The sequence below is a fragment of the Eulemur rufifrons genome, chromosome 19 (genome assembly GCF_041146395.1).
Source record: "Eulemur rufifrons isolate Redbay chromosome 19, OSU_ERuf_1, whole genome shotgun sequence".
In the NCBI taxonomy this organism is placed as follows: Eukaryota; Metazoa; Chordata; class Mammalia; order Primates; family Lemuridae; genus Eulemur; species Eulemur rufifrons.
The window spans coordinates 115,158,059-115,301,344 of NC_091001.1; the positions used below are offsets into that span (position 1 = coordinate 115,158,059).

General features: G+C 49.2%; 3 protein-coding genes across 4 annotated transcripts; 2 read left to right on the plus strand and 1 right to left on the minus strand.

Moving 5' to 3' along the window:
* The first annotated feature begins 38,901 nt into the window (after nt 1-38,901).
* ALKAL2 (ALK and LTK ligand 2) lies at nt 38,902-44,736 on the plus strand. The gene is made up of 5 exons (XM_069493891.1): nt 38,902-39,160; nt 40,686-40,739; nt 40,826-40,906; nt 43,807-43,871; nt 44,623-44,736. Exons 1-5 carry the CDS (start codon nt 38,902-38,904, stop codon nt 44,734-44,736), a joined length of 573 nt encoding a protein of 190 aa, XP_069349992.1.
* A 3,393-nt stretch (nt 44,737-48,129) lies between these two features.
* Nucleotides 48,130-60,932, minus strand: ACP1 (acid phosphatase 1). Of its 2 annotated transcripts, none has more exons than XM_069495283.1 (6): nt 60,821-60,877; nt 56,518-56,591; nt 56,317-56,430; nt 51,093-51,154; nt 49,279-49,384; nt 48,130-49,135 (listed from the first exon to the last, which is right to left on the minus strand). In XM_069495283.1, exons 1-6 carry the CDS (start codon nt 60,861-60,863, stop codon nt 49,058-49,060), a joined length of 477 nt encoding a protein of 158 aa, XP_069351384.1. In that variant the 5' UTR covers nt 60,864-60,877; the 3' UTR covers nt 48,130-49,057. The 2 variants fall into 2 exon arrangements, with proteins under 2 accessions (XP_069351384.1, XP_069351385.1); XM_069495284.1 differs by lacking the exon at nt 56,317-56,430 and adding an exon at nt 56,163-56,276 and having other exon boundaries at nt 48,131-49,135; nt 60,821-60,932.
* Nucleotides 60,933-61,086: 154 nt separating this feature from the next.
* Nucleotides 61,087-94,654, plus strand: SH3YL1 (SH3 and SYLF domain containing 1). The gene is made up of 11 exons (XM_069495282.1): nt 61,087-61,332; nt 61,463-61,583; nt 70,354-70,464; nt 73,705-73,818; nt 76,793-76,857; nt 82,396-82,508; nt 83,435-83,563; nt 85,383-85,551; nt 86,319-86,397; nt 91,675-91,731; nt 93,868-94,654. The coding sequence occupies exons 1-11, from the start codon at nt 61,234-61,236 to the stop codon at nt 94,056-94,058; spliced, it is 1,248 nt and encodes a 415-aa protein (XP_069351383.1). The 5' UTR covers nt 61,087-61,233; the 3' UTR covers nt 94,059-94,654.
* Nucleotides 94,655-143,286: the final 48,632 nt, after the last annotated feature.

Genomic DNA, 143,286 nt, shown 5'->3' on the forward strand with positions numbered 1-143,286 from the left:
ACCTTAGACATTTTTCTTACTTTTTAATGTCAATTTATTTTAGTTTTGAAATTTTTGGTGATCTGTGTGTGTCTTATTAATTTGCAGTGGTTCTTTGTACATTATGAAAATTAACATTTTCTGCCACGAATATGGACAGATATTTTTATTACTCCATTATTTATTTTTAAAACTGTTTTGATGTTTCAAAGCTAGAGCTTAAGTTGTAAAATCTGTTAAACCTTAATGTGTAGTTATGTGAACTTAAGCCTTAAAATATTTAACTTACCAAAAATCTAAGACATAGGCTACTGCTTCCCAAAGATTAGGCCTCCTTCCTCACTTTAGTGGAGAACAATGCAATTTCCAGAGTCCTTCTTATCCCAAACTTAAATATTTTATTTTGTAAAAAATCCCAACCAGGATTCTTGGTTTCCAGTCTCGTGTCCTTTGTGCATTTTGAGTTGATCCTTGTCTTGGCGTGAGGCAGGGTCCAGCTCATGCTTCCCCAGCTGGCCCCTCAGTCTTCCCAGCGCCATTTATTGAAGACCCTGTCTTTGCCCATTGTGTGTTAGTGGCACCTTTGTCAAAAATCGAGTGAGCATAAATGTGTGGATTTATTTCTGGCCTCTCTATTCCGTTCCAGTAGTCTTTGTGTCTGTTTTTATGCCAGTACCCTGCTGTCTGGGTTACTCTGGCTTTGTGGTATATTCTGAAACCAGACGGTGTGATGTCCCCAGCTTTGTTCTTTGTGTTCAAGATTGCTTCAGCTATTTGGGGACTTCTGTGGTTCCATACAAATTTTAGGATTGCTTTTTCTATTTCTGTGAAAAATATTATTGGAATTTGGTTAGAGATTGGATTGAATCTAGGAGATCTCTTTGAAGAAAACATAGGAGAAAAGTTCCATGACATACATCTGTCAATGATTTTTTTGGATCCGACCCTAAAAGCTCTGGCAGCCAAAGCAGAAAGAGACAACTGGGATTGCATCAGATTAAAAAACTTCTATCTTGCAAAGGAAGAAAACAACAGAGTGAAGAGAAACCTGTGAAATGGGAGAAAATATTTGAAATCCATGCGTCTGACAAGGGGTTAATATCAAAGACATATAAGGAACTCAAACACTCAATGGCTATAAAACAAACAACCCAATTAGAAATGGGTAAAACTTTTCCAAGGAAGGCCCACGGCCACATAGAAAATGTCCTTAGGGGGCTGCAGAAAGTCACATGAGATGTCACCTCACACTTGCGGGAATGGCTACGACCGAGAGGACAAACGATAAACGTTGGCGAGGAACTGGTGAGAAGGGACCCTGCACACGCACTGTTGGTGGGACGTAAGTTAATACAGTCGTTATGGAAAATTTTTCAGTTGCCACAAAAAAACCCTAAAAATAGAGCTGTATTGTCCAGCAATTCCACCGCTGGGTAGTTGTCTGGAGGAGACGCCGTCAGGGTCTCAGGGGGACGCCGCACCCCACGCCCATGGCAGCGCCATTCACGGTAGCCGCGGTGTGGGCTCGACCTGCCCGTCACCCACAGACGGACCCACAGAGACGCGGCGTCTGTACACGGGGACACGAGTCAGCCTCACAAAGAAGGGGAAAGTGCTGTCACTTGTGGACACTCGGGTGAACCTGGAGGACGCCACGCTACGGGAGATGAGCCGGGCGCGGACCGACACGTGCGGGTGACCTCACCTGCGTGGAACCTAGAGACGCCCCACTCACAGCAGCAGGGGCAGCGGGTCACGCAGGGCCTGGGGAGGGGACGGAGGAGAAGTCCAGGGGCTCTGCTGTACGGTGTCCAGGCATGGTCCATGGCAACGTGCCGTGTGCGGGCCCATCGTTAAGACCGTGAATCGCAAGTTCTCTCACCACAGAAAACCGTGTCTGCGGCAACGGCTACGCTCATTGCCTTGTCAGCCGTTCTACGCTACATGGGTCAACTCACCACATCGTACACACACATATACACAATTTTTACTTTTCAATTAAAAATTTCCAACCCAGTACAAAATAGTTATTGAAGATAGCCTTGTAATCAGGGAAATACAGTAAAAACTAATTTATCTGGGTTTTGTCATCTGGAATTTTTAATGGTTACCTCTGAGGTTGCGTATTTAACACATTGAAGAGATTAAGCGAAAAAGCGGGTGTTGGGGCCTAGGTGAGCAGCCTGTCCCGGGCTGTGCCACGTGGTCACTGCAGAAAAACCAACTCCCCCCCCCCCAGCATAACGCGCTGCCCAAGCCCCGCTCTGAGCCGCCTCCGACTCACCGAAGTGAGGACCGTAACTCCTGTTCTCCGCATTTTAGTACATTGGAACTCTCCAGAAACAGACCTGTGACAGGGCTGACCGGTCCGCCAGCCGCCGACCTGCCCCTGGGCGTCCCCCACTCCGTCCTCCACCCCGGTCAGAACTCACATAAAGTGGGATCCTCAGGGAGGACGGCCGTTACGTTCCTGGTTATTGGAATCCTTTCTCTCCCCTGGGCGGCTTGGAGAGAGGACCTTCCTGCTAGAGCTGGCGTCTGAATGCTTATTCTCAAGCCACAGCTCCCTCTGCCCCAGTGTTTTCGTGAAAGGATTTACGTCTGTTTCAAAGGACTTACAGATGAAGTGGGGTTTTTTATGGCTTTGGTAAATTTCACCTGAGCACATTAAGCCTCGGTCCTCAGAGAGCACAAACCGCAGTGAGGACGGGAACAGTCGGCCAAGTTTCACACAGTCGGCGCTAAGTGTCATCTCACCTCTGACATCTGAGGTTTGGATTCATCTACTCCCCTGAATTCCTTGTTCTGAGAACAACTCGAGAAAAAATGAGGACGTCTCCTAGACATTGAGCGGGTCCTGAAGGTCAAATGTGCGTGACTCCGATTCGCCTCAGACGGACAGTGTCTGGCGACCAAGGATGATGTCCTAGAGGCCGTGCCCTGTTGCTGCTGACCCCCCTCTGCAGAAGCCGTGCAGCTGAGGGGCCCCCAGCGGTGGGGACCTGTGGCGTTCTGGGTCCTTAAGTGCGGACCTGTGGCTTTCTGGGTCCTTAAGTGCAGCCTTTCGACTGAATCCAAATCTTACAGAACAAATCCTTTTATTTTTACTAATACATTTTTGTTCGTCTTTTATATTTTTATTTTATTTTTGAAATGAATGTATTTAAAATAACAAAGAATAAAATAAGTTTCAATGAAATAATCCTCCCAGATTGACTGGCACAATTAGAACATTAATAAGCCCTAAGAGCTAAATTGACGGCTGTTACGCTCATGATTTAGTTCTAATCTCCCCCACCTGAGTGGCCTTGCTACTGTAGGAGGCTGCTTGGCGAGAGTTTGTGGGGGTCTAGTATGCCAGTCTGTTATCAGCTTTTGACAATGGTGCACTGTGTTTCTGTTTGAAGTGGAATTTTTGAGTAGTTGCACAGCTCGGCAGTATTTTTTAATTCTGTCTTCTTAACAGACTATCATGTTGAAGAAGACAAAGAGAACACTGAAGGAAGAAAACAGATTTTTTAATAAGGATTAGGAATTGCAGTATTATGTTGTTTCTGCTAAAGACGAAACGATTTGCTTGCTTTGTGATACTGCAATATCAACATTAAAGAAATTCAGTGTGCATCAGCATTGTAACACTCATAAGGGCCACAAATATTTTAAGTTAGAAGGAGAGGCGTGAAAGATTTTATTGCAGAAATTAAAAGATGAAAAGCAAAAGCAAAGACAATTATTTCAAGCAGCAATGAGATCTGGAAGTAATGCCACTGAAACAACTTATAAAGTAGCTTATATACTCGGGGGAAAAGGGAAACTATTCAGTGATGTAGAAATTGTGAAAGATGTAGAAATTGTGAAAGAGTGCACTGTTGAAGTTGTAGGATGCTTAGACCCTGATTATGTTTCAAAGTACAAACAACTGCCTATTTCAAGGAGAAACATAATTGATCTGCAGCATGAATTAGCCTTCAACTTAACAGAACAACTTCATGCAATACTTTGAAAGGAAAATGTATACTATTCAATTGCTTTGGATGAATCAACTGATATTACTGGCTCAGCACAGATTTTATGCTTCATTCAGATCATAGCAAAAGACTTTCTTTGCTACAAAGAGTTACTTGCTTTGGGCCCTCTTGTGACCAAAACACGGGGAATAGATCTCTTCAACAACTTTCAAGATAAATGTTGTGAAGTTGGACTGAATTTGGTAAATTTAGTGAGTGTATGTACCGATGGTACACCTTCCATCACAGGAAAACATGACGGATTTATTGCACAGATTTAAAAAAAGTATTAATAGATCCAGATGCTCTCATTTCTTTTCATTATATCTTGTATCAGCAAAATCTCTGTGCTAAAGCTACTATTTTAAGTGACACTTTGTAAAAAGTTACAAGTACTGTTAACAATATTTGTGCAAATGCAACGTGGCATCATCAGTTTTGTAACATGCTAAAGTTGAAGGATGAGGTATCAGTGTGGATTTGCCCTGTCATTCTAAAGTGCACTGGTTATCACAGGGATAGGTGTCAGCCAAAATTTTATGTCTGCAAGAACAGATAGTTAAATTTTATGAAGGCAGAATCAGCAATGTGAATTATTGAAGGAAGATTTCTATAGGAATTCAGTATTTCTGTGTGATATCTCGTCAAATCAAAACGACTTGAATATTACTTTGCAAGGTAAAACTCTGTATATATCATATGTGGCAAAAAATCCAAGCATTCCAAAAAAAAGCTATCTTTTTTCAAAACACTTCTTCAAAAGGAAATTTTGGATGAACATTTTCCCCAGTTAGCAAAGGTCATTGATGAGCAGGATGACAGATGTGAATCATTTGAAGGATTCACAGCTGTCGAAGACCTATTATTAATTGGAGAATACAATGAAAGGTTCACTGACTTGAGAATCATGACATCATACTCAAATTAGCATTTCATCCTCACCTAGTTGATATCACCAAGACAACTGAAGAACTAAAGATGGAATTGACTGAGCTCTCAGTAGATGACATTTTAAAGTTATTGTTTCATAAACAGATCGAAAACCCTACCATGCTCATGGATTGTCAGAATCAACATTGTTAAAATGTCTATACTACCCACAGTGATCTACAGATTCAATACAATCCTATTAAAATACCAACATCATTTTTTGCAGAACCAGAAAAAATAATTTTATGCTTCATATGGAACCAGAGAAGACCCCATATACCCAAAGCAACATTAAGCAAAAGGAATAAATCTGGAGGCATCATATTGCCAGACTTCAAGCTATACTACAAGGCCATAGTAACTAAAACAGCATGGTTCTGGCACAAGAACAGAGAAAGAGACCAATGGAACAGAACTGAGAACCCAAATATGAAACCATCCCCATATAGCCATCTGATCTTTGACAAAGCAGACAAAAACATACACTGGGGAAAAGAATCCCTATTCAATAAATAGTTTTGGGAAAATTGAATAGCCACATGTAGAAGACTGAAATAGGATCCACACCTCTCACCATTCACAAAAATCAACTCATGATGGATAATAAACTTAAACCTGAGGCATGAAACCATAAGAATTCTAGAAGAAAATGTTGGAAAAACTCTTATAGACATCAGCCTAGGCAAAGAATTTATGAGGAAGACCCCAAAAACAGTCACAGCAACAACAAAAATAAACAAATGGGACCTGATCAAATTAAAAAGCTTCTGCACAGCCAGAGAAACTATCATTAGAGCGAATAGACAACCTACAGAATGGGAGAAAATGTTTGCATGCCACATATCTGACAAAGGGATGATAACCAGAAGTTACAAAGAACTCAAGCAAATCAGCAAGAAGAAAAGTTAAACAATCCCATTAAAAAGTGAGTGAAAGTCATGAACAGAAACCTTTCAAAAGAAGATAGACTAATGGAAAATAAACATATGAAAAAATGTTCAATGTCTCTGATCGTCAGGGAAATGCAAATCAAAACCACAGTGAGATATCACTTACCTCTAGTGAGAATGGCTTTTATCAAAAAGTCCCAAAACAACAAATGTTGGCGTGGATGTGGAGAGACAGGAACACTCATACACTGCCGTGTGGGACTGCAAACTAGTACAGCCTCTATGGAAAGTAATATGGAGATACCTCAAAGAACTAAAAGTAGAACTACCATTTGATCCAGCAATCCCACTGCTGGGTATCTACCCAAAGGAAAAAAAGACATTCTATAAAAAAAAGACACCTGCACTTGAATGTTTATAGCAGCACAATTCACAATTGTAAAGAAGTGGAAACAACTCAAGTGCCCATCAGTGGACTAATAAATTGTGGTATGTGTTCTACTCAGCCATAAAAAACGGTGAACTAATACCTTTTGTATTAACCTGGATGGAACTGGAAAACATTCTTCTAAGCAAAGTGTCACAAGAATGGAAACACAACCACATGTACTCACCATTAAATTGGAACTAATTGATCAACACTTGTGTGCACACATGGAAATAATATTCATTGGAAATCAAGCAAGTCAGGGGGAGGAGGGGATGGGTAAATTCACACCTAACGGGTACAGTGCACACTGTCTGGGTGACGGGCACACTTATAACTTTGACTCAAACAGTACTATAGCAATTTATGTAACCAAAACATTTGTACCCCTGTAATATTCTGAAATAGGAAAATATATATTTTTTAAAAGTCATTGTTTAGTGCTAAGAAAGATGCAATTGAAATATGGGAAAATGCAGCAGAATACCCACGCCTTTGGCAACATGCCTGAAAAACGCTTCCTTACTTTTCAACCACTTATTCCTGCGAATCTACGTTCTCCTACCTAACCCAAGTCAAGATGCCCCGAAGGCCACAAATGACTGATACCGTCTAGAGGATCAACTGAAACTGCAGACTTCCTGCTGCAACCGATACTCAAATGCTTTCCAACAAAAAGCAGACAGAACAAAGTCATTAAAAGGTTGGTTAACTTTAAAATTAAGAAATAGTTTTCATTTTTTGAAATTATTAAGTAGATAGTAGTTAGCTTTTTACAAAATAATGTACATTTTTAAGTATTAATACATCTAATTGCAGTTTCTTGTTTGTGGCCTTATTTTATTACAGCTAAATTACCGTGGTCTCCAACATGAAAAGTCCCCACCCCTGGTCTGTGCCATCCTCGGTGCCCTCGTGGGCATGGGGAGAACTTTCCATCTTCTGACGCCAAACCAACCATATCTCAGTTGTCAAAGCGAGTAGGGTTTAGCCTAAGAGTGGTGATGGAACCAGAAATGTATCACATTTTCTTCTGGTAACAAATCAGGATTATCAAAGTGCGTCTATTATCTTCTCAATTATGTTAACTTTCTCTTTACCAGATACTGTATGAGGAGCATACGGATACTGCGAAAAGAAAGTATCTCCAACAATGTCTGCACCTACCTCCAGGGCACTGCAGAATTGCTAGAGCTCCTCGCTCCACTCCACCCAGGAATCCAATATCACAGCATTTTGGGAGACGGCCGAACACATGTTGTAAGTTAGGTTATCTGGATAGGAATGAGATGTAGAATCACTAGTTAAGGCTACAAGAGTTTTCATTCAACAAACATGTAGGAAAGAAAGAAAGGTGGGAAATGAATTGGAGAGAGGGAGAAAAACAAGGAGGAAAAGGAGCAAGAAAAGAAACAGAAGACAAGAGAAGGAGGAAGGAAGAGACGGAGGGAGGAAGAGACAGAGGGAGGAAGGGACGGAGGGAGGAAGGGACGGAGGGAGGAAGGGACGGAGGGAGGAAGAGAAGGAGGGAGGAAGGGACGGAGGGAGGAAGAGAAGGAGGGAGGAAGGGACGGAGGGAGGAAGAGACGGAGGGAGGGAGGGAGCTGCCAGGCACAGCGCTTTGCCAACTCAGGAGCCAGAGCCGGGTGGCGATGATGCCAGCAGACAGGAAGGCCCGCCCTCGAGCTAGTGACGGGCCCTTAAACTACTACCTGCAGCGCAGTGTGATGAGGGAAAAGACTTTCAAATGATTCTAATAGCAAAAGCTGTATAGTCCGATAAATCAAAGTTTCATAGATAATTACCTAAAATGAAAGGAAATTAACAATTGTCTTATATTTTCATCTTCTGTTAGAACAGATCACTTTCAAAAATATGAAATAAGAATTTTACCTTCTAATATCTTCAGGAGTATATGAACAGAGAAGAAAGACATGAATTTTAAAAAAGTTGATATAAATGTATATGCATGCACCACAATTTTTTAAAGAACATCTTGAGAAAACATAACTATTTTGAGAAAAATACAATCTTTCATAAAACCCTATATGTTATGAACAAAGACATAACTGCAAGAAATCAATACTTTTGTAACCCAAGTGATGAATGCAAACTAATACCAAAAGGAAAGCTGACTTCCGTGAAATGCCCACTAGCAAACAGGAAACCAGGGCCACCACGTAACTCCAGCTTTGGGTCTTGACCTGGTTTCATCGCATAAAATTCAATCTAAGTGACATAACAACAATGTTAACATGGTTAAAAATTAACATTTCCTTTAATTAATAGCACACTGAATCCATTAACACATTGAAAGGGTTGTGCACCGTGAAAGGATTCGACAGAGTGGGATTTATCCAGACAAGCAAGCGTAGTTCAACATGAGAAAAATCAATAAACGTAACACACCACATTGACGGAACTCGAGCAAGACACACACACACACACACACACACACACTTCTCAACAGATGCCGAAATACCATTTGACAAAATTCAATGCCCTTTTATGATAAAAACACTCAACAAAGTAGGAATAGAAGGGAACTTCTTTGCCCTGCAAAAGGACAGTTGAAAGCCCACTGCTAACATTGCACTTACTGTAAAAGACTGAAGCTTCCCCCTGAGATCAAGAACAAGATAAAATTGCACCTCCCACTCCCCACCGCCATTCAGCATTGCACTGGGCATCCCAACAAGACCAATAAGGTAAGAAAAGGAATAAAAGCATGACGTCCAAATTGGAAAGGAAGAAGTAAAACTATATCTGCAGGTGACATGATTCTATACATAGAAAATCCCACAGAACACACCATACACACACAATTCTACCAGAGCTAATAAACAAATCTAGCAACATTTCTGAGTATAATAAGATCAAGATCGACACAAAAATCAGTTGAGCTTCTCTACACAGCCATAATAATCATAAAAGGAAATTAAGAATGCAATTTCATTTACAATAGCATCCAAATGAATAAAATACCTGGAAAGAAATTTAACCAAAGAACTGAAGACTGGTACAGTGAAACTGCCAAACGTTGCAGAAAGTAAAGAAGATCTAGAAAAAGGGAAAGACACCCCCTGTTCATGGACTGGAAGACTTAATATCGTTAACATAACAACATTCTCCCAAGGTGACCTACAGATTCAATGCAATTCCTATCAAAATTCTGATGGCCTTTTTTTGCAGAAAGGGAAAAACTGATTCTCCAATTCATATGGAAATGCAAGGAGCTCCAAATACTGAAAACTATCAGGGAAAAGGAAAAATAAAATAGTAAGACTCACACTTTCCAATTTCAAAACTTACCACAAGCCTACAGTCATCAAAACACTGTGGTTCTGGCATAAGGATAGACACAGGCCAAAGAAATAGAATTAAGAGTCCAGAAATTATCCTAAACATCTCTGGTCAAATGATTTTTCACGGGGTGCCAAGACCACTAAATGGGAAAGAACAGCGTCTTCCAGAAGGGGTGCTGAGACAAAAGGATAACCACAAACAAAAGAACGAAGTTAAACCCCAGCCTCACACCACATACAAAAATTAACTCTAGATGGATGATGACTTAAATATGAGCTCAAACATAAAACTCTTTGGAGGAAGCATAGAGGTAATCATTTGGATTTTGGATTTGGCAATGAATTCTTAGATTTGACATGAAAAGAACAAGCAACAGGCCAGGCACAGTGGCTCACACCTGTAATCTCAGGACTTTAGGAGGCTGCTGAGGCAGGAGGATCACTTGAGCCCTGGAGATCGAGATCAGCCTGGGCAACATAGCAAGACCCCATCTCTACGACATATTTAAAAACTTAGCCAAGTACAGTGGCACACACCTACAGTCCCAGCTACTTGGGAGGCTGAGGCAGGAGGACGTGTTGAGTTCAGGAGTTCAAGACTGCAGTGAGCTATGATCTCCACTGAACTCCAGCCTGGGGACAGAACAAGACCTTGTCTTAAAAAGGAGAAAAGAAAAGAAAAGAAAAGAAAAAATAACAGGCAACAAAAGCCAAAAATAGATAAATTTGATTTCATAAAAATTAAAAACTTTTGGACATCAAAGGATATTATCAAGAACATGAAAAAATGATCTACAGAATGGGTGAAAATACTTGCAAAATTATACATATGCATTAATATTCAGATCACAGAAAGAAGTCATACAGCTCAACAGAAAGACAACCCATCTTTTTGTCTGAATTTAGCTCTAGCTTCCAAAGATTTCTTCAACAATATTTTCCAAGTCCTTCACTGAATTTTGACTTTTTTCATATATGTTTTTAATTTCTAAGAGTTCATCTTTATCCTCTGAATGTTTGTCTAGTAATGTCTTGTTCTTGCTTGATGGTTAATGATACTATCTCTAATCTCTCTCGAGATATTAATGATTGTGTCTTTTAGTTTTCTTCTGCTTATAAAATATTTAAATGAGTTTTTTATTGTTTATTTTGCTGTCTATCTTTCCTGCTAGAAAGTTTCCTGATATGCTCAGTAATTGCTGGGCTTCTGTCCCTAGTTTTAAAAGGAGCATTAAACACCCGATGGATGAGGAGTGTAGACACAACCCCCCACGCCCCGTCTCCGCGCAGCGGGCCGGGCAGCCGAGTCCGGCAGAGCCGGAGCGCGGATTCCGTCTCAGCAGCTAAGGAATGCTCAGGCCTCTCCGGGACCAGACAAACCCGCCTGCTCCGCCTGCGCAGGGCAGGTCCCTGGGCGAGGGCAGCCTGTCGTGAACCCTCCGAGGCAGCTGCTCGCTCGGAGCCTCCCTCTGGCCAAAGCCGCCATCAGACCCCGAGGTTCCCCTGTCACCGCGCAGTCTGGGACGCAGCTTGCAGTGTCTCTTGCCAAAGAAGGAAAAAATACAAATGTAACCTCTCTAAAGAGAATGGGTGCAGGCGGAGAGGGCAGAGAGTGGGGGACAAGAACTGGACGTGGCTGCTTTTCCAAAGTCACCCAGGATCAGCCGCGCACCGGCCCACCCGGAGCCAGGCGCGCACCTGCGCGGAGACGCTGCCAAGGGCAGGGAGACTGGATGCTCGTCTGCCTCGAGGAAACAAAACAGAAACGATCTGATTTTATACAGAATTCAATATGCGCACAAAGGTTTGGAACCACCTTCAGGTGGGCGTTCTACAGAATTAATCTCGGGAGGAGTCAGTCCAGCAAACTTGCCTTCTCTGGGTGACCCGGCCGCCAGCCACACCTTGCGCAGGGCGCGGCTGCAGGACACGGAGCCGTCAGCGGGGGGTGCAACCCGGGGACACCCGCACATTGTGCGTCCAAAGAATCACATTTTTAAGCATGTTCAAAGTTATTTTTAAACTTTTATAGTCTTTCTGGTTTTCACCATTCAGAGGGTATTATGAACCTTTTCCTTCTTTATAAAATTTGGAAATTCAGAGAAAAATACTCACCGTAATTATGAATGAAATAGGAAGGGGCCTCAACTACAATAAGAAAACCTCTGGGCTTACACAGAAAGAGAGGGGCACCTGGGTGAGGGGAAGGGACACCTGAGTGAGGGGAGGGGACACCTGGGTGAGGGGAGGGGACACCTGGGTGAGGGGAGGGGACACCTGGGTGAGGGGAGGGGGCACACCTGAGTGAGGGGAGGGGCCACCTGGGTGAGGGGAGGGGACACCTGAGTGAGGGGAGGGGACACCTGGGTGAGGGGAGGGGGCACCTGAGTGAGGGGAGGGGGTACCTGATTGAGGGGAGGGGCACACCTGGGTGAGGGGAGGGGCCACCTGGGTGAGGGGAGGGGACACCTGGGTGAGGGGAGGGGCACACCTGAGTGAGGGGAGGGGACACCCGGGTGAGGGGAGGGGGCACCTGAGTGAGGGGAGGGGGCACCTGATTGAGGGGAGGGGACACCTGGGTGAGGGGAGGGGACACCTGGGTGAGGGGAGGGGCACACCTGAGTGAGGGGAGGGGACACCCGGGTGAGGGGAGGGGGCAACCGGGTGAGGGGAGGGGGCAACCGGGTGAGGGGAGGGGACACCCGGGTGAGGGGAGGGGGCACCCGGGTGAGGGGAGGGGCCACCTGAGTGAGGGGAGGGGGCACCTGGGTGAGGGGAGGGGGCACACCTGAGTGAGGGGAGGGGCCACCTGGGTGAGGGGAGGGGCCACCTGAGTGAGGGGAGGGGGCACCTGGGTGAGGGGAGGGGCCACCTGGGTGAGGGGAGGGGGCACCTGGGTGAGGGGAGGGGACACCTGGGTGAGGGGAGGGGGCACCTGGGTGAGGGGAGGGGCCACCTGAGTGAGGGGAGGGGCACCTGGGTGAGGGGAGGGGGCACACCTGAGTGAGGGGAGGGGCCACCTGGGTGAGGGGAGGGGCCACCTGAGTGAGGGGAGGGGGCACCTGGGTGAGGGGAGGGGCCACCTGGGTGAGGGGAGGGGGCACCTGGGTGAGGGGAGGGGACACCTGGGTGAGCGGAGGGGGCACCTGGGTGAGGGGAGGGGGTACCAGAGTGAGGGGAGGGGCACCTCCTTCAGGGAAGAGCAAATGTCAGCTCCTCTGGACAACCCGTGTCCCACCCTCTGTCCAGGTGGGACCTACTGCTTGTGACCATGGCAGTGACTCTCCTTGGAGTTCTGTTCCCGCGCAGGTGGGCCACAGGCTCCACCCCACCCCACCTGCAGTGACTGTACCACGTGAAAGCCCTGCAGGGCCTCAGGTCGCATCCCCCACTTCTCCCCGCGCCTGGGTCTGGACTGTCCGGGGCCTCCCCAGCACTGTCGCCGGTCGCGGAGCCCGCCCTGCCCGGCCGGGGCTTCCAGGCGCTGTGGAGCCTGCCCACGGCTAGACTGGGGCGGGAGGCCGTGCACACGGCTGACACAACAAAAACCAAGCAACGTCTGCTCTGTGCAAACATTCTTTAAGAACATCAGGTCCTGGGTACATGTCCTTCCCCTTTCATATCCCTCCCTGACGCGCCACGCCCGGCACCTGCCTGCCGTCCTCCCTCTGAAGGAGTCTCCCTCCCACAGCCGGGGAGGGTGCTGTGGACCTGGACGCCATAGTGGGGGTGGGGGTGGAGAGGGAAGAGGGTGGGAGAAGGGGGCAGGACAGAGTGCCCCCTTTTCCGAGGGCGTGACAGTTCAGTGTGAAGCGGGATGCTGGAGTCCAGAGAAAGAACCAGTTTTACACAAAGCTGGTCTCACTCTGTTGCTACGATCTGATCCGGAGGAATGAAACTGGCAGGTCCAGTCGAGGATTTCTTTTAAAGGATAAGAACAAATTTTAAAAATACCATGTTTGGGCCGGGCGCGGTGGCTCACGCCTGTAATCCTAGCACTCTGGGAGGCCGAGGCCGGCGGATCCTTTGAGCTCAGGAGTTCGAGACCAGCCTGAGCGAGAGCGAGACCCCATCTCTACTAAAAATAGAAAGAAATTATGTGGACAACTAAAAATATATATAGAAAAAATTAGCCAGGCATGGCGGCGCATGCCTGTAGTCCCAGCTACTCGGGAGGCTGAGGCAGGAGGATCACTTGAGCTCAGGAGTTTGAGGTTGCTGTGAGCCAGGCTGACGCCATGGCACTCACTCTAGCCCGGGCAACAGAGCGAGACTCTGTTTCAAAAAAAAAAAAAAAAAAATACCATGTTTGAATATTCTCCAAGAAAGTGCATCAAACATTGTGAACTCCTATTTGTGTGTGTGTGTGTGTGTGTGTGTGTGTGTATACTTTGCATCTAAGTACAGAATAGATGTTTTTATCTATTTGTTGTGGTTGTTTTTGAGGTCTTTAAAAATTGAGGTAAAATTTATATGCGCAGATCCTAAGGGTGCCTCTGGAGTTGGGTACTGTACGTTCACTCGCTCATAAAGCCACGGAGCCAGCTGTGCCGGTTTCCCGCGGCAGCTGTGACAAAGCACTGCAAAGCCGGTGGTGTAAACCAAGATGCGTTTATTACATTTCCACACAGCTCCAGCAGCTGGGGGTCCGGAACGGCTTCCCTGGCCCAAAGCAAGGTGCGGTCGCGCCGTCTCCCCGGGAGGCTCGAGGGCAGATCCGTCTCCTGCCTTTTCCTGCTTCCAGAGCTCGTCCTCATTCCCTGCGGTCCCTGCACCACCACCTGCTCTTCCCCGTGTCCTTTGTCTCATCGTCTTCTGCCTCTTCTGTCTCCAATCTCCCTCCGCCTCCCTCTCCAACTCGACCTCCCAATTTCAAGATCCTTAGCTTAATCCCATTTGCAAAGTCCTTCCACGCGGCATCGGCAGGTTCCTGGCATCGGACCTGGATGTCTTCCGGAAGGTCCCATTGAGCTCCTCTCCCCGGGCGTGGTGATCGCTCTCTGCCCCTGCCGACACAGGTGCCTGTTCCCAGCGTCATGCAAAGGCGTCATGCGATGCACCGCTCTGTGCCGGGGTTCTTTTACTCAGCGCCACGTGTTCCAGATTTATCTATGTTGCTGTGTGCAATTCTTTTCATGGCTCATTAGTATTCTGTTTTGTGATTGCATTGTGTTTTTTAAATCTATTTTCCTGTCCATAGGTATCTGGACTGTTCATAGTCTTTGCAGTTATGAATAAAGCAATTACAAGCCTGCCTGTACAAGTCTTTTTGTGGAAAGATCTTTTTATACTTCTATGATGAATACCAGCGCAGCCTCAGACTCACGGGGGAGGTATATTTCTACCTTATGAGAAACTGCCAGTTTGCAAGGTGGTGGGGACACGCCACATTCCCTGGAGCGTGTGTGAGAGTTCAAGGTGCCCAACGCCCCCCTCAACATTCTGTGCAGGTGAGTTCTTAATTTTAGCAGATATCACACATGCAAAGTGGCATCACCTGGGACACTAATCTACATCACCCTGACAGCTAACGTTTTCTGTATGTTCATGTTTTTACTGTATGTGTGTACATATTCTTTAGTGGAATATCTGTATGAGCCATTGAATCATTTCTGTTTGGTTATCTACTTTTACTGATTTGGTGGAGCTCTATCTATGTTCCATACACAAGTCCTGTGTTTGATACATGTATTAGCAATGGTTTCTCCTCGTGTGTGACTTGCCTTTGTATTTTCTTAATGACGTGTTTCAAAGAGAAGAATTTTAAACTTTGGCACAGTTCAATTTTCCAATTTGTTCCTCATAAGCTTAGTGCCTTTTGTTGTTGTTGTTCTCTGTGAGGAAACTTCGTCTACTCCAAGGTTGCAGAGTATCCCCCTGTGCTTCCTCTCAGGTTTCTACCGCTGGCTTACACTTCGTATATGATCATAATTTATATGTTCAGTGAGAAGTAGGGATAGAGGTTTGTTTTTTCCCACGTTTATTCTGTTATTCCAGCATCATTTACATAAACATTCCATTCTCCATTTAACTTCTTCAGGACTCTTGTCAGCACTCAGTCTACCGTCCAGGTGGCACCTGCTCTGCGCCCTGGGTGCGGTGTTCAGCCCACACTGCCTGTTGCAAGAGCTTTACAGCAAGTCTTGAAATTCGGTAGGATGAGTCTCGCTACTTCATTCTTTCTTATCAAAGGTACTTGGGCTATTTGGGGTCCTTCGCGTTTCCATATAAATTTAGAATTAACTTGTAATTTTTTTTCAAAAGAAGCCTATTGAGGTTTTGGTTGGGACTGTGCTGAATCTAAAAATTAATTTGTGGATATTTGAATTCTTAACAAACTTGAGAGTCTAAATTAATGAAAGTAGTGTATCTCTCCATTTACTTAGTGCGTCTTTAATTTCACTGTACATGTTTTGCCCATCTTTGTAAAATAGGCTCCTGAATATTTTATATTTCTTCTTGATTTGATTATAAGGCTTTAGTTCATTTTCCACTTGATTGATGTGTGCATATAGAAATGCAATTAATTTTTATATTTCTTTGGTATCTTAAGGCCTCACTAAATTCACTTATTAATTCTAGTATTTATTTTGTATATCCCTTAGAATTTTCTGCATAAACCACTTGTGTCATATGTGAGCAAATACCATTTTATTCCTTCCTTTCCAATCTATTAATATATGCCTTTAATTTTTTTCTCGTTTGATTGCATTGACAGGAGCCCCCATGCAGTGTTGACTTGAAGTCCTCAGAAAGAACATCTTCATCTTGTTCAATCAAAATTTTCATTAAATATATGATTATTCAAATTTTCAATTTCCTTCTGTGTTGATTTTGACAAGCTGTCTGTAAAAGAATTTGTCCATTTCCTCTAAGTTATCAAATTTATTGAAATAACTTTGTTCATAATATTCCCTTATAATCTTTCTAAATTATGTAGAAACTACAGCAAAGTACCCTCTTTAATTTCTGATATTTATAATTATGTTTTCTTTCTTGATTAGTATTGCTGAGGTTTATAAATTTTATTATTCTTCTTAAAAAACATCTTATAGCATTTTTAACTGTCTTTATTGTTTGCCTTTCTACATTTTACTTATTTCAGTTCTTTATTTAAAATTCTTATTACTTTTATTCTTTATTAATAGAATAAAATTATTCTATTAATTTGCATTTAATTTACTTTTCTTTGTCAAGTTTCTTATGTGGAGGCATAGAATAAGTTTAAATCATTGTTCTTTTCTAATATCAGCATTAAAAGCTGTGGATTTCCCTGTAAACACTGCTATTACTATGTTTATTTTCATAGAGTTCAATTTTTTAAAATTTTCGTAATGTTTTCACCCTTTACTTATGAGTTATTTAGAAGTAAGTTGTTTAATTTCCAAGTATTTGGGTGTTTTCTAGACCTTTGTAGCTAGTTCTATCAAATTCTGAGAAAAGGATGTTAAAAATCTCCACTACAATTTTGAATTTGTCTATTTCTCTTTTCCATTCTATCACAGCTTTTTCATTTATTGTGATGCTCTATATTTAGATACATCATTATTAATGATTGTTATTTCTTCTTGAAAATTTGAACTTTTATTATTGTTAAATATTCTTCTTTATTTCTTGTAATAATCCCTGTCTTTAAGCCCCTGTTGTTTAGTACTAATGTAGCCAGCTTTCTTATACTGATTGCCTGGTGTATTTTTTCCCATCCTTTCACTTTCCACTTGTTTTTTATAGTAAAAGTATAAGTCTCTTGCAGGAAGCATATAGTTAAGTCTTACTTTTTTATTCAGTATGACAGTCTGCATTTTAACTGGAATATTTGGCCCATTTACATTTAACATAATTATTGATGTGGTTGGGTTTCCAACTGGAAAACCTAAGACTGCCACGCTAAAGGCTAAGCTCTCCTGATAAGCGAAAATCTAGACAGAAAACAACTAAGGAACCTCAGCTGGTACTCAGCTAGGCCCTGGCCAACAGCCTGCCAACCACCAGACTCTTCAGTGAGACCATTCTAGATCATTTGCTAGCGAGCCCCCAGCTACCAGCAAACCTGCCAACTGTCCACTGAATGAGAGAGCCCTTCAGAAATCAGCTGAACTACCCCAGGCCAGAAGAACCACCCATAAAACCCACATAATTAAAGCTTAATAAAATGACTATTGTTTTCACGACCAAGCTCTGAAGCCATTTCGTCACATGGCCAAAATGAATTGATACACGATCTCACTTACTACTGTGTAACTGATTGACTGCTCTAGCTACACTTTCCTCTGATTGACCCACTTCCCATTTAGTCCAAATATTTCTTTGCCTGATACTTTCCCCACATTACTTATCTATTGGAAATCTGTTAAGGCTACTTCTTGACTCCCCCGCCCCCACCAAAAAAAAAATTTGCTAAATTTCATTTAGTGGATGATTTTATTTGAGGTTGTTTAACATCTAAGACCTTTGCCTACCTTTGAGAGATGATGTGTTTTCTTAGATTACCCCAAATCACCCACCTTCATTCTAATCACCAGTAGCCCTAATTTTCCTTTACTATAGTGACTCATCCTTTATCTTTTCCCTTCTTTCAGAAACAGAGAGATGTTCAATATTCTATCAACCAGAGTGCCATTTCTAGGCAAGCAGAACTCTCACCCCTGTCTACTATTTAATCAATATAATGTTGCTGTAAAAAAATTAATGGTGCTAAAAAATCAAAATACATGAAAATACCTGTGTATTTATATGTGGTTGTTCTGCAAATATCCCAGGGGAGAGCGTGACCCAGTGGCAATATTGTTTGTCATTAACCCACAAATATGTCTAAACATAGTAAGCTGTGGCTGTATCTCATAGGCATGCTATCATCCATGTGTGTCACTTTGGAAAAAATAAAGCCCCCAGCTCACTCTGTCACCTGGCTCAGGATAAGGGCGGAGAACTTTGCCATTCGGTGCAGGGTGCACTCGGCTGGGGCATGTGCTGTCAGTGTTGGTAGGAGTCCCAAGTCTTACTGCTAATGGTGTTGAACAAGACTTTGCACATAAATATCTTTAACGTTTCATATATATTTACATATGAAATTTCCATTTTGCTAACATATTTGGAGCCCCCAGATCATTTCCTAATATGAAATTTGGGGTTCCTGAGAAACAACCCCAGAGACTGGAACATTAGGTACTGCTGCTGGCTAAACTGTATTTGTTTTCATTGCCTCACATTCTCAAAGCACAATGTTTTATTTATGGGAACTCTATATAAAACTTGGAAAATTAAACAAAAACAAATAGATATGCTCTGCTTTTGAGTCACGAGAGTTCAAAAACTACCAGCTCCACAGAGCGTCATGGGACCCTCATGACACTCACCTTTCAAAACAACATCAGGGTAAATATGGCTGAGACAGTGCCACGTGTCACCACGCTCACACTGGCACTCCCCTCCCGAGCCACGATTTTCTCTTGGACCTGGATGTAGCTGGAGAGCGTTCCAGGTTCAGCAGGAGGCATCCAGGGGTGTGGAAAATAAGATTTCTGGCTTCTAGGTCCTGAATCTACAAACCATGAAACCTAACACATCTGGAAACGTTGAGCTGTGTGTTGCAAGACGGGTGGAGAAGTTGCCAGAGCCGATGAGACGTCTCTGCCAGCTGGTTTGGCTCTGCGGAGAGCTGCCTCGCGTCCACCTTCTGCTCGTGGTCATTGTTGGAAATAGCCGTGGAGCTTCAGGACTTAAGCCAGGGTGAGCAACCAGGCATGGGTTTTTTAATTTACCTTCATGGACTCCGAAACTCCCAGCAATGGTGCCAGGGGTTCTATGTACTCATGTGACTCTGTAAAGTCCGGAGACCTGGCTGCCAGGACTGAAGGTCACAATTCCCCTGGAGGCACAGAGCCAGTTTACACCACTTTTAGAATCTTGCACAGGTACCGGGTGCCAAGCTGCGAGTTTCCTGCAGCGCACGGAGCCCACCCTTAGCCGACAGGCCCCACACAGGGAAACACAGCTCAGCTCAAAGCAAGGCCGTCTCCCTGCAGCATGAGCTCCCTGAGCCGGCAGGCAGGGTCTCGGGGTGGACGTCCACTCCTCTGCCACCTGCTCCCTCTCTTCTGCCCCTTCCCATCCCCACTGTCTTCTAAAATACAGGGAGTCACAGCAGATAGACAAACATGGACCCTGGGAGATGAGGAGGTAGGAACAAAACACGTTCTCCTCCGCACAAATCTCCACGAATTTCTGAAACAAGTTGGCTTTTTCATACCAGCACTAGTGACTTGCAGGGTGAGCACTGCACCAAGGGGCAGAAGACTGTGTTCTGGGCCTCAGCCTGCTCCCTCCCCTCAACAATAGACTCCAAAAATGAATAGAGATTTCCAAGGTTTCCTTACAGCACAGAGGTTTCCGTTCTCAGAACCTGCTGATCCCAGCCCTCCTCAGGGCGGGGAGGGCAGCCGGGAGGCCCAGTATCCAGAGATCTGACCACCCCTTGACCCAGAACAGCTCAGCACAGCTTCAGGACTGGACGAACCGTGAGGTGCCAGCACTGTCACCAGGATGCCCAACTGAGAGACTGCCTCTCGGGCTCCTTCCACAGAGCCCCCAGGACAGTCTGTTGAAAAGAACCTGAGAATTCTGGTGGAAGTTCATGGGAGTTGACTTAGGAAGCAACCTCATGCTATAAGCTAGAAAACCAAAAAGGCCACAGTGTCTAGCTATGAAACATCAGAGTCAGGAGGCACCACAACCCCAAGGCAGAGTCTTCTGAGCCGGATTGTCCCAAGAATCCAGTGGACACCTCTGGTGAGGCCGGGTGGGGGTGATGGGCTTGCACGGCCTGTGGGTGGCCCAGAAAGGAGGAGACTCCCATCTTTAGACAACATCAGCACCCCACAGCTAGAAGACACGGCCTTCCCAGAGCCCATGATCCCCTTGGAAACAGGCTTGTAACTCCAGCTGGGAAGTCCCCTCTTTCTCACCAGTTTCCCCAAGTGGTGTCTCCTGAAGAGTGGCCAGGCCCGTAAGTCTGGAAAGGAGAGCTTCATGGCCCACCAGGGCCTCGGCCTGCAGGTGGCCATTCTGACAGGCCGGGAGGCGGAGCTCGGGCACGAGCGGAAACAGGGCTTCCACGGAGGGACAAGGGCACAGGAATTCATGCAGAGCGGGGTGGCGGAACATACATGTTTAACAAGCTCTAGGAGCAGTCATGGATGTTCATGAGAGGAGACACATGGGCGTGCAGAGTTGAGCTTCATGCCCCTGCCTGGGACCGTGTTCAGAGGGGAGGCAGAGGCGCCAGGCCAGCAGCACCCGGTGGCCCGTGGTCTCCGGTCGGGAGGGAGTGCGGCCCGCGGTGCCCACGGCGGAAGGCAGGAACCGGCGCTGGCCCAGGCCTTGCCCGAGGGCGGGCTGTGGTCCCCGCTTAGGGAAGAAGGCCTGGGGGTCCAGCGAGGCTGCCCGGCCCACCCTGTCCGTTCGTGGCCAGGAACTGAGTTTCAAGGTTTCTCTAGGGTCCCCTTGGCCAAGAGAAGGTCTGCTCAGTGGGTTGGGGGCCGAGGATTTTATTTGTATTTCTCAGTAGCAACATGGGTTTCTTTTCTTTTTGCTTCCTGGGATCTCAGAACCAAAGCATCGCATGCTGAACACCTTCCTTCTGCTGCCCTTTCAGAAACCAGAACGTTCTGGGTCAACCGCGATCCTGCCCGAGCCGGCGCGTTTCCAGTCCCCCCGCCGGCCGCCGGCTTCCTGCAGGTGCCCGGTCTGTCACGAGGCCACACTGACCTGCGCGGCCCCAGACAGACACGGCAATGTCTACGCCTCACTGGTCCTTTAGGTGCTTAGTACATTTTAGGGTTTCTTTTATGACGTAGCGAGTAGCCTGAGAGAGAAACGCCCCGAGAAATGACCAGACGCGACGTCAAACACTTTCATCCACACAACCGCCCTAAGGGACAGGGACCGTGACTCCTGCTTCGCGGATGACGACGCTGGAATTGAAAACCTGCGAAGGTCGCGCAGCCGGACAGGACTCCAGGCCGCTGACCCCGAGGCCCTGCCCTCCTGTCCCCCCAGGTCCCCCACCCCTCAGGACGTCCCTTGCCGTCCAAGGCGTCCTTCCATCTGGGGACGCAAAAATCTCGCTCTCTGCCAGTCACCTCTGAGAAGAGCACTGTGAGAAATGACCCGCAGGTTGGCGCGGCGCGTGGGCGCGGAGGGAGCGCGCGTGCAGTTCGGGACCTGCGGGTCGCCCACGTCCTGCGACGTCAGGAGCGGAGCCAGGACCCGCCACCTGCGCGGCCTCGGGATGGCCAGGACCAGCCCTGCTCCGGCCACACGCAGGGGACAGCTGTCCCGAGAGGAATGCGTGGGCGTCGGATGTATGACTTAAATGAAGCTTCTGCGGCACCCCGTTTACCTCATCTGTTCAATATAGTCTGTAAATACAAGGAAACGTCCTCCCAAATCACACCTTGCGGACTCCCAGGTGCGGGGCCTGTGGCTTTGTCCACCGTGTCCCCGTGGTCAGCTGTCCGGCCGTGCACGTGGCACGTACTGGGCCCAGGGATGCGACGCCAGAGGACCCCCGTCCGCCGAGGGCTCAGATTTTGGAGGAAACTGGGCCTGGTCGCCCGTCAGGCCCGTCGGTGGCTGCTGCAGCGGACACGGTCCCCGTGCTGGGGACAGGGCGACAGCGCACGGCTGCGCTCAGGGCAGAGTTTCCACACGTGTCAACGTGACAAGGAAACGCGGCCGCTCACTGTCCGGGAGCCGTGACGGTCTGGACGTCCCTCTCCAGGCCTCCCTTTCGTGTCCCTCCGCCTTCTCGGCGACGCGGGTTCTAGGCCGGCAGGTTGACAGACGGGTGTGTCCTTAGGGCCACGCGCTTCGTCCTCTAGTGCGACCGGCCCCCACGCGCCTGAGATTTCGAGGCGGCAGTTTCCGCTCCCCGGAGGCTGTGTCCAGGGGTTCAGCCTCAGTGCGCCCCAGAGACGGGGGCGGCGTCCGGGCTGCGAGGCTCCGGCCAGGGCGGGTTCGGCTGCAGCGAAGCGTCGTTCACCCAACTCAGGACGCGACCCAGGGCCAGGAGCTCGGGGATGCTGCCCACCCTGGGGGACACACGGCGCCCCAGCCCCACCACACAAACCAAGTCTGAGCAGAGAAGGAGGAAATCAGGAAAACTGTTTTCTGCTTTTGTTTCTTTATTTTGTGTGATGGCAAATGGGAGGAGAAAAGAAAGAGCCACCCGAGTTTACAGAAGAGTTGGGATTCCTGTTATCCAAGGCTTGCATATCCCCTTTCCTTCCTTGTACAAAGCAAACAACAACAAAAAACCCCAAACTTTTAAGAATAGCCACGGATGGGATCTAAGAAGCATTTCTCAGCCCAGCCAGGGCCTTCTGAGCGCGATTCGCGTCCGCAGCCATCAGAGCGAGAGCCTGGGCGCTGTGCCCTGCCCTCTCCAATACGAATCAGGATTTTTCCCCCCAAAATTTAAACGTTTGTCTTCCCCGAGCCTAACCCCAGCCCTGCCCTCCTCTGTGTGGCCGAGAACTTCCGAGCCACAGGAGGCCGTGCGCTCCCTGCCTTGGGTTGGAAACTCAGTCCGCTCGCCGGGCAGCCTTGGAACACGACTTCAGGATGTGTGAAGTGTCAAGTCCAATCTAACATGAAATCCCACCCTGCAATCGCCGCCCGGAATTAGCACACGCGGCGCTGATTGCGCGGTGTCGGGCAGAGCGTGAGGGCCGAGCGGCGGGTCAAACCCAGCCCTGCTGTGCCGGAGAGGGCTGCGCTGGCCCCGCTCCAGCTTCTCCGCAGCGCGGGCAGCTGTTTACATCTCGCTGCTTTTTCTGTCACTTACTAAGCCACCAGGGGAAGATGAAAAATTCCCGTCCTGGTGGTGCATGAGCAATTTGGCCAGATGCCAAGAAAGTGGCCCGCGGCCCACCATGCAAAACTGATCATGGAATTTTGCCTTTATTTGGGCACCAGAAGGAGAAAGAACAAGCAAGGAAGAAGAGTGCAAACCAAGAATACCCTTTCGGATGAAAAACTCGAATTTGTTTCTGAACTTGGGTGGCTAAAGGGCTTGTCCTTGCATTTCAGTGTGGATGAAAGGAAGCCCGTTAGTCCTCCAGAGCCCGACCCGGACACTCACTCGGCAGAGGCCTGTCCCACGCTGTCCACCCACGTGCCCCGAGGGGCGTCCCCACCATCCCTCTGGCCGGCCACAGGCGCTGAGGGGTGATTCGCTGCCAGCATATCCAGCCGGCAAATGTGTCCTGATCCTACACTGTAACCGGCTGGTTCTTTTTTTAAAAGGCAGAGAGAAGTATTTTATTATTTCAGCTTCTTGAAACAGACTCTTTTTTTGGCTGCCACCAGATTTGCAGGCATCTGGCTGTTGTTCTGTTCCGAAAGCAACATAAAAATCAGGCTTCTGAGTCTCCCCCCCCCCCACCACCACACACCCCATGTTACCACTGTTACAACCACAGCTTGGATTGTGCATCACTTATGTCGAAGGTCTGCTCTCCCGAGAAGCAAAGCCCACAGGCTGCCTGCTGGGCTGCCGAAACCCGAGTCCTGGAGGACAGCAAGCCCAGGTATGTTTTCTCACCAAGACAGGAACACCTGTTGCCTGAATGACAGACAGGTTCTCCCAATACTGAGAAGGGTCAGGGGTTGACCCGATGGCAGGTCCCGCCCCTGACACATCACGCCTGTCACATGCAGTCCTCCCACTGAAAAGAACACTCGGGGGAGAGTGCCGAGCTGCTGCTGAGCCGCGGCGGGAGGGAGGCGTCTGCTGGAGCCATGACCCCGCCAGGCAGCCGAGGAACAGCTGGCAGCCGTGGTGGCCGTGCGTCACCAGCGAGACACCCCCCTGCCCCCTCCACCTGGACCTCAGCTGCCCCGGCCAGGACAGGAGAGACACTCACGGAATCCCGCGTGGGGAGCCGCCTCCTGGGCCCCCGGATGTCAGCATTGCCAGGACCGAGTCCCTGCCACCAGCAGCTGAGGCTCCATCACAACAAACGTGTTCAACCAAAGCCTCAGACTCACCTCTCCTGTGTGGGCTGACAGCTCTGACTACACAACAGAAAGTAATTCAGCTGAAAAGCGAAAAATACCATTGACTTGGGTGAACAGTGAGTCATCATGTTCACGCTGCGGAATTTGCACAGAGCGTCCCTGGGCCCGGGGACCCCCACCCGCACTTTCCGGGTGGGCCTTGAGCTAATTAGCCACGGAGCAGGACCAGATCCTGCCCGAACCCGGGACCGCGCAGCCGCGCCGGGAAACACGGTGTCCGTCTCTCCGCTCACACCCAGAGCTCCGCACCCCGCAGCCTTCGCACCCGACTCAGCTCAACCACACAGGTTCACTTTTCACTGTTCGGGGATTTAAACTAAATTTTCTTTCACTTGTTTCAGCCAGACTGACCCTTGCCGGCGGCCTAGGGGCACCCAGGGCTTCCTTTGCCCCCCACTGGGTCCCTGGGCACTGGCACCAGGGGTGAGGAAAACCCAGCTCTGCGCTGCCAGGATCGGCTCTCGGTTGAACTGTTAGATCGTGTCCCAAGCGTGTGTCCTAGTCTCCACGGCAGCATCGTTCCATATTCACGCAGGAAACATTGTCTTGTCCCTGTAACAAATACAAGAACTGTGGACATCTGGCGTGTTTTGGTGAGTCCTTACTGGTTGTCTCAATCAAACAGAACCTTCCTCTTGGAGCACTAGCTGCCATTTCGATTGATTGGGTCCTTCTGCGCAGTCTTTCTGCAGCAGCCGCTGGGATCCTGTTTAAGCAGCTTTTCCTGTCAGGACAGAGCCCTCAACAGCACCCACAAAAGTGGTTTTGATCGGCAAAGAATTAAAAGCCTTTCTGACTAAAAACTTTCCCCAGTGACCTGTCTATAATTTCCACGCTTGGTTAAATGCAGTAAAGGAGTTGATTCAACCATTCAAAATACTCGAGTGTCTTCTACGGCTCAAACATTCGGCTAAACGTGGGAGCAAAGCAGACGGGACCGGCTCGCAGGGCGCAGGACTTTGGGATCACCGTCCTCACCGCGGGCGTGTCGGCTCACGTCCCGGCGTGGGCACCGACCTGCCCACGCACCCGTGTGCTGCTCACACACGCAGAGTCACGCGTAGAACACGGTGGAACTCCAGGAGGATGTGCCGGCAGACGCTCGCTGTCTGGACACCCCCCGCCCCAGGGCCGCTGTGCCGGTCTCGGCCCCTCCTCCCCCGTCACACGTCCCCAGCCCCCCGTTGCGCAAACCTGTGACAAGCTTCGCTGTCGAAGGCAGTGGACGACCTCAGCTTTATGCTTTAAAAAATCATTTGCCTCCTTTCTCCTCAGTTGGAAGACATCCCTTTCATACAGACCAAGGGGGAAATTGGTTAAACAACGCACTTGGGAACAAACGTGCTAGAAACCAAAACCAAAGCAGCATCTCGGGTGTCACACAGGTGAGCAGCCCAGGGCCAGCTGCCCCGGCACCCAGAGGGGCCTCCTCCGTCAGCGGGATCCCGCCAGCCCTGGGGGGCCAGGGGAGGCCGGGGCTGCAGGCGGACGCCTCGGTGTGATTCCTGCGTGGGGCACGGAACCGCACGGTTTGGGCTCCCCCAGCCGGCCCCGGCCACGCAGCCCACCAGGCCGTGGCGCCCTGCACAGCAAACCGCAGCTGCCGGGAGGTTCTGGGGGAGAAGCAGGTTCGGAGCTGGCTCCGCAGTGAAATAACAGCCCAGGGCTCAGCACCTGCCGGAGAGGAAGTGAGGGGGCGCATCGCACAGGGCTCCTGTCAAAGGAACAGAGTCTGTTTGTCTCGCTTGCCTCCCTCGGACGGGACTTGGGAATCTTTCTGTTTTCTTTGGACGCTCTTAAGTGGAGGAATGTTCTGCATTTGAACTGCACTCTTGCTACCTCTTTCAGTGACAACTCTCCTGGGGTCGACAGATGCTGGAAGAGCCAAACTGATGACAAGCCCCCAAACTCGGCACGGACCTGACTGTGTGCCGCCCCCACAATTCCTTTTTCTTCACCCGAATTAAATTCCAGATGCTGACAAGCACTCCGGTCAGAAACGTGACATGGGCAGCCGTGCGGAGGTCCGGGGTGGAGGCCGGAGCCCTCCGAGGCTGCCTCAGCATCTGCGTGGAAATCCAGTAACATCATCTGTGTGAAAGCCGGGCCCACCTGGGCTCACCTTACTTCGCAAACCGCAGGGGGACCGTAAGTAAAGACACTGACTGTGTCGCTCCCTTCCCTGTGGCACCTTCCCTGTCCCTTCCCTGTGGCACCTTCCCTGGCAAATTCATCTCAGGCCTTTTCATTCACGGTTGTTACACACTGAATTTCTTGTTCGACCCCCAGGATGAGACTTCAGTTCTGCCTCTCACTCTGCACAGGGACTCGGGGACTTTGTTGGGGACTCTGAGGCCGACTCCGTGTCCGCACTCGGGGACCATTGCAGGAGCCGCAGGAAGGACCAGGCCCCTGCTCCGAGCTGCAAATGCCCTGCGCTGCCGCCCTCTGTCTGGCTTCATCTTCCTCGGTAGCATTTCGCCATCCACCTCATACTGTATTTGATTTATTTGTCCCTCTTCCTTCCTCCTCGCTGGAACTAACTCCCACGAGAACAGGGTTTTCCTCTGTCTGCTCACGACGGTCCTCCCAGCACCTGGATTGGGCTCGGCACACCGGGAGCTCACGGGCGTGTTGGGGGGGGGGGCGTCGCCGTGTGCACAGCCCCCGCCGTGAGCCCCACGGTGCTGGCAGGAGAGGACGCTTGTCCCCCTGGGGGACAGGCCGCCCTCCAGCCCTTCCAGGCTCAGGGTCCGTGTCGTGCACCCTGCGCCTGCCCCCCCGGGGCTGACGTGACCCTGTCCAGACAGGACCACGCACGTTTGTCTTGGAGTCTGGTCACAAAGCCAAGCCAGGCCCCTGGCCACAGCCCTCCCAGCCCTTCACCTGGGGCTGTCAGATGAAGCCGATGCCTCAGACGGCCCAGCGAGGGAGGCGGACTCCAACCCGGAGCTGACGCCGCACCTCTGCTCCCGCATCTGCTGTGCCGCACCCTCCCCCTGCGGGAGAACCTGGCCCTGCCTGGAGCTGGGGCTCTGCCGAAGCCCTGGGAGGGCGGCTGCCTGTCCTCAGCCTGTCCAAGTCCCATCCCCAGCCCCAGACCCGCGCTCACCCCAGCATCCCCTCCCGGCTTCTGCCTGGCCGTCTCCCAGGCATCTGAGGAAACATCCCATTCTCTGTGTTTTGGAGATTTATTCTAAATATATTTCCCAACTATCATTTCATAGGAAACCAGCAAGACATAAACAGAAAGGCCAAACAAACCGGTGTGGTCACCAGAGTCCTCTGAATTCAGGAAAGCAAGTCCCTCTGGAAGACGGTGGTCAGATTGCAAATACGGAGCCCTTAACTGTCATCTGTCACCCAACTCAGTGTTCAGATTGAGATTTTAAATCTCAGGCTTAGTATTTCTCACGTGGGAACTGAAATCGACGCTGTGGGTGTGTCCGTAGCAGATCGATTCTTAGGACCAACACTGGGAAACCTTCCTGTTCTCTCTTCACCTTTACGGGGGTGAGCGACATTTCTGCTGGGCACGAAATGCTTTCTGTAACTACCGGCCGCCTGGCACAAAGCCGGGAGGTTAAGAGATGTCCCAGTCCCAGGCCACGGAGCAACATCCTGCTTGCAAGGGAATCCATTCCTTTTGTAAAACCCACAGAGTTATGCCAAGTCAGTCATTAGTGAGAGTAATTAACACACTTTTCATCTTATTATTTTGAAATTTTTACGGAATCATTTAAGCAGATGTTTTAGTCTATAGAGGAGGAAAATCTCAAACACCAAAGACAGTTAAACGGCCAGTCTCAGCCAACACAGATTCCAATCAGACTCTGAGTCCCGGCCGAGGAAAGTCATGTTTGGTGGACAGGCAAGGACGGGCAAGACATGTTTGGTGGAAATCCTCGAGCAAAACAGCCAAGTTTTGTTCTGTGAAAAATGTATAAGATATTCGGGACTCAGTGCTTGGGGTGGGGGACGCAGAGAGAGACGGAGAAGACAGGAAGGTGAGGGGCAGACCAGGCAGGACGCGGGCGCCCTCCGGGTACGTGCAAACTGCGGGTTTCCTTTTCAGGCAAATGTATTCTTCATGTTACTCGTGTCATTTTACAACATATGAAAAGAAATACTCACCGGATCATACTGTGTCCTCTTGGGGGTTTCCTAGTAAAGGCTAGCCATTGACACAGCAAAATAAACTGTATATCCTGTAAAAAATATTTCGGAAGCGGAAAAATGCTACATTAAGCAGAGAAATGCTGGCTATGAAATTCCCAGATCAAAGTGTCACGGTCAGCAGAAAACCCAAAACTTAACGCTAATTAAAGCTTCATTGAACAGGAAGGCTACAGTAACAGAGTGGTCGCCATAGCAGCAGCAGAGGCTGAGGCTGTCCCGGCACCTGCACCGACACCCTTGTTGAATCAGTTCCCTTAGTTCTTTGCACAGACTCTTCTGTGAGAGCGCACGACCCTCTCGAAGGAAGGCTTGGCCGCATTGGGCCAAGCATGTTGGTAAATTTCATTAAGTAATAAACAGAAAATATTACATACATGTCAGATGGCATTAACTTTGCTGAGCACCACTTTGCAAGCTCGTCCCCTTCCCGTGCTGCCAGCGAGGAGTGACCTCGGGACCTCGGTGCGGGCGAGTCTGCTCCCGCCGCCCTGCCCGACCTCTGGCTGCTCACCGGGTGGTCTGGGCGTTCGCCTTGTCTCTGTAGCTTTCCCGGAAGGCCCGAGGGACACGGCCCGGCCCCTCCACCTGCGCCCAGGTGGCGGCACCAGAGCCTGTGTCCCCGCTGTCTGCAGAGGTGCCGTGGAAAAGGTCCCATGAGGACCCACGACAGGTGGAGGCAGAGTCTGGACTCCGCCACGCAGGAAACCTGAGAACAGACCCGTAATCTCCACCTTTGTTTAAAACAGTGAAATTCCTCCATTTTTTCCTACGTGTAATCTCAGGCAGAAACCCAATTGAAAATTGAAAGCAGAGTGTGGCGTGAGGGCGGGGGCCCTCGTCCCCAATGCTGGGACTCCGAGTCAGGTGACCAGCTGGTCCCAGTGGGGTGTTCCACACTCTACCATTAACTCAGCAACGAGAGAGACACACGGAGACTTTTACACAAACACTTTCAGGCACAAAAATCCTGCTGCCTATAAACGAGACGCCTCGGGTCCTGCTGGAAGACATGACCCGTGACAGTAAGTTGTCACTTCCACAGCAGCCACCTGCATTCAGACTTTCAGCAGCAGCCCTACGTCACACCACCCAGTGGTGGGTTGATTCCCGGGCGCGTCACAGGAGCGTGATTAGGACTGAGTTTGGCAATTTGTGTAGGAAACCCACGTGCCGTGGCCTGGCCAAATGGAGGATCGCTTTGGCATAAAGCGAGCGGCGCGTCACTGGCCACCCGGCAACGACACAGCGTCGAAGCCCCGACACTCTCTGCTCTGTGGTCCTGGGTTTAGCTCTTGTCTTTGTGGTGTCAGGACGGCTCGGCTCGCAGGGCAGGAGTGCAGCAGCCCACCAGCCACCTCCGCCCCCGTGGCTGGGCTCCCGTGAGCAGGGGCGCCAGACCCCCCTGTCTGACCACACGTGTGACCCTCCACGTCTGCTCCTGCGGCTGCACAGAACCGGCCTTCACAGTCCCCGTCCCTCAGCCCCAGCGAGGTGCAGACACCGGGGGCCCAGCACAGACTCGGGGGAGGGAGAGGAAGGTGCTGCCCCCCCGGAAGTCGCCAGAGCCAACTTGTCTCCCCACTGAGGGTCACCCCCCTGCGCTGACGGTCACCCCTCTGCGCTGACGGTCACCCCCCTGCGCTGACGGTCACCCCCCTGTGCTGACGGCCACCCCCCTGTGCTGACGGTCACCCCCCTGTGCTGACGGCCACCCCCCTGTGCTGACGGTCACCCCCCTGTGCTGACGGTCACCCCCCTGCGCTGACGGCCACCCCCCTGTGCTGACGGCCACCCCCCTGTGCTGACGGCCACCCCCCTGTGCTGACGGCCACCCCCCTGTGCTGACGGTCACCCCCCTGCACTGACGGTCACCCCCCTGTGCTGACGGCCACCCCCCTGTGCTGACGGCCACCCCCCTGTGCTGACGGCCACCCCCCTGTGCTGACGGCCACCCCCCTGCACTAACGGTCACCCCCCTGCGCTGACGGTCACCCCCCTGCGCTGACGGTCACCCCCCTGCACTGACGGTCACCCCCCTGCACTGACGGTCACCCCCCTGCACTGACGGTCACCCCCCTGCACTGACGGTCACCCCTCTGCGCTGACGGCCACCCCCCTGTGCTGACGGCCACCCCCCTGCGCTGACGGTCACCCCCCTGCGCTGATGGTCACCCCCCTGCACGCTCTGCCCCCCCCCCCCCGGGCCTGGGAGTCACAGTGGCCATGTGCTCTGCCAGCAGCCTGCCCGTGACTCTGTGAAGGAACTTGTCACCAAGCCCTCCCTGATGATTCGCAGGCAAGGAGTGACGAGGCCGACACCCTCTGGCTCTGTGTCCCTAGTGACAAACCCAAATACACTCATATCCTCTGTCAACGCCTCACAGAACTCTCCCCGACATGCCATTTCGGGTTCCAACCCGGAAGCTTAAAAGCCAAACTCTGGCCCGTCCAGGCCCATCGCGGGTTGGAGGAGAAGGAGCAGGACGGCCGCACGCGGCATCTCCCGGCCACGCAGGACTGCCGTGGGCCGTGGCCCGGCCCGTGCCACGGAGCCAGTCCCGCCAGTGGAGTAATGAAGACCTGTACCTCAGTCTGTGGCCAGGACGGAGTGTCCCAGCACGGCAGAGGTGGCCCTGACACTGGCGCCAGACGCGGCCGACGTCCTGCCCACTGTGTGTGCTACACACGTGGGTTTCACATACGCTTCTTAAGCCGCCTTTGAGTTTCCTGTGACTTGTTACAAAAATCACGGCTAAATCTTTCAGTCCTAACTTCTAGGTCAACTACAGCCTGCGCGTGACAGCCGTGGTCTGCACAGAACGTGTAGGTTCTCGATGTGAGGACGGAACCGCAGCCGGCAGACGCAGGAGCAGAAGGACAGAGAGGGACACGCAGCAGAGCTGCTCGCGGAGCGCAAGGTCGGGCGAGGCGTGCGCACCGTGCAGTTCCCCGCGGAGCAGCCGCAGGGGGAAAGAGAACCCGCCACCTCTGGCAGGGCGGGCAGGGCGGCAAGTGGCACCAAGGGCTCCATCCTCATCATCCCCAGAACCACAGACGCTGTTCCACACAGGCCAGCTCAGCTAGAACAATCCACGCCAGGGCCTCTGACCTTCCCTGTGCACCTGAGTCACCTGGGGTCTCTCGACAGCCGGTTTCTGATTCACTGCGTGTGGGGGTGGGGTGGGGTGGGGTGGGAGCTGGTCCAGAACCACCTTGTGAGCTGCGAGGCCCCCGTGACCCAGCCAGCAGCAGGGCAGACGCTGACACTGCAGGAGCAGCCCAAGGAGTGGACAGCCCCGGGTCACCTGCTAACCGTGAAGGAAGCCAAGGTGTGTGTGTGTATGTCTGTGTGTGTGTCTATGCGCCTGTGTATGTGTGTGTGTTGTATGTGTGTCTGTGTGCCCGTGTGTGGCATATGTGTGTCTGTGTGTGTGTGTGTGTGTGTGTGTTGGATCAGATTTGTTTGAGACTCATTCATTTGATCTGACCGATATTTGTCCACCCTTTTGGGAAGAACGGTGCATATAGAAAGCGAATGGTAACGCTTGAAGGTGCTGACTCGGGAAGGGGGGGTGGGGAAGGGAGGGTCATATACCTACATGATGGGTGCAACGCGCACGACCTGGGGAACAGACACGCCTGGAGCTCTGACTTGGGGGGAAAGGCGGTACAGGAGCAACGTATGTAACCTGCAATTCTGTATCCCCCATAACAAGATGAAATAAAAAAAAAAAAAAAGAAAGCGAATGAAAACGCACATAATGTGAAAATGATCCTCCTTGACCCTCAATGATGAGAATAACATTCGCAACACTAATGCATCATTCTCGATAACAAAAAGGACTGCAGCGCACTTTCCCGGAGCCCCAGGGCGAGTGTAGCTCACGTGTACTTGGCATTCATGAGGCTTGGACATGCAGGCTCCCAAAGCAGTGAACAGACATTTGTTCTAATGTTCTTAGATAGCCATTAGAACTTAAAAATTAATATTAAAATAACATTAAAATGTAAAGAAATAATGTAAGTAATTCTAAAATATCCACAAATTGGTTTAAAACTCCATTTTTACATAGCGAGGTAAAGAAATTTAGGTTAAAAAAAATAATATAATATAATGAATAGCTATTTTCCTTATGAAGTGCTTATTTGCTTTAAAAGTAAATTAACCAGAGGTTCTTTAAATAACAAACATCCTCAGCACATTTAAGGTTCAGCTCAACTTAAGTTTCACCTATACTTCTCGGGGATACACCGAAGTAGTTACAAGCATATCCTCAGGGTCAGCTCGGAAAAAACTCTTTGTAAAACAACCAGGCGGCGTCCAGATGGGGTTTCTACAGATGCCAAACATTTGGAAGTGTCTGGGTGCCTGATCTCGATCGAAAGTAGATGTTGACACAGTATGTAACAGTTTCTCAAAACCGAATGCGCTTTCAAAGATGGAGGCGATTATAACTACCAAACCCGCACATATGGGACCATGCTTTCACAAATCTGCTAATCACAAAGGTTCAAATACAAGTTAAAATGTGATGAGCTCTTTCACTTCTTGTACATACAAATTATATATAGAAAGAAAAGCTGGGCTCAATGAAAGCCCCGCTTCTGAGTTGATATGAATTTGTTTTCACTATTTTCTATCACTCTGTGATTTCAATCTGCTGAAAATAAAAATGAAAGTTCATAGTGTGGTATGTGCATGATGTTCATCGTTACAAATATTCATTAAGGTTTGAGTGAGAACAAATCCGAGGTAGTAAGAAGAGCTGCCAACCACTTTAAATAGCTATCAATTAATTCTAGCAAAAACAGTCCCTTAAACATTGATTTTTATGGCTAACACTTCAACTAGAAATGCCTTTAAAATTACATCAATTGATTCCAGGTGTTGTTCCAATCTGGCCCTTCCTTAGGTTGGTTACGTCTCAGTAGCATCATGATTCTTGATGCTGAGTAAGAGCCTTACCTGAAAACCAGTCAAGTGTCAAAGATTCTGAATGATGCAAACTGCATTTGCTTCCTGCTATATATATATCCAGCTACTATTTTATAATGTAAATGCAATATAAGTTCAATTGTTAAAATATAAAAGGCAATTAAAATTTATTTAAATCTTAGTAAAATTATAGCAATTTAAAAATGCAGGCTATAACATAAAGTGTTCCTTTTAAAGATGGAATCTCTTCTCAAATGTTCCTGCTCTCGGGAAAACAATAACCACTCATTGCCACCTGCCAAAACCCTGCCTGAGCAAGGTATCATTCAAATTTTAATGTAACACTGTGAGAATTGATCATTATTATTCCCAATTTGATAATTTATGAATGTGTTTTTAAAACATGTAGTAATGATTACATATGAAATAAAAACAACATACAGGCATACCCTGGGGGTATTGCGGGTTCGGTTCCAGACCACCAAAATAAAGTAAATATTGCTTTATTGCAGGTCACGTGAATTTTTTGGTATCCCAGTGCATATAAAAGTTCGTTTACACTATACTATAGTCCCTTAAGTGTGTCATAGTATTGTGTCAAAAAAATGTACAACCTTAATTAGAAAATACTTTATTGGTAACAAATGCTAATGATCACCTGAGCCTCCATGCAGTAGTGACCTTGTAGCCTCGACGCTGCCGGCTCCGAGTGATCCGGGTGGCGGCCGCTGAAGGCCGAGACAATTCCTGAAAATAAGACAACAGTGAAGTCTGCCACATGCACCGACCCTTCCTTTCACAAAAGATTTCTCTGTAGAATGTGATGCTCTTTGATACCATTTTACCCACCTAAGAACTTCTGTCAAAATTGGAGTTGATCCTCTCAAAACCTGCTGCGGCTTCGTCTACTAAGTTTACGGAATATTCCAAATCCTCTGTTGTCATTACAGCAGTGTTGACAGCATCTTCTCCAGGAGTGGACGTCATCTCAAGAAACCGCTTTCTTTCCTCGTCCATAAGAAGCATCTCCTCATCTGTTGTTTCGTCACGAGACCGCAGCAATTCAGCCACACCTTTGGCTCTAGTTCTCTTGCTGTTTCCACCACGTCTGAAGGGTCTTCCTCCACGGAAGGCTTGAACCCCTCAAAGTCACCAGTGAAGGTGGGAATCAACTTCTTCCAAACTCCTATTAATGTTGATATTTTGATCTCCTGCCATGACTCATGAATGTTCTCAATGGCGTCTAGGATGGTGAATCCTTCCAGATTAACATAATGATTGAACAAATATAATGATTCATTTTAAAACATGTTGTTAATATGTATTTATTTTAGAAGTCGTTGAAGCCAGTTACTATTTTCTAAAATTAAATATATACCTTTTGGGGAGAAGAGAAAATTGATTGCAGTTGAAACACTGGAACTTTATACTGTTTATAAATCAAAAAATAACTTGCCTATCTCATGACACCAACACACAGTACAGAATGTGGACTAAATTCAATTTTTTTCTCTCTGCTCAGTTTTCTTCCTGTGATTCAATGTAGTTTTCTTGAAAAGAAAACAAACTAAAACCAAATCTAGCAAAATATATTATTTTTTGTCAGTAATCCTAGAATACGGTTTGTTGCTAATTTTGTCTCTTATCTTTTTGGCTTCTTGTACCCTTGACAGCAAAAACTCGTTCACTTAGTGAAGAAGGAAATTAAATTATTTAATATGAATGTATCACCTCTTCTTGCCTGAAAATAGATGGTGAAAATCATGGCGATGACTGCAAGTGGATTATCTTCAGCTTTTTGTAGAAAACATTGCATTTTCTTGTTTCAAACTTTTTTGGTAACCATCACAGAATCACACAGTTTTAGACTTTGGGACCATCTAGCCCAACCACCTCACGTTACACAAAGAGCAGCAGAGAGACTGAGCAATTTGCCAGCCCGACTTCAGGAAGACCTTGCCCGGCTCCCCTGTGCCTTGGCCCGGGGACGCGGCGGAAACCGTCCCGGCGCGCTGACCGTGGGCGCAGCCCCGCGCCGGCAGGTGCGAACGCGCGGGTCGTGTACACGGCTTGTTCTCAGACGCGGGTGGGACGTGCGGGATCCCCCCAGAGGGAAGGCGTGAGGGGTCCCGCGCCCAATCCCTGCGCCTGCCAGGGGACGCTGTACACACGCCCCTGGGGACTGGAGAGTTCCAGGAGTTCATGCTGACAGTATCATCCACTGGGAAAGCTCAGGAAAGATTAATCCATCAGTACACTCTTTCAAGTAGGCTTTTGAAAGTCTGTACAAATTGTTTATGTAAAAGGCGGGCACCTAGAGTAATCTCAGCAGGGAACTTTGCAAAAATGAATGAATGAATGAAATGTCTGATCCTTAATTGTCAGATCTCATGAATCCGAACGCCAGCCAGGCACCAGTTCTGTCCCGTCTGGCGTTGGGCCGAAGGGCCCGGCACAAGCGCGTGGCAGAAAGGTCGCTCAAGGAATCCGTTTCTCCGTCCCACTAAAAACTGCAAAAGAAGAAAGGATAACATTGATTATAACACTAGCAAGGCTGCCTTGGTTGGTAGAATTTGTGTAGGGAGGTGGTAGGGTGGACCCTACTAGTATTTTTCAGGGAAAAAAATGTAACTTTTGATTTTGTAAACTACTATTTTAAGAAAGTCCATGGAAATTTAAAGTAATGTGTGATTGGGCTAATTTCTTGCTTTCTTTTTTTCCTTTTTATCATCATGCCAAGATTTTTCCCAAAACCTGTTTTACACCAAAATATTTTACAAAACTAAAAAATCTTCACGTGTTTCTTCTACCTGGGAACTGTGGCTGGCACTGCAGGCCGGGGGGCGCAGGGAGGGTGTTATCAGCAGGCGCTCTTGCAGGAGGAACTTACATTTCTTCTGTACTTGGAAAGGGGAAAGGGAGAAAGGAGAAATACCTCATTTTATCTGCCTAAATCTGTTTGACATGAAATTTTACTTTTCCTGAGTGTACGTTAGCAGAAACGTTCATATTTCAGTCATATTGCTTGGCGGAAAAAAAAAAAAAAAAAAAACCTTCTGTGAAATCAAACCATTTGCTTTCAAATGGAGCAGAGATAATCAGACCCCCAAGGAGGGCGGTCTGGCATCCCCATCTCTGCACCGCGCCCACCCCCACCCGCCTCACACTTTCTCCCCAGGAAACAGACCTGCGGCAGGGGGGGGCGAGCGGCGGAGATGGAGAGGAAGACGGTTCCCCGGGAGGTTCCAGGAGACCGGGGCTGGGAGCCTGGGCGCACGTGCCTTGCGCGCTGCCATTGTGTAACTGCGCCTTAATGGTGGCGGCTTTAATTCTTGCCCACGCTCTCGCCTTCTGGTGCCGTACTTACAACACCTTTCCCCATCACATCGCGGACTTGGAGGACGTCCAGCTCTTGCTCAGAAAGCGCCAATAAAATGGGAAAGTGCGCAATTGATTGATAATACATTTTACAAGAAAAAAATTAAAGGAGGCAAATTGTTGAACTCGCAGATGTGCCTGGCTGCATCCCAGGAACCAAACTTTCTGAAAGACCAGCCCTGGGGTCCAGTGCCCTCCTGCGGGCGTTTCCCAGCCAGGGGAGCCGGGGCCCGGCCGGACCCGCTCAGTTTGGCGACAGCTCCGCGCGCGGGCGACGCTGTCCCGGCTCGTCCTCGCGCGGGGTCTAGCGAGGGGTGCGGGTCCTACCCCCGCTGGCCGGTCGGCTGCGCATCGCGGGGCTCCCGGGCGCCGGCCCCGCCTGCTGGGCCGCCCCGCCTGGGGACCTGCCTGGGGACCCTTCCTGAGACCCGGCTCGGGCGCTGCGGGCCGCTGGGGGTCCCCAGAGCGGCCCCAGGACGCCGGCGGATCCCCCCAACACGCATAGACTCTAATTGACTTATTGAATGTCGAGGCAATCAGGCAGCTCCCTTTTTAATAGCCCAAGATCTACATTTAGACAAAAACAGATCCGAGTTCCTGGTAAAGGCGTTTCTTCTCATCCTGTCACAAGTGACAGGAACGAAGGGAAATAGACCGAGGGAGGGGGCAGAGGAGGGCGGGGGCGGGGGGCGGGGGAAGGGGGAGGGGGAGGAGAGGCGGAACGGGGGGGGGGGGGGAGGCGGCGGAGTGGAGGCAGACGGGGGAGGGGAGACGGGGAGGAGACCGCGAGGGTGGGCGGGGGCCGGGGGGTGTCTGACGAAGATCTGCACCCGGTACGAGCACTTCTGAGGCTTCTAATTAAAGGCGCGCTCGGAGCCCTCGGGGACCCGCCTGACGTCGGCGGGCGCGGGGATAAGAAGCGCCCCGAGGTCCGAGGCGGGACTCGGAGCCGGCGCACCCTGGGGCGGCCGCGGTCCAGCGCTCGGAGCCGCCGAGTCACCGCGTCCCCGCGTCCCGTGCGCTCTGCGAGCCAGGCGCTGCCGGGCATGGAGTAGCGGGGCGCGCGTGGCCGGGCGCGGGGACAGACGCCGGGGCGGACGCGCGGACAGACGGCCGGACGCCACCGCGGCTCCCCGGCGCGGACGCAGGTAACCAGCCGGTTCCGACGCGCAGGTGGCCGCGGGCGGCGCGGGCAGGTGCCGGCCGGGGCTTCCAGAACCCCGCACGGCGGGCGGCAGGAGCCCGGGTCCTGCTCCGGGGCTCCTGGGCGGGTTTAGGGGACTCGGAGCCGGCCAGGCGACCACCGCGCAAAGGTGACGCGGGGAACTTGAGCGCAGCAGCCCCGGCGGGGCGCCCGGCACTGCTTTCTCGGAGAGGGGTGGGCGTGCAGGCCCGACCCGTCCACACGTCCGCCCCCGGGCGGAGAAGCCGCCTGGGTACCGCGTGGCTTCCAAAGGTTAAAGAAAGTTGCGCGGATGCGGAGCCCCGCGGGGCTCGGCGGACGCTGCCATTCGGGCGAAAGTTAGGGGGCGAGCGGGGGCGGGGATGCCCGGGGGGCGGGATGGGGGCCCCTCTCCGCACCGGCTGCTGCGGCTCACCGTGGCGGGACCTCAGCGGGCACCCCCGCCTCCGTCGCCCTCACCTGCGGGCCGGGCCGGGACCCGCGGGGCGCCCTCCTCGGGATCGGTGTCGGGCGCCCGCGGCCCCAGCGGGTGTGGCTGCCCTCCCGCGCCGCCGACTTTCTCTCCGGCCCCTCGCCCTCCCCGCCAGCCCGGGACCCCAGCGGACGATGCGCGGACCCGGGCGCCCCCTCCTCCTGGGGCTGCTGCTGCTGCTGGCGGCGGGGCCCGGCCGGGCGCGCGCGGAGCCCGGGGAGCCGGCGGACCGGCCGACGCTGCTGCGGCTGCTCGCGGAGATCGCGCAGGAGCTGAAGCAGCACCAGGCCGGGGAGCTCGCGCGGCTGCGGCTGCGGCTGCTCGGCGGGCAGCGCTGCGCCCCGGGCCGCGGGCACGTCCTGGACTTCCCTTCGCCGGAGGAGCAGAGAGTGGGTGAGTGTCCGGGGAGGTGCTTGAAGGAGCAGCGTTCTCGAGAAACACATTTCAAAAGGAGAAATCAATTTCGGTCATTGTTTTTAAAAAGAGAATTTCTTTTTAAAGAAAAATAGTAGCAATAGGGTGTCGCCACCCGGCTCCTTGCAGGTAGGTAACCATCCTAGTCTGCTGCTGGCGCGTGCGAGCTGTCGCCCAGGTCACTAATTCCCGCACGGAACTGTCATCTGTTATTTTGGAAGTGGAAGTATTTTCAACTGAGAGAGAAACGTCCCAGAGCCCCCACGGAGGAGCCTTTCCCAGAGTGGCTGCCCCCAGGGGAGTTTCCCAGGAAAGCATGTAAGCTTTTAATGCTTTCCTGACACAATTAGGTCAAATATGATAAGGTCAATTTTATATAGACCAGCTAAAGTTAGGAGTAAATGAAGACTGGCATTAGGGAGCTGTCCCCGCCTCCCCAGCGTGAGGTTCCGAGTGCTCCCTCTTCAGAGGGCTGAGCCCTGTTTCCGGTGGAATAAAGGTGGCATCACACAGCACCAGAGCCCAAGGCGGGGGAATGCAGACTACAGATTACTGTAAAACAGCAAAACCGGAGGCTGCAATCAGAAAGAATGCAGCAGGACTCTTGCTGACATGCCCTGCAGGGAACTGGGAATTTTATCTGACACCCCAGGCTAATGTGTATTTCCATTCATTTACACCAGCCTTGCTAACAGGTGGTCTTAGAGGCATTTAAAAGTATTTCTCGGCCGGGCGCGGTGGCTCACGCCTGTAATCCTAGCACTCTGGGAGGCCGAGGTGGGCGGATCGTTTGAGCTCAGGAGTTCGAGACCAGCCTGAGCAAGAGCGAGACCCCATCTCTACTAAAAATAGAAAGAAATTATATGGACAGCTAAAAATCTATATAGAAAAAATTAGCCGGGCATGGTGGCGCATGCCTGTAGTCCCAGCTACTCGGGAGGCTGAGACAGGAGGATCGCTTAAGCCCAGGAGTTTGAGGTTGCTGTGAGCTAGGCTGACGCCACGGCACTCACTCTAGCCTGGGCAACAGAGTGAGACTCTGTCTCAAAAAAAAAAAAAAAAAAAAAAGTATTTCTCTAGAAAAAGTCATGTTCCATAACAATTTTTGGGGTGCGGGAGGATTGAAGGGTCAGGTTTTCTTTCTAGAGCTCTGAAATGTCATGAGATTTAATTCCCAAGCTCTTCAAAATAAAGGTGTCTAAAAGTGATTTACTGGAACCTGTTTAAAAAAAAAAAAAACTTTCTTCACCCTATAACTTTATGGGCTCTATCTCTATCCTAGTGGTAGAGAATAGACAGGTAATATTGGAGCTTTATGAGCAGTTGATACTATTTGGAGAGAAACACGGCCCTGATTATGTTGTGTCCTATCTCACATCAAGGTGCTCCGCCCAGTGTACTCTGGCTGGTGCAGTTTCCCGTAATTTTCTTCATCGTTCACTTAAGATCACATTTAAGAAATGTTTCATCCAGGCAATATAATAATTTCTTTTCCCTGAAACAGAAATTGTTCCTCGAGACCTGAGGATGAAGGACAAGTTTTTGAAACACCTTACAGGTAAGTTTTCTCCTCATCCCTCACCTCTCCTCCAGCTCCTCGACACCCGTGAGCCTTCACGATCTGTTTCTTCTTCCGCACCCCAGGCCCTCTGTATTTCAGCCCGAAGTGCAGCAAACACTTCCACAGACTTTATCACAACACCAGAGACTGCACCATTCCTGCGTGTAAGTAACAGTTTCAGAACTCTTTATAGAAAGTCCGAGCCCGGTGTAGACAGTGGCTCTCACACCCTGCATGTCATCAGACAGGCCCCCGTGACTCACGCTTGCTGGGCCTGCCCTCACCCGTGCAGCAGGGGTGACCACTGAAGGGGCTAATGCCAAGGTGAAAAGTGTTTGCAGTCACTGGAATATCAACTTCTGAAATGGGCTGAACTCTCCCATTCATGTTCTCCTTTTGTTCATCGATCCTGGCGAGATGCCCCATTTGTCTCCACTCAGCGGTGACAGTCAAACACGTTAAGCATGAGTTGCTAAAATGTCTTCTGCCCGGGGCTCACTCTGGGGTACGAGGCATCAGGTTGGCCTGGACCATTCCGGTTGAGCTTCTTCCAGAGACTCTTTCTTTCTATCAGTAATTATAACCTCATCACACAGGAATTTGATTGCTATTTCAAAATTCCGGGGGGGTTTTGGCTGGCTTCGTCTCCAGTTCTCGCTCAGCCGCATTGCCTGCTCTCCTGCGGGCTTTCCCTTCTCCCCGACCTGCTTCTGGCCGTGCGCCCTAACAGAGCATGTCTTATTTCCCCAAGAGTGGCTCTTTGTGCTCCTCACAAAACACAGGTCAATGACAAGGACTCAGCTAGACAGAGCCCTGAGCACTTTCCGAGCTAGGACTAGCACGTCCCTCTCACGCGAGGCCCACAGGAAGCCAGTCCTGCGGACACCAGGGGTCTTGTCACCTGGACCCTCCGGAAGGCCAGCAGACTAGACTCACCCACCCTGACGGTTTACATGAAGTAGAAGTTTTTTTCTGTGTTTAGGCAGCAAAGTTACTCCAAGTAATAATAACCATCCTCCGTGGGGCTGCTTCTGTATGCCAGGCACACGCCGGTGTAACTTGGCCCAGCGAGGTGGCACCACTGGCACCTCTCACACCGAGGCGGGTACACACTCAGCACACCACACCACAGGCAGGGGGAACCCAGGGCAGGTCTCGGCCCCTCTGGCCATGCTCTTGGCCACACCTTCCTGGCCCCAAGGCCCGCACGCGCTGCCTACGGAGTGTGGTTTTTGTATTTCTCAAGGGCTACCCCAGGGCACCCCACCCCACCCTCTTGTCCAGGCCATTTGGACGTGGGGCACTGTGGCTCCCTGTGTTCTTCTTCTGAAATGGAATCACCTTGTGTTTGAGAATTATTAACCTGCTTCCTGGGGCCAAAGAACCCTGTCGTTTTTATTGCTTAAATATGCGTATATTTTATATTAGATATTGTGTTACAATAACAGGATCACAGATTCTAAACTTGAAGGTGGCCTTTGGGGCATCACATCTCATTCCTGTAATCTGCGGGTGTGGACGCAGAGGGTTCCCAGCGCTACGTGCTGCCACGCAGACTCCCGCAGCACCGCCAGGACGAAGGGCCATGCCCACACCCGCTACCTGCTTTTGCTCACAGTGGCTGGGATGCACGACACCGGACTCCCGGTCACAGCGCGCCCTGGGCCACCGGGGAGGAAGGAGAGCTGACAGCCTGTGCATGGGGGTCGTGGCTCCTCAGGTGGTCTCTGCCTCCGCTTGGCCCCGAGAGCTGCAGAGCAGAGGCTGGACCACGTCAGTGCGGCTTGGGGCTGCATAAAGAACATCCCGAGAATCCTGGAACGTGAGAGCTGAACGGAGCTCAGCGCCTTCTCAGGCAAAGCGTGGCCCTCAGGGAGCTCGCTGAGGTGCAGAACCGAGCCTCATCCAGGCTGCTGCGGAGTCTGCACTTTAGCAAGCTGCCCCGGACGTGTGTCACACCGGGGCCCAGGGGCGTCCCCGACACACCGGGGTTGCACGGGTGGCTGCTCAGCTGGGGTGACAGACATGCTGCAAGTGACCTGTCCACTGACGAGGCCTGCTGCGTCCGTGACGCGTGACCTCTCTAGGAGAACACCTTCTAAAAAGCACGGTGCCACCAGGGAAGAGGAGCGATAAAGCCAGGCATTCAGGTGACCCAGCCGCCAGGGCTTAGATAATGTTTTCCCTTTGAACCCAAACAAGGTGTGCTCTAAATATTTAGGAGGTATATTTTTGGAGGTAGAGTTAAGCTATGTATCTAACATATTACACAGATTTATTGTTGATTTGCTCATTCATTCATATTTTCATTATGAACTCTTCCATTTTCAAGTCCTTCCAGGTTCTTCAGAAATAAGCTCCAGTAATTTATACACTATGGCAGCTTTCCCAAGAACCCCATCCCGAGGAGATTCTCATGGCCACGATCAGTAAACCTCCTCGCGCACTTTCTCTGGGGCAGCACGTCTGACAGTGCGTGGGCCCCCGTAAGCTGTCAGGGAACAGCAGTCTGCGCGCAGAGGCCGGGGAGCGGGCTGGTCTGGAGCAGAAGTCAGCGTGTGGCCTCCTCCCCCACCCAGCCCAGGTCTCCGCTCTGCTACGTGACTTGCTGCCCACTTTCCCTGCAATGTTAATGCAGGCGGCTTCGTGTCACAGTCGGTTCAGGTTGGGGCTCAGTCTGCACATGACCTTGAAATTAAGTGACACAAGGATATGGGAAGACTCTCCTAGGAAGCAAAACCTCTCAGTGAGCTCTGGCAGCCACTGAGGGGAGCAGGGGGCAGCCCGGGCCCAGCTGGGCCGGCGGTTCTGCGTCTGCCCCCAACAGCCGCCAATGACGCTACCTGACTGCTGCCATGTGACGCTAAAGCCCTTGAAGTACCATAAATTATTAAACCAACAACTTAGAGAACCCGAGATTGCACCTGACAGCCTCCAAACTGCTTCTGGGAATTCAGAATATTTAAAGAAATACATGGCTTTAGCAGTTAAGATACCTGCAAAAAAGTTTTATTCAAGTGTTGTCCGAGTAACTGACGAAAGTCTGTGCTTATTTTCACTGCAGACTACAAAAGATGCGCCCGGCTCCTCACGCGGCTGGCCGTCAGCCCGGTGTGCACGGAGGGTAAGGTGAGCTGCGCACGGCCCGCTTTGGGGCACACGCCGGAGACCGGGGTCCCTTTGGGACGGGAAAACATCATGGGAGTTTAGAAACATTCTTTGGCTCACAGCTCCACCTTTGAGTAAAGGTGACACAACACTCAAATTATCTCAAAATACTGGCCGTGAGCGAGAGGTGCCACCCGCTGGCCTGGCCACGGCATCCCGGGCAGTGTCGTGGGTCATCCACGGGTCGTAGGTCACCCACACGGCGACACCGTCTTGAAACACAGCACAGCAGCTTAGCAATTTCCGCACGTGACTGAAGGCACAAACCGGGCACACACTTGAAACCACGCCTCTTCCATCAGCTTCCCCCACTGACACGCACAGTGGGCTTATGACTAACCGAGGCCCTGCAGTTTAGGGCGCCCGGTCAGCGTGGGGGCGGGGCCTGTCGCCATGCCGACAGGCCCATGAAGCGCAGCGTCCTCTTTCATACCCTCTGGGGTAGACGTGTAACCACACCAGCAGCTTAGGACTGAGCTCGCCGTGGCCTCCCCAGGGCTGAGTGCCGCGTAACCGTCAGTCGCCGCACACTCAGGCCACGTGGGGCGGCAGGGTCTCGTCTTCCTGATGCCAGTGCCACAGAATTCAGTCACTCGAGACAAACGCTAATGTCACCGATTGTGCACTCGCTGTGGCGGCTTGTGCGGCACTGCCAGGTGCTGGGCACACACAGGCAAGACCTGCTTCCTGCCCACGGGGGCTGCCCCTCCAGTTTGCCAGCTGGCCAGAGAACCGTGACACCAAGGGCACTGTCTTCCCCTGGTGGCTCCTGGCGTCACGTAAGAGCGGCGCCCTCTCCCACACAGACGTGCTCGCCGGTATTTAGGCAGGTGGACGGATGCATGTTTCTGCATGGCACCCACGGCGACATGCCAGGGGAGAGGAAGATGATGTTTCCATTAACACTCTGCTTCCTCATCTTTACCGTGAAATCACCACTGCTGACAGGGATGAACCAGGCACATCCTTAGAAAAAACTTCCACTTACTTGCAAGCGGGGAGAAAAGTGCCCGCTGCTGCCTCCCCGCACGAGCTAGTCTAGGTAACCCAGGGTGCAGCCGTTTAGCGGCACTGGAACGCTCGGGTGGAATTCACACCGCCTGGCTGGACGGCACCAGTGTCCACGTGGGCGCAGCCCAGGAGGGCCGTGAGAAACACGGCCCAGCAGGCCGGTGGCCGAGGTCGTGATAATCCGCACCCCGGCCCTCGCGTCACTCCCCACCCTACGCGCCAGACCAGAATCCGACCAGGTGAGGAAATGCACGAAAGGCAACAGGTTGAGGCACGTGCTCAGGTTCCCACAAGGGCACCAGCTTGACAGCCAAGAAAGGGGGAAAGCTTCAAACACTGATATTCCTTCCTGTGAGCTACAGTAATTTCGAGCCTCGCTCTGAACTGGCTTGTTACCTCAGTACAGACACAGCCCGGCTGTCTCTGTGCTCTGCAGACAAGGCTGCAGAGGAAATTCCTGTCCCAGAGCCGCACCGTAACCTTGTCCTCTTAGAGGCCGAGAGTCAGAAAAGCAGGGCTTCGGCAGGGACGGGCTCTGCACCTGGGACCTCAGAGCAAACCCGTCTCTGTCCTTTCTGAGGCGTAGTAACTGACCTCTTCAGGCCCAGAGAAACTTACGTTTGCAGCAACCCTCCTTACCAGGCACAGACGCACTCACTCGATCGTCTGGACTTACGGGTCAGTTAAAGCAGCAGCCCGAGCTCTGGAATATTCTCAAAGAAATGCAGTTTTGAGTAGTAAGTACCTAGTTTAGTCTATCACATGCAGCCTAACCTTAGTAACCTGGAAGTTTATTATTCTTTTAAAACTAAATAGTATACCAATGGTTTAGTCTACCACGGACTGCTAGAAACAAGTGTCTGATCCTCATTAAATCATTGCTTTGCTAACCCTGTGAGCACGGAGGCATGAGGCAGCCCAGCCATTTCCCGGACTGCCGCAAATTCTAAATCGTCACGGACTGGATCCCTGAGGGTTCCGACGGCAGACCTAAGACGCAGCACTGTTCCTTAAACTTTGATAAGCATTCACATGCATTTACGGTTTCCATCCCTTCAGCATAGCAGACATGTAGTAACCACAGAACTAAGTTATACAAAATAAAAGAGGCTACACTTTTTGGAACACAGAGAAATATCCCTGCACGCTGAGATCCCTTATGTTTACCAGTGTCCTGTCCTGTGGCTGACAGGTCTTCTAGAATCGCTAAGTGTGAAACCGACTGTTTCTCTCCAGCAGTGAGCGGCGCGGAGCAGGAGCGAAGGCGCAGTACACAGGAACCACGAGAAGTGCCTTGGAAACCAGCAGGGACACAGCTACTATCTTTATAAACACACTCCCTCCTCGACAAGAGATTTATTTTTGCAGACTTCCATAGTTCCTTTGAGTTTTGTATGTCGCTGACGCTGTTTGCAGATACACATTTGGTCATCAGTGAAATCGACGGTGACACCTGCCACTATTTTAGGAAATGAGAGAACGCTGAACATTTGATGTGCAGGGCTATAAAATAGAGACTATTTCCTTTTCCTGATTAGGTGAAGTCACAGAGAATATTTCTTTAGAAATACAGGCAGAATCTGAAACTATATTTTCATATAGCATACAGTAGGATTTGATATTTTATATTACTTTTACAATTAAATTCCCAGAGTTTAATTTGAAATGGCATGAAAATTAAAAAAAGAAACTTCAGGCGTGTTTTGGAGACAGTAGTAACATGCGTGAGTATCTCCAGGCTAATGGCATTTGTCCTCTGTACAACTGTGAACAGTCCTCAGCTGTCGTGCAATATGTAAATACTGTAAATAACACAGGAATAAATGAGGTGTTTGTTATAACGCAGGTCTCCCGCATGACTCCTTCCCTCTCACACGCCCAGCGCCGGGGCACAGCCGTGCAGCTCAGCCAAGACCACGGCGCAGGCGGAGCCACAGCACGGAAAGGGCATGAATAAATGAAACTGAAAGCCCGAGAATTTCTGTAAGGCATAGTTAGAATTTTCTTTAAAGTAGAAGGCACTACATGCTATATGGTGACATAATTTCTTAGGGTGGGCTCTGAGTTGCTGGTGAGGATCCCAAATCAGGTCGTAGCCATCATCCCCGTGACTCTGTGATCACAGAAACATACACTAAGGGGAACCTTACGGCTTCTAAGCAGTCTCGGATTTTTTATGAGATATATTTTAAACAGATCTAGGTGGATTCAATCTTAAAAGGTAAGTTGAATCCAGCACAGCAGCGAGTTTCTTTGTCACGTGGGCCCCTGCAAACAGATGGGCTGTCTGGACACCGCCACAAGGCCAGAGCAGTCAGAGTCCGGCGACTTTTGTTTGAGGATCTGTATTCATCACATACATAAACATTAAAGAAAACCAACAACAGGATTTACAAACATAAAGGAACAGAAAAGAGTAAGAAACTGCTTGACTCTGAGACTAAGTAATTACTGAGTGACAAGAACAGGGTATCTTCTGTTCTCACAGAATCCTGTTTCCCAATGGCTTTAGGGGTGTCACGACCAAATACCCACTCTCCTTAACATCCTGAGTCTTCTGTATGTCTGAGTTACTCCACCAGGAGCAAGGCCCACTCGGTGAGCAAAGCGCCACCATCCTGTGGTGACACGGTGGCCCTTCCACGTGGCGTGGGGGGGAAGCTACTCCCCCTGTCTGGCGGGCACCAGTGAGCCCAGGATCAAACGCCCCTCCGCGCCCTGGAAGCCTCACGGCACTGAGGCCGGCACAGACACCCAGACCAGCAGTCCTGTGTCTCCCCTTCCTCCAAACTCTGCCTGGACTTTTGAGCAATGATCCACTCAGCCTCTGGATGAGCACTGATTTTTCCTGACTACAAGTTTTCCCAGGACTTGAGGTCACCAGCGATGACTGGAGGATCCAGACAGAGAGGACACCACACTGTCACTCACCTGCCGCACCAGGGCCCAGCGGGGTGCTGCCCACCCAGGCGGTGCCTGGGCAAAGCCAGCTCCGGGACAGGGAGCCTCAGACCCCCTCCACGCAGGAGGCACTCCTGCACGGGGCGGCTGCGTGCTTATTCTCACCACTTCACTTCCTAACACTGGAGTAAACGTGCACACGTCACATCACAGAGCATCTGAAAAGGACAAACAGGCAATGCTTCTGAATGCTCCTTCACTTGTCAATAAAAAAGCAGGCAGACACCAGACTCGTATCTCAGTTGTATTTCTGTAACACCCCAGTTTATTATGAAAACAATCTTTTCTGACATATCCATATGAATTTGAGATTATCTAAAAGTACACAGAAATTACCTATATTTGCCTATAAATTTATTAAATGCTGATGAACAAAGACTCATTAACATACCAATATTTAAGCACGCCAACATCACAGAACTTTTTCCAACTTTTTAAATTATTTTTTCCCAACCAAGCCCATTTATATTCGACATCTGGGTTACATGTGCATAAGAAAACAGACCTATCCTCAACCGACCACAGACACACTAGCATTCAGGTGCCGTTCTTTCTGGCTACAGCTAAGTTTGCAGAGGCAAAGTAGTTCAAATGGGAGCAAATGAGCTGACCTCCTCAGGAAATAAACTAGAGAGAAATCAGGAAGTTCTGAAAGTGCTAAAGATCGATTCCACAGATCTTTTTCCTATCGTTTAAATACACAAGTGTGCACTATGGGTGTATGTGAACCAAAACGCTTCTAACCTAGACTGCGAGCTCCTCTGGGGGGGCCGAGGGGGGCCCATCGAGTGATCCACACGCATGTACGCAAGAGGTAGACGAGATTATCTAAGTCTCAAGAGGCTCAGATGACAACCTGGGCCTGAGGTGAGGTTTACACGTCATTGTGTTTTATTCTGTTGTTCTAGACCTTGTTTGTTCCACTAATGTTGCTATTGGGGCAAAGTGGCAGGTTCCAGTAGTCCAAGAACACTTACTATACTATAAACTGTCTGAGTCAAAGATTTTTATTTATTATTCTGCCAAACACAACTGATTTCCAACTGCAGCCATGAGTTAAGATAAGAAACAGTAAGTCAGCTGCGGGAGGAGCCGGGGCTGGGCGCGGCTCCCCGCGGGCGCGCTGCCTGGGGAAGCAGGGGCGCGGGCGGGCGGGCCTGGCTGCCGGGGCCGCCTCAGCGGGCCTTGGCCAAGAACGCGCTGCAGCACCGGACGCACTGCTGGTACACCCTCTCGAAGTCGGAGTCGTTCCCCTGCAAGCACAGGAAGAAGAAAAAACAATAGCAAAAGCTGCATAAAGAAAAAGGTCCTTCAGAAAACCTTAATCTGTTATTTAATACGGCAGGATAAAGACATGATGTCTTCACATTGGCCCTAAAATGTGAGCGGTACTTACATAATAGGGATCTTCAATAATAAGTTGTTTTTGTGGATCATAGCTCCCAAGTAGTTCAATTTTAGCTTTGCAGTTTTTAACTTGATTACTTTTTCTATTCAAATCTCTGTAAAATTGAAACATGAACTTAAGTTTTCTGATCTACGGTTTCAAGTTAAACAGGGACATCTGCTAGGGTTTTATGAAACATCCACATCAAAATCCAGCGAAAGTGACCTGATTTGAAAGGAAACCCAACACTCCGCAGACCGGCAGGGCCTGCTGCAGGCGCACGTCACCGTCACCCCTGCCTCTCAGGCCAGGGTGTCTCACCCGCTTTGTTACACAAAATGTACGCTGCCAGGCAGACAATAATCGTATTTTCTCCTGTGAAATACACTGAGACAATCAATCAAAAGACGTCTCCGAGATAGAACAGGAAGGAACTCAGAAACCCAGGGACCCGAGTCCCAGTCGCACCCGAGACATCGGCCCACGGTATTTCAGGCAGTGTGTGCGCCTCGCTGACTACTCTTCCCTCTTGGACGCCTCAGGCCCCTGCCAAAGCTGAACACTCAGCTCCCCTCTTGGCCACCGCTGGCTTTCACACTGCTGCAGAAGGAAGAGAAAAGCTACGGCAGCTTTTGGTCCCTCCTCCACCGACCACACACATTTCCGCCGAGCGCCAGCGGCCGCTCAGGCACATGGGGCACGTGGGAAAGGAACGCGGCAGCCACGCACCCCACGCATGGAGCTATGGGGTCAGGGGTCGGGGCAGAGGCGGGAAGGGCAGGGAGCCCGCAAGTCTAACGGACAGCCTGGCCAAGGCGGCAGGCAGCAGGCACCGCCACGAAGACAGGAGCGTAAGCTGAGCCACGAAGGGCAACCGGGAGCACGGCAGGGAAGAGCTGCCAGGCAGAGGCGGAGGCCTGGGCAGCGGGCGGGGCCTGCCCCCCCCCCCCACGCCGGCCCGCGGCGCCAGCCAAGGCAGAGGCAGCCTTCTAACCAGACGGTGTGTACAACTCCTATAAGCTACGGTGTAAACGAGAAAAACGAGAACAAAAAAAGTTAAGAATTGAAAAACAAAAATGGAAAATTTATACATTTCAAGGAAGGTCCTAATTAATTAAAAAAAAGGAAAAGGGTGGATCCTTATCTGTTCGCCCCTGCAAAAGCAACTAAAAGCATAGTTTCTCTTCATCAAAAAAAAAACAACCATGAAATGTTACGAATTAGCAGGGATGCAGATTAGTAAATTCTTAGCTGCACTGAATTGTGATGAGATTTGGTCGGTGCCACGAGGCGGGGACGGGGGCTCACGTGGCCATGTCAGAAGCTGTGGCAGGACCCTGCTCTGAGCCCGGGCCTAGATGCCACCACACCCACCACTAGTTCTCTGAACCTGGACAGTGACTTGACCTCACTGTCACTCAGTTCCATCTCTGAGAAGACGGGGCAGGGACACGAAGCTGGGGATGAAGTGCTTTAGCAGGAGAGGTGACAGGGCACCACACTGTCCCTGAACCGTCACAGCAGGGACAAAAATCACTGTCCTGCAGAACAATCATCTCCTCGTACAAACTACACATCACAACCCAGCCAACCTTCCAATTAAACCATGCTAATTGGACTCTCTCTTATCTAAGGGAAATAGAAATATACCTGTAAGTCTAGATTACTCTGAACTTCCTGCTCTTCTAAATAAATAATTCTGTATGTTGTGACCATCATTGTCTATTAAAGTCTTTAAGATAAAAAAGTCATTTTAACAACAAACTACTTGGCCTATCACTGAATTGAGAGTGGAACAGAAATAACACTATAAATACCATTACCTCAGATTGCTTTCATCCATACATAGTATATAATCAAATGTGGCGAAGTCTTCTTTGGTAATCTAAAATTGAATAGAAGTCAAAATACAGTGTTTATATTTATACCATCCAAGCCTAGAGGATCCAAAGCAGTACTTAAAAAACCCTGCTATGTTTGTGTCTGTTACTCAGTAATGGACAATTTAATTAAATGAATAATTTGGGGCACCTTTAAGTTAAAATAGTTAAACCTAGTTCCCAAAATCATACTGCAAAGAAATTTTGTTATTAAGTTCCCTGCAATAATCATAAAATGGTGACTATTCAGACATGACGTTCACACTCCAGCTTCACTTCCTCAGCACCAAAGCGCGATTCGGTCAACACATGAAAACGCCACATTGTTAACCCCTTCGTCCCCACTGAACTGTCATTCTACAAGATGGAGCAGTCCAGGCTGCCGCGCCACAGACGGACCCTGTCCCGGAGCGGCCCGTCCCCGCGGAGCACAGACGCCCCAGGAAACAGGCCGAGGGGCCCAGGGCTGCGGGGACGGCCACTCTGACCGCCCAGTTTCAACCTGACACAGAAGAGGCGTTCCCACTGACGCTGACCGCAAAACTCACCACTGTCCTGACACAGTTTACAGACATAAGCCTCTCTACAATATAAATGGAAATAGTATTTTGTGAATTTTGACTACTGTAAGGAATGACAGAATAAGAACACAGACATGCTGTTGAACAAAGGTGGAAACAGTTTCCAAGAATATGACTTCAGTAATGATCTTCCTCACTAAAAAAACCCTCTAAAACATCCTTGTACAGTAAAACTACATAGAAGATATTGAAAATCTGGTTAAACAAAGTAGTGATACTCCCTTATAACAATCAGTTGTGTAAAAGAACAATAAATATACTCATTACTCTGTTAAAAAAGAGAAATTTTGGCTCCTACTGTGTACTTCCATTAAATTATATGTTAATAATTACAGAGGACTGTATTTTGTTAACATTCCCAAGGCACTAACTTATTTCAAAACCTATTAGAATACATATTATAATATTAAATATTATATTATTTCTCTAAATTAATCATGTGAGAAATGTCCTAGACTTTAATATTAAACATTTTTTAAATTCTGGATTGACTGTAATTTTTTTCTTAAAGACTTAGTAACTGTTACATGATTTTTACATGTCAAAATAATTAAGAAGAGAAACCGCTAAAACTTACATAAAGAATGCACAGAAGAGGATTCTGCTTGCAGCTCTAAATGAAATAGCTTGTACCAAATCAATCCTACCACCAAGTAGAAAATGCATATAAAAAAACAAACTACCCCTGTGAAATCCTCAGGACACTCCTGTGAGGAGCAGGCTCCGTGGCCAAAGCCTCTCTCCCAGGGCTCGGCCCTGCTGCCGCAGCACGCAGGCAGCCCCAGCCTGCAGGCAGAAGGGTAAGCCTGGCTACGCCCTGATAAACCCTATTCACAAAAAGGATGCCGGCCTCCACCTGCAGATCCTGACACGGAGCAAAGCTGAAATTCTCTCCCTCACCGCCAAGAGCATTTGCTAATTCTGGGCACTGACTAGGCCTCAGAACAGAGATCTCAAATTGTTTAATAGTAGAATTCTTTTAACTCTTAAAAATTATTTAAGCCCTATGTTATGGTTTGAACATTCCACCCAAAGTTCATGTGTTAGAAACTTAACCCCCAGTGCAACAGCATGGAGAGGTGGCCCTTGAAAAGGTGAGTGGGTCATGAGGGCTCTGCCCTCACAAATGGATCGATGCCTTTATCTCCAGAGTGGGTTCCTGCTACAAGGACCAGCTCACCACCGCCCCCTCTCGGGTCTTTGCCCGTCCACGGGGACGCTCCGCAGCAAGGCCCTCGCCCAGCGCAGGCCCTCCGTGTTGCACCTCACAGCCTCCAGAACTGTAAGAAATAAATTCCTGTCCATTATAAATTACCCAGTCTCAGGGATTCTGTTACAGCAGCCCGAAGTGAGCAGATGCCAACAACAAAACAGAGAAAGCAGAACAGAAAAGCAGACTCATGGAGGACCCAGATGTCAGCGTCACCACACTTTACACAAAGTAACGGTGATGGCAACATGCAGAATGTCGCCAGAAAATCAAACAAAACTTAAATAAGTGAATGAAATAACAGACACTCGGTAAGTAGAGGTTTACAGACTGCTTAAAAACAGCAGAAGGATCAGTGTGTCAGAAAATAGGTCAGTAGAAAACCTCAGACTGAAGAACAAAGTAAAAAGGATGGAAAATAGAGAAAAAAGCACACGAAATGCACGTTTGGTAAACACACAAGTTGAATCCCAGGTGAAAAGAGAAAGAGGAGAAGTAAAATATTAAGAGTTAACAGCTCAGAATTTTCCAAAATTGATGAGAAACATCAAGCCACAAATTCAAGAATCATACTTGGCCTCTCATACTACACCTGCTGAAAACCAAGTAGCAAAAGAAAAACTTAAAGACAGCCAGAGAAAATGACAGATGACAAAAAGACAACTGATTAGATGAATTTTCTAAATGATAAGCAGAAATACTACCAATCTTCAGTAAATTTTTAGACGGCAGAAAAAGAGGGAGTGTCCCCAACGTGTTTTACGAGGCTGCGCGACCCTGACGCGCATGTCTGACACTGGGTGACGTCCAACGGGGCCCCAGGGTGCACGTCCCCCTCACAGCGGCACTGTCTGGAGGAGCCCAAACCAGAAACAACCCGAATGTCCATTAAGGGTTGAGGGAATAGACTGTGAAATGATCTCGTGCCCAGAAATGACAACGATCAACTACTGCTACACACAACATGGAAAATGTCACAAGCAAAAAAAGCTGACAGAAGACAGTATGTACTATAATTCCACTTCTAGAATGAATTTTTACTGTTATCTCCAGAGGAGCGAGGAGCGGCAGCCAGAGGACCCCGAGGCTGCATGCACAATCTGGACACAAGAAAATGAAAAGTTTACTGAAGAAAAGTGCCTGATAAAGTAAAACTCTCCATCTACCTGACAGAACTGAGAGCTCACGTACTTCAGAGACTGACTGCAAGAGTCAAAAAGAAATAAGCACCCTAAAAAAATTTATTAAATCTAGACTGAAAATACTGGGAAAATTAAGATTTTAAGGAATGTAGTTAAGAGTAGCTATCACACAAATTGTGGTATTAGTAAAGAAAAAGAACTTACAAACATAACAAAGATCTGATGTGATACTGATTTATAAAACATACCTTATTAGTACTTCAAAATTTTGAAAAATAACATTATTAAGAAAATTTTCAAAAAAGCGGCAGAGAAAAGAAAAATGCAAGAATCAGATTCTGTGCAAATACTACTTCCAATCTGGTAATTAAAACTGTTGTTGAAAGTAAGTTTCTGGCTTTGCTTTTTTAAGGCGTATATATTTAAAATACATCATTTGCATCTACTTTTATTATATACTTAGTGTATGAAAAATAATCTGACCGTAACAACATAAAACTTGGAAGTATGAGTGCCTATAATTCTGAAGGACTACTGAAAATAAATCTATATTCTCTGAACAACTGCAAGTAGAAATTGGCAAGGTATGAAAAGTCTGAAGAGACAAGAATGGATAAATGATACTGTTCATCAGAGATTGTATATCATCACAGCCAGATTATGAAAGCACTTAAAATCTTATTCTCTTTTAAAATGCTTTTATTCCTCTTCATTTATATATGCTATTTGTTTTTCTATGAACCATGAGTCCTCAAATGTCATGAAATGGCTAATAACGTTTAAAACATTCTACATCCTAATTTAACTATGAGTGATGAACCTTAATTTCATACTTAACCATCACATAAGAGTTTAGTTAGGGTATGATAATTTTTTGTGTTAAGAGTTTATAAAACTATAAATATCATTTTCAATTTTTAAGGTACTAAGTGTATTTTTCTGCAACTGGCAAGTATTTTATTGGAAAGAATCTTTAGCTTGTATTTGTAATTAAAAAATGCAACTCTGTTGAGTACTTTTGAGAATAAATTAATTCCATCTTGAGCATGTCTTTATATTCAGTTTCATGTGATTTTATAAGGTAAACTATGAATAACTTGTTTAATATCTACTATACCAAAGTGGTAGTATCTAATGCCCAAGGGTTATCTGGTCATGACTGGGATACAAATACCTTCTTGCACTATTTTAGTATAGATGATGTATTTGAGCATATTTGAATATGCACTAACCAACTTTCAAAAATTTGTTTGCAGATCATGATTAAGTCCTCGAATTATTTTTCCAACTTCATGTTTTTGAGTAGGACATACTTTCCCAGACAGCATACTGTAATTGTGTGTAAATTTGTACACAATTGTGTAATTGTGTGTAAAGTTCATGCTTTGCCTTTCAGTAGTATTGTGTTTTCAGTGTTGTGAGGTAAATAGTGATTATTGCAAATGCTTAACTATTTGGATGCAATAAATTTGTGTAAAACTTAAAAAAAAAAATGTTCAATCTTCTGCCCCATGAAAATTCCATTTCAGAAAGAGCCAGTCCTTAAGTACTTAATTTAAGTAAAGAACTCTTAGAAAATCAACTGCATTTTCCAATGTATAACATAAATACAAGGCTGTCCTCATTTGAAATTGCAGTGTGTGGCTGATTTTACTAAACTTCACACTTAAGTGTGGCCTAACAGACTGTAATTACGTGTCCATCATGGTATCAGCATGACCCTGTGTTTCTAAGGCACTGTACAGTTGAAATAAGGTTTTGTATATATTATGTAACTTTATTCTAGCAACAAACTTGTAATATAAGCAGAATAATCACCATGGCCTAAACGCATACCTACAAATTACACCACCACTCAGCTCTAGCTGCCAGCCAGGCTCTCTCATTATAAATTATTTAACTTTTATATGCATTTTAATAAGCAAAGTCCAAAATCATGCCAGTCTTTCAGCACCGAGTATCCAGAAGGAAACAGTGGGCAGACTAAGCATCCTGTTAATACGCAAGTCTGGCTAAGCCTCGCACAACTTCCCAAGTGACGGGACTCTACGTGTTAGAAATCGAACAAGAGCTGGTCTACCTGTCTCGCGTTATGGGCTGTGTGAATGCCATGATCTCTCAGGCAGCCCACAGCTCTGGAGTCGGGGGCCCGGCCCACGTTCCAGTCAGAAACGGCGCAGCTGTCAATGACCCACTGAAACACAAAACACACGTCTCAAGTTCAAGGACGGTACCTGCCGGGCAACGTGGCTCATGGGAACGCCGTGCCTCCTCATGCAGCTCTGCCCCCGGTAGTCAGGGGGGTTCCCTATCTCATACCCCGAGGTCGCAGCGCGGTCTATCCTCCACTGCAGGGGAGAAAAACGAAAGATTTTGGCAAGTCCCTGCCCAGAGGCACTCAGGCTGGCCTCCCTGAGACAGTGAGTGGTACTTACGTTGTCTGAAACGTTCTGATCAGCTACAAGTTTCCTGAAAACAGCTTCTGCAATGGGTGACCGACAAATGTTACCTTAAAAGAGAGGGGCAGAAAGAGAGAAGTTAGGTTGCTGGAAGGGGAGACGCCAGCTCCGTTAGTAACCACTTCCCGCACTCGGCACGGAGGCTGTGCTGTCCCCAAGGAAGGGCCAAGGCCAGCAGGACTGTGTGATGCCACTGACTCCGGGGAGAGCAGCTGGCCAAGCCAAGCTCAGCGACTTGACACCAACTGTCCAAGTACTCAAAGCATAAACGACACAGGCATCAGAAGAACTATTTTAACCAAAATCACTGTTTTTCTTGTTGCTACTACTGACCCAGAAGTGAATCATGAAATCAATGAAGCGGATTGCAACCAGCTTATTCTAAAGTGAAATACAACAGAACAGAATTCAATACACAGCCGGCCCTCGGTACATTGGGGGACTGGTTCCAGAACACCCCATACCCAAACCCACACATACGCAGACCCACAAGCTGGCCCTGCAGAACTGCGTGTGGGGAAAGTCAGTCCTCATGCATGCGGGTTACTCACCCCACGGACACTGACACTTCTGATCTCTATTTGCCTGAAAAAAATCCACCTATAAATCGGTCCTTGCAGTTCAAACCCACCTGTTGTTCAAGGGTCACCTGCATGCATTTTTAAGTATATCACACTGACAAGGATATTGTTTCGTAAGACAACACGCAAACAGTGCGTGGTGCAGGGCAGTCTGACCGTCTCCGCCACCCGCAGGCTGGCGCAGCCCCCAGGCCACGCGCCCCAGTCGGTCTGTCCCACAGCAACACAAAGCACTCCAGCAATCTTGCTGAAACAAGGAGCTCCGTTCTTTCCTGCCATTAGCCTTACCAATGAAAAACCTTTCATGCTTCTCTGTACTTCAGTCTCAAAAGGGTTTGAATAAATGCTTTGAAGGAATAAAATTTTTGTATTTCAAAACCATGCAGTTCTCACTGTCCTGTGTATGGCTGTCACATAAAATGGTATTTGTCTACATCAAATCTTCCCAGAAAGCAACTATTCACCACCTGACTAGTAAGGGCACGCCCCTCCCTCAGCCTAATCGCAACACCACAGCCGGTGGAGACTTCTTTTTAATCTTAAAATAAGATTTCCCACCTCTGCGCAAACCCCTCCAGCGACTTATCTCACTCAGGGCAAGCCCAGGCCTCCACATGGCCTCCAAAGATCTGGACCCCAAACAGGTCCGAAAACCACGGCTCGCAGCCACCACCTTTGTCTTTGTGTACAGCCTACAAAGCTAGTAATTTTCACATTGCTGAGTAGCTGAAAAACACTCAAAAGTGGTGATGTGAAAATTATATTAAGTTCCAACTCTGGTGTCCAGAAATAAAGGTCCATTGGAACAGACCTGAATTCAATTGTTTACATGACAACAGGCTAGGGCTACCTCCCCCCTATACCTTTGGTGTGACCCGCAAGTCTAAAATATTTACTCTCTGGCTCGTTACAGGAGTTTGCAGACTCCACTGTATTAAGGAATTAACTTCTCCCTGTACAGATATCTAAAATGAGAAAACATTCATACAGATTATCTGCTGAGTCCAGGGACAGATGGGCCATCGAGGCTGAGGAAATCCCCCTGGTCAGTCGTGGCTGCCACAGTGGCTTCCCTGCTGTTCTGGGGCACAGCTACTGCTCTCCCTTCACCTGCTTTTCTCTGGGCCCACGGGGCTTCTCCAAAACGTCCTAGGCTTGCTTCCTCACTCCTTTAAGTTTTGCTCAAAATCGCCTTCCAGGTGGGGCCTTCCCCGACCGTCCTACTCAAACAGACCACTCCCACCCCCATTCCTGCTTTCTCCTTCTTTTAACACTTCACAACAGCTGACTGAGCACACCGATGACCACTTGCTATTGGCCAAGGTAGAATACAAGCGCTAGAGAGGAGGAAATTTTTCCCATTTTGCTCACTACAATATATATCCCCAGTACTTAGAGTAGTGCATGGCATACAGTAGGTGCTCAAAAAACAATTACTGAATTGAATTGACGATAAACACAGTAGTCCTCCTTTATCTGAGGTTTCACTTTCTCTCCAGGGTTTCAGTTACTAGCAGTCAACCTCAGTCTGAAAATATTAAATGGAAATTCCAGAAATAAACAATTCATAAGTTTTAAATCTTGTGCTGTTCTGAGTGGTGTGACGAAATGTGCTGTCCAGCTATGTCCTGCCCCAGCAGTGAATCTTCCTCTTGTGGGGCATATTCACACTGCCCACCCACGAGTCACTTAGTAGCTGTCTCAGTGATCAGATCTACTGTGGTGGCATCACAGTGCTCCTGTTCAAGTCACCCTTATTTTACTTAACGATGGCTCCAAAGTGCAGAAGGAGTGATGCTGGCAATTTGGAGATACCAAAGCGGAGCTGTAAAGTGCCTCCTTTAAGTGAAAAGGCGAAAGTTCTCCACCTCACAGGGAAAGAAAAAAAAAATCCCATGCTGAGGTTGCTAAGATCTACAGTAAGAACAGGTCTTCTCCCTGTGAAGTTATGAAGAAGGAAAAAGAAATTCCTGTTAGTTTTGCTCTCTCACCTGAAACTGCACAACCGCAGTGCTGAAGTGCCTAGTTAAGATGGAAAAGGCACTCAGTTTGCAGAAGACCTAAGTAGAATTGAGCTAATTGGGTCTGGTACCACCTACGATTTCAGTCACCCCCTGGGGGGTCTTGGAACGGTATGCCCCGAGGAGAAAGTGGAACTGCTTTATGTACAAGCACATACTTCCCCATCAACAGCCACCACGGGACATTAGACCACCACAGTCACAACACTAAGCTAAAATAAACAAGGCAACGGAATACTATTTGGTACCCAACCTGAGCTAAACTACTGTTTATGAAACTTGTTGATTTTATCAGTCAGCCTTCAATGAAGCTCTTAAAAGTCAAGTGATGCCCACTACCCAAGTGAAACAAGGTGAGCCTTCCCCTTCTTCCCTCATAAAAATGAGCTTCAACAAATGCCTAGTGAAAGTCTGTCATACATTGTCCTAAAGCTGGAAATAACAATACAAAAAAGCCAGTTATTGCCCTCAAGAATATTAAATCTAGCTGGAATCTCAACAGGCTATCAAATAATTAAAATAAAATTTGTGTAATAAGAGATGTTTTAAGAGATCACATGAAGCAACCATTGGAATGGGAAAGCAAAGGAGGAAATATAAATAAAATCAAAGGCTTGCCAGGCAAAATGGGCACCCAGTAATGGAGGCGCATCAAGCCTCTGAAGTGCTGGAGAACTGCAGAAGGTTCTAGAAGGCAGTGCCCAGAGGCTGTGGGTGAGAAAAGGTAAAGGAGACAGAGCAGGCAGGGTCTGGTGGGCTCCTCTGCAGGAAACGCGAACTGGTAATATTTCCAGGAACCGCACCGCTGACACCTAGGCCTTCCCCTCTTAGGGCGGAGGCACTGAGGAATGTAACCGTGCAGTGCTCCACCAAAGAAGACCCCTGAAAACTAAAGAAACAGTAAATTCTACTTTGAGTAAGGAAGGAAAGCCAATTCGAGCTGCAAGGTACCTGAAGATTAAAAAAAACTCCTTCATTTCTCACTTAGACAAAAGTTACACAGGGACCTGGGGAATCAGTTTTCCCAGTCTTGCCTTTTACACCCAAGAAACCCCAAAACCATAGCAGTTCAGGTCCCTTTAGCTCGGATCCATGTCTGAGTATGAGCTAAGGAGACCGGCAGAAACCCAGTGTCGTCATGGTCCTCAGGAGGCCCCAAAGAGAGCACATCAGTCCGGTAGCCCCAGGCCTACCTGGGCACAACGAAAAGAACCCTGACTTGGAGGGACTGTGGCTGCACACGCCAGGGGACCCGGGTGGAGGCGGCTGGGCAGGGGCTGGGCGGGGACGAGGAGAGGGGCAGGAGAGGAGCTGAAGAGGGGCAGGGGCGGGAGGGGGGCCGGGCAGGGGCGGGAGAGGGGCGGGAGGGGGCCGGGCAGGGGCGGGAGAGGGGCAGGAGGGGGCTGGGCAGGGGCGGGAGAGGGGCAGGAGGGGGCTGGGCAGGGGCGGGAGGGGGCTGGGCAGGGGCGGCAGACGGGCGGAGACGGGCGGGGGCAGGGGAGGCACCGGCAGAGGCGCGGCACCGGGCCGCTCCAGCCCGCCCTCGGCCCACCAGGTCTTCTGGTCCCCGGGCTCCTCCCGCTCACGTTCCAGGACCGGCGGCGCCGCCCACCGCCCTCAAGGCCCACCCAGCCCTCCGGGAAGAGTCAGAGCGGGCGTCGGCCGGCGCCCTCTTACCCAGACAGACGAACAGCACCGACTGGGGCACCACCTCCGCCATCTTCCTGCACACGGGCGCCGGGAGACCGCGTCGGCCAAACTGGGCGCCGCGCACGCGCACTGCCAGCCTCCCGCGCGCGCCTGCGCAGTCGGCTCCAGCCCCTCCCGCGCCGTGTGGAGGTCAGCGCCTGCGCAGTCGGCTCCAGCGCGCCCGTGGGGGCGGTCCTTGAAGGCCCTAGTGGGGGCGGAGCCACGACTCACCTGGACGGGGGAGGACCCGGCGAGGGCGGGGCAACGACTCACCTGGTGCGAGGGCCGGGGGGGAGGGGACGGGCCCCCAGGGGGGCGGGGGTGGGCCCAGCCCGGGTGCGGGCGGCGGCGACGAGCTACCGTCCTGCCGCGGGGCTGTCGGTTTTTCTTAATTTAAAAACATGGGCGAGGGGGTCGGCGCGGCCCCCGCGCTGCCCCGGGAGTCGGGTCGCGTGTTCCACGAGGTGCGTGAAGCGGGTGCCGCGCTGCGGCGCAGCCAGGTGCGCTCCCCCCGCACCTGCCTCAGGTGCGCTCCCCCCGCACCTGCCTCAGGTGCGCTCCCCCCGCACCTGCCTCAGGTGCGCTCCCCCCGCACCTGCCTCAGGTGCGCTCCCCCCGCACCTGCCTCAGGTGCGCTCCCCCCGCACCTGCCTCAGGTGCGCACCTGGCGGGCGCCCCGCCCAGAGGCGGAGCCGAGCGCGCTTCCTGTTCCTGGCGGGGCGCGGGCGCCGGCGGGACGGGCTCGGCGCGAGTGAGTAGCGGGCGGGGGTCGCCGTCGGGCGGCGGTTGGCGAGGTCGTTCCGCGATTGGCGCGACGTCGGGTGAGCCGGCTCGCGGGACTCCGACCACGGTCGTCCCGGTGCGGGCCGAGCCCCGGGTTTGGTGCCGAGGACCGTGTCCCGCCGCGCCGCCCAGCGTTCGGAACCGCGGTGCGCGGCGTCCCGGCTGGTTGGGGTGGTTGGAGTGGTTGGAGCCGGGCGGCGCCTTCGCCCCGTGCCCGGTGCCTGGCTGGACCCGGTCGGGGTTGGGCGGTCCCGGCCCGCGCGCACCTGGCCGCGCGCACCTGGCCGCCCGGGCCGCGGGGGCGCTGCGAACGCGGGGCCGGGCCTCTGGCGCCCGCGACGGCCGTTCCGCGCCCGAGCGTGGCGCCGCCCGAGTCGGCCGGTGGCCGCGGGGACGCGCGTTGCGCTCCCGGCCGGTGGCAACGCCGTTTCCACCGCGGTTCCCGACTGCGCGGGTGTCGCCGCCGCTCGGAGGCTGAGCCGCGAGGTCGACGCCGGGAGGGACCCGCCCGCCGGGCCTGGGCCGGCGCGGCCTGCGGGGAGAGCAGGCGTCGGTTCCTCCTCCGCGCGTCCTGGCAGGCGTTTTGGTTGAAATGTGGGGAAATGCCCGAAAAATAGCGAGTGCGGAAACCGCGGGCACAGTTGGGAGAAACAGCAGGTTCAGTGTGTCATTAGATTCCTGTACAGTGACGGGTGTTCACAGATCACTAGTTGGAGGATAAAATAACCAAGTAAGCGATAACCTCCATCCGGTTCATCATGTTTAAATTAAGGAGAATGAGTTATTTGGTTCACTAATGTTCTATTAAAATTTCTGTAAAACGAGTAAACACTACCCTTCATCCTTTGTAAGAGTAAAAAAAAAAAATTCAATCTTTGCTCATCAAGAGTGATTTGACACTTTTATTCCGTTTGGGAAATCGTTACTCTGAGGAGGTTTCTCACTATGCAGAAATAAGGATTTGGTATGTCAAAGCGACGAGGTGGATCCAGGGCAAAGGGGACGTTGTTTGCTCCAGGACTCGCTGCCCGTGGTCGTGAAGACCTTGCGCACGTCGGCTTATTTGCAAACGGCACCCTCATAAGACATAATTCTCTGCAAACTGACAAGCTTTATCTCCTTAAGACAAAGAAAATAATTAAACCAAGGCCATAGAAAGATAAGAATTGATTTAAGAAATAAAGATCATAGTTGTTTGGCAGGGGTGTTCAAAATGGCATCATATTAATAAAAGTAGCTAAAGGCAACATTTCAAAGCCTCTTTAAAGATTAAAGTTTCTTTTATTTTGGCTAAGATTTAATCAATTTATTCTAAATATATCCTCAGCAATATTGTAGTTTCTTTGACTTTGGATGGGATTTTATCAGTAAGTTAGCCTCCATCTCACATAAATTATAAGGTTTAATAATTTGATTAACATGTAATTAATGGAAATTTGGAAAACCAAATTTACTACACTTGTCCTCCTATAGGCACTCTTTTCATAACATAGAGACCACTGAGCAAAATGATACAGTGGAAGTTTGGGAATCCCTGAACTCTGGTCCCTTCCTTCCGGACGCTGGGTGGAGACCCAGAGTGGAAACAGTAGTCAGCTCTCCGGTGACAGTTTACTCCAAGCGGGATTCTCCCGTCACTCTTTGCCCCCAGTGACCTTAGCCCTGAGTTTGTTGATTTATAGTCAATGTGTAAAATTACTTTCAGTTCTTATGTTTATTTTAGCTCTTGAAGTTTTCAAAGTAAAAGTTTTCTTCCCTGTATTTTATAAGCCCTTCTTAATTTTTACAAAATTGTCTTACTATGGGAAATTTCAAACATTTTAATTGCTTTTTAAAGAAAACTTTACATCTAAGAGTTTCTTAGCTTTAGCGGCCACTTCCCTTAGGAAAAATCTAAAATACTTAACAGAAAAGTTGCTTGGCCTTGGAATTCAAGAGACTTAAAACTTTTGTGAATGTTCAGATGCTAACTGTGGCTTAAGGTTTAAGAGGGAGGCTTCATTAGTAATGACATGTTTTCCTAACTGCAGCAGTGTGATAGAATGATACCAGCATTCTGGTCAGACCACAATCTGTGTGCCTGTGGCAGAGCAGAGGAAAGATGGGAGAGTGAGCCATTATTTGATGCCGAGGACAAGAATTGAGGCTTATACCTAAATTTTTGATTTATATATGTTTTTATGACAAATTTCCTGCACATAGCTGTATGACCAAGCAATATCATTTTATGTGAAGCTTAACAGAATCTGTAATGTTTTCTGTGGTTCAGCTGACACACCGGAGATGGCCTGACAGTGACCAGCCTTGTCAACAACTAGTTCTCAGTAGCACAGGACTGGGTCTGGGAAGGGGTCTGGGATCCGCGGGGTGCCAAGCTGTGTCCCGTCCCGGGGTCTGCTGGGTGCTACGCTGCATCCGATCCCAGGGCCCACAGGGTCCCAGGCTGCATCTGGTCCAGGGGTCCGAGGGGTGCCAGACTCCATCTGATCCCGGGGTCCGCAGGGTGCTGGGCTGGGTCCGGTCTTGGGTCCAGCAGCTCCTCCTGTGTTTACAAAACAGGCCTGGCCTGCCCGTACAGCAGGGTGTTTACAGCAGCAACTCTCCACCAGGAATTGGCTTGTTTGACTATCTAGTACTGCTTGGTTGAGAGTTCAAAGTAGAAAGTCTTTCGAGGGTACAAGACTTCTGTATTATTTACTGTGCTTTAGTTGCACGTGTCAGAAAATGGGGTCTGAGTTGGCTTGAACAGAAAAAGATGTTGCTGGTCCATGTGACTTGGTCCAGAGCTACTTGTGACTTGACTCCAGCTCATCAGGATGGCAGGAGGTGGGGCCTCCCTCCACCTCCTGCCAACCCGTGGGCGGCTTTGGTCTCAGCCTCTCCCCTTACGGAGACAAAACCCTGCCTCGGGTCCGAAGGGAAGTGCCTTGGGAAAGGTCTTTCTGGCAGCTCCCACGTAAGTCCCTCCTCTGAGGCTTGTGACCAACTTTGATCCGGAAGCTCTGCCGTGGCTGAAGGAGGAGAGCCGGCCTGATACTGCCGACTGCGTCACCTGCCCCGCTCCAGTCCGCGGCTGCAGCGTGTGGACGCGGGCGGAAAGCCCTGCTTCTGAAATACAGTGGATTAAATAGTCAGCAAAAGGAACAAGTCCCCACTACAGTGAGCTAATTCAGACGTGTTGAGCACCTGGATACATGATGTATGTAATATAACATAGATATACATGTAGACATGATGTAGGTGTGTGATACGGATATATGGGATTAAAATGTGTTGAGCATCTAGATACATGAACAGGGCCCATTTAGGAATCCTGGTCTGTCAGGATCGTACAATTTAGTGGTGGAAAAGGTGTGAGTACAAAGGATGTAGGAAGAAAAGACAGCTGTGAGTCTCAAACCACAAACTTGAGTGCCAGAAATATAAAAATTTTACCATGAGCCCTCATGTTCAACCAATCCTGGGCCTCCCTTTCTCCCTGGAGGGTTGACAAGAGGTGTCTGATGTGTGTCCTCAGCACACACACAGCTGTGCCTGTTTGTCTTTGGTTATCATTAACCCTAAGACACTGCTAAGCCGACCCTCGTGTCCCTCCCCAGGTTCTGAGAGTCCAGTGCTCTTCCAAAGTGAGAACAAGTTTTCCTCGGCAGGTGGAGTCCCTGGCTCCTCGTGTCTTCTGGGGCGAGCTTAGCTATGCCCTTGGCACCCACGCCCTGCACCACGGCGCTCAGATCTCCCTGTTTGTTTTCGCTTGTTACTATCCTGGAGTGGGGCTATTTTGGGCACCATACCACCCACTTGTACCTTCCTGTCCTCTGACCTCCTCTCTCCCAAGGCCTAGGAAATGCTACAGAGTCTGAGAAGCACAGAAACTTTGCTATTACTGAGCACATTTGCTCCTAAATCCATTGGGTTTTATATGTAAATGAATCTACGCAGGGATTTTGCTTTTGTTTCCCAAATGCCACACACGTGCTTCATTCATTTAACAGACAGTTAGTGGGCACTTGCTATAGGTCAGGCATTATGGTGTGTGCTGGGATGTTACAGTGAAAATAGTCAACGTGCTTACCTTCATGGAGCTACATTCTAGTGAGGAAGGCGTGCAACAAACATATAAATACACACACATGTAGTAGTGGCATAGGCCATGGTGCAGACTAAATATCCCAATACGATGGGAAAACCTTGAGAGAGACCTAAGCAGTGGAGTAACATTATCTGAGATATTACTTAGAGGGAGCCTTTCTTTGGAAGGCTAAAATAATCAAAAGAGTCAGCATCTAGTTTAAAGAGAGTTTATTCAAGTGCAAAGTTGAGGACAGCTGCCCGGGAAGAACAGACTCTAAAGAATGGAAGTCAGTGTTCCAAACTGTAGCACTTTGGGATTGCTTATATAGACAAAGCTCAGGAAAGTTTCATAGAATTTTAACATCTTTCGGTGATCTGATCAGTTGAGACGGTCCTTTTCTTTCAGGAAAGATACATGGAACAGTCCACACTGAAGATGTGACAGGGTGTCTCGGGCACCGTCTGGTCTGAGTTGGTGCAGGACAGTGGAGGAGGCAGTTAATCCACAACATAGATCAGCAGTGGGGGGCAGGGGGCGGCTGGTCTCTGGTCTCTCCTGGTCATTTACAGAACGAGAATCATGAGGAAGAGGGAGAGGCTGTAACCTCAGAAGCAGAATTGCAAACATGCTACATGACTCAGTCTCCAGGATTTAACTTCCTGCTTCGCATAATAAATGTACGGGGCCCTGAAATTTTATTTTTTTATATTTCCCCCTTCTCTGCACAATCTTTTGGAGAAAGCGTTGCAGAGGAAGCAGGTATTTAGGTCATATTTAGGTCAAAATTCCACATCACTAGGAAGGCTCATTCCTAGGAAGTCATGTCCCACGGAGGGAGGGCCGGAGATGTCTCAGTGAGGGATTTAAAGAATGCCAGAAGCCAAATTGTGATGGTGTCACGTGGTGACAACAGTGAGACCTCAGGCAAGGCACTGACATATAGCTGCTGTCACTCGTTGAATCATCTCTAATTCAGAATACCATGAGCTTGGTTTTCTCTGGAGAAGTAAAACAAGGAGAGATACATAGTAGAAATATCATGTACATAAGGAATATAATTGAAAATAATTTTTGTGTCAGGACAAAAACGACCTATCCCATTGGGGAGTCAACAGAAAACATCATGAAGAAAATTAAAACCCAGTCCTTCTTTAGCCAAGAAATAATCCAGGATTATTAGGACCAATTTACTTGCAAACTAAGTTGTGGTATTATACTTGGCCTGATTATTTGCATAAGTGCAACAAGAATAGTGAATGGCTGTATAGGTTCTTTTAAGTTGATTTTGCTGGAACTTTTTATAAGGCATTTCAGATTAGACTTCTAAAAGCCTTGAGGTTAGGAAGCCAAGCCAAGGATTCACTATCAGACTGTGCCCGTAATACCTGTGTGAAGCTGGTGAATTTCTCTCTTCCCAAGGTTTCCAAAATATCTTCAGCTTCCTGGGCCTGCCAAAAAGTGACATTTTTTACTTACTGCAAGGTCAGAAACCTTGTAAAGAAAGCATGTAGACAAGGTACCAGTCCAGTCTTTCCAAGGGTCTTTTTAATCAGCTCTATAAAGTCAGCCTGAATCCCTTGAAGCAGTCTGGCCATATCTGAAAATTTGCCTCTGCAGTCAAGCCTTGGTAAAATAGCCAATTGTGTCCTGATACAAAAGAAAACAGATTCTCATTGAACTTACTCCAATAACTATAACTATACTGCCAGAAAATAAGAATACTCATGAATAGTTTCCAAATTTGGGGGAAATTAGGTAGACCCTATACAAAAAAAAAAAAAAACACATAAAAACAAGCCTTGAAGAGTTCGAGCTGATCTGCAAGTGCAAAGCTTTTTAAAGGAGACAAAATCTAGGCATTCGGCATGTCAGTTTTTAGTGTGCACAACAGTGGATCTAGCGCCATCATATTTGACTACAAATGAGTAGAAACAGGAAAACATAACCCATAACTGGGAGAAGAATCAGTCCAAAAAAACCCAGAAGTGACAGAGATGATACAATTGTCACAGGAGGATTTAAAATGCCCATTTTAAATATGCCGGAGATTTAAAGAACGGCGTACACATAACACAGACAAATGAAAGGTGTGGAAAACAACCCAATGGGAGAGTTGAAAACACCATATTTGAAATGAAAAATTTATTGGATGGTATGAATAGCAGATTTAAAAAAAAAAAAAGTGAACTTGAAGACACAGCAACCAAAAATATCCAAAGAGAAGCAGACTGGGGGGAAAAATGAACATACCTCAGTGGCCTGCAGAGAAACAGTCGATTGACCTAAGCCATGTGGAGCGTGAGCACCAGCACCAGCAGGGCGGGTGGGGTTTAAATTGAGAGCTTGAACAGACACCACTGAGGAAATGGCAAGGCAGACCAAAGACTGAGAAAGAAAATTTAAAAAATATATATTGAAGAGGGAGATGTATGAAGATCTTTTACAACCAAGAATATAGAAGACAACACACTTTTAAAAATGGGCAAAAGAGTGGCACACTTACTTCAAGACAGAAATAAGCACAGGAAATGGTGTTCAGCGTCACCGGGCGTCTGAGACGTGGAAATTAAATCCACTACGAGAAGTCACTACGCACCCACTAAAATAACTGGAATTTACAAAGCCGGCCAGTCCCAGTGTTGGGGAGGAAGCGGGACAACCGGAGCTCCACAGCTCTGGGGGGAGTCGGAGGTGGCAGGTCACCGAGGGAGTCCCCTGGGCAGCTTCTTGCCGAGTTATGCCTACGCTGACACATAACTGTTCCTGCCCTAAAAGCTACCCGAGAGAAATTAAACATTGTCCCACAAAAGGCTTATACAGGAATATTTGCAGCAGTTTTACTGGGAATAGCCAAAACCAGACACAATCCGACTGCCCGTCAGGAGTGTGGGGAAAGCAAACCGTGGCCAGAGCAGCCTCACGGCCCACAGGCAGAACCGCTCCTTGCGCAGCACCGCCAGTGGGTCTCCGTGATGTCATGGCGAATGACATGAGTCAGACAGAAGGGAATACACAGTGTACTTTTATTTACATGACATTCTGGCACAGACGAAACTGATACATAGGCACAGAAATCAAATGGGCACTGGCTTGAGGTGGGAGCTGGGGACAGCCTGGGTCGCGTGGCCCTGGGGGCCTGTACTCCTCCTGCCCCTGCTCACGGAGCTGTACCTGCAACATAGGTGGATTTCACTTTGTAAATTACAGCTCCTGAAGTTGATTTTAAAAGCCTACACTGAGAGCCAATATTTTAACTATTCGGGAATAAAATTGAGTAACAATTGCAAAGTGCCAAAATATACTAATGCCATGACGTCATTGTTTTTAAAAGGGGGAAAGGGGCCAGGCGTGGTGGTGGCACATACCTGTAGTCCCAGCTGCTCTGGAGGCTGAGGCAGGAGGATCACTTCAGCCCAGAAGTTCGAGGCTGCAGTGAGCTACGACGGTGCTACCGCACTCCAGCCTGGGTAATGGAGTGAGAGCCTGTCTCTAAAAATAAAGGAAAAGGAACATGCATACATCACACACGTTTTTTTTTTTTTACTTGCATAATCTATCTATGAAAATACAGTTCTCTCCCCAAACTAACACCACTGATGCTTGGGTTTGTGGGATCTGTGACTCCCAGGGCTTACGTCTTGCCAATAATCCTGTGTTGAGCCGTAAAGAACTGATACAGGTTCTTTTTAAGAAAACAAAACAGAGTTCCAATACGACTCTAATTCAGTTTCCACTTTAAAATAAATTCCATATTTCAAACATACCAGACACCAAAATGCATCACATTATTTTCTTTAAAAATCCTTATTTTGCAAAAGAGAAAAAAAGCAGAGGCTCTTTTATCTGCCATTCTGAAAATCACCCAGGTGAGACAGCAGAAGTGAAGCCTCACCCCTCCCACCCCGACGCCCTGCAGTTTTGCCTGAGCAGGGACAAGGGCCCCACACTCGGCACTCGCGCGGTGGCACGTTAAAGCCACTCGCTTCTCCGGCCCCCTGGCCCCTGTCCAGCGACAAGGGAGTGGGCCATGTTCTCCACATGCTGCGGAGCCGGACGGGTCACATGAGCATTGTTATGACAGATAGACGCCCATGTGAGTTTATAAATATCCAAGAGACACTGAAAATGTAAAATGCTGCCCAAGGGCAGGCTTTGGTTACTTGCCGTGATTGCTTAACTCTGGAGTTTCCTGGAATTTCACTAATAGAAAAGTCTATACCGGCAACCAAGTCCAACGTTTTTGACAAGAATAGTGGGAAGCATATTAATTTTTATATTATGTATTTTAGACAGTTGTAAAATACATCTTTTGTTAATTTTTAAAAGTTTTAATCCTTTTAAATTAGTATTAAGGTGAGTTAATGACAGGGAAAAGATACATATGAAGAAGTTTGATCAGATTTTGTTTAAGATTCTTTAGGGTCCCATGATTCTATAAATTCTGAAATTTCAAAAGTTAGTGTTTTCCAATCTCAGAGTAGATGTGATTTATTAGGAAAATAGAGATGATATTGTCAATAACGAGGATTTCCAATTCATTTCTTTTGTGTGGTAGGATACGATTTGTTAATGCTTAACTGTGTATGAGAAAAATGAAATAATAATAACATTTCTAACTTCTGTTTAGTAGAATTTTGCATTAAAATATCTGCTTTAAATCTTTCAGTGAACAACCCTATACCCTCCAATTTGAAATCAGAAGCAAAAAAGGCGGCTAAAATACTGAGAGAATTCACAGAAATAACCTCCAGAAATGGGCCTGACAAGATCATTCCCGGTAGGTGAATCCGCTGCTCCTTCCCCCACTTGTTCCTGAGTCGCGTCCCTTCCCTGCACCTCCCCGCGGGCGGGCGGAACGGGCAGGTGCTCTGCCCACCTGTGTTCTCCAGCTGAGCGGGGGCTGTGAGGCCCTCCCGGCTCTCTTCCCCGGTGTCTTCCAGACAGGGCCGCCTGCAGGCCGGGCAAACCCCAGGCCTTGTGCTCTCCCTGCCCCACCCTTGCCCGGGCTTCTCCGCAGCCTCCCGGGTCCCCGCGCCCCGGACCCCGCGCGTTCCTGCTCCACCGCACCCCGGAGTTCCATCACGTTCTGAAAACCCTGCACGCTAACCTTGCAACCCCACTAGCTAATCTCACAAATAGATTTCAATTCCGTGTTTTCTCTTTCCCCGTAAGATGTTTACATTCTGCCGTGGTTTAAGAAGGCGTTAATCTATAATCCCCAGCACAGCCGTGCACCAGCACCCCCCGGCCACTGAAGTGCAGTTCTTAAACCTACTGCAACCTGCTGAATCACTCCGAGCAGCGTGTGCAGGAATGTATGTTTTTAACACGTTCCTCATGTAATTCTTACGTAGTCAAGCTGACCAGGTGAGCCCTGACCAGAGGGTGAAACTGCCACCCGTTCGTCAGCACTTCCAGTTATTTCCAAGGCTGTTTCAGAGCATACTTATCTCGTGCAAAGAAGGGTCGCGTACCAATTAGCCTGGGCAGTGTTGCAGACCCATTTCCCTCTTAATTAGTCACAGTGCATGACTCTGAGTCCTGCATTAAAGAAACCAGTTTAATTTGCCCATGCAAGATTTTCCAAAGTTATTTAACAGAGCATTAAATTATTTTTTTAATTTGTTACTGTTATAATGACAAGATGATGTTAATTATTGTCACATCGGCCCAGCCGCCTCTCCTACCTTGAGAGAGCAGCGCAGCCCGAACCCCCAGCACGGCATCCCTGGGAACTCGCGCGAGATCCACTCAGATCTCACGGTTCGGGGCGCGGCGGCCCTGGGAACTCGCGCGAGATCCACTCAGATCTCACGAGTCGGGGCGCGGCAGCCCTGGGAACTCGCGCGAGACCCGCTCAGATCTCACGAGTGGGGCGCGGCGGCCCTGGGAACTCGCGCGAGACCCACTCAGATCTCACGAGTCAGGGCGCGGCGGCCCTGGGAACTCGCGCGAGAGCCACTCAGATCTCACGGGTCAGGCCTGCATTTGTCACCAAGTCCCCCGCGAGTGGTCTGCACACACACGTTTGAGGAGTGCTGCTTTAGAGATTAGGGAAACTTCAACAACAAAAACTGAATTTCCAGTAGCAATATCCTGAAGCAGAGGACAGGGACGTTTCTGGATACGCGTCAGTATCCGACACACGTCAGGCCAGCCCGACATGTGTATAAACACGCATGTTGGGGCTGTCCCCGCATTAGGACACCTCTGCGTGTGAGCTGTCATTCGTGGATTCTGCACAGCAAAAGTCCGTCCTGCCTGTCTTCTGCCTCCAGGTGGAAGCCACCAGAGTCCCTCTCAGTGGGGGAGGCCCGGAGCAGGACGTTCGTGTGTCAGGCTGAGTGGAGCTTCCCTAGCGCCCAGGGGAGCAGGGGGCTGGCGGGGCGGGAAGCGCACGGCGGAGACCCCAGGCTCACCTTTCCTGGAGTCTGGCGGGGGCGCCGTATGTGCCTTGAAACGAGGGAGATGTGTCACGGGCCAGAAGATCACGTCTACAAAACGTTTAAAACAAGACAGCTGGACACCCGGCTCTGCTCGATGGTGTTTTGCCCTCCTCTGATGTTAAGGGCTCTGAGATGTAAGTGAAACTGAATTTGAAAAGTAAATCTGCAGTTCGTATTAACACATTCTATGTTATAAGTAAAAAAAAGCCAAGTGGAAAATTGTTCAGGCCTTGTTGGTACTTTGGTGTCCCTGAATTTGGGTGGATATCCCATAAAAACATAGTTGACTTGTGGAATATGTTCATTTAAAAACATATGCTTCTGTTATAGCTAATATTTCTAAACAGGGCAATAATAACTCTAAAAGCCTTGAGACTAGAACATGAAGTGTTGAGGAGATATTCTGCCAACATGTGGTTGTAAAAATAAGCCTACATGATATATAATAGGCTTCCAATCTTATTACAATATATTTATAACCTTTTAAAATAGAAAAATAAGGTATTCTTAGTGGACTGCCATCCGAGAACACGACCTTTTTTCTGTGCCTTGTGTAATTAACAACAGCTCCACAAATGTTCTGCATGTTAACTTCTTCATGCTCTTGGATGAATTATTTCCAAGAGCCTGTTTTTAATTTAACTTTTGAAATGGTGGCATAATTATATTAGGAGTTTAGTGTTTTCTGGGGGCATCTACACAACCTTTTTGGGACATACTAGAGCATAGTGTCTGGTTTCACTTCCTTGACAGAATATTTGATAAAACTGATGATAAACTATCATAAAATTATATTTTTAAGCTCCCCTTGTAAGTGTGAAAGATGTACTATTGTGTAAATAAATTCACAGAAAAACGAGGCACTATGTTTAGTACATACATATATTAATAACCCTCATTTTATGTACTGGATGTCTCTGAAATATGAATAAGCCAATATTTTGTAAATTGAATTATATTTTCAGGGTACTAGTAGTCAAGTGGTACTTGCATATTATAGAAGATCATTTTATAAAGTTAAAAAAACTTTTCAATGTGGTAAAATAGCTTAATTTTTCTGTTTTTGAATCCAAAGTTTTACATCAATAAAAGACGAACTTAGCTATATGGCTTTAAGATCAAAGTTCTACCTCAAGCTGCCTTTTGGTCATTTTTGAAGTTTCTCTTTAATACTGCATGGATCTTCATTTCTTTGAAAATGTTAACTTTTATTTTTTAAATTGTACGTTATGTTCTAAATTAATTGGAATTGCAAACACATTTGCCCTGCTACTAGATATCAGTAAAATCTCTCTCCAGTATCTAATTTATTTTGGCAGTTGCAGGATTTGGGGATATTTATGATGTTGCATCTAGCGCTGCAAAAATAATAACATTGAGAAAAAGAGGTAGGAGTAGAGGGGCCTAGGCCCGTCTGTGATGGGACTGGGTTCTATTCACGGCCCCAGCGGGCCCCGAGGATGCCCGGAGAGCCCGGACGCCGCCTGCGAACCTCCGTGTGCGTCGAGTCGCGTGTCTACTCAGGCGCATGCGCGGGGAGTGCTCACCGCCTGTCGTTTTGGTGTTGACAGCCCACGTCATCGCGAAGGCCAAAGGCCTTGCAGTCCTGTCCGTGATCAAAGCCGGGTTTCTGGTGACAGCCAGAGGAGGCAGCGGGATCGTGCTGGCCCGTCGTCCGGATGGCCGTAAGCTGACATTGCTTCACTAGAGGATGGGAATCTTAACTCTTTGTGTTTCTTTTGTGGGGGGGGGGGGGGCAGGAGGTATTGGAGTTATTTTATTTCTTTATTTCTTTATTTACAGATAAAGTTCTTTTTTTTATTTCAGCATATTCCTGGGGTACAACTGTTTAGATTACATATACTGCCTTTGCTCCACCCGAGTCAGAGCTTCGAGCATGTCCATCCCCCAGAGGGTGCGCACTGCACCCCTGGGGTGTGAATATATCCACCCCCTCCTCCCCCTCCCACCTGCCCGACACCCAATGAATGTTATTATATATGCACATAAGTGTTGATCAGTTGATACCAATTTGACGGTGAGTACATGTGGTGCTTGTTTTTCCACTTTTGGGATACTTCACTTAGTAGAATGGGCTCCAGCTCTATCCAGGATAATACAAGAGGTGCTAGATCACCGTTGTTCTCTGTGGCTGAGTAGAACTCCATGGTGTACATATACCATGTTTTATTAATCCTCTCATGGATTGATGGGCACTTGGGTTGTTTCCACATCTTTGCAATTGTGAATTGTGCTGCTATAAACACTCGAGTGCAGATGTCTTTTTTATAGAATGTCTTTTTTTCCTTAGGGTAGATGCCCAGTAATGGAATTGCTGGATCAAACGGTAGATGTACTTGTAGCTCTTTGAGGTATCTCTATATTGCTTTCCACAGGGGTTGCACTAGTTTGCAGTCCCACACGGCAGTGTATGAGTGTTCCTGTCTCTCCGCATCCACGCCAGCATTTGTTGTTTTGAGACTTTTTGATAAAGGCCATTCTTGCTGGAGTTAGATGATATCTCATTGTGGTTTTGATTTGTATTTCCCTGATGATTAGAGATGTTGAGCATTTTTTCATGTTTGTCAGCCATTAGTCTGTCTTCTCTTGAAAAGTTTCCACGTGGAACACGTCCTGGGCACGTGGAACACGTCCTGGGCACGTGGGGCAGGTCTCCTGCCTGGAGGAACATGCAGTTTGGTGTCAGTGCACACGTGAGGCGATGAACCTTCCCCTCCTCTGCCTCAAAATAGTAGGCAAGACCCAGTGCGCAGATCTGACTTTGTTTCGTGTGCATTGTGTCATTCTTCCATGGAGAAAATATTTAAACATGACAATACATGCATTTCTGTTGTTAAGTGTGAATTTTTACCCTTCTCAACTTTGTGGTTTAGCTGCTTTCTCTAGTTTTGTGGAGATTGATATGAACACAAGGGGCTGTCTGTGCAGATCATAAAAGGCAGGACATTGGAAGAATTTCCCCCAAGGCAGAATCACATCAAGAACAGTATAATTTGGTTTTATTTTCCTGGGTCACATCTATTACTTGATTTTTCAGGGATGAAATCAAAATACCTTTGCCATGAATCCCAAGAACCAACATTTATAGTAATAGTTAAAACGGGTGTAGGTGTGTCAGAGCCAACCGAAATGCTTTTTATACCGACTTAACATTTGCTGTTCAGTCACCTAAGTGAACACATGTTGCTGTTAGTAGCTGTTTTTAGCACAGATGATTTTATTTTGCAAGAGCGAATGGGACACTTCACGGACAATGAATGGAGGTGCGTGTGGGGCGTGTGGCCTTTAGACCCCACTCAGGTCCCCCATCTCCTGTCGAGGTGTCGCCACAGTGGATGAGAACGTGGCTGTGAGGAATCACAGCGTCTTCTCCTCCCAAGCTCTGCCCACGTGTCCACGGCAGCCCCCTCAGCAGTGACGACAAGCCAGGCAAGCGCCTTCCACGGGCCCCACTGTCCAGGGTTCTCCGGATGGTTCCCTGAGGGCGTCAGGGCCCTGGTGGCCCCACTGACGGTGGAGAGACAGACGCTCAGGCTCCTCTCAGACCCCAGCCAGACCTTTCTACTCGTTTCCAGCCCTGACTGCTCCCTCCCCCCGGCCCGAGCTGCGGGTGCCCACCCTGAGGGTGTCAGGCTGCCCAGACAGACCCCGCGTCCCGGGGACGCTGGCCAGGACGGGCAGTCGGAGCACAGGGACGGTTCCTAGCACAGGGAGCAAAAAGCAACTCTGGGATTATCAGGCAGCAATTTCTGTAATCAAAGCTCCTCTAAGCCCGGACAGGTTAGTTCTGGATATATTTGAGCGATATTCTATTATCTAGAATGCATGGTACAAAAAATTTACAGTTAGAAAGCTATTAAACGTTTTCAGAAAGTGCTTTAGCTAGGCCATCCCACCTTCTCCTAACAAATTAAAAATATTTAATAAAAATATTATACTAGTTTGGTGTAACTGTTTTTATATCAAGAAAAATAAGCTACAGTAACTATATGTTAGTATGGTCACATACAGTAACCAATGTGCTATATCATGACAAATGAAATTATTGTACGTAGTTTCCAAATGTAAAGAAAGTTATACTGTTAAGAGTTTGAATAGTCTTGGGTTTGCAGCCTACTTCTTGTGATTCTGCTCAGCACAAAAGCTATTAAAACAGTTTTTTACCTCAGAAATTTACAATAGGAGCAATTTAATATTATGTCACCTTAGAGGTGATTATAACAAACTCTCTTGAATCCTTCTGACCTCTTGTACTGTGATGAATTCTAACTGAAGACTAGAGCTGTGGCTAAATCGTTTTATTAAGATACTGGTAACTGAAGTTGTCAAATGCTATGTACCTTCAGCGGGTAGGAAGTCGATGCTTTGGTGTCATGCGTATGGGTAGAGAAAGATTAGAGAAAATGGGTCTGTGAGTCTGTGAGACTCAGAATGAATATCTAATACTCCCAAATAGCTCCAAACTTTAAAAAAATCATGTACTGTTTTTAAAGAACATTTTTAAACATAGGGAAAATATCTAAGTCTCATTATTTTAAAAAGAAACACTATTTCTATTTTAGCATTTTTCCTCTCTGTATTTAAATGTCAAGGAGTTTTAATGTTAGAACAATGTGTTTTGCTTGTTTGTTTTGTTAGAATGGTCTGCACCTTCAGCCATTGGCATCGCTGGCCTCGGAGGGGGATTTGAAGTCGGAATTGAGGTAGGTGTGTTGCGTGTGTGTGTGTGTGTGTGTGTGTGTGTGTGTGCAGTGCCCATGTTCCCTAGCAGCGCCTGAAACTCAACACATGGACACTGAGATATTTCCTGGTGTTTTTATTTTACTACTGACACCTATGAAAATTGTTCTCTTTTCTTTTCTTTGTTTTTTTTTTGTTTTTTTTTTTCTTTTTTCTTTTTTAAGATAAGGTCTTGCTCTTTTGCCTGGGCTGGAGTGCAGTGGCATCATTATAGCTCACTGCAAACTCTAACTCCTGGGCTCAAGCAATCCTTCTGCCTCAGGTGCACACCACCACATGCGGCTAATTTCTCTATTTTTTGTAGAGATGAGGTCTCGCTATCTTGCTCGAGCTGGTCTCAAACTCCCAGCCTCACTCGATCCTCAATCCTTGGCCTTCCAAAGTGCTAGGATTATAGGCATGAGCCACTACACCCAGCAGTTTTCTTGATGAATCTGTAACTGAAGCTATCCAATAGATCCCATTTTTCCCTTCCTTTTCTTTCATTGAGAGCAGAATTTATTTCATTCTCCATTTCATCTGTTTCCGTCTTAAGCACATCTGTTTAACAAATATATCTCAACATCTGACAAACTGTACTTGGCAATTTATGGATTGCTAATTGCAAAGTTTTTCGTGATTGAACAAGCCAGAGCTTGCAGAGTAGGCTGTAACTTTGGCAGCGTGTGACGTATGATCGTGACGTCCCTTCCAATTCTTTAAGCAGAGACTACCTTCACATTATTTCAGCGTGTAACTCTTCTCCTCACGATCATAGCGTCTGTCGAATGGACTAGAAAGCACACACCAGGATATGCTTGTCCACAGAGGCCTGTCGCACAGGGATCGTCTTATGCATGATATTAATCCTTCGTCTAATCTTTCTTTTGCTAAGTGATTGGTAAATCAAATCTCCCAATATGCTCGAATCATTCTCTTCTCAGGTTTCAGTCAGTTTGTTCCTAAGCTATACTTTTGTAAATTTTCCCTGTTGCCATAGTTCTAAATTCCCTCAGCCTTATTAGGAGGAAGTATTCCTGCTAACTCTTCTTTCCTCTTTATTTGACCTTCTTTATTCAATCCTGCCTAAATCTATGGTATAAAAAAGAGCATATTTTAGTTTTGCTTGGCTGCATTTTTGTATTATATGCACCAAATCAAAGCCTTCAAATATATCACCCTCTGGTGGAAGGTGTACTTTCCTCAGCTGCGGTGGTCCCCATCTTTCGTCCCTTCCCTCCCAGCCCTCGCCGCCCCCCCACCCCGCCCCACCCCGCTGCCCCCAGACTGGCGTGTTTCAAACAGACCACGCGGCCAGACTGCTGGTTCTGCTGAGTCACCATCCACTCTTTCCATAACCTCTGGCTCCTTGTGAGGCTGGGGGGCATGCTTTGAGGATCTGTCTCAAATAGCATTTATTTCATTGTTTTATTTCCACAAATTTAGGGGGTACAGATACATTGCGTTGTGGTGCAGTCTGGGCTCTTAGCGTACCCTTCACCCAAGCAGTGTACGTTGTACCCACGAGGTAATTTCTCATCCCTCACCCCTCCACCCTCTGAACTTCCGAGTCTCCAGTGTCTGCCGTTCCACTGTCTATGTCTGTGTGCACACATTGTTTAGCTCCCACCTACAAGTGAGAACATGCAGCATTTGGCTTTCCGTTTCCGAGTTTGTCACTTAAGATGATGGTCTCCAGTTCCCTCCATGTTGCTGCAAGTGACATGATTTCGTTATTCTTTATGGCTGAGTAGTGCTCCATGGTGCGTATGTACCACATTTTCTTCGCCCAATCTATTGATGCACACGTAGGTGGATTCCATGTCTTTGCTATTGTGGATGGTGTTGTGATGAGCATACAAGTGTAGGTGTCTCTCTGATACAGTGACTTCTTTTCCTGTGGGTAGACACCCAGCAGTGGGATCGCCTGATTGATTGGAAGTTCTATTTTAAGTTCTTTAAGAAATCTCCATACTGTCTTCCACAGAGGTCGCACTAATTTACATTCCTGACAATGGTGTATAAACATTCCCTTCTCTCTGCATCCTCACCAACATCTGTTGTTTTTGGACTTTTTAATAATGGCCATTCTGACTGGTATAAGATGATATCTCATTGTGGCTTTAATTTGCATTTCTCTGATGATTAGTGATGTTGAACATTTTTTCATATATTTGTTGGCCACTTGTATGTCTTCTTTTGAAAAATATCTGCTCATTTCCATTGCCCATTTTTTAATGGAGTGGTTTTTTTTTTTTCCTTGTTGAGTTGCTTGAGTTCCTTGTAGATTCTGGCTTTTAGTCCTTTGTTGGATGCATAGTTTGCAAATATTGTCTTCCATCCTCTAAGTTGTCTGTTTACTCTATTGAGTATTTCTTTTGCTGTGCAGAAGCTTTTTAGTTTAATTAAGTCCCATTTGTCTATTTTTGGTTTTTTTGCCTTTGCTTTGGAGGTCTCAGTCGTAAATGCTTTGCCTAGGCCAATGTCCAGAAATTTTCCCTAGGTTTTCCACCAGAATTTTTTATAGTTTCAGGTCTTACATTTAAGTCCTTAATCCAGTTTGAGTTAATTTTTGTACATAGTGAGAGATAGGGGTCTCTTTTCATCCTACTGCGTACGGCTATCCCGGAGCCTGGCAGATGTGTCTTTGCAGGGACGTGGCGCGCAGTGATGTCACAGCAGTCACTTTTCAGTGTTAACAGAAAGCATTGTTTGTGGATCTCCACGAAGCATTCTCGGATTCTGATATGAGAATGGGTTCACCTTCTTTTCATGAGCTGACCAGCATCCAGACTCAAATGGACACCCAAACAAATCAGTTTCCTTTTCTGTAAAACGGGATAATGACGGTGCCTATAACAGCACAGGGTTTTACTGTTGAGCACCAAGAACGCACACACATAATCAAGTAGCACCATCAAATGTTTGTGGAATAAGTGAATTATCTGCCATTCTATTTTTATTAATCAGAGTTAAAAGTGGGTTATTGACAGCTCCAGCTATTATTGTTAAATTGTCTATTTCTCCCTCCTACTCTGTCAGCTTATGATTCATGTATCAGGGTCTCTGATTTTATGTGCAGATATAAATATATATGCATATATTATGTTTACTATTGTTTCATGTTTTTGGTTGATTGACCTCTTTATCATTATAATATTACCCTATTTATTCGTAGCAACATTTTGTTGTTGTTGTTTTAAAGTCCATTTCATCTGACATAAATATAACTCCTCCGGCTTTCCTACGATTGCTGTCTGCATGACTTATCTTTTTCTGTCCTTAAGTGTGTCTCCTATAGACAGTATACAACTGGATACAATTTGTAAAGATCAAATCAGTGTAATTGGAATATCTGTTACCTTAAATATTTGTCTTTATGCTAGAAACATTCAAATTATTCTCTTCTAAGCTATTTTGAAATACGCTATAATTGTAAACTGTAGCCATCTTGATGAGGTATCAAACACCAGGTCTCATTTCTCTTATCACACTGGGCTATGGTTAACTTTTAGTGCAACCTTCTTAAGAAGCTTTTAGCAAATGTTCCAATGGCTCCTATGCTGTTCCGCTGAGTGGCCCGACTACTGCGGTGTTCTCGCAGGACATCTGCTCTTCTTTCGGGCTGTGGCAATACACCCAGCCGTGCCGCTGCCCACTGGCTCCCCGCGTTGTCTGTGGCTCCTGACCTGGTTCTGCATCCAATCAGTGGAGTCACAGGAAGACAGGATTATCTTACTCTCATTTCAAAAGAACTGAATAGAGATCAGATAGAAAATCAGAAGACTGTTTTTTTTTTTTCTTACGGCTTTGCCTTGCTTAACTGTTCTGAGGTGTTCCCAGCAGGAGAACATAACAGCTAGAGCAGCCACAGGGCCACAGGCAGAAACTTACATTCTCTGGGTGTATGTGTGTCAACACCATGCAAGGCAATCTTGTTATCTAAAAGTGCATTCTTATAAGATACGGGTTATACAATCATTGGCAAAAAGGCTTCATTTTGCATAAGAAATGCTAAAGAACCCTGTGTCATTCAGCACCAGAATCCTCCGAAATTGCCCACGTATAAAATAAAAATAACCATCGGCAAGAATCAAGGTGAAGCGTCTGCGTGAGGCAGCTTTCTGGTATATTTAGTTTGTCCTGTGGATCTTGAGTCTATCTTTTTTTCATAAAATGCTTCAAATTAAACATTTATTAAAAACCTACTTGTATCAGGAACTTTTTTAGGTCTTTTCAAGTGTAATCTCCCTTGGTCATAATAGGATTTTCTGTAGGTCAGATGAAAACGTTGATTTAAAGACATGCAGAAATATATAAAGAACTATGTAAATTAGGGTGTCGTCTAAACGTGAGTCTGACCGGCCTCCGCATGTTTTCCTGAGATGTGCTCTGCGTGCCGGCCTCACGGTGAGCACAGCCTCACAGATGCGGTCACTGTTACTACAGCCGTGTCGCAGAGAAGGAGACAGGCTGTGAGCACCTTGGCAGCCGGCCCGGGCCCTGCGCGCGAGAGGCAGCCGAGGGCGCACACTCCCGTAGCCCCCACTGTGAGCCCAAATCGCTGGCCCTGCCAGGTGCCCTCAGTCTTCCAGGAGCACCGACACGCACGTCTGCCCCCACGGTCACTCCGCGAGGGAGGTTCTGGTGTCGGGTGTCCGGTGTGGACCCACTGGAGACGCAGGGCCAGTTAAAACGCCGCGAGTCCCTCAGCCGCTGAGAGGGGCTGGGGTGCACCTGGGCCTGCACCCCGAGGGCTGCTCTTCTCCCGTGGGTCGGGCAGCTTCCCCGTTCTGCCCCTGGGCCCGCCACAGTGCTGGTGAGCTTGAGAGACCCGTGCTTTCCCCATGCTGACGCACCTGGAGCGTGCAGTCGAATCTCACCCTCGCGTTTGCTTTTACCCAGAGAAGAGAGTAAGCCGTGGGGGTAGGCACTGGCCAGGGGAAACGATTGGCTTTGTGAGGTGTCGGCTTCGGTGACCTGCTGTGAAGCGCCCACACGGGGCTCCCTGAGGCCGGCGCACCCCCGAGGGGACGAGTGCAGGGGTCCCCTGGGCCTTCAGCCCCAGCAGTCCCTGGCTCAGCTCCCTTTGGGTTTGGCTTTGCGGCCTGTCCAGTTTGCGGAGGTCAGGGAGCAGTCTGATCGTCCCCACCCGTTTTGGTTAGGTTTGTTCTAGTTCTCAGCACTGACAGTTCGCCCAGCCTCACTAGCCCGCAGAATCGCCACCTTCCTTGTCAGGTGCTGGGAGATTCAGGGAGGGAATGCAGGAGAACGCCACAGCATACACTCGGCACATGGTAAATGCTCACTGAGAGTTTGCTGTAGTTACCTGTGGCAGTACTGGCTTCTGACCTCCTGAGCCCAAAATGAAAATATGTTTTTTCTTTCCTGCTCTTTCTCTGTCTATATTGAAATCTAGCTATATCATGTACAGTATATTTGAGTTTTAATCAACATATATTAATAATTTAAATCATATTTAGTCTTGACTGTTTGTAAATAAACAGGTTTCTGCGTTTTAGGTATCAGATTTAGTAATCATTCTGAACTACGACCGAGCAGTAGAAGCTTTTGCAAAAGGCGGGAACCTGACCCTCGGGGGGAACGTCACCGTGGCGGTCGGACCTTTGGGACGGTGAGTCCTGTGCGGCGCTTTCCGAACAGATGTTCGGTAGGAAAGGCTGAAAACTGTACTTTTTTGCATGAAGAGCAAACTTGAATTAAAATGAAGACATTTGCGATGTATACCTCCCCAGGGGATTCGAGGTCAGCACAAACAGGAAATTCACAAACCACAGCCCGAGTGACAAACTAAAAAACCTGGAACCAGAAGGTACCAGAAGAAATGAAATGTGGTAGAAACACGTATCTGCTGGAACTAATCGTACAATTTGCCCTAAGCTCTGAGGGAGCCCAGGGAAGTCACCTTTCATTAACTGATACAGGACAGCTTCGATCAGAAAGGAAAAGCTTTTTCTCAAACCAAATCATCAAAGTTTGAAATGGATGTGTGTTACCCGAGCAATTCTTACTGTGCTTACAGTATATTTTCCTTTTCTATTAATGAAATACAATCCTTGAGTATGTGAAGCAATGCAGAAATATTTTATACCCACACTATTTACAGAAGTTGCACAGTAAAACCATCTCAAAAGGTTTATAGGTTCCAGGAAAATACCAATGTAAAAGGAATCCAAATTCTTTAGCACTCCTGAGATGCGTTTCCCTGTTTTAGAAGAGGAAGATCCAGTTGGAAAATGTCAGCTTTTCATGTTCTTCTTTTTGTTTTTTTAGCTATTCCGCATTATTCTGCGGCAGGGCCTGCTGTGCTGGCACAGCTGCCTGACAGTTTTGCAGAACCTGTTCTCTCCCGTGGCTGCCTGTCCTCTAGGCCAGGGTAAAACATCTACCGTGGGCCAATAGGAAGTAAAACACAAAAACAATGAATTAAGTGCAGAACAAGACACTTCTTTGGGGCCAGAGGTGCAGTGCTGCTCCAGTAGCCGTCTGTGGCTTGAGGGCCCCTGGTAGGTCTGTGCTGCACAGTCTCACACTTTGCAGGAATCTGGAAGGCAACGTCGCGCTGCGGAGCTCGGCCGCCGTCTTCACCTACTGCAGATCGCGAGGGCTCTTCGCCGGCGTGTCCTTGGAGGGGAGCTGCCTGATCGAAAGGAAAGAAACTAATCGAAAGTAAGTTCAAGCCAAAGCGATTTTAACCCACTTAAAGTGTGATGAGAAAATAATACTTCAAAAATCGATATAATTTACAGAGTGTGTTTGTATATTCTTTTTAATACAGCATGTGGCTGTAAGTGTATATTTTAAATTTTAAAATTCAAGACAAAAGTAATATGCACTTATAGAAAATTTAGAAAACTCAAAAATTAAAAGAAAAAAAATTTCTAGCCCATGAAGACTAACACTATTCCCATTTTGCTTTATTGCCTTCCAGCATTTTCCTAACCTAAGCATACTTTTCTTTGTTTTGCCGTATATAGTTGTCATCATAATATGTATTCAGTTGTAAATACTTTATTCCGCTTAGCATTGTAAGAATCACACGCATAAGTTAGTAATACCTTATTAGTGGGATACATCGTGTTAAGTATATTTTTCAAAAACTTGTGGAGGGCACACCAGTTACCACTGTGGGCCAGTCAAAGCATTGCTCACTGTGAGAAGTTTCCTGTTATTACATTCTGCCTTCGTCTTTCCTTCATATCAAAAAGGGACAAATTTTGTTTAAAAATACAGTCTGGTTTTTAAAAAGAGGATTTGGAAGTATCCCAAGAAGTGAAGGGAAACCTCTACCCTAAACTCACAGCTGGCTAATTTTTCCCAAAGACGCTCTTACAAATTGCCACTAACATGTGAAGGCCCAGAGAGAGACAGCTGAGGCTGACGGGACTGGGCAGAGGTCCGCGGACTGCAAGCCCCGCCGGGCACCGCAGACAGACCCACCGCTACCAGCAACAAATCTGATACAAAGTTAATCACACCAGTGCACTCGGGAATTCAGTAGCACATTTGATAATGTCAAATATGAACCACAAAAAGTAGAAGGTAGAAGGAATGGAGAAAAAGTAAGGCTTGCAGAACTCTTCATCTTATAAAATCAAGAGCAATGTTTTTACTCCTGGTTTTATTAATTTGAGAAAGACAACAAGAATGCTTTTAGAAGTTCAGGTTCTAGGCCTTTGGAAGACTTTCTCACTCAAGTTCAACTAAATCCTGCACAAAATAAAACAAATATACTGCTTAATGAATTGCAGGGCTTTGGAACATGCAAGACAAATCCTTATTTAATTTTGATAAAACTAAACATTTTAAAGAAATTACAAAGCCATATGTGTAGATACCATATTTCGTTGTTTTGTTTTGTTTTTTCTTTTTTGAGACAGAGTCTCACTTTGTCACCCTGGGTAGAGTGCAGTGGCGTCAGCCTAGTTCACTGCAACCTCAAATTCCCGGGCTCAAGCCATCTCCTGCCTCAGCCTCCCGAGTAGCTGAGACTGCAGAGACTACAGGCATGCACCACAATGCCCAGCTGATTTTTTTATTTTTAGCAGAGACGGGATCTCACTCTTGCTCAGTCTGGTCTCAAACTCCTGAGCTCAAGCGATCCTCCCACCTTGGCCTCCTGGAATGCTAAGATACCATTTTTATAAGGAACTTAAAAAGTAAAATCTCATAAAATTAATGTGCTCGTATGTGTATTTCTACAAGTGTTTATATATAAATACGTGTGTGTATATAGGTGTCAGTATCTGTGTGCACACGTGGGTGGGCTTTTATGTTAACAGAGAAAGGACACCCGTCAGAACAGCTACGGTAGTTGCCGCCGGAGGTTAGCTTGGGGAGTAAACGTAGGAGTTAGACAGGGGCTACTGCCTGCAGCCAGTGCAGAGAAAGTGGTACAGACGCAGCACTATGTACACACATGTATGTATGTAACTCTAGAAAAGATCTGTGGACACTGAAGACATGCTTCTAATTTTGTATTTATTAGGTTTTATTGTCAAGATATTCGAGCTTATGATATTTTATTTGGAGATATACCACGACCTGCTCCAGCAGAAGATCTCTATGAAATCCTCGATTCCTTTACTGAAAAGTATGAAAAGGAAGGACAGCGCCTCAACGCGAGGAGGGCGGCCAGGGAGCAGCGGAAGTCCTCGGTAACGCCCGGGGCTGGGCGTCCGTCCTCGGTAACGCCCGGGGCTGGGCGTCCGTCCTCGGTAACACCGGGCTGGGTGTCCGTCCTCGGCGACGCTGGGCTGGGCATCCCTCCTCGGTGACACCGGGCTGGGCGTCCCTCCTCGGCGACGCCCGGGGCTGGGCGTCCCTCCTCGGCGACCCCCGGGGCTGGGCGTCCCTCGGCAGCCGGAACCTGCTCTGTGCAGGGCGTTCTGTCCTCTGTGCTGGGCTGACTCCCTGCTAAGCTCCTGTGTCATTTCATTCACATAACGTTCTTGTGAGATGTCGCACACCTTGGCATTTCACTTGTAGAGATTTCAAGGAAAAACAGTCTGTTTTCCATGACTGCTTTTCTCCAAGGATGGCGCTTTGTGACACCAATTAATAACACCGATGACAGCTGCTCATACTGAGCACCGCCGTCTGTCAGCCTGGAAGTGCCGAGGGTTTTGTGTCCCTCGCCCATCCCGTTCACAGCCCCCTTTCAGGGTTGGCTTGGCCGCTGCGTACAGAACGAAAGCCCGGCATAGAGTTTCGTTGGTGAGAAGAGCACACCTGTGCACATCCGCATCTTGTCATCCACTTCAGCTGTCCGTGGGCACAGGGGTACACCTGAGCTTTTAGGGTACCTCGCCAATAAGTGCATAGGGTAAAATGCGCCACATAAACTCATTAGCAGGGAAAAGTGTTATCTGTGTCCAAGTAAACACAGTTTTAGAATTATGTGCATTTACTTTTGTTCCCGCAGGCTAAAGAGGAACCTCCAAAACCAGCGTCCAGACCACAGCTTTCCCCTGCACCAGTCCAGCTGAACTCTGGCTCTCCAGGTAAATATTTTTATTGCAATTCAAATATAATTATGATTAATTATTAAATATTACTGTTAAGAAATCAGGATACATTGTTAAACTTTAGAGTCAAATAGAAGAACTAACAGGTATTTAATGGAGAAAAAAGAAATGCTTAGCATCTACTAAATACGTAAGACAAATTCTCATTGGTGTAATTTGTGAAAACTTCTGTTCTCTGATTTATCTTTAAAGTTTTTCTTATTTATTTTCTTTGTCATTTCTTCCAAAGACTGTTATCCCACTGATTTGAAATGTGAACAAAATAAGCTTGTTTTTCTTGCATACCCATAGATTTACAATTCCGAATATTGATTTTGCCATATATTCCTGTGAGCTCAGGATTTCAGAAGGTTGTTTTAAAACCAGATGAAACTTATAAAGCACCTGATTTTGGTCTTTACCTCTCTTCCTAGCATTCATTTTTATGACACTCAGTCTTAGAATTCTGTTTTTCTTTGTCGAGGTTACCATTAAGTAGAAATCCGTCAAAGTGGGTGATCTTCCTGCAGGGCCTCCTGCTATCCGAGAGGCCCCGTGCTTTGGGGAGCACAGAGACGACTCTAGCTCAGATCCCGCCGTTAGAGAACTCTCAGTGTAGGAGGGGACAGTGTGGGGGGAAATAACTGCTGTTAGTGGGAGGAAGCCTAGGTAGGTTTGAGGGGAGTAGAGCAAACACTAAAGCCCTGCAGACGGCAGGAGGCTCGTCCTCAGCCGCCTCCTGCGATGTTCAGCCCCTCGTGTCGACTCCGGGCTCTGCCTTCACCTTGTCTGAGGTCAGCCTCCCGGAAGATTCCCAGGAACAGACCTATTCTTCCTCATTACCCCCCACTTCCCGTGCCTCAGTCTGTCCCCTGTTCTCCTGGGACGCGGCAGCATCTCCCAAGACGGAGAGGCTGTTGCTGATTCATGCTCAGATGATTAATTTGCTCATACTCATGTTTCCAGTGAGTAACGAGATGTGAGCACGAAATCTATTTTTACCTGAGATCTGAGTGGTTATATAAAATTTGACCCACGTGTAGGTTTTAAAATATATAAGGTTGCTTACATTTTCTCACAAAGAGATTAGATATCTGTGTGATGTATATATAAAAGTCCTGTGCATATATGAAAATCCTAATCTTTTTATTATCAATTCCTTATCAGTGTGGATTAAGAAACTACTGTTGTCTCACCTTAGGAATTCCTTTTCCTTCACAATGGAAAAGCTCAGATTTGACCCCTCGAGCTCGCGCCCTACAAACAGGCCCCCTGCGCGTGCAGCCCCGGTGTCTGTTCCACCCGGATCCTTCCGCGTGGAGCTGCACCAACCCTCCCGCTTTGCACGGTCACGACTGTGTCCTGGCCGGTTACGTTGGCCTGGCGCAAACTCAGCTTCACTCAGACACAGTCTCACGAACACGCTCTCTCTCCCTCATGTGACGTATCGCAAGTTTTGAACATCGCTTTTTAATCAAGAAAAGGAAAATTTAAAACTGGTATCTATTTTTAACCTTTTATTTTAAATTTGATCCCTTCCTAAGTTCTTTATTAAACAACTAAATCTTTGCTTTTAATTTCTTTACATATCCTCATATATAAATGTAATTTTATATAAATGCACATGTGGTTCCTATAAATGGGTTTTATTTATGGAGGGGAATATATATGGTGGGGAGTGTTATGGAGAGGAATGTATATGGCGCCCCACCAATGTTTATTTCTGTATTCTTATATTCATGAACTTTTTAGGCCAATGGCCTTTAAACTGGTGTCACCAATCCCTAGGGGGACACAGAGCTGCCAAAGGGCACACGGGCCCAGGTAGTACAAGAGCTACGACTTCCAGATCTCTGGCCCCCAGAGAGTCCTTTCTGAAAGCCAGTCCAGGCTGTTACCCCGTCCCCATCCACATGTCCACAGTCCTTCTGTGCTTGAAGGAGAAAAGCAAACCCCAAACCACCCTGACTCTGACCGTACTACGCTGACTCCCAAGTGTGAGAACAGTGATCCAACTTGCAATGTGGATGTGGACGTTGATGTAGGTAGCGAATGTTTCTCGGAGGGGGGAATCCTTTCACAAATCAGGTGATTTCTGTTTCTTTGGTTTCAAAACAATTGAAGAAGGATCCAGTGGAATTGTCATCTGAATTTATGAGAATTAGAGTTAATATTATCATTTTGTATTAATTATTTTAAAAATCACATAGCTATCTATTATCAAAACAAAAACTTACAGTAATTTTCTCAGTCTGTTTTCTGCTGCCTTAACAGAATACCACAGAGTGGGTAATTTATAAGGAGAAGAGATTTATTTGGCTCCCAGGTCTGGAGGCCGGGAAATCTGAGACCGGGGGCCTGCACCTGCTTCCTGCTGACCCACAGCGTGGAGGAAGGCGCCACGTGGCCGGGAAGCCCACAGCTCAGACAGAGGAAGTTGGGCCACATTCACCCTTTTCTCTGGGACGGTCACCTGCCCACCCCCTGCATGACACCATTAACCCATTCCCCAGGGCGGGGCCCCCACGGCCTGATCCCACCTCTCAACACTGTCACAACTCAATTAATTTTTGCCGATAGAGAACTGTGATTTTTATGGCCTGTATCTCAGGACTATAAAAGAATTCAGTTACGTTGCTATAAAATGCCTCCTTCTAGCCCTTTCTAGTTTTTTGTAAGAGCCAGATTTCTTAACACTTATATCTGTAAAAAATAATACTAAAGTAGAATTTAATGTTGACCCTGTGTCACTCTAGCATTAAGAAATATCCTGTGTACCTGCACTACTTTTAAAAGTCTCATCCATCTATTGAGATGCATTTCAAATAAAATTCTACTTTTATGTTTAGTGACCTAACAAATTCATAATATAGTTAAGATTTTGATCAATTGGCTGCTAATGATTATATTAACTCAATCCACAAGAAATTATTTAGTAGAGCCTTATTTTTACATAAAATAAAATTTAAAAATAAATTATGTATAAATTTTTCTTGTGGAAAAATGTTACATAAAAAATTAGGTTATTAGATAGGAAATGTCCAATTTCGAATCAAATGTGCAGTTTATTATATCTCAAACAGGAAGCAGTACAATTAATCAACGTGTGCGCCTAAACTTTCCACACAGTTTTGTCATCTTGATGGTAGCTTGTTCATGCCAACAGTGAAGAAGCCTGGAGAGCAAGTGGCAATGAAATCGCCAAAGGCCTTTTCCTCAGCTTGTTGACAATTGAATATTTTTCCTTGCAAGAAGTGGTCCAAAGCCTGGAAGAAGTGGGAGTCAGTTGGTGCAAGGTCTGGTGAATACGGTGGATGACAGAGAGTTTCCAAGTCCAGCCTCCGTAGTTTGAGCAGCATTGTTTGTGTGACATGTGGTCGAGCGTTGTCTTGCAAGAGGACTGGCCTGTCTCTGTTGACCCATCTCGGCTGCTTAATCACAAGTGTCCTCATCATTTCATCCAATTGGCTGCAGTAGACACCAGCTGTGATCGATTGACCAAGTTTCATGAAGCTGTAGGGGATGATACCAGCAATGGACCACCAGACACCATTAGCTTTTTTTGATGAATATTCGGTCTTGGACTGTGTTTTGGCACTTCGTCTTTATCCAACCATTGTGTCAAACACTTGCAGTTGTGAAAAAGAATCCATTTTCATCACCTGTAACAATACGGTGAAGAAATTGTTCACCTTTATGTCTTGACAGCAGAGAAAGGCAAGCTTCGAGATGATTTCTGTTCTGACGCTCCTTTAATTCATACTTCACCCATCTATCCAGATTCTTTGCCGATTTGTTTCAAATGGTCCAGTAGTGTTGGAACAGTAACGTCAGACCTTGCTGCTAATTCACACATAGGTTGAGATGGGTTCTCCTCCACTACAGCTTTCAGCTCATCGTTACCCACCTGGGTCTCAGGTCGCCCACGTGGCTCATTTTCAAGATTAAAATCACCAGAATGGAACTTCTCAAACCATCCATGTACTGTGTGTTCATTAGCCACATCCTTCCCAAGCACTTCGTTAATATTTCGAGCTGTCTGTGCTGCATTGGTTCCACGATGGAACTCATATTCAAAAATAACACAAATTGTTGACTTATTCATGGTTTCACAAAAATTGCTCTAAAAAAAATTTGAAAGATAATCAAAAGCCAAAATGTGCATTTGAAAGACTGAGGATGTACCTTCACAATAAAAATAAAACAAGAAGTATCAAAGTGAAATGTCAGAGATATCAACTGTCAAACTTAGTACTTAAGGAAATTGGACCTTCCATACTTAATAACCTAATATTAAAAATAAGGCTGGGTGTGGTGGCTCACGCCAGTAATCCCAGCACTCTGGACACCAAGGCAGGAGGTTCACTTGAGGCCAGGAGCTCAAGACCAGCCTGGGCAAGAGTGAAACCCCATCTCTGCAAAAATTAGAAAAATTAGCCAGGCATGGTGACACATGCCTGTAGTCCCAGCTACGTGGGGGGCTGAGGCAGGAGGATCCCTTGAGCCCAGGAGTTTGAGGTTGCTGTGAGCTGTGAAGACACCACTGCACTCTAGCCCTGTGACAGAGTGAGACTCTGTCTCAAAAAATAATAATAATTATTATAAATATATATGTAATAATATATTACTATAAAATCTTTTGAACAAATGGAATGAAAGTATGATGTGAAGATTAAAAATAAATACTACATAATTTGTGATTATTAAAAACCGCTTGTTGGTCTTCCTTAATGAGTGACAGTAGGTTTCTGGTAGGTATTTAGATTCTTTTATCCAAAAAGGAGAACTATGATTGTTTAAATAATTGATATGTGAAGCATATTAAAAAGTACTCCCCTTACAACTATTTAAGCTTACCTTGAATAATTTTAGGTGTCAATTTGAAAATATGCAACATGAATGTACACTGTGTGAAAATTATTTTAGGGGTTATGCAAGAAATAAAAAGAACATAATCATTGCCTTAGGGGCTATAGGCTTTTTTACTCAAGTATTTTATGATTGCTTCTGGAAAGACATGTTTTGTATTTCCCATGCGTGTGTGCCTAGAAGGTGGTGAGTTACAGGTATGGGCTATTTCCCATCTGCCTGTATTAGGCGTATCTTGTGGGTTTATTCAAGCATACCTCTTGATTTAAAGCATGATTAAATAATGATAATCCTATCAATTACAGCAATTTAAAATATTTGCTTAGCAAGGGCAGGCTTTGGCTTTTTTGTGTATTTTATATAATATACATTAAGTTTCCTAAATCTCTCCCCCTTTTTTTGCAGGTAACAGAAATGAACATAAGCTCTATCCTGAACTTCCCAGCTATCATGAGAGAGTTGGTAAATAAAAAAATCTATATGTTAAAAATGATTCATATCTATCTGATAATCACAAACTTTCTAATGGATCTGACAGGTTGGGAAAATCTCTTAGCACTTCATTGATTTATAGGATATCCACATTTTTTTGAGAAGTATTTCATTTAAAAAATGCTATACTTTTGTTCTCTTATTTGTTTTTTTTTTTTTTTCCTGAGACAAAGTCTCACTCTGTTGCCTGGGCTAGAGTACTGTGGCGTCAGCCTAGCTCACAGCAGCCTCAAACTCCTGGGCTCAAGCGATCCTCCCGCCTCAGCCTCCTGGGTAGCTGGGACTACAGGCATGCACCACCATGCCCGTCTAATTTTTTCTACATATTTTTAGTTATCTGGCTAATTTATTTCTATTTTTAGTAGAGACAGGGTCTCGCTCTTGCTCAGGCTGGTCTCGAACCCCTGAGCTCAAACAATCCATCTGCCTCAGCCTCCCAGAGTGCTAAGATTACAGGTGTGAGCCACCTCGCCCGGCCTTAACCTTTTTTTTTTTTAACATTGATAGACTGAAAGTAAATATAGTATAAAATATAACAATATGCAGAAATTCTTTGTATCATAGAAAAAACCACACCAGTAACATCTCTAAGGTAATTATATTGGCTATTATTAGGATTATTTCTTTAGGAGAACCCAGAGAACTAGACGTTACATACTTTATAGAAAGAACTGTAGCACCATCTTGTGTGAGCTACAAATGCCATGTTTTAATGTGGTTTAATTAAAGTATTGACTATTTTTGTTTCTTACTGACTGTCCAAGTTCAATTTTATTATGTTTATTATAGTAGTATGGGTTCAAAAAGTACTGGTTCTAGAGTTTGGTTGTTGATGTTTTCTGTATATCTGTACTTAGATGCATTTAAGATCTAACTCCCTGATTTGTGCACAAAATTTATGAATCATAGAAGAATCAGACTCCATGTAGCTAAGTGCACAGAAAGTGTTCATTTCTTCATATTTTTGTGATGCTTCACAGTTTATGATATTTAATGTCTTTTATTCACGTTACCACTCAGCCCTCAAACTATTTTCTCCCTGACCCAATACCCCAAGCCACACACACTGTATGGAAACACCTGTTAAACGTGTGGACAAGCTTCTCAAGGTGCTGATTTCAGCTTCGTCTCTGAACTGAGAGAATGAGTCAAATACGCACAGAAACGAAAACAGACATGGGTCCCAAGGGCGAAACAGCAAAGTATGCCCGAGGTGGAACCCTCGGGGCCAGGGGAGAAAGAGCTTGGTTTCTCAGTTGGCTCTTTTATGATGCAGTCGTGAGCACAGCCGTCACTTTCTCTCTGATGTCCATGACTCATGGCAGCCGTCACGGCCGCCTCGGTCCACCTGAGCTGCTACAGCAAAACGCCGCAGACTGGGAGGCTCGAAAGCAGCGTAAGCTCAGTCTCAGCCCTGGAGGCTGGAAGTGCAAGATGCAGGCGTGGGAGGCTCAGGGCGCTGAGGGCTCAGTTTCCACTGCAGGGATGGCAGCGTCTCGCTGCGTCCTCCCTCGGGCCTGGTCTATGAGGGCACCGACCCCGCCCGCGGCTCAGGCGGGAGCTGTCGTGACCTCATCACCTCCCAGCGCCCCGCCTCCCAGCGCCCCGCCTCCCAGCGCCCCGCCTCCCAGCGCCCCGCCTCCCAGCGCCCCGCCTCCCAGCGCCCCGCCTCCCAGCGCCGTTACCCGGGGTGCGGATCTCAACATATGAACTGGGGGGAAACATTCAGACCATACCAGTGACTATTCCATTAAAATGGAAAAAAATGTAAATAAGTAATTTACATTTATAAATGTAAATAATAGTATCTTATAGGTTATTCAAAATTCAAACAGTTATAACCATAAACATTTGCCAAATACACAGGTGTATAGTAACATGCAGTTCTAACTTATGTGGATTTGGGAAACGTTATTGCCAAATGCTGGCTCTTTCCAAAGAGGAAAACTGTTAAGTTTATGTGATGAAAATCGCACAGACCTGCGCCCTGGGTTCCGCTGTTCTCCCGGCCATCAGGGTACCAATGGTTGTTGACTCATGTCTACACACTCCGAACTTTTCCCCTGAAAATCATGACTAACTTAAATTTTTGTCTGTCTGTTTTAGGCAGTTCGAATCCACCCATAGAGGTGACGGCACTCTACTCGTTCGAGGGACAACAGCCAGGGGATTTGAGTTTTCAAGCTGGAGACAAAATCACAGTCACATCGAAGACAGACTCGCATTTTGACTGGTGGGAAGGAAAGCTTCGAGGTCAAACTGGCATTTTTCCAGCCAACTATGTAACCATGAATTAAAGTTTGTGCCACTTTCTTCTTTGAGAATTACAAAAAAGTTATCTCTACACTGACAGGATTTACTATCCAGCTAAGCAATGTTTGATATGAGTTTAAAAATACTCCTACAAGCTTTCAATCCAGTATGTAAAAGATTGTTTTTCTATATACAAACTGTTAATTTTCATATCTTTAAATAGTTTTTACTAATTTTTAGCACATATACTACTTAATAGTTAATATCCTACAATTTACATGGTCATAGCACATTTGTCTTCATTTTCAAACGTCACATCTGGCTGTGGGTTTGGTAACTAGTTTAATTTGAGAATCTCGGGGGCTGTGCCATGAATGTCAGTCTGCACGTTCTATCTCCAGAGTGACTGGAGAAAAGAAATCAGCTTAAATAGCATATTGCATTATATAGAGAGTTGTGGGAATTAACCACAATACGAATCCTTAAGTATTATCTTCACACCTTCAAAAATTACGTGTACTCGTTTATAGTAGAAACAAACTCAAAGACGTTCGCCCACTATGCGTTGGGAGTAGGCGGCCTCTGTGGACTCCTCTCTGAGGGCTGCGTTTGTGCGTTTCTTAAGTAGGATCAACCTATGGCAACGTGGTTGAGTTTTCCCTAAATAAATTTTAAAAGTACTTACAAAGTTAGTATCTGTTTTGTTTTTCTTATTTTCCTTTTGAAAGGTAGGCAGTGGTCCTCCTCCTCATCCGCAGGGTAGAAGCCACCTCCGCTCTGGCCTGCGCCCAGCCGTGCACCTGACTGCTCTGTCTGGACACGTCTCGCCCGAACTCCGCTTTCCTCCCCTGCCTGCGCCGCCCACAGCAAATGGCGAGTCCACCCTCCTCTTAGGCCCCCGGGATGGCTTCGGAGCCGTCCTTGGCCCTTCTTTCTGTCCCACACCCTGTGTCAAATCCACCAGTGATTTCTGCTGCCTTTGAAAAACCTCCCCGACCCGGCCATTTGTCCTGCCTGTCACCCCGCGCTGCGGGAGCCACCGTCCGTGAGGCCTGCCTGTCACCGGCCTCCGTGCTCCAGCCCTCGAGATCACAGCTCCCGGTCGCCTCGTCCTGCTCGCTGCTCAGTCCTCAGGGCCTTACCTTAGACACACACGCTGCAGCCTGTGCCATTCTTCAGACATGGAAAAAGGGGGATAAAGGCCCACACTGCAGTCCCCTGCGAGAACTAAACAACGTGTCCTCCTTTCCAAACCGTTTCCAATTACCTCCTCCTAACCCAAAGGCAACATCATCCTGAATTTGCTGCTCATTAATTCCATATATTTATGTCTTTACTACATATGTATGTGCCCCTAAGCACTCTGTAGTATGTCTTACATGCTTTTAAACTTACAAAATTTAAACTCTTAGACTTAGAAAAGTGATACAATGAATTCATTGATTGGCAATGGAGTTATTGTAAACAAAGCATACTTTATACATTCGAGGAATTAAAAAGTGGAGAATTTCAGCAGAAAGTTGACACTATAAGAGAGAACCAAATAGAAAATTTGGAACTGAAAATACAATAAAGTAAACCAAAGAGACAGTAAATGGATTTAACAGTAATCTAGACACAACAAAAGAAAGAATTGTTGAATTCAAGGCAGGTCAGAAACATGTTCAGACCGAGGCATAGAGAGCTGGAAGGATTGTAAACATAGGAAAGACCAAAGACACACACCGGCAAGGTGGAAAAGGTGAGCAAATGAATAATGAAGGTTCCAGTCAAAAAATGGGGAGAAAATCTGGTAGAAACAATGTGTGAAGAGAGAATGAGAATATTGCACAACTTTAGGAAGACACTGAACTACAAGAATTACTATGAGCTCCAAGCAGAATAAACAAAGAAAGCCACACACATGCACATCATTATAAAACTGCTAAATACCACAAAGAAAAATCCAAAAAGTAGAAATCTTACAAATCAATAAAATAAGGTGAGAAACAACCCAATTGAAAAATGGACAAAAGATTTCACTGATTTCACCACTGAAAATATATGGATGCCAAATAAGGACAGGAAAAAATGTTTAAAACTTAAGTACAGCAAATGAAAACTAACCTCCAGAATGGCTAAAACTAACACAATCGACAGTTCCAAGTGTTGGTGAGGATACAGAGCAACTGGGATTGCCAGGCAGTGCTGCCAGGATGCAAAATCATACAACAGCTTTGGGAAACAATGTGGCAATTTAACTTAACATGAAGTTAAACATACCTTTACCGTGTGGCCCAGAGATTTCATCCCTGGGGATTTATTCAGGAGAAATAACAATACATGTTCACATAAAGTCTTGCATGATGTCCACAGTAGGTTTATTCATAATGGCCCCAAACTTAAATGTTTCATCCTCTGTCGAATGGGTAAAAATAAACTGTGCTCTATCCACACCAGGAATACCACTCAGCAATAAGGAACCGACTACTGACACGAGCAATGCCTGAATGTATCCCAAAGGGACTTTGCTTAGTGTCAGAAGTCAGACACAAAAGACTGCACAAAAGACTATATGAATCCACCTCTGCAAGATTCTTCCAAAAGTGAAATTATCACAATAGAAAGCAGATCAATATTTGTCAGGGACCAGGGGTTGAGGGGAGGGGCCTGACTGCCAAGATTGACAAGGGAACATCTTATCATGATGTTAATTTAATGAATTTAAAATGAAGACATAATGCTTATGCCTATCAATGGAGCCTGTTCACAGACAACAAATATTTATCAAGCTAAACCATATTAAATAAAAATAGAAATAGACAAAAATAAACATATAAAAGGAGAGATGAACCCGCCTCTCTCAGTGCAGACCAAGTGGACACAAAGGATGACTACACATTCTATATAATACGATGAATCCAACTGACCCGAGACTGGGCACTGAAACCAAACTGCCTGTTAATATCAAATATCCACGGAACCTTCACAACAGGCCTGCACTCGAGTAGACGCTGTACTTAACCATATATTCTGAATCTCATTACTCAGGGTTGACATTTTGGTGACCATGAAGGGACCCCAAGTAGACCTCCAGGGATCCCTGTCACTTTGCTGACAACAAGAGCCTCAGTACCGCATGACTCTTCCTCGTGTGGCCTTGTCAGAATCAATGGGGAGTTTTGTTTTGGAACTGATCCTTAAAGTTTTTACAATCTTTTCTTGTTGGAAATTTTGGTCAGGGAGAAAACAGCTTCTCTTTGAAAGGAAGTGAATGTGGCTTAAGCTAAAAGTTTGTAATTTTAAAAACTGGCCAGATTCTGATGAAACCTAAGCTTTCTTCTTGAGTGACCAAAATGTAAAAGTGCTCTACACGAGGATGACTTTCCAAGAGGAGAAGGAAGCACTTCAGTCAGCGAAGGCCGGGGGGAGTGTTGGGGCTTGGCCCTCACCAGGCGAGAGGATCTCAGAGGGACCCCTCAGGAGGAACACACAGGAGCCTGGCTGGGCACACATGACGGCCGATCAACTCGTGCCTTGACCACACTGCGGAAGAGCTGGAACCACAGAGACACAGGGGAGGAGAGAGCCGATGCCCGGGTGACGCCATGAGGCTTTGTTCCCGCAAGCAGGACACTCGACACAAAACATCCCCCCAGGTCTTTTTGGTCTTTCGGAAGGAAAGTCTAGATTATAGGCAATCAAACTTCTAAAACTGAGCCTTCCTTCCTCATTAAAGAGAGATTCACCAGCTGGATTCATGTTTGATGAAACCTTGCCTTTTTGTGCCATTATTTAGAAAAATGATCTCACATAACTTGAAATGACCCCTGGTTACAATGGCCAAGAGTGGTACCTCTCAAGTGCCTAAACTGGTTTATGCGTCTGCTCAGGTGGAAAAAGCCAGCTACAAATTGTAACAAGGTAACTGGAAGAGCTATTTTCAGTGATACTTAGAAGCTCCTAAAAGAGGTTCTGGTAGTTATTTCTTTGTGAGAGGAAAACAAAGGATTGTCTAAAACGATTTTCGGAGCTGAAAAGACCCCAACATTTCTTGCCCCTTCAGCTCCTTTTCTTTTGTCAGAATTTCCTCGTCCAGATTTAGCTCCCTTCCTCCTCCTCCTCCTGCTGCTGCTGCTCTGGCACCGTTTGGGGACCTCTGTGCCTGGCAGAGGAGCTCGCCTTGGTCCCTTCATCTCGGCCAGGAGTGGAGCTCAGAGCCCGGCTCCTGCTCAGCCCGAGCTGCCGGAGAACGTGATTGAACATTCTGACGACAACCAGGACTCTCTGGTTTGTGTTAATTGGTTACATGTTAGTGTCAAAAAGTAAAGCAAGGACTGGATAGGAGAAAACTGGAGACGGGCTCTAGAGGCCGTCCATGAATTTCCCGACGCAGGTCCCGAACGAGCCCCCAGCACGGCCAAAGCCTGCCTCGCTGCCACCCCTGAGTTGTCCAAAGAACAGTTAGTGACTGGAACAAAATACAACGATGTCAAAAAAATGTTGATGAGCCTGTAATGTCATATTATGAAAGAGCTGGAAAAAATGTTTAAGCAACATTGAGGTCTATAAGAAGAAAGTTATGCTAACCACCACAAGGACACGCTCCTAATGTGAACCTTACAAACAGATTAGAGAAATGATTGTTGATTGGGATAAAGAGCCGATGCCCCAGGCCGGTCACCTCTCAGACTCATAATCTAGTGAATTTCGCTGACCAAATGCCCCATACCCTCACCAAGGGGAAGAAAGAAAGGAAAATTAAATACAAAGAAAAAGCAATAAGATTACGAGTTTACAACTACAACAGTTGTTAAACCAATTTGTAGCCCTTAAACAGCCAAATAAGTTCCCAAACTGACCCAATCCCCTGCTTCACAATTAATGCAAAAAAACTGGACATTTTAAAAGGAATTGTTGAAAATCAAAATAGAAATAACAGCAACAAGCCAGAGAAAAAGAATAGGGATGCTCCAGGGAAATCAAATGTAACTTTTCTTTTCTCCTCCCTAAGACTTAAGGGGAAATTGAAATTAATTTAAACAGGTAAAAACACAAGCTCTTATTGGCACTGAAGCTACATTATCAGTGACAAATCTCACCTTGTTACAAGGCCCCATTCCTTGGAGAAAAAAAAAAAAATACAACTGTGGTTGTAACAAATACTCCATATCAGTATATAAATCTCAACCCACAGTTTTTTAAGTAGGTCCCCACAGGGAGTATGTGTTTTCCTCTTGGCTCCCTCAGCCCCCATCCATTTGATAGGGAGAGACCTTTTATTAATAGAATTATACAGTATCCACAGCTCTTTCTCTCAAAACAGGGAAATGTATTTAGAATTACAATATAAAACAGAATTATTGGGTCCAAAAATTTTTCAAAATCTAATCTTCTTAATTCACAAATTGCAATTTATATTGTCATGAAGGTCACTAAATTGTTAAACAATGAAGAATTACAAGAGCTGTTTAAAATAATACCTGATCCCAATTTTGGTCAAAATCCTCCAATGATATTGGGAAAATTATCTGGGCTGCCCCAGTTAGAATTGAAATAGGTCCATCAAAACCTCTTCTGAACCTTAAACAATTCTCTTTAAGATCAAAGGTCTTGGAAGGGACGAGCCCTGTGATTTGGGTTATGGAAAGACAGGCTTGGTGACTCCCGGTGTGGCCCGTGTGACACTCCCGTCCTGCCCGTGGGAACAGCAAGTGGTAAAGGGTGGAGATTTGTACGGATCTGAGAGCAGTTAACACCTCGTCCTTCCTCACACCCAGTAGTGCCAACCCCCACCTGCCGTCCCATCCGAAGGCGAGTTCCTGACTGTCACCAGCTGTGCAGTTCACTCCTAGCATTCCCGTGGCCAGAGACAGTGAACTTTTCTTCACCTTCACTCGGAGGGCAGGCAATACGCATGGGCAGTTATGCCTCAGGGATGTACTGAGAGCCCAACTAATTTTCACAAATATTAAAAGCAGACTTTTTGAATGTCAGCTTCCCTAAGAAATCCACCTTCATGCAGTACGTAGGTGAGTTACTTCTCTGTCCAGGGATGAGCAGGCCTCCGTAGAGTATGGAATTCGTTTATTACAATAATTACCTTCAAAGGGACACAAGGTCTCAAAGGAAAACACTTCAGTTTTGTCAAAAACAAGATATTTGGGTCACCTAATAACAAAAGGAGGCATTTTTATCAATCCAGGTAGAATAAAAAGAATACTAGCCTTCTTTAGTCCCAAAACTAAGAACCAATTGAGACGATTTTGGGGGTTGGCCAGATACTGCAGGAATTGGATTCCAAATTTCTCCTTAAAAACTCAATCTTTATATATTCTTTTAAAACAAAATAAGCCAGACACCCTGGGATGGACGAGGGTCTTCCGGTTAGCATTGGAAGAAATTTAAAAAAGAGTATTATAGATGTCCTAGGCTTTGAGCATCCAAATTATACTATTTCATTTTCAATGTTTGTTCAAGAAAATCAGGGAAGTGCCTTAGCATTCTGACTCAAAAACATGAAGATCAAAACAGACCTGTAGGACACTACAGTCAACAGCCAGACCCTGTGGTTCCAGAATCGCTGCCTTGCATGACAGCAACTCTGCGGGAGCGATTCCAAACCTGCACCACACGCAAACCATTCAGTCAGCAGACGGGCCTCTTACGAGGTTCTGCTTTCTACTCCACATTACGATCTCCAGTTGTAGTGATCTAAATTCTGTCCCTGCCTTGAGACAAAATGCCGCAGGACTGCACAATCCTAATCTGTCTCCTGGGACAAACCTGCAGGAGAAATCCCTCCCTTTGTCCTGCTGCCGCTATTTGGTTTACAAATGGATGAGTCTGGAATTTATCGCGCAGGTGACGCTGTAATATGCTTAACTGAGGAAATAAAAAGTGCTTATGTTCCAGGGGTGGCCTTGGCTCAATAAGCAGAGTTAATGGCACTAATTAGAGCCTGTCGATTGGCAAGAGGAATAACTGCTGGTGTTTATACAAATACCAAATACGCTTTTGGAGCAGCTCATGACTTTGGAATCCTGCAGAAACCAAGAGAATTTTTAACCTCTTCTGGGCAGTCCATACAAAGTGGATGCTCTGTTTCAGAATTTTTGGAATCCCTATCATTGCCCCAAATCAAAGCCATTATCAATATTCCAGGCCACTCAAAGATGCCCCAGAAAGCAAAGAAAATCAACTAGCAGATAGTAGAGCAAAAAAGCCTGTCCGAGGCATATCTGAACAAGAAAAGTGCCCCATTTTAGCTTTCAGGGAAACACTTGATTTTCATATAAAATTAGCTCAATCCAAAACTCCAGAAACAGAACAAGACAACTAAGAAACCAAGGGAATGAACCTCTCCGAGATGGGGCTGTGTTGTGGACCAACGGTCTCCTGTACGTCCAGCCAGTCACAGTCGTCTTTCTTCACCTGCGTGCGTGATGTCACTCACTGGAGTCCTGGTGGGATGATTGCTTGGGAAAAACCATATTATTGGAAACCGTCTCGAACCGCTGCTCCTGAGGTACACAGTTGGTGGAGTATCGCCCAAAATACACTGCGGGGAAACTTACGTAGTTCTCAAGGTCATGTTCCATCACCAGAGGCCCCTCCAGGGTAGGGCAGCGAGATCTCACTCATCTGCCCATCACAGGATGCGTGTTCTAGGGACGGTTTGTGTGTTCTCTCGTTGAGTAGACGCATTTCCATGTGGAAGAGCAGCAGCCTGAGCAGTAAGTAAAATTCTCTTATGAAGTGGGATTCTGAGTTGGGTGGTTCCCCTAGAACTTCATAGCGACAGAGGTTCTCGTTTTGCTGGAGAAGTAATCCGGTCAGTAAGTAAATTCTGGCCCATTCTCCCACATTTCCATTCCACCTGTCACCCCCTCAACCGGGTTAGTGAAACACACAAGCAGAAAGAGCCTTTTCAAGTTGGCTTTGATGAAATATTACCTGAAAATACGTTATTCCAGTCAAAGCCTTGTTAAAATACTTAGTGTCCCCCATACATCCTGTTACAAAACAAAACAGTCTCATTGAACTTATGCAAATAACGATATTGCCATAAATTAAGAATGTCCATGAATAATTTTCAAATTTTAGGTATCAGGTAGAGAGAGAAAAATAAATTTTGTTATTTTTTTCAACTGTTGTAGGGTATAGATAGCTGAAAAGAAAAAGATTTTCTTGACTCTAGAAAACAAAACATACAGCATCAGCAATGTTTCAAACAAAAGATCATAAAAAAGTATTTCAGTCCTCTATCAGTTCAGCCCCATGTAATCAATTCTGTTTTGCTTGATTTTGGATTAGCAATTCTCATGAACACATCGACTTTTTAATTAGAGTCCTGAAGGTTTTTACCAAGTCCAATAGTGCAAGCTCAGAAAGTATCAATAATCTGTATTCCAGAGTATTTATCAAAGTCCTTTCCATGAATTTCCTTGAAGAAGTATAAACCACTTTGAGAAGAATCAAAGTAAAATAACTGTGGATGACAAACATCTTAGAATTGTCATGTTTAAAGGTGCAATTGACAAGAATATTTGATTATTTCTTTGCCATACAATTACAATTTAGTATAATCATAATTATACTGATAATATACTAAGAGATCAGAATTTAGGGATCTCATACAATGTTTGTAGCACATATTAATAACAAATATAACCCAAAGAAAGTTAAATATCATTTCATATTTGACAATGCTTCCTGTATAATTTTAATATGCCAAATAAGCATAATATGTCTCTCATGGACTTCTGGGGCCCTCAGACAAAAAAGTTAGTTTAAGATAACTTGGAATTTTGATTTTGGAAAGTTTGTCAAATGTCAGTTTTAAAACACTTGCTCAAAATAGAATCAGAGGTCGCTGTAAAATAATAGTCAATCATTTAGCCAAAGTGATAATTCAAAGTTTTCAAAAAGCAAAAACTTCACTCTTTGATAGAAAGGAGCATCAGTTCCCAACACTCTGAGATGTAATGGAGATGCTCAAAGCACACAGAATCTGTCTCTCTCTCCCTGGTCTTTTTTTCTGCAGTTTACTCAAAAAGTAAACAGAAATCTCTCACTATCTCTTACCACTATTACACAAAAATCTTGTTCAAAAGAGAAAACTAAATTCTACTTTTGCATTAGTGTATTATTGATGCTAAAGCTAATTTTAATAAAACCTTATACATAAATCCATCCAAACTCAGTCAACTTTGACTACAAGTTAAGATTTCCATGAATGTTTCATAACAGTTTATAGTTTTTCCCAATCTCCTCCCTTCCCAACTTTCTATATCCATTCAGCTTTATCTATCATTTTTATTACTTCAATTTAAAACAATCCTTAAAAACTTTAAACTAGGCAAAATTACTTTCCCTTCTGATAAAAACCACATTCTTAAGGCTTTGTGTAACCTTTTTAACAAAACACATCCACTTTTTTATACCCTTTGCATAAAGAGTTGTTTCTCTTGTGCCCAGTAGTTTTAATTACATATATTAATTGCCATGTTGACTCTTAGTAACGCTTACTTCCTTGAAAAGCACAGGAAGGAAGTGATTTGACACAGCTGCCGGGGGTCTGGGTGCTGTTCCAAGGCCTCGCCACGGTCGCTCACCTGGACCTCAAAATCTAAAGGTCCGAAGCCGAAGACACACCCACAGCAGGGTGTGCGCAAGGCTTTGGAGGAGTCCAGCAGTCGGCCCTTACAGCTTTAACTGTCAGACAAATTAAGCAAGTATTAGAAGTATCACAGAAGCAAAAGTTTTATGACCTTAAAACATCTAGCAGAAATAGCCTAAACCGATAGAATCAGGCAAAAAATGAAATTCTGAAGACGACTACCTTTACTTACAAAATACTACCAAAGTCACATGAACTTGAAAAGCACTTGGGCTTATTTACTTAATTTTATGAGTACTCGTTTACTTCTAAGCAATTTGGTACCACAGACAACACGCACACACCACACACACACTCGTATGGAGACACAGACAGACACAAAGAAGCTACAGCTGGGTTTCAAAACTCCAGCCATGAGACCGGCCAAAGGACAGCTGGATTTGGACGGTGCCTCTGGGAGTGGAACAAGTCAAAGCCCACTGGCCTCAGGCACAGCCGGGGGCTCATCGAGTCCCAGAGACAGGAGGGCAGCAACCCACACCCCAAAGCGGAGAGAGAGGGAGGGAATCCAGGCGCCTTGCAGGAGTTTGGCTGTGCTTGAGGAAGACCAAGATGGGTGCCAAGTGACATAAAACCACCGGAACTCACCCCAGGATTTTACAAGGAGACCAACTTCATTTAGACAGGTAGCTTTTCGGATACACTGGTCACCCCGGTCTGAGAGCCAGGAGTTGTCAGGGGGTCTGGAGGCCCCCGAAGCTGCCACAGCACCGAGCAGGGCCCCGACCTCCCCAGCCTGACAGGGGTCTCCGTGGCTCAGCCAGGCTGCGCGGGCCCAACCAGGGCTCCAGTAGCTCCTCGTCATCCTCATCCTCAGTGACAAAGATCTGACACCCAGGCTGGGATGTGGTAATTAGCAGGTTAAGTTGCCTAGCAAAGTCTAAAGAGCTTTGCAAGCGTCAGAAACTCAGGTTTTGCTCACGAGCTGTGCCCGGGTAGCATTGCCGCCCTCGTCACCCTGAAGGGCAGGGAGGACGCACCTGGTGAGCCAGAGGGGTGAGGGTGGTCGAGCGGGGTGGGGGGGGCGGTAGGAGGGGAGCAGGGAGGGCAGGGAGGGAGGAGCGAGAGAAGGAAGAGGAGTCAACTCTAAATTTTTCACATGTACTATTTTTCTTTAGGTTTTTGTAGTTTATGGAGTCCCTTTGTGGAATTTGAAATTGTTCTCTTTAAGGGAGGCTACGAAAGACTCTTCCTTCAGAAGACCTAAAACACCAGTTATAGAACAACCTCTATTGTTTCGGGAAGGTTCAGTAGCCTCTTTGTTCCAATGAAGTGCACAGATAAACTAGTCGAGATCTCATCAGACCCCGAGACACTCATGGTGGCCAGCAGAGCTTGAACTCGGTCCAGGTTAGCTTGGTCCAAGCTCTCAAGTGTTCGCAGGAAATTTCCCTACAGTCCTTAAACACGTGAGCACCAGCGTCCCTGACACTGTCGTCCCTGAGGACTGAGGGTCTCTAGGGTCGCACGCGACAGTCCTGTGAGGTCCTTTCGCTCTGGTGTCTTCAGGAAGCCTTCGGACCAGCTGCGCCTGCGTAGACCGGGGAGCCCGAAACCCGGGGCTGGGGGAAGGTCCCCCCAGGGTCCGGGTGGAAGGGACAGGACGGGACTGGGAGGGAATGCGCAGAAATGAAAGGAAGGGGTGGACAGAGTCTCCGGGATCTTCATCCTCAAAGGACAGAGCTTAGATCAGGGGACTTACCCGAACCCGGGACTCGACTGAGCGGCCCCTGGGCTCGTGGAGACGTTGTTGGTGCGTTGACCTCCGACCACTCGGAAACCCGGGGTCTCTGCGGACCCACCCTCTAGGCCGGTCCTGCCCACGGAAGGCGGGAGGCTCCGAGTCCGGAGAGCAGGCGACACGTCACAGAGGGCTGTGGCCGCAGACCGAGCTCCCAGGCCCGAGCCCGGGCGCACGTCGGGGGCAGCGGAGGAACCGGGTCCGCGTTAACGGCCGCGGCGGGGAGCGGAGAAGCCGGTGAACAGGTGAGCTCCAGGCCTGGGCCGCGTCAAGCAGGTGGACAGGTGAGCTCCAGGCCTGGGCCGCGTCAAGCAGGTGGACAGGTGAGCTCCAGGCCTGGGCCGCGTCAAGCAGGTGAACAGGTGAGCTCCATACCTGGGCCGCGTCAAGCAGGTGGACAGGTGAGCTCCAGGCCTGGGCCGCGTCCCGCACCCGGGTGGGCTGCGCCGCAGTCAGGGGCCCGACAGCTCGCAGGTGGGGAGACGGGAGGACGTGGGAAATACGGAGCCAGGGGAAGAACGATGAGGGAGGAAGCGCCGGGATTTGTCGCGCGACACAGTGACGACCACGGCCAATAGCCGTGTGCCGTGTTTTCGAAAACTGCTGAGAATGGATGAGGAGCTCACACCGCAAAAAAGGGCGGGTGTTGGAGGTCACCCACGTGTTAATTAGCTTGACGTGGCCACTCCACGATGTGCATGATAGATACAATTTTATCTGTCAATTAAAATAATCAATTTTTTTAAAAAAAGGCAAAATTGTAAAGATTGAATGTCGTACGGGGTGAGCGCAGGAGGCCGCTGGCCGGGGCGGAGTGCTGGTCCCGGCAGCCCGGGCTCTCCTGGCAGCGGAGGCCGCAGTGGCTGCGCGCAGGGGCGCACACGGACCCGGTTCCGTCTTCACAGGGAGCAGGCGGCCGCCGTGTGCGGAGTGCGCAGGCGCAGTTGGAGCCCGGCTCACTGCGGGGCCGGGGAAGGGGCCGTGGGGCAGGGGGTCTCGGCCCCCTCCGGGGCCACCTGAAGCCAGGATCCCCCTATCCAAGTCCCGAGACGGGACAGGGGTCTGCAGAGTAGGAAAGACTCGAGGCTGAAGATACAGCTTGGGAATAGCCGCTGTGTGGGTCGCGGCTGCAGACACAGAGACCGGGCCCTGCTCGTCCGGCCACCGGGTGGGGGTGGCCCCCTGCGCACTCCTGAGGGGCTCGGCCCGGAAGGGCGTGGAGAGGAGGGGGCGCCGGAAGGAGAATTCTCGCACCCCTGGGAAGGATCCGGCAGCGAGGAAGCAATTTCAAGCCGGGGGAAGGGCGTCGAGTCCCCGCGTGGAGGGAAGACGGGCCACGTGTTGGCGGAGCGCAGAGCCGGTGGTCCCGGGAGCCGGGAGAGGGGTCTCGCCCAGCCGGGCGCGTGCGCAGGGGCCCCGCGGTGGGCTCAGCCTCAGGGCCTACCCCGGTGTCTACGCTCGCATCAGTGTCTCGGGAGAAATCCTAGCAGTGGAATCCGTAGTTGAAACCATGTGATTTTTAAAGCTTTTGCTCTATTCTCAAGAAAGCTTGTTTCGTTTTATGTTCAATAATTGGAAAGCATGTGAGAACTCTGAAAAGTATAAAACTCTTTACAAATCAGAGTTCAAAATTATGTTGGCATGATTTCATTTTATTAACTTAACAGGGTTAGAGCTAAGTAATTTGTGTGGTATAAATCAACTATAAATGAATATTTTTTATAAGAAAAGTTATTTAAAAAATAGAGATGTTGGCGAAGCCCCCATGAGCACACGGAGAAGGGACGGACACGTGTGCGCTGGCAGCACCGGCCTCCTCTGGCAGCCTGCGCAGGGCGGGGGGCGCCAGGCAGGTGTATTTCTCACCTGGCGTGGGGGAGGGGCGTGAGGGAGACAGACCGCGCAGCCAGGCCGGCAGCCCTGACCCAGACCTGTCAGCTCAGAGGGCCTCCGTCCGCGTGTCTGCCGGCTTCCAGGGCCTTGCTGTTCAGAACAAACCGTCCTGAAGCCCCACCTGTCCTGAGTCAGGGCTGCCTCCCTGCACAAGGCATGGCTTAGTTAGCAGGTGAAGGAGGAGGGTGCTTCAGCCCCGCCCGGGCTCACAGCTGCCCCCAGGGCCCTCACCTGTCACCGCGGGGTGGGGGGGGGGACATCATGGATCTTCACAGGCCGGCTCCCTGCCTTCCTCTGGCCCCACAGAGGCCTGTCTAAACAGGGCGGCCGTCCAGCTGAGAATGTAAACACTGCGGGTGGTCCCGCTCTGGGCTGTCACCAGGCCGCTGTGAGGGGCGGGAAGGCTGGGCCTGGTCTGCAGAGGCAGAGAGCTCTCAAGCCAGAGGCTCCGCAGCCGGGAAGGTGCGTTGGGATTTGCCCGTGCAGGAGCCAGCCAGACAGCGAGCTGACAGCTCGGAGGGACACGCAGACAGCAGGAATGCTCGTCAGCGCGGTGAGAACGGGAGCCCGGGGCAGACACTGAGATCCTTCTGCGCCCTGTGCCCCGGTGTCTGATGCCACGTTCGCGCACCGAAGGCGAGTGCATAGCGGGAGGACAAGGGGTGACCCCACCACCTGGGGGGGCGCTGCTGCCCCACCCGCGCTGGCCCCGGACCCAGCACACTGGCCAGGGAAGCCCTGTGAAGTGACAAAAGTTTGTGCTTAAAGAGTTCTGCCACTGCAAGTAGCATCGAGTAACAGGAGACGTGAGCATACTGGGCTGCACATAGCAGGAAGTGGGGAGACAGGAGCCCACAGCGGGGCTGGCCGCTGGTGGACCAGAAACCCGGCACGTTCTGTCCTTCCAGAATCTGTCCTCACCCACCCATCCCCCAGCAAATACTGACTGGCATCTGCCACGCGGCGAGCATTGTTTCTGGTGCGGGAATACGTAAGTGAGCAGAGCTCGGTGGACCCTGCAGGACGACCCTCCCTGAGTTGCTTCTTGTTCCCTCAGACCTGAGTCAAGCCCAACACCCAGACTTCACTAGTCTCTCCCCAGGACTCACCACCCACCCACAGCTGACTCCTGGGTCAGACACCTGCAGACCCCATGACCTCCAGCCCGACCCCTGACCCGCATCCTGCAGCCCACAGCCAAAGCCTGGTCGGTGGGAGGCGGGTTTGAGACTCTTCCTCCGGTTCTCCCAACAGGCATATTTCACACTAAAATCCCCTTCTCCCCGGCAACGCTTGTTGTCTTAACGATTGGCTCTTTGTGTGGCGAGTGAAGGCCCAGGCTGGACCCCGGGCTCAGTGACAAAAGGAGACAACGACATCTCCTCACAAGCTTAGTTCTCACGGGGAGGCCCACAGCAGACACACGCACAAGTCTTGTCCCAGCACCTACTTCCGACGGGTGCTGCGGAGACACAGGACCGGTGGGGGCAGGGTGCACCGAGGGGCAGGGGGCATCTCGGCCGGACCCCAGCCAGCGGCCAGTGGCCCGAGCTCGGAGCAGGGCACAAGCGGGAGAGACGGGCAGGACCTTTGCCCGGCACTTAGGCCGCTGCAGGGCTTTGAGCTCCGCTCTGAGTGAGACGCCACCGGCTGAGTAGAGTGGTGCTGCCCTGACTGTCCGTTGGCGGCTTTCTGGGCTGCGGTGTGAAGGGGGACTGCGGGAAGAAAGGGTGGGGCGGTGAGAGCTGGGTGGGTCCTGAGCTCTGTCCCTGCTCTCTCTCCACCTCTCTCTCTCTCTCTCTCTCTCTCGTTCCTTTAAACTCTGGTTAGACATACACCGTCCCTTCTCCCTCCAGCATACACTGTGGCATATTTTCTGTCTCTTTGCCTCATTGCACTATATTTTGGATGATTTATTTAGAAATACCTTCCAGTTTTCTGATTCATCTTTAATTAGTTGCAATGTACTTATTGATACATTCACTGGGCTTTAAATTTCAATTATTACATTTTGTATTTATAGAATCATTACATTTTTGTTTATAGGAGTTCTGCTAGTTGCTTTTTCAAATACGCTCCCTCCCTTTATTGTCTCTTGCTCTGGCTTGTATTTCTGTTTAATTTCTGTAACGTGTGAAACATCACCATTTTACATGTCACATCTGACAGCCCAGCGCTCGGTCCCTGCAAGCTTGGGCACCGCGGGCCCTTTGCTGCTTCCCGCTCCTGGTGCCTGCCTCTGTGTCTGTGATTTTTCACGGAAAGCGGATCAGTCTCCAGGTGTCACCGTGTCCTGGCTTATGCTGCAGGTCTCCAGGGGAAACGGGTTTCTGCCAGTCGCCCGGACCGCTGTGCGCTGGCACCTGGCGGAGCCGGGCCGTGAGCTCTGCCGTCACGGGGGGCGTGTCCCGCCTTCTTGCTCTCACCGAGCTACACGTGGGGTCTCTTACTCACCTTCGCACCTTGCACAGGCCGACTTCTCCTCCTGTGTCCCGTGTCTGCGACCCGTGTAGGCGTCGTCCGCGCCCCAGATTCCTGGTTTCACCTGGTCCTCGCCCCCCCATTCCTTCCTCTTGTGCCAACTCAGCATCGTGTTTAAAAATATCCCCCGTTTCCTCTTATGGTTTAACAGACAGGAGCACTAAGGGGTCCATCCGACTCACAGTTGGAAACAGAAGGCTTTTGACCCTGTCTGAGCCCGTGACAGTGACCCTGGCCACCGAGACACAGCTCCGCAGGCCGGTGACTGGCACACACGGGCCGGAAGGCCAAGCCAGGGCGCTGGCGTGGCTCCTTCTGCTGCAGGCCTGTCCCGGGGCAGACGGCGCCTCCTCGTGGGGGTCTCCCTGGGTACCTTTCTAGGGCACTAATCCCGCTCACAGGGGTCCCGCCTCCCAACACCTCACACTGGGGTTAGGTTTCAACAGAGGAATCTGGAGACACAAACACTCCGCTCATAACAAACCCTTTACCTCAATTTTGTTCTGCGAGTTTGCTTCGTCTTCATTTTCTGTTTTCCTGGGAGTTTCCGGCTGCTTCTCCGTGGTGCGGCGTCTGAGTCTGTCACCGGAGGACAGGCACGTGCGTCCTGCAGCTGCTTTCTGGTTCCGATGGGCTGGGATCCGTCACCTCCGCTGTCTCGACCCGTCTTCCCTGGGACGTGCATCTCTGCCCCATGAGCTTCTTCCACAGCGGCAGTTGCTGCAGTGACCTTCTGTTTGTGGAGAGAGTTTTGGATGTTATTTAGTTCTGCAGTGGCCTTCGTCCCCTCCCTCCCTCCTTCCTCCCTTGCTCCCTTCTTACGATTTTCTGTTTATTTTTACCTTCCCAGTCATGGGATGAGTTGGGGTTTCACGTTTTCCGAGATGCTGCTTTCTGCAAATACGACTCATCTCTGGTTCTTCGTGTCGACTTGTCCTTTCTCCCTGGGTCCCCCCCGTCCTTCCCGAGCACGGGTGTGGCTTTGCTCCTCACCGTGCAGCCCCTGGGTTCTCCCGTGGCTGCTGTCTCCCGGAGCCCGTGTCTGGCCTCAGCCGCGTGTAACGGTCCCCGGAGTTCACACGGAGTCTGAAGATCACGCGGGTCCTACCGGGCTGATGACTGCAGATCTAGGCACCTGCTTGTAAGAAACAGGCCAAATATCCGATTCCTGAGATTCTTAAAGCTGCTGTCGCAGGAGAGAATCCCATCACAGGCAGCAGAATCGTTCTAGAGATTCCGTAAAAATTAAAGACACGGAACAATTTGACAGTCAAATTCAGCGGTTTGATCTTCTCTCTAAGCTACAAAACAAATGGTGCTGTGTGCAATCAATAAAACACTGATTTAATTTCACTTAAATTTGGGGGCTTGTAAAATAAACATGATGTGAGACCGCAATGCTATCGACACTATGATGTTATGGAAAATCAGAATAATAATTGGCTTTTCTGGGCCTGTCCCCCTCCAGATGTTTCATCACCATGTTGGGTTTCACTATAAAGGTCTTGATTAACATGTTCTTAGATTAAGCAAATTTTTCAAGGATTGCAAATTTGTGAAATGCCGGTTCTCAATGTTGTTATAAACTAGAACAAGGGGACAAATCGAGTACAATCTAATTCATCCGGGGTAGACACGAATCAGCATTTTCTTCCCTTCGCATGACCCACTCTCCGAATTGAATAATGCAAGTGGCAAAGGAATAGCTTCAAGTAGGAAAACACGGTGACTTAACAATCTCGTGCTCTTATCGCACGGGAGCTTGCAGCGAAATGTCTCTCTGACCTCAGGGAAAGAGCCACTGTGTTTTCTGGACTCACAAACCGGCAGATGGAGAAACAGCAACTCTGCTCTGCACAAAGCAATGGAAACACTCGGCAACAGTGTCCAAAACGACCGCCTCGGAACTCTGGAGGTTGACCACGGGCCTATGGCAAGCTGAGAAGCATTTGTTCAAGGGAAACTACCGACCCTTGGTAAAAGCAGACGTTTCTGCCCTGTTTTCGTGGGGAGCTGCTGCCCCGGGGGCGGCACAGAGAAGCCGGGTCTGGTGTGTGGCCGGACCGGCAGCTGCCCGCGGCCGAGATGCTGAGTGGCCCAACCGCAGAAAAAACAAAAATTTGAAAGGGAAAGTGGGGAACGGGACGGAGCCTCGATAGGGTCCCACACGTACCTGGAGGTCTGAGAGGCTGAGCAGGAGGAGACTCGTACTCACAGAGTGCAGCGAGCTGGCTCAGCCCACACGCCTGAACCTGGACATGGAGTTCCACGTATGTATTAAGACCACTGCATATGAAGAGTTTAATACAAAAGAAGCTATTACGTTAAATGACAATTCAATCATCTATTCAATCAGTGTGAGTACTTTGTATATTGAATACCTACTGTGTGCCAGGTACTGGTGATAGCTCTGAAGACACCGTGGAGAAGTAGCCCTTGAGCAGGGTGGGGGGACCCCCGAGGGACAGACCACGGCAGTGGTTACCGCACTAGTGCGAGCTAGACGTCCCCTGCACTCTTGTCACTCACGGGTCTAGAAAAGTAGCACAAAAACGGGTTAAAAAACAACATTTGGTGAAACTAACTTGGTGACATCCTCCTAATAAATAAAAGCGAAGCTCCTCCAGGTTTCAGTTCAGCCTCCTGCAATCTCCCGGACGCCTCTGCCCTGGGCCCCGCGGAGACGGCCTTCAGCCTCCTCACGAGCTTGCTGGACGGCAGCCTTCTCTCCTGCCTGTCTGCCCGCAGGACAGTGAGCACCTGGCTGGCAGGGGCTGTGGCCGTCACCACCCCACCCGCTGGGGAAGCTGAGCCTCCTATCGCTCGCCGCCTGTCAAAGCAGTGGACAGACAAGTTAATGCAGTAAAAAGACGTAAACACATGTGGGTGCATGTTTGAGGAACTCAGCAACAAGCACTACATGGGCAGGGCTAACTTGTCTTCAGTGTTTTGTGGGTCTTTCCCCCCTAATTTTTCTAAAACGATTGCATCGCTTGACTGCTACAGAATGGGCACAGTGGGGGAGGAATACCACCCCCTACAGACCTTGGCTGCTCTGCATTGCACCCATCCCTTCACAAAGGCAGCCTTGGTCTGAATCTGTTTTCATAATTACATGCACGTTATCTCAAAGAAACAAAGAATGTGGGAAAGGATAAAGTTTAAAATAAACTTTAAACTGTGGGAATGCACGGGACCAGGCTGGAGAGAAGACAACGCCAAGTGTGAGCTGCATATCTCTGTGTCGATGCACCAGCCCAGCAGGACACGCACGTGCAGTGGGGAGCCGGTGCCCACTGGGATCTCCGTGTCGATGCACCAGCCCAGCAGGACACGCACGTGCAGTGGGCAGCCGGTGCCCACTGGGATCTCCGTGTGGATGCACCAGCCCAGCAGGACACGCACGTGCAGTGGGCAGCCGGTGCCCACTGGGATCTCCGTGTCGATGCACCAGCCCAGCAGGACACGCACGTGCAGTGGGGAGCCGGTGCCCACTGGGATCTCCGTGTCGATGCACCAGCCCAGCAGGACACGCATGTGCAGTGGGGAGCTGGTGCCCACTGGTATCTCCGTGTGGATGCACTAGCCCAGCAAGACACGCACGTGCAGTGGGGAGCCGGTGCCCACTGGGATCTCCGTGTCGATGCACCAGCCCAGCAGGACACGCACGTGCAGTGGGGAGCCGGTGCCCACTGGTATCTCCGTGTCGATGCACCAGCCCAGCAGGACACGCACGTGCAGTGGGGAGCCGGTGCCCACTGGGATCTCCGTGTGGATGCACCAGCCCAGCAGGACACGCACGTGCAGTGGGGAGCCGGTGCCCACTGGGATCTCCGTGTCGATGCACCAGCCCAGCAGGACACGCACGTGCAGTGGGGAGCCGGTGCCCACTGGTATCTCCGTGTCGATGCACCAGCCCAGCAGGACACGCACGTGCAGTGGGGAGCCGGTGCCCACTGGGATCTCCGTGTGGATGCACCAGCCCAGCAGGACACGCACGTGCAGTGGGGAGCCGGTGCCCACTGGGATCTCCGTGTCGATGCACCAGCCCAGCAGGACACGCACGTGCAGTGGGGAGCCGGTGCCCACTGGGATCTCCGTGTCGATGCACCAGCCCAGCAGGACACGCACGTGCAGTGGGGAGCCGGTGCCCACTGGGATCTCCGTGTGGATGCTCTAGCCCAGCAGGACATGCACGTGCACTGGGGAGCCGGTGCCCACTGGGATCTCCGTGTCGATGCACCAGCCCAGCAGGACACGCACGTGCAGTGGGGAGCCGGTGCCCACTGGTATCTCCGTGTGGATGCACCAGCCCAGCAGGACACGCACGTGCAGTGGGGAGCCGGTGCCCACTGGGATTTCCGTGTCGATTCACCAGCCCAGCAGGACACGCACGTGCAGTGGGGAGCCGGTGCCCACTGGGATCTCCGTGTCAATGCACTAGCCCAGCAGGACATGCATGTGCACTGGGGAGCTGGTGCCCACTGGGATCTCCGTGTGGATGCTCTAGCCCAGCAGGACACGCACGTGCAGTGGGGAGCCGGTGCCCACTGGGATCTCCGTGTCGATGCACCAGCCCAGCAGGACACGCACGTGCAGTGGGGAGCTGGTGCCCACTGGTATCTCCGTGTCGATGCTCTAGCCCAGCAGGACACGCACGTGCAGTGGGGAGCCGGTGCCCACTGGTATCTCCGTGTGGATGCACCAGCCCAGCAGGACACGCACGTGCAGTGGGGAGCCGGTGCCCACTGGGATCTCCGTGTCGATGCTCTAGCCCAACAGGACACGCACGTGCAGTGGGGAGACGGTGCCCACTGGCATCTCCGTGTGGATGCACCAGCCCAGCAGGACACGCACGTGCAGTGGGGAGCCGGTGCCCACTGGTATCTCCGTGTCGATGCACCAGCCCAGCAGGACACGCACGTGCAGTGGGGAGCTGGTGCCCACTGGGATCTCCGTGTCGATGCTCTAGCCCAGCAGGACACGCACGGGCAGTGGGGAGCTGGTGCCCACTGGGATCTCCGTGTGGATGCACCAGCCCAGCAGGACACGCACGTGCAGTGGGGAGCTGGTGCCCACTGGGATCTCCGTGTCAATGCTCTAGCCCAGCAGGACACGCACGTGCAGTGGGGAGCCGGTGCCCACTGGGATCTCCGTGTGGATGCACCAGCCCAGCAGGACACGCATGTGCAGTGGGGAGCTGGTGCCCACTGGGATCTCCGTGTCAATGCTCTAGCCCAGCAGGACACGCACGTGCAGTGGGGAGCTGGTGCCCACTGGGATCTCCGTGTCAATGCTCTAGCCCAGCAGGACACGCACGTGCAGTGGGGAGCCGGTGCCCACTGGCATCTCCGTGTGGATGCACCAGCCCAGCAGGACACGCACGTGCAGTGGGGAGCCGGTGCCCACTGGTATCTCCGTGTCGATGCACCAGCCCAGCAGGACACGCACGTGCAGTGGGGAGCTGGTGCCCACTGGGATCTCCGTGTCAATGCTCTAGCCCAGCAGGACACGCACGTGCAGTGGGGAGCCGGTGCCCACTGGGATCTCCGTGTGGATGCACCAGCCCAGCAGGACACGCACGTGCAGTGGGGAGCCGGTGCCCACTGGGATCTCCGTGTGGATGCACCAGCCCAGCAGGACACGCACGTGCAGTGGGGAGCTGGTGCCCACTGGGATCTCCGTGTCAATGCTCTAGCCCAGCAGGACACGCACGTGCAGTGGGGAGCCGGTGCCCACTGGTATCTCCGTGTGGATGCACCAGCCCAGCAGGACACGCACGTGCAGTGGGGAGCCGGTGCCCACTGGGATCTCCGTGTCGATGCTCTAGCCCAACAGGACACGCACGTGCAGTGGGGAGCCGGTGCCCACTGGCATCTCCGTGTGGATGCACCAGCCCAGCAGGACACGCACGTGCAGTGGGGAGCCGGTGCCCACTGGTATCTCCGTGTCGATGCACCAGCCCAGCAGGACACGCACGTGCAGTGGGGAGCTGGTGCCCACTGGGATCTCCGTGTCGATGCACCAGCCCAGCAGGACACGCACGGGCAGTGGGGAGCTGGTGCCCACTGGGATCTCCGTGTGGATGCACCAGCCCAGCAGGACACGCACGTGCAGTGGGGAGCTGGTGCCCACTGGGATCTCCGTGTCGATGCTCTAGCCCAGCAGGACACGCACGGGCAGTGGGGAGCTGGTGCCCACTGGGATCTCCGTGTGGATGCACCAGCCCAGCAGGACACGCACGTGCAGTGGGGAGCCGGTGCCCACTGGGATCTCCGTGTCGATGCTCTAGCCCAGCAGGACACGCACGTGCAGTGGGGAGCCGGTGCCCACTGGTATCTCCGTGTGGATGCACCAGCCCAGCAGGACACGCACGTGCAGTGGGGAGCCGGTGCCCACTGGCATCTCCGTGTGGATGCACCAGCCCAGCAGGACACGCACGTGCAGTGGGGAGCTGGTGCCCACTGGCATCTCCGTGTCGATGCACTAGCCCAGCAGGACACGCACGTGCAGTGGGGAGCCGGTGCCCACTGGGATCTCCGTGTCGATGCACCAGCCCAGCAGGACACACACGTGCAGTGGGGAGCCGGTGCCCACTGGGATCTCCGTGTCGATGCTCTAGCCCAGCAGGACACGCACGTGCAGTGGGGAGCTGGTGCCCACTGGGATCTCCGTGTGGATGCACCAGCCCAGCAGGACACGCACGTGCAGTGGGGAGCCGGTGCCCACTGGGATCTCCGTGTGGATGCACCAGCCCAGCAGGACACGCACGTGCAGTGGGGAGCCGGTGCCCACTGGGATCTCCGTGTCGATGCTCTAGCCCAGCAGGACACGCACGTGCAGTGGGGAGCTGGTGCCCACTGGCATCTCCGTGTCGATGCACTAGCCCAGCAGGACACGCACGTGCAGTGGGGAGCCGGTGCCCACTGGGATCTCCGTGTGGATGCACCAGCCCAGCAGGACACGCACGTGCAGTGGGGAGCCGGTGCCCACTGGGATCTCCGTGTGGATGCACCAGCCCAGCAGGACACGCACGTGCAGTGGGGAGCCGGTGCCCACTGGGATCTCCGTGTGGATGCACCAGCCCAGCAGGACACGCACGTGCAGTGGGGAGCCGGTGCCCACTGGTATCTCCGTGTGGATGCACTAGCCCAGCAGGACACGCACGTGCAGTGGGGAGCCGGTGCCCACTGGGATCTCCGTGTCGATGCTCTAGCCCAGCAGGACACGCACGTGCAGTGGGGAGCCGGTGCCCACTGGGATCTCCGTGTCGATGCACCAGCCCAGCAGGACACGCACGTGCAGTGGGGAGCCGGTGCCCACTGGGATCTCCGTGTGGATGCACCAGCCCAGCAGGACACGCACGTGCAGTGGGGAGCCGGTGCCCACTGGGATCTCCGTGTGGATGCACCAGCCCAGCAGGACACGCACGTGCAGTGGGGAGCCGGTGCCCACTGGGATCTCCGTGTGGATGCACCAGCCCAGCAGGACACGCACGTGCAGTGGGGAGCCGGTGCCCACTGGGATCTCCGTGTCGATGCTCTAGCCCAGCAGGACACGCACGTGCAGTGGGGAGCCGGTGCCCACTGGGATCTCCGTGTCGATGCACTAGCCCAGCAGGACACGCACGTGCAGTGGGGAGCCGGTGCCCACTGGGATCTCCGTGTCGATGCACCAGCCCAGCAGGACACGCACGTGCAGTGGGGAGCCGGTGCCCACTGGGATCTCCGTGTCGATGCACCAGCCCAGCAGGACACGCACGTGCAGTGGGGAGCCGGTGCCCACTGGGATCTCCGTGTCGATGCACCAGCCCAGCAGGACACGCACGTGCAGTGGGGAGCCGGTGCCCACTGGGATCTCCGTGTCGATGCACCAGCCCAGCAGGACACGCACGTGCAGTGGGGAGCCGGTGCCCACTGGGATCTCCGTGTCGATGCTCTAGCCCAGCAGGACACGCACGTGCAGTGGGGAGCTGGTGCCCACTGGGATCTCCGTGTGGATGCACTAGCCCAGCAGGACACGCATGTGCAGTGGGGAGCCGGTGCCCACTGGTATCTCCGTGTGGATGCACTAGCCCAGCAGGACACGCATGTGCAGTGGGGAGCCGGTGCCCACTGGGATCTCCGTGTGGATGCACTAGCCCAGCAGGACACGCACGTGCAGTGGGGAGCCGGTGCCCACTGGGATCTCCGTGTGGATGCACTAGCCCAGCAGGACACGCATGTGCAGTGGGGAGCTGGTGCCCACTGGCTGGAAATTCAGACTCAGAAATAAGATAAACTGATTTTGTTCTAATATATTAAATTAATTTCAAAATACATGAAGTATGGAGAACAGCCGGCAATTGCTGGCCATGCCAGTAAAAGCATTTACCTTTCCTATATATTAGAGCTGTATTTCTTGCAATATGGTGCAATATTACTGTATCCATGGCCACATTAACATTTTATCAGTGTTGGGAAACTCTGAAATATTACTCAGTCATTAAAGTTACAGTTATTGAAACTAAATAACACCACAGAAAAGTGCTTATGATACATTGTGCTGAGAAAATTCAGGGTACATGATTTTACAACAATTTGACAGAATCTAACGTTTGTGTGAGGTAAGAGGTGAAGGAAAACAGAAGTGGAAATGTCTTCGTGTTTGGGTGCTGGGCTGAGCAGTGAGTTTTTGTTTGCCCAACCTTTTATATCAAGTCTTATTTTCTTCATATTAGTCAGAATACATCTAAAACAAAAGGTTCAAGTAGAAATTAGTTTTTTCCGAAAGGTAAAAGTAAACATAACCAGGATGTTCGCTGGCTCTTGCTTTCTTCCTGCTCACTTTCGCCAAACCAGCCAGGATGTCTCTGCTGTGTGTCTGCGGAGATCAGAGTTCCGATGCAGATCCTCAGAGAGCCTGTTTCAGAGGTCCTGGAAGCGTCACCCGCGAGGCCAGCACATCCCAGTCCACTGTTAAACACAGCTTGCTGGGCCGCGTCCAGCTCGGGGCCACCTCTGCTGTCTGCCGTCATTAAAAATGAACCGACTTTGGAATGAGCTTGGGTGGCTGCAGCAGTTGGGATCTGCTTGGTCCATGTGTTTAGTTTTCCACAATATTTGAAGGGCTTACACAGGTGTTTAACGACGCTACAGAATACGTAGCTGAGAAAGACTGAGTTCACTGTACATGCATAAATCACAAACACTTAATACTGGAAACAAAGAGATTAAAATCCTTACGCTTATGTTTCCCAGGAAATCATCACAGTTTCGTGGAGGCGTCCATGTTTCTGTTTGGACCTGTCCACAGAAAACCCAAACTCTGTGAAATAACTTAAAGAGGTTTGTTCTGAGCCGAGTAGGTGCGACCGTGGCCCAGAGCCACCCCAAAAACCATGAGCAAGTGGCCTCGCCGTGGGTGGGTCACAGTTGGGTTTTACACGTCAGGGAGACAGGAATTACACGGAAAGTCATAAATCAATACATGGAAGGTGTACGTTAGTTTGAAAACGCAGACATCTCAGAGCAGGGGCTTACAGGTTATGGGTGCATGCAAAGATTCTTTGAGTTGTGATGGGTTAAAGAAATGAAGCTTTGTGTAAAGGCTTGGAATGTTTTAAGATAAGGAAGTGTATGAATCAGAGACAAGCCACCGGACATACACCAGATCCAGGTGGTCTGTTCAGTAAACCGATGGCCTGCAGGTGTGCTTTAACGCTAGTCTTACGTGGCCTTAGGCCTGTTTATGGTTTTGTGTCTTATTGTTACAGAGAGTAACTCCACAAGGGACAGGTGTGGCTAGGCCTGTCTGACCTCCCTTCTCCTCATGGCCAGCAACTCGGCTTTAATATTTTTGGGGGGTCCCCTTGGCCAGGAGGGTGTCCATTCAGTCGGCTGGGGGCTTAAGATCTTATTTTAGCTCACAGACCCCACGGAGGGCTCTTTCCCCATCGCTGAGGTGAGCCGCTGGGACGACACAGCCCCCAGAAGCGTGGCAGACACACCTGGGCTGGATGCTGGGTGGTCACCACCGGGGACCTGAAGGAAGAATTCAACAAAACTGTGGCACAGAGAGCTCAGCGGAAACTTAAATGCCGGACTCAGAATAAAGTCCAGCTTGGACAAAAGACTATTTCAGTAACTACGGAAAATGTTCGACTTTGCCCTGGCCTGTGACCCCGGAAAAGGGGGGTGCTGAGACTCCCCCGGACTTCGTGTTCCAAGAACCAACTGCTGCAAAGAGCCACCGTCCCCCTGAGACCCGGAGGAGACTCGCAGGACCCCTGCCTACCAGTAACCAGGCCAGACTCAGGCCCTCCGAGGCCCCGTCTTGTCCGCAAAGGCTGTAGCTGAGCTCTGCGTCCCACTGACCCACGGAACAAAATGCCTGTCAGCCCAACTTCCGCGTAGCCTGAACCCTCGAGCCTGGAACGAGGGCACTGGGTCCTGCGGTCTGTCCCTCAGGGCAAGGCGTCCCCTGCCCCCTGCCCACCCCTGGCTGCTCATCCACCTCCCCCCCCAGGCTCTTCCAGCTGGATCACATCATGTCACCAAGCAGAAGTGTTTTCTGCTGAACTTGAGAGGCTTGCAGGTCCTGAGTCAGACAAATGTCCCTGCTATTGCAAAGCCCTTTCCCGCTCTCTGGAAACAATCTCTCTAGTGAAGTCTCTCCTTACCTGCAGCCGGATTTGTGTCTTGTTGGATACAACATGGTTGAGAATTACCACTAAGTTCTTAGGAGCCATGAACGGTAAACAGAGGAGACGGCCGCACCTCACGGAAATATGGTAAACCCGTGACTAGGAAAGCCCTCCCCGCCCGGAAAGCGCCCCCCAAAGTGAATCAAAATTTATAACTAGGCAAGTAGAAAAGTAAGGTCGGCCTTGGAAGTGCCAGTCTGTAAGAGCAGCCGTCCTGATGGGCCAAGTTGAGACTTTCCCAGGAGGAAAACTGGCCGGGCCTGAGGGGCGGCACAGGCCCCACCCTGCCGGGGTCGCAATGGCCTTTGTGAATTCAAGTCCCCCAAAGCAGGACAAGCACAGCACGGGAAAGGGGACCAACCTTGCAGGAATGCCGGCCTCTCTCTGACTCCTGGTGGAGGGAGGACGAGACCAAAAACCACACCAGAGTCTTCCTCAACTCACAGCTCTGAGTTGGGCTTCAGTTCACTCGGCCCCTGGGGCCCGGCAAACCCTGATTCCGCAGGGTAAGGATCGGTGCCAGCAGAGGCAGGACGCGGCCTCTTTGGGGCAAGGTGCTTGACAGACAGGCCTGGGCCTCAGGGCCACACAGTTTCAGGCCTTCCCGAGAATTCGGTAGGAAAATGAGCCTCTGACCTGCCCGGTGCTGGGGCGTGGGGAGGGGCAGGCGGGTGGAGAGAGCAGAGGGAGACGTAAGTCCCTGCAAAGCCACAGCGTCCCGAGGCCTGAGTGTGGCAGCCAGAGCAGGAGAGGAGCTTGGAGGACCCAAATGACAGGGACACTTAGGTGCAGAGCCGCTTGCTCAGCGGGACCTGCAGAGAAGTCCTCTCTGGCGTGTGGAGGCCCAGGTGCCGTAGACGCCCCCGGGGGACTTGGGATTTGGCCTTCCTGTCACAGCGGCTCCCGCTGTGGGTTTCCGAGATGCAGGACGCCGAGGGAAGAGAGCAGAGTGGGGACGGTGGACACGGGCAGCAGTCTGGGGGAAGGTCGTGCATTTCCGGGCTGGCTCGGAGAACTGCGCCAGGAGGTTAAGGGGGGCCGTCCCCAGGCCGTGTGTTCTCCACTGTCCCTCGGCCTGGCAGTAAAACCGGGCGGAGCCAAGTGAGCGTTGCCCAACCTGGCCCGGCAGGAAGATTCTAGGTGACTAACATGAGGCTCTGGAAAATTGTTTCATCTCCGTTTAGAGTTGTCAAATCACTCGATCCAGTAAGAGCTGATTTTTTGATTATTTATTATTTGCCAAGCTCCGTGGCTTTCCCCGCAGGGCCAGCTCCTGCCGACGGCGCCAGGCGGCCGTGTTAAGGGCAGACGGTGCGAAACGACCGAGAGAGGCGCAGGTGCTTCGAGGACAGAGCGGGGAGGGCTTTGCTGTGGGGCTGAGACAAACCAACCGCCTGCTTTGGTCTGTGAAGGGACAGACACCTGGAGGGACAGAGGAAGACGGGTGTCTGTCCCTCCTCCTGTAACTCAGGAATGTGGATGGTTCCACGCATTTCCTTTCAAGCCTCCAAATATATTAATACAACAGTTAGTAAAAACACAATAACTACCTCTGCTATTACTTGCTTAAATATGTGAACACAGGGAAATTTATCTCAAGAAAATAACCTAAAGGGAAGGAGAAAACTATACTAAAAGGTGTTCGTTGCAATATGAATTACAATAATAACATAATCAAAGCATGCAACAATAGTGGATTTAAGAGTCATGCATAGCCACTCTTCAGGATATTGCGCAACAATCAAAACAAAATGCTAATTACGCAGCAACATATCAACTCGCTTATAATAGAAAGTGAAATAAATACCGTACCAGAATATTTTTTTCTAAACTATGATGAAAATGAGAAAAACATCGTTTACACCTATGAAGACAAACTGAGAGTGTCCCTGGAAATGCAAGCAAATGACGTGTTGAAGAGAATGTTAACAAACAATTTAAAAAAAGAATTCTAAAGTTTGGGGGGTTTTTACATAATTGTTTCAGCATTAGATGATTTCTAACATTCCGTGCACTTGTGCCGTCCGGGTGTATTGAAGGTACATGCAACAGGTCGGGGTGGGGGGACATTTCCATCTTCACACGCGTGCCCGTGACAACATGACCATTTCTTCCTTTCAGGTCACCCTGATGGCAGTTGGTCTCTGAATCTGTGAGGAGCCTGCTCCTGCTGCGATGTGACGGGGACACGCTGGCCAGATGCTGGTCTCTAAAACAGGCAGGGACCGCGCGACACACCCCAGCCCGCGGGCGGTGCGTGGCCCGGACCGTCTCTCCTCCCCTGGGCACCCAGAGACAATGAAAGTCTCTGCAGGGGCAGCAAAGAATTAACTTCTATTTATTTTGTTATCCATTAAACACAGGTTGTGAGCTAGTAAGAAAAAGCATTTTTTGAGGCTTGGAGACGTTCTTTAAAATCAGCCTTTGCTCGGGCCTGTGGTGTGTCATTGGTTATGGGAAAATGTCTACACAGGCCACGGAAGGGCCAAGACTATGTAAAATTGGAAGATTAAAAAAAATAAATTTCTAAAATAACCTCTTTCTTTTCTTCCCCTAAAGCTAGAAAACGTTGGGAGTCAGCTGTTTTCGGAAGGGAGCTTACGTCCCAGGGAGATTATAATTCCGAGTCGCAGAACTTTGCTGCGTGGCCTATTTATAGCGGCCGTGAGCGCGGACCGAAGCGAGAGCGTCCAGCGGCCTCGGGGAGTTAAGGGTTGAAATACTCCACAGGCCGCTGGTCCCCGGGGGCGAGGCAGAAGATTCTGGAATGGGCGCGAGTGTGATGCTCTCGGATCAGCGGGCGCTGGCGCAGACCCGCCCGCACGGAGCGCAGGTCGCGGGGGCCCGGCCGGTGCGTGACCGTCCCCGGTGCGTGGCCGTCCCCGGTGCGTGACCATCCCCGGCCGGTGCGTGGCCGTCCCCGCCGGTGCGTGGACGTCCCCGGTGCGTGACCATCCCCGGCCAGTGCGTGACCGTCCCCGGTGCGTGACCGTCCCCGGTGCGTGGCCGTCCCCGCCGTCCCCGCCGGTGCGTGGCCGTCCCCGGTGCGTGACTGTCCCCGCCGGTGCGTGACCGTCCCCGGTGCGCGGGGAGGGAACCTTCGCCGCCGACTTCCAGGAGCGGGAGCAGAAAATCCCAACTTTACCACGGAATGAACAGACGTCAGTAACGACGCGTTCTGTGGTGGCGGGGTTCACCCCGCAGTCCCCTCCCCGGTCCGAACAGCAGGCCTCGCACCCTTCGGTTAGAACTTGCTGGAGTGTCGGGGTGACTCCAGCCCTTGGGGCGCTAAAGTGGAAAAGCGCAGATTTAGGGCCCGGACAGACCTGACTCCCCCGGGGGCGGCGCGGTGACCTCGCGCCATCCGTCACCCACGTGGGTCGCCAGAACGGTCCCCAGCGGACGCGGGAGAACACCAGAGTACAACCGCGCGTGACAGGCACTCGGTCGAGGCTGCTTCCTTCCCTGTCAGTCCCCGACTGAGAAAGTGGCCCCACGTCCCTTTGTTTCCCTCCATCATAATGACGGCGGCAACTGGCTTCCGTCCAGCGGAATTCGCTCCGCTGTCACCGACCACCGCCCTGGCAGCTGCCGCGAGCCCCGCCGTCCGCGAGCCCCCCCCCGCCCCCTCCCGCAGGGGCCAGCCCCCCCCGGCCCCCTCCCGCCGTCCGCGAGCCCCCCCGCCGCCTCCCGCCGTCCGCGAGCCCCCCCGCCCCCTCCCGCCGTCCGCGAGCCCCCCCGGCCCCCTCCCGCCGTCCGCGAGCCCCCCCGCCGCCTCCCGCCGTCCGCGAGCCCCCCCGGCCCCCTCCCGCCGTCCGCGAGCCCCCCCGGCCCCCTCCCGCCGTCCGCGAGCCCCCCCCAGGCCCCCTTCCCGCAGGGGCCAGCCCCCCCCCGCCCCCTCCCGCCGTCCGCGAGCCCCCCCCCGGCCCCCTCCCCGCAGGGGCCAGCCCCCCCCCCCGCCCCCTCCCGCAGGGGCGAGCCCCCCCCCGGCCCCCTCCCGCCGTCCGCGAGCCCCCCCCAGGCCCCCTTCCCGCAGGGGCCAGCCCCCCCCCGCCCCCTCCCGCCGTCTGCGAGCCCCCCCCGGCCCCCTCCCCGCAGGGGCCAGCCCCCCCCCGCCCCCTCCCGCAGGGGCGAGCCCCCCCCCGGCCCCCTCCCGCCGTCCGCGAGCCCCCCCCAGGCCCCCCGCAGGGGCGAGCCCCCCCCCGGCCCCCTCCCGCCCCCTCCCGCAGGGGCGAGCCCCCCCCGCCCCCTCCCGCCGTCCGCGAGCCCCCCCCCGGCCCCCTCCCGCAGGGGCCAGCCCCCCCCCAGGCCCCCCGCAGGGGCGAGCCCCCCCCCCCGGCCCCCTCCCGCAGGGGCGAGCCCCCCCCCCCCGGCCCCCTCCCGCAGGGGCGAGCCCACCCGGCGTCCCGCAGGGGGGCCCGGAGGGGCCACGGCCGCCCCCCACCCAGCCTGCTCTGTGGGCCGCGGGGCGCAGGGCTGACGGGGTGGGAGGGCCGGAGGGGCCGGGGGCACACAGGTGCCGGAGCAGAAACGACCAAATCGGAGGATGTCGGCGCAGCTGTTAGTTTTTAGCCCGACATCATGAGGCCTCTGCTAGTCTGGATAGTAAGCACGTGTGTGTACTTTTTAAATTTTTATTTTATTTTTAATTGTAGATGCAGTCACATAACATGCAACTTGCCATCTCAAACATGAAGCGAACAGTTCAGCAGTGTTAAGTGCACGTACATTGCTGTGAAACAGATCTCTAGAACTTTCTCATCTTGCAAAACAGAAACTCTACGCCCATTAAACGCTAATTCCCTTTCTCCTCCCCCTACCACCAGCGTTGGCAACCAACTTTCTACTTTCTGTTTCTGTGATTCTATTGAGATGACTCTCGGTAGTGGCAACACACAGTGTCTGTCCTTCTGTGCCTGGCTAATTGCACTTAGCACAACAATGTCCTCGAGGTTCATCCATGTTGTGGTGTACGTCAGAATTTCCTTCTTTTTAAAAGCTGCATAATATGCCATTGTAAGTATGTGCCACATTTTCTTAATCCATCATCCTTTGATGGGCACGCGGTTTCCCACCTCTCGGCTGTTGAGAATACGGGTGTACAAATGTCTCTGCAAGATACTGCTTTGAATTCTTTTGGATATATACCTACAAGTGGGATTACAGGATTATATTTTCGTGGTCATATTTTATAATTGAATATTTAATTTTTTGAGGAGTCTCCAAACGGTTTTCCGTAGCAGCTACACCACTTTACACTCCCACCAGCAGTGCACAAGGGTTACAATTTCCCCACATCCTCACGGTACTTTTTATTTTCTGTTCTTTTGATGGTGGCCATACTAATGGGTGTGAAGTGGTGTCTCACTGTGGTTTTGACTTGCATTTCTCTAATAATTAGTGATGCTGAGCATCTTTTAATATGCATGTTGGCCATTTGTGTATCTTCTTTGGAAAACTGTCTCTTCAAGTCCTTTGCCCTTGTTTTAATCGGATTATTTTTGTTGTTGAAGCACGTATGCTTTGGAACCATACATTTCACATAGGTCAATGAAGAAGTCCTTAACTGATACAGATGCCTACAATCTGCGATCTGACGTTAGGGAGTACGTACAAGTATAAAAAAGAAGAAAAAATAGGTATCATTGTGAGGTTTTGTTTAACTCAGGATTTCTCAGCCTCAGCGCTACCGACATTGCCGACGGACAAGTCTTTCTGGTGGGGGCTCTTCTGGGCACCGCGGGGACTCTGGCGCCCCGACACACTCCAGCCCCCGACACCACCCCTCGTTCTTTGGGGCAGACCCGCCCTGGTGGGGAAGCACTGGCCTTGCTGTTTTGTACGAGGAGCCAGGAGCCGGGGCGTCCCCAGGTCTCCCTAGAGCTGTTCTGGGTCCTGCGCTTTCTAGGCCTTTCCTCCCTCGCCTGGCGTGGAGACGACCGTGTGTCTGTGAGCACAGGCAGGGGACGCTCCGTGGGCGACACTTTCAGGATACAAACGGCTCTGAGGGAAAATGTTGGTATTTTAGAGGAATTTCAACTTTATTTACATTTTAAAAATCTTATCAGCAAGTGATCTGAAGTTCACATGCAGATACAATTTGTTTGCCAAACAACTAGCTTAGTCTTATTTCTATTATATTTCACATGTGCACTGTACTCTAAGAATATAAAAATAAAACATTTTTCTCCAGACCACTTATAAATACTCTTAAGAAAAATAAACTCTATGTAATTGCTCTTGAATTTTGGCATGAACACATATTCTTTAAAAATGACAAGAACTCACTCTCTTTTTGATTTTTCCCTGGTGCCTACTTTAGCAAATGAAGTCTGTGGTTAACCAAATTTTTTTTTAAACACAGCTGGCATGTCTTCTTAATTGTCTTAATTACCAAAGAAAATAGCAGATAAGCCATCCTCATTTCTCCTACAAAATACTGGAGTATCATATATTATTGTGTATTCTTAGCATGTACACATGACTGTAATACTTTCACAGGCTGATCTGGAAATATACGACAGTATAAAGAAAAAATGGTATTTCCTCCAAGTCTTTTTATATATTAAAAAATAATTGAGATTACACTGTGTATTACAATTTTTATATTTTCTTAAAAATTATAGTTTTCCCCATGTTTAAAAAATTATTTATAAACATAATTTTAATCATCACACTAATATACCATTTTCCTCCATTGGCTAAATCATTTCTTGTTTTTTTATATCTGGATTATTCCAATTTCTTGCTCTTATATACAACACCGTTATGTACATCTTTGTTCTTATGGTTTTCTTGTAGCACTCCACTTGCCCAGGGAAATTTCTAAACTATCAAGTCAAATGCTGTAATTTAAAGCTTTCGATATATATTACCAAACTGTTTCTTTGACAAGTTGTACAAATTTTTTCAACAGCAGAAATAGATATTCCCAATGTGACATGTTTCAAAACATCACAGAGAGGCTGCTTTGGGAATTATACTGATGTGGGTATAAAAGTGAACATCGTCGCCCATGAAAACGGTCTGTTCTAGAAAGAAGCAGTGGAAACTGTTGATATCCACGTGTTTCCCAAGGGCTTTTTTTAGATTTTCCAAACTAAAACTAATAACTCTATTTATAAAATAATACTCTGGAATGCTTTTGCTTTGTGCAATTTGTCTTTATTTATGTAAGGCAGGTTTCTTTCTTAACACTGTTACGCCGGATGAGACGATGGCATAGCATTTTCAAAACCCCGTCTTTGACAATTGACCGGAGGATTCCACATGCCGAAAACGTAGCTAGTGAAGAAAGAAAAACACACTTGCTTTCTACTTTTGTTTGTTCACACATATTTGTTAGTCTCTACTTTTATCACTTTTAACTCTTTCCCTTCCTAAACTGGTCTTTTTCATGACCTTACAGGTCATCCCTTAATTTTGAGGTGAGTTTAAATAATCGTCAGAGCAGCAGGAGGGGCTCCTTTCTCCCTCCACCCGGCGTCACCAGGCGTTCACATTTTGCTCCATTTGCTTTATTGCCCACGTCTCTTTGCACATTTTTATATATGTGCACATTATCTGGGGGGAACTGCTTGAGAGTCATTTGGAGACATCCGATCGCTAGACCCCTAGGTCCTTCAGTAGATATTTCTTTAAAAAGAGAATTCAGGGTGGAGGAATGTATTTTTTATCTAACACTGCATAACAAATTACCCCAAAACTTAGTGAATTAAACAACAAACATCTCTGTGCTTTAGGAATCTGGGCACGACGCAGCTGGGTGCTTCTGCCTGGAGATTTTGCACAAATCTGCGGTCGGATCGTCTTCGGGGACTGTGTGATCTGAAGCCGGGGAAGGATCTGCTCCCTGCTCAGGAGGGGCTGCCGGCAGGATGCAGCCCCCCACCCCCCGCCCCCGCCCACGGCTGCACCTGTCGCAGGTGCTCCACGGCCTGCGCGGTTCCCGGACCGGGCAGGTGACAGTACCCACTCCTTTCCCCGGTCAAACATTGTTCTACGTCAGCCACGACACATGAGGCAACACATGAAGTAGACACTGTTGTTTTCATTCAACTAGAAGAAAGTTAAAGCTCAGAAAGGTTATGCCCAGGCTCTGAAACGTCGTGCTTGGTAAAGTGTCTTGTCCGAGTCTTTCACCTGTTCCCCTTCATTCTCAACATACGATTTCTCCCCGACAGAAAATCGCTGGTTCCAAGCTCCACTAAGCCAAGGCACTGAGAGATTCTTCACTTTCTTCTCTGAGTCAGAGACCCCTAGCAAGATCACTTTTTTGCAACTTGTATTGCGACAGAAATGTTTAGGTCTTTGTCAGATCAATATGTTAAAGGAATGCCTGTTTTTCTATAATATATGGAATTTGGGAATTTATGACTCAGTAATGAAAATTTGATCTGGCACAACCCTGAGCACGTGAGCTCCCAGGCCAAGAAGGATTTGTTTTTCCAATAGCTGACAAAATCTGGCTTGACTGTGGCCTGCAGGAATGCAACACCCCAAAAAAGGACCCTAGCATTTTGGAGAATTTTGTTTATATGACACTAAGCCCCAAATGACCTTAAATTCTAAATAAAGGTTCCATGGTCAATTTGTATAAGAGGCTTGTTTTTAAAGAAAATAAATTATATGACAGGTTTATTATATATATTACAAACTAGACTGGTGAACATTTTACTCAACATTTAAAAATCTTTAATTAAGACCTCTCAGTACATAAAGCTTACATACCAAAATCTAGCAAAAATCTATAAAATCTAAACACATTTCCAACAGAAAGAACGGTGCCACAGAAGTTCACACCCTGAGGCTTTCAGGGCGGCTGTGCCACATTGGACGTACAATTCCCTTTGTCTCATCGTTCCCAGCTCACAAGCACTTCCAGAGCATGTGTGTCAGCCCGCGTCCTGGGGCATTTGGCAAGTGAGGTCTGTTTAACATCAAGTGTCCATGAAGCTGAGGTTATGATGTCTAAAGATAACCAACACTGATTCCCTAGGTCAGACTTTTGTGACCGACCTACTGCGGTGCCTGCATCACAAGCAGGAAAAGTGACACCTTTCTCCACAGAATCTAGCGAGCCAGAAGTGACACTCAGTGGTGACTTTCCTTCTACGTGGCTTTAACATGAGGTATGGCGACGCAGAATTCGCATGTGGGAGGTGGCAGGGGTGGTGCTGGGCAAGTCCCCGGCAGCAGTCAACCCGGGGCGTGAGACGAGGCAGGTGTTTGCTGGTGGTGCTACGCGGGAATCCGCTGCTCCTTCTCCAGCGGAGGTATCTGTGGTTTGCAGAGAAGGTTTAAAAGTGGGGAGGGCATGGGAATTTGTGTAAACTTCGATGGGCCTGCATAAACAGAGGCGATGATGTTTTATGTCTCTTTGATCTTTTCCAAGGACGTCTGGCTGTCACTGCTGCTCTGGGCTGCAGCGCAACGCTAAGAAAGGCTATGACTCAGTGGTGTTTTTTGGTTTTCAGTAACATCTTTAATCACCACATGAATATTTATAAACTGTTGGGGCCAGAATGTATGAGAGTTGCTCTGCAGGCACGGTTCCTCCCAGCCACTGTGTACATTTCCTCTCCCTCGCAGCTGTTCTCTTGCTTCCTAGGGACCGACTGCAGGAATAAAGAGGAACTTGTTTCTGCACGTGTCGCAGAAGCTCCCTGTGGTTCTGGAGGGAGCTGAGCTGGATTCAGGCAGCGCACGGCCAGTGTAGTGGGGGGGGGGGGCTGGAAGAGAAGGAAAGTGTGCCGGGAGAGCTCACAGTCACCGCGACCTTGGCCACTGTCCGGACACCCAGGTGCCTGCTTGCCCTTGGCCTGTGTGTGGCACAACTGCTAATTTAGTCTCCAGAAACATCTTACAAAAGTCTTTCACTACCTGTATTTTTATGTGGGTATAAATTCACTTTAGTTTCTTAACACAGACATTTGTACAGTTATCCGGGCCAGTGCTTCCAAGCGAGGTTTGATTGCTTCACATCTGGAATATTTCAAGTTTATCCTTCTTGGAATCAGTGTCGTGAATGTTTTTCCCCGGGGTCAGTTCAAGAGTCTGCCGTCAACATGAAGTTCTCTAATTACACGGGTCGTGCAACTCCCGACTCCGTGGACATGTGTTTTTGTATTTAGGGGCTTCTTGCTTTACCTCTGGTCGTACGTTACTCTCTACTCCGCTCTTTCCCACTGCCTCTGCCTCGGGTCTTCCCAAGGTTTCACCCTGGCCGACTTCTTTTCAGTAACGGGAGAGAGTGAGGGGTGAGTCAACCTGAAACTGGGCCCAGTTCCACCAATTAATTACCAAATTAAAGCTGTGTTCAAGCAGGGAGCTTCATTTGTTTGGTCTTGGATTTCTCAGTATGTAAAATGTTTCAGTATATTAGTAATTACAACTATAGGGTTGTTTAAAACTCAAACAAGAATTGTGTATCAATGTGCTTTGTGAACTTTAAAGCTCAGTAAAAATGTAAGATCTTGCCATCATTATATGATTATAAAATCTTTCACTCCTGCAGCTTCCTTGGTTGCTGGCCTAGATGTGAAATCAATTCTGTTCCTTTTTAACTTTTAAAAATTATGCTGAACATGTGAAGTTGCTGTTATTTCAATATATTGCTGATGTTTGACCTATAAGAATGGCAATTGCCAATGGCTTATTCTAATAATTAAAAATATATCAAGAGCTGGGCACGGTGGGGTGCACCTGCGATCCTAGCTGCTCGGGAGGCCAAGGCAGGAGCACAGCTGAGCCTACGGTTATAGACCAGCCTGGACAGCACAGCCAGACCTCACCTCAAAAAGTACATCAAAGTGATATATGACCATGGTGAAACCCCAAACAGTACCAGCAGGCGAATAAGGATATAAAACTCTGGTTTATTTCTCATTTTGCTAGGATATCAGTTTCTCAAAAATAATTATAGCTGCTGGTTTACCTTGGTCTCTTTTTTTCCATTTCGATGTGGTTTCCCTTAAATGTGTGGTTAATTTCCCTTGTCCTTTCCCGTTTGACAGTGACAGGTTAGGAAGGTGAGTGGGATCTACCATCAGTGAGGCTGGTCTGGCGGTTTTGTTTCGAGGAGTCACGGAGATGGTCACGCTGGGGCGTTCCCAGACTAGGAGGAGACGTCTCTGGTCAGGGCGCCTGGCTGTCGGTGTCGTGTTCACCGGTCACCTACGTCGAGGGTGGGTGGCGGTTGGTGACATCGGATATCGAGGGCCACCTGTTCCCCGTGCAGGTTGCAGACACCTGTCTCAGTCCTCTGCTCCGCGTCCCACCCGCCCCCGGGGTCCCACCAACTGTGGCCACCAAACCCGCCCCACGGCTGCGTGTCACCGTCCCACTCTGCCGGTCACCGTCCCACCGCTGCGTGTCACCGTCCCACCGCTGCGGGTCACCGTCCCACCGCTGCGGGTCACCGTCCCACCGCTGCGGGTCACCGTCCCACCCTGTGGGTCACCGTCCCACCCTGTGGGTCACCGTCCCACGGCTGCGGGTCACCGTCCCACCGCTGCGGGTCACCGTCCCACCGCTGCCGGTCACCGTCCCACCGCTGCGGGTCACCGTCCCACCGCTGCCGGTCACCGTCCCACCGCTGCGGGTCACCGTCCCACCGCTGCGGGTCACCGTCCCACCGCTGCGGGTCACCGTCCCACCGCTGCGGGTCACCGTTCCACCCTGCGGGTCACCGTCCCACCCTGCGGGTCACCGTCCCACTGTGGTGACGGGCGGTCGCAGCGGCTTCCTGGGCGGGAAGGGACACGCGGGGACCGCGCGCCGCCGTCCTGAACCCGGAGGTTTTTCCTTGTAACTAAAACCGGCCCAGTTCGAGAAAGGGCTTAAAGTGACTCAGCGGCCCGACCTTTGGGGACAGTTTGAACGTCTTCAGGCACCAAGCTGAGTTTCCTGAAGACGGCGGCGGGGGAATAATTGTTAAAACTCCGCTTTGTTTTAAATACGCCGGGTTTGCCGGTGTCGCACGAGCTCGAGAAGCACCGCCACATCCGCTGTTTTCTGTTTAAAAATGGCCCAACCACTCCTCACTCCCACGCGGAAGCTGTGACGGGATCTCTGGGACAAAGTCTATTCCTTCTGTCCATGCAAATGATCTGACTTTGAAGACGCGTACGTTATTGGCCATTTTTGTGTTTTTCCTGGTTTCCCTGAACTTCCCGCGCGCGGGAAAGGGCTGATTTTGTCGGATTTTTCCCGCCAAACACGGCCGGGCGCGGAGGAGCCGGCGGGCTCGGGGTTTTCGCGGCAGCCAGACTGAAACCGACATTCTTCTACGTCACGGTCGCCGTTCTACGTCACGGTCGCCGTTCTACGTCACGGTCGCCGTTCTGCGTCACGGTCGCCGTTTACGTCATCCTCACGCCGCGCGCGGTCCTTCCGCGCGGACCTCCGGCGCTGAGGCCGCTCGCGGACGCGGCTCCGCGCGCTGGGCCGGCACTTGCTGCTCTCGTCGCGCGAGACCGGGGAGGACGCGCGTGGCCGCGGCCCGGCGCGGGGGCGCGCGCTCCTCTCCCGCGGTCTCGGGCGCCCTCTGGCGGCCGGACCCCGCGTGGGCACCGCCCGGCCCGGCGACTGGAAGGGTCCGGTTCCCAGGCTGGGTCCCTGTCTTGGGACCCGGATCCTCTTCTGTAAAAACTCCCACCTTCGGGCAAACGGGCTCTCAGACAAAGACAAAGAGCGCGGCCTCCTTACTTCGGTGACCTTTGGCGGCTGTGTACCTCTGAGGCCATCTCAGCCAGCATTTTCGGGTAAGAGGTGAGGGCTTCGTAGCCTACAAATGTTACGTTTGAATTCCAGATAAAATAGTGCAACTACTGTATTTTCCCATCCTAGGGCATATTTTTTCACACTTTTATTTTTGTGAAGTTAACATGCATCTTATAATTGATAAACCACATTTAATATGATGAGGTATCTTCTGTTCCTCTGAAAAATTATCAATAAATTGTTCATGAATTGTCATTTCATAGTGTCTCAGAATTAAGAACATCCAAGTTACAACCATTAGCTGTTCCATAGTATTTTTTTTTTTTTTTTTTTTTTTGAGACAGAGTCTTGCTCTGTTGCCCAGGCTAGAGTGAGTGCCGTGGGGTCAGCCTCGCTCACAGCAACCTCAAACTCCTGGGCTCAAGCGATCCTCCTGCCTCAGCCTCCCGAGTAGCTGGGACTACAGGCATGTGCCACCATGCCCGGCTAATTTTTTTCCATATATATAATTTTAGCTGTCCAGATCATTTCTTTCTATTTTTAGTAGAGACAGGATCTTGCTCTTGCTCAGGCTGGTCTCGAACTCCTGACCTCGAGCGATCCTCCTGCCTTGGCCTCCCAGAGTGCTGGGATTACAGGCGTGAGCCACCGCACCCAGACTGTTCCATGGTATTTAGATGCAAGAAAGTGATATTTCCTTTTATAAGTCAAATTATATCTAGCGAAACTCCTACATGTCAAGAGGTGGAACATTACAGGCAAATTCTTTTTCCCCTTTTTTCAACCCCTGAAGGCTCGTGTGTGTGTGTGTGTGTGTGTGTGTGTGTGTCACAGAGTCCTAATCTGCAGAAGCGTGTCTTGGCCTTGGGAAACGAATGGCAAATGGGAAAAGAGACGCTTTATTCTTTTCTGGTACGTCCATTGCACACGTAAAAAAGATGTGAATTAGTATTTTCTCCACCAATTCATTCTATAACATTAGCGTTTGAAAGAGATAATGATAAACTTAAAAACCATGCCCAAGCAAGTGCATTATAAAATGTGCCATCAATGAAATAATCAAATATGCCAATAAAACTTGTCTTCTTGCAAACCATGAAATAAATTCCTCCTGCCATCTCTCTGCACGTATTCACCATTTGTGCAAATGTAACACTGAATGGGAATTGCAGACAATTTTTATTTTGACTACAGTGCTCTTATGCACAATTACGCAAGGAAAAATACTACCGTGACGTACGTGCATTGCCATATCCAATTAAATGTAGACCAAGGCCATTGGTGCGTGCATGTGTGTTTACGATTTAACAGCCAGTCTGACGCACAGGAGTTGGTTCCTCTTCTGACTTGCCTATTTATAATACAGAATGTGAGAAGTGTTAGCTCTTCGCAGTTATTTAGCTTTAAGATGTGGTAAACTGATCTAGAACCTTTGAAGAGAAATAGCAGGAAAATTTTAAAGAGTTTCCTGAAGTTACAAGTCAAGATATTCTTAAAAACTATTATCCTTTGAACTACTTATCTGTCTACATAGGGATTTATCAATAACACAAAAAAAAGAAAATAGGAAAGTTAATTGGAAATTTAGTTTGATGTAAAACTGTAATGCTTACCTCATTTTGCTTATTTCCTTTGGAATAACTAAGTCATACAAATTGAACTCACGAAACATATTTAACTTGTACACGTTATGGAATAAAGAAAAAAACGTTCCTGTTAAAAATGGTTTTAAAAACACAGCTCGCGGAGCCCTTCGTCTCATGAAGACCCGAGGCTCCCACAGGTTGCCAGCGGGCGCTCGCCAAGCCCAGTGGGTGTCGTCGCCTGACCCAGGTGCCTTTGGGTGACTCACGCTAAATTAACGAACACATTTTAAAAACAGGCACATATTAATCCCAAAATATCGAAACCCATGGAATGTGTAAAATAAGATGTTTTTGAACAGAAGCACGGCGTTGTGAAGCGAGTCTGACGCCGCCTCCCCCAGGGCACTAGGGCAGAGCTGGCGTCTCCGCCTCTCTGCAGAGACATTTCCAAGGGGAGCCTCAGGCATTTACAGCAGGTATCGCAGATACCTTCGTGTTTTTTTGTTTGTTTGTTTTTGTTTTTTTTTTTTTTGAGACAGAGTCTCACTCTGTTGCCCAGGCTAGAGTGAGTGCCGTGGTGTCAGCCTAGCTCACAGCAACCTCAAACTCCTGAGCTCAAGGGATCCTCCTGCCTCAGCCTCCCGAGTAGCTGGGACTACAGGCATGCGCCACCATGCCCGGCTAATTTTTTCTATATATATTTTTAGCTGTCCATATAATTTCTTTCTATTTTTAGTAGAGATGGGGTCTCGCTCTCGCTCAGGCTGGTCTCGAACTCCTGAGCTCAAACGATCTGCCTGCCTCGGCCTCCCAGAGTGCTAGGATTACAGGCGTGAGCCACCGCGCCCGGCCGTTAGTGTTTTTCAAATGGGGACGAGAAGGACTTTCTTTGTTTCATGAAACCTTTGTTTTTCCAGGGGAGAAAACACAGGTTGAGTCTAAACTCCGTTGCTGGAATTTCTTCATGACTCCGAGAAGAGGCTGGAGGAGCACAGTCTTCCTGCACCGCCAGCTTGAGTTTGGCCCCCCGAGAAGCACCACAGTCCTGACTCTCGTAGGGAGACAGCCCGGGGAAATTTACATTAATGTGCTTGCACGACTTGCTCAGTTGTAAAAAAGGAGAGATTTTTATTTAAGTAATATTCTTCAATGAGAGTAGTATAGTTTAGTCAATTTTATATACCTAATTATTTCAGTTATTGCATTATCTCAACTATATTTTTCCTTAGAGCAACCGTGTAAGCACTCCCACCCCTGATTCCAGACAGTGGGTAGTAATCGAAACGCGCTGTCTTCTTTTTAGAAAAATATTTATTTACTGAAGTCCAGAGTTTACATCAGGGTTCACGTTTCGTGTCTGCGACGCGTATTGACAGCGTGATCTGTGTGCCCACCACAGCGGCTCAGCCGCAGGGAGGCGCCACGGCCCCAACCGGCCCCTCGCTCCAGCCGGGCGCCCCCCTCTCCCCAGCCCGGCTACCACTGACACTTTACTGTCTATGCAGTTTTGCCTTTTCCAGAATGTCACTTATTTGGGATCACACAGTGTGTAACCTTTTCAGACCGGCTTCTTTCACTCAGCAACATGTATTTTGGCTTCCCTGTCTTTTTTTTTTTTTTTTAATATTTATTATTATTTTTTTATTTCATCTTATTGTTATGGGGGATACAGAATTGCAGGTTATGTACGTTGCCCGTGTACCGCCTTTCCCCCCAAGTTAGGGCTCCAGGCGTGTCTGTTCCCCAGATAGTGCGCGTTGCACCCATCATGTAGGTATATATCCCTCCCTTCCCCACCCCCCGGCTTCCCTGTCTTTTCATGCCCTGACAGCTCATGATAATTTCCCACTGTCTGGAGCCGTTGATCCCTTCACCTTCCGAAGGAAATCTTGGCTGCCTCCAGGTCTGGGCTATTAGGAATAAACCCTCTATAAACATTTGTGTGCAAGTTTTTGTGTGGATATTCAGCCCAGGTGGGTAAGTAACTCGGAGCACAAGTGCTGGAGGCCGTGGTAAGACCGGTTTAGCTTTGTAAGAAACTGCCGGACTGTCTTCCAAAGTGGACGCACCATTTTGCAACCCCAGCAGGGAATGACAGCTCCTGTTGCTCCACTTCCTCACCGGCATTTAGTACTGTCAGCCACGTGGATTTTGGCCCTTCTGATAGGCGCATAGTGGTATCTTGTTGTTCTAACTTGCAATTTCTTTGTGACATAATATTGAGCATTTTTTCATATGTTTGGTTTCCACCTGCTTGTCCTCTTTAGTGAAGTGTCTGTTCAGAACTTTTTCCCGGCCAGGTGCAGTGGCTCATGCCTGTAATCCCAGCACTCTGGGAGGCCGAGGCGGGTGGATCGCTCAAGGTCAGGAGTTCCAGATGAGCCTGAGCAAGAGCGAGACCCCGTCTCTACTAAAAATAGAAAGAAATTATCCAGACAACTAAAAATATATATAGAAAAAATCAACTGGGCATGGTGGCGCATGCCTGTAGTCCCAGCTACTCAGGAGGCCGAGGCAGGAGGATCGCTTGAGCCCAGGAGTTTGAGGTTGCTGTGAGCGAGGCTGACGCCAAGGCACTCTAGCTCAGGCAACAGAGTGAGACTCTGTCTCAAAAAAAAAAACAGAACTTTTTCCCATTTTTAATTGGGTTGTTTGTTTTCTTATTGTTGAATTTTAAGAGTTCTTTGCATATTTTGGATATAAATCATTAATCAGATATGTTTTGCAAATATTTTCTCACAGTATGTGATTTATCTTTTTATTCTCTTAACATTACTTTTTGTAAAACGAAAGTTTTTCATTTTAATTAAGTCTAACATCAGTATTTTTCTTCATGGATCATGCTTTTGGTGTTGTATCTAAGGTTATCACCAAACCCAGTAGATTTTCTCCTTACGTTATTTTCTAGAAGTTTGATAATTGTGCATTTTACCCTTAAGTCTGATCCTACTTTGCACGTGGCTGTCCAGTGTCACAGCACTATTTGTCGAAGACGATTCTTCTGCTCCTTTGTGAAAGACTTGTTGGCTGTATTTATGTCTGTTTATGAGCTCTCTATCCTGTTTTATTGATCCATTTTTATACAATTTTTTGAAAAAGAAATCGAATTGCTACCCTAGTTTGTTTATGAGTTCTTATTTGTAAATATTAATGGAAAAGTAGAAATTAATTCACGGTCTTTCGGGGCAGAAGGTACATTGGATACAGTGAGTGGAATGAGTGAGTATAAGAATCTGATCATAGTGGTAACAAGTTTGATAACTAATGATATTAACAGCAGGGTAATTCGTTGCAGTATTGTTTCTTTTTGTAATTTCTCCTCTGCTTCTCGGCAGGCAATCGCCAATCCCTTTTGAGCTCTCTCCACTCAGGACTTCTGTGGGGCAGAAAGCAGAAACAGCGTGAGATCAGCGGAGAGAGAGGAGGCAACGTTCCAAGGCTGGGAACAGCCCGCTGTGGCAACACCGGGGAGGATGCACAGAGGTGGGTGCCCAGAGAGGGCGCCGCCCCCGAGGCCCCAGGTGCAGCAGGATCCCCGGGAGAGAGAGCTGCTGGACTCCGGGGCCCTGTGGGACTGGAGAGTGAGGAAGTGAGCAGTGGCAACTCCAACTGGTTATTACAGGTACTTCCTCCACTTTTTGGCAGCCACAGGAGCCTTTTGATTAGCAGTGCAATTCTGGCTTCCCAGCCACGGTGGAGTGGAATATTCTACCATTCTGGAGGGTGAGAGCTCAGGGTCAGGGTTGGACTAATTAGAAAAAAATAAACTTTTTTTTTTTCTTTTACATATGAGTTTGTGAGTGGGGAGCCACAGTGCTGTAAGATGTGCACATCGTAGGTTGTGTGTTTCTCATTCGCACTCCAGAAATGCCAAGTCCAAAAAAGAAGCCCTTCAAACCGGCTGGGAGGAGAAAGCAGCTTGACAAGGAAAGGCGCATTTGTCTGGCCCCAATAACCAGTGTGAACATCCAGGCTAACCCTGCTTGTTTTTCACAGTGTGAGACTCAGCTGAAAGGAGAGGAGGCAACGGATAACTGTTGTCCCTGCTGCAGCCCCGACCCAGCCAGAGACGCGTCGCATCTGTCACTTCATCGGTGTCGCAGGAGAGAAGATTCCCCCCAGCTCTGCACCTGCCAGGCCGCATGCTCCTGAGACCCTCACAGGGCAAGTGTGGAACCCCATTCAAGGACAAGGAAACTGGCTCCGCGATGGTCGGCACCTCACTCAAGTTCCCACGTGCCATCAGGGGTTAAATCCTGCCCTCAGTCTCGGAGCATCCGGTGCGCCGGGGCCCACGCACTGAGCCGCTGCCTCCCTCCCGATCCTGCGGCCCCGCCCGGAGCAGAGCGGCCTGCGTCCCTCCCAGGCCACCTGACACTCAGGTACCTCTCACCTGGGTGGGCAACTGGTGGCACAGTGTGTGTGGTCACTTCCAGGAATGAGATTGGTCAGTGTGATAGAGTATCTAATTCTGTGTCTATTGTGGATAAAGGGAGATGGCTTGCGTTTTCAAAACATGAAGCGTATCTATTTTGCCAACACGTGGGAAGTTCCAACACTGCTGGAAGCAGGAGTGCAGGGTATGGCGGTGAGTCTTTATTGAGACTAAATCACGTCATACTGAACCGGTGACTCCAGCTGTACGAGCAAGAGGAGACACTAAACATTCAATTCTAAAAGTTCCTTTCTTAGGTCATAGCAAGAACTAAATGTACCTAACTCTCATTTCCACTGAGAGGATGCCCTGTGATCTTGCCGTTAGTCACTCCTCCAGTTCAAGGGGTATTTACTAAACACCCGCTCTGTGTGTGACATCAGTTAGAAGCAGGACGTCTCCCTTTAAAGAAACTTGCCCTGTGACTCTAAGTCACAACTTTGTACGAGTAGCACACATTTCTAATTTGAAATATATATCGAATTCTTCAAATGAATAAATAGTGAGTCAAATCTGTAACTGAGCTAATAGTTGCTTTGAATTAATTTTAAAAAATTATCTTGGGAATTGGAAAAAGATGTCAACATGAAGCAATAAAGGTTTTATTAGAATCCTAAGATAATATATCAACATACTAACGAGGCACGTTGTTTAAATACAACTGCAACCTGCTCTTTTTAGATTGAAGTAACTCACAAAACCTTAAAGTTGAACAAGATTCCAGTGTTAGAGCTCTAGACTATAAAAACTGAATTTTTATTCTAAATTTTGTGAGGTTTTACCCAGAAATACAGATTTTCCTGATACTAAGAACTGCAAGAAATTTCACTTGGGGTCTGCATACAGTGAACCATGTGATGGTATTAACATCAGTATAGCAGGTACTGTCACAAATATCATTTTCTTTTATATTGCTGAACAATATTAGTGATGTGTAACTGGAACTTAATTCAGTTCTTGCCTGAGGTTACCAAATTAAACTTCTCATGTGCTGCACACGGCTCACACTCTCCTAGAGAAATGTCAGAGGGACGAAAGTCTGTCAAGGCAGGGCTGGAGCGCTGGCTCACGCCTGTGATCCCAGCTCTCTGGGAGGCCAAGGCAGGAGGATCGTTTGAGCTCAGGAGTTCGACACCAGCCTGAGCAACAGTGAGATCTCATCTCTACCAAAGAGAAAAGGAAAAAAAAATACACAAAATAACAAAACCCAGCTGGGCATTGTGGCAGGTACCTGTAGTCCCAGGTACCTGCAAGGCTGAGGCAAGAGAATGGCTCACGGCCCAGGAGTTGGAGCTTGTGTGAGCTACAGTGACATCACTGCACTCCACCCAGGGCAATTGAGTGACGCTCTGTCTCAACAATAACAAACAGGGCAACTCAAGGCAGTTGACACCTCTGTTAATCTCATTGTCAGAAATGTCTCCCGGTGTAGAGCTGAAGTTGCTCTCCCTCCAACATGAATCCCCTGATTTTGTTTTTCCCAGTGGAGCCACAGCTGATAAGGCCACACGACTTTCCCACATGCCTGTACTTGGAGACTCGGGATGACTAGGTGCCCCGACCCCAAGAAGACGTGTCACTGTGTTACACTTCCGAAAAGCCAAATATCCACCGGCATCATCACGCATCCATTTCACTGGGGGAAATATGGTAAAGCAGATTTAAACCATGGAAATAAAAATTTAAGTTGTTGATGTGTAGCTTTTTTCAAATTTTTACCATAATATTCAATATCATCAGTCATATTTGGGGGAGGCAATACATTAAAAATGAAGAATCATTGTTTTACAATACATGAAAATATGGAAAAGAAATTTCGTCATCCCTTCTAGATACTCCAGCAGGGTGGAGATTCCCCAGGCAGCAGAATCGGAGAGGAAATGCGGTCTCTTCCGAATTTCCTTTGCATTTATCATGAGAGAAAAACCAGTTTAATGTCCTTGCACAAATCAGATTTTGATTTACTCTTTTGGCCAGCTGAGGAGGACAACTAATATACCCCATAACGGCACTGAGAAGAGCATCCAGCCCCCAGAGTCCTATCTGTTAAGGACTTTAGAGAGCGAAAGTGCTGAGCAGAAATAGCAGATTTATAGGCCACGGGAATTTCATTCCACCCGAACTCTGATCGCATCCTCCGGAGTAGCAAATTATGCAGTATTATCACTTTAACTTAAAACAAATTGTTTTTTGTTTGCTCTCTACTGCAGTTTAACGGTTTTTAGAGCGTGGATTTCACGGTAGTCAGTGCTGCGCACCAAGACGGGGTTTGGAGACTAGGAGAGAAAAGGACGTAAAACGCTGGGAAAGCAAAGCTCCCTGCAGCGGAGACGAGAACCCGGCCGTGAGAACCGGGCCGTGAGAACCGGGCCAGCACCAGCGACAGAGCTCCTGGGACCAAGCACCTGGGACTGAGCACCTGGGACCAGGCTCCTGCGACCGGGCTCCTGCGACCGGGCTCCTGGGCCCGGGCACCTGGGACCGAGCACCTGCGACCGAGCACCAGCGACCGAGCACCTGGGACCGGGCTCCTGGGGCCGGGCTCCTGAGACCGAGCACCAGCGACCGAGCACCTGCGACCGAGCACCAGCGACCGAGCACCTGGGACCGGGCTCCTGGGGCCGGGCTCCTGCGACCGAGCACCAGCGACCGAGCACCTGCGACCGAGCACCAGCGACCGAGCACCTGGGACCAGGCTCCTGGGACCGAGCACCTGGGACCGAGCACCTGGGACCGGGCTCCTGGGACCGGGCTCCTGCGACCGAGCACCTGCGACCGGGCACCTGCAGCCGCGCCCAGGCGGGGTCGGCGCGAAAACGGAGCGGGCCCTGGCGACGGTTCGGAGACGGGGGCGTTGTCCGTCACCCTAATTCTTGTCGCAGAGACTCAGAGAGGGTCGGGGTGAGTGGAAGGTAATTGCACGATGTGTGCGTCAGAATTGCGGCTGCAGGCGCGTCCTGGGGCGTAACCGGGAAGAGCGTAGTGGGGTGACCCAGGCCGGGCGACAGGGGTCCGCTGTGCCCGGCCCCACACCCGCACCCCTGGAGGGGGGCCCCGCGAGGACTCAGGGTGCCGGGGTGCGGATGGCCCCAGCCCGAGCACGGAAGGGCCAGAGTGACAGAGGCCCCCTCTCTGCACCCTCGTCCCCAGCTCGGGCTGCCCCCAGGTCCTCACCTGGAAGCCCAAGGTCAAGGTTGCTTTGCAGGAGTCTGGGGGCGCCAAGGGGGGCGGTGGGGAGCGCGCAGCGCACCGGGAGCTGGAGACTCAAACGGTGACTGCGGGACGAGCGGAGCGGGAAGGCCCGGCTGTGCGGGCTCTGCGGGCTCCGCGGGCTCTGCGGGTTCTGCGGGCTCTGCGGGCTCTGCGGGCTTCGCGGGCTCTGTGGGTTCTGCGGGCTCTGCGGGCTTTACCGGCTTCGCGGGCTCTGCGGGCTTCGCGGGCTCTGCGGGCTCTGCGGGCTCTGCGGGCTTCGCGGTCTCTGCGGGCTTTACCGGCTTCTCGGGCTTCGCGGGCTCTGCGGGCTTCGCGGTCTCTGCGGGCTTCTCGGGCTCTGCGGGCTTCGCGGGCTCTGCGGGCTTCTCGGGCTCTGCGGGCTCTGCGGGCTTCGCGGTCTCTGCGGGCTTCTCGGGCTCTGCGGGCTTCGCGGGCTCTGCGGGCTTCTCGGGCTCTGCGGGCTCTGCGGGCTTCGCGGGCTCTGCGGGCTTCTCGGGCTTCGCGGGCTCTGCGGGCTTCGCGGGCTCTGCGGGCTCTGCGGGCTCTGCGGGCTTCGCGGGCTTCGCGGGCTTCGCGGGCTCTGCGGGCTCTGCGGGCTCTGCGGGCTCTGCGGGCTTCGCGGGCTTCGCGGGCTCTGCGGGCTCTGCGGGCTCTGCGGGCTTTGCGGGCTTCGCGGTCTCTGCGGGCTTCTCGGGCTCTGCGGGCTTCGCGGGCTCTGCGGGCTTCTCGGGCTCTGCGGGCTCTGCGGGCTTCGCGGGCTCTGCGGGCTTCTCGGGCTTCGCGGGCTCTGCGGGCTTCGCGGGCTCTGCGGGCTCTGCGGGCTCTGCGGGCTTCGCGGGCTTCGCGGGCTTCGCG

Bases quoted from the DNA above. Each gene is read 5' to 3' on its own strand.
- ALKAL2 (XM_069493891.1), top strand. From the start codon at position 38,902: ATGCGCGGACCCGGGCGCCCCCTCCTCCTGGGGCTGCTGCTGCTGCTG. The intron at 40,740-40,825 runs GTAAGTTTTCTC...TCCGCACCCCAG, and splicing joins GTTTTTGAAACACCTTACAG to GCCCTCTGTATTTCAGCCCG. The intron at 43,872-44,622 runs GTGAGCTGCGCA...CTGCCCCTCCAG, and splicing joins CGGTGTGCACGGAGGGTAAG to TTTGCCAGCTGGCCAGAGAA.
- SH3YL1 (XM_069495282.1), top strand. From the start codon at position 61,234: ATGGGCGAGGGGGTCGGCGCGGCCCCCGCGCTGCCCCGGGAGTCGGGT. The intron at 70,465-73,704 runs GTAGGTGAATCC...TGGTGTTGACAG, and splicing joins GCCTGACAAGATCATTCCCG to CCCACGTCATCGCGAAGGCC. The intron at 86,398-91,674 runs GTAAATATTTTT...CTTTTTTTGCAG, and splicing joins GCTGAACTCTGGCTCTCCAG to GTAACAGAAATGAACATAAG.
- ACP1 (XM_069495283.1), bottom strand. From the start codon at position 60,863: ATGGCGGAGGTGGTGCCCCAGTCGGTGCTGTTCGTCTGTCTGG. The intron at 56,592-60,820 runs GTAAGAGGGCGC...CTCTCTTTTAAG, and splicing joins GGTGCTGTTCGTCTGTCTGG to GTAACATTTGTCGGTCACCC. The intron at 49,136-49,278 runs GTAAGTACCGCT...CTGTGCTTGCAG, and splicing joins TTATTGAAGATCCCTATTAT to GGGAACGACTCCGACTTCGA.